The sequence below is a fragment of the Cottoperca gobio genome, chromosome 4, assembly GCF_900634415.1.
Source record: "Cottoperca gobio chromosome 4, fCotGob3.1, whole genome shotgun sequence".
NCBI lineage: Eukaryota > Metazoa > Chordata > Actinopteri > Perciformes > Bovichtidae > Cottoperca > Cottoperca gobio.
The window spans coordinates 3,340,188-3,467,500 of NC_041358.1; the positions used below are offsets into that span (position 1 = coordinate 3,340,188).

Consider the following 127,313-nt stretch of genomic DNA (forward strand, 5'->3'; position numbering starts at 1 on the left):
TGCGTGTCCACCCGGGTGTCATGTTTCCATCACTGCAGATCGGAGCGTGAGACGAATTTAGTGAGTGTTAGTGGGGGTTTCAGTCAGGAGGGGCTATATTCTGCTTGTATGAAGAAAGTTATTCATATACAATCTTCTCTCTCTCTCTCTCTCTCTCTCTCTCTCTCTCTCTCTCTCTCTCTATAGGAACCTGTTATACAGCCTTCCAGGGAAGACTCCTCAGTTCTCCATTCTCCGGTTCTCAAAGGAAGCCATCCTGCATTGCAACGTCACCAACAAAGCAATTAAACACAACTCTGCAGCCAAGGAAGTACTTTGCCACAGCTCCATGAACCACTCTCTGTCTCTCATCCTTCGGGCTATCCGCTCAGCTGAGAGGCTGGTGTGTTTTGGCTTGGGCTTGTTTGAAAATTACCCAAATGACAGAAACGGCTACTGATCAAGTCAATAAAGTTTAAATACGTAGCAAATATTAAAACACAATTGAAGCCTCCTCAAAAACCTTATCCTGGAAAAGTTGAGAATTAGACAAAATCTGCACACTTGAGTATCGACAGTGCTAACTTCAAACTTCCACTTCCAGCCCAAAGTATAATTTGTTCAAATGACTCCACATTTTTACAATAACCAATATTGAACCAATGCAACAATATGTAGCCCATTTTTAAATGATTTTCATGTCAAGGGTTGTAAAAAGAAATCAGTTTTCTGATTCATGAATGTATTGAAACTAACCTATTGCACAAGCTCTTAGATATGCAAATGATATTGACACGATGGAGTCGTTTAAATTCCACTATACCCTTTTCCATTGAAAGCAGACCAGTAATAACTGCATATGATCATTTTTAGATTATTATTTGTCTTCCACCAGAAACAAATTCCAGCATACGAGGGTTTTAAGAAAACTAAAGCATCAGTTTTAGACCTCACCTAATAAATAATTATGCAAAAAATGATTAGATTCAAATTCTAAGGAAAATGTGAAAATAAGTGTAGCCATATATTCCAGACACTGGGAGACGGATAAGCTGAAGAAAAGACCGTGACAATTTTTGGGTTTGGTAAATGTCACTTTGTAACTGTATCTGATTTCAAACATTTGTGTGCCCATAAAGGGAAACTTGGGTATTTATAGCCTTGGTCTTAGTCTCGTAGTTGTTGCCATTCTGGCTAATGGTTCATGCTAACTTTGCACTCTCCACCAACATTGTAGAGATATGGGAAACAGAACTATGGAAAAAGAAGGTATGCGTGGTCAAGCAGCTTCCTAAAACCTTTTAAATAAAACGTTCCACTTGGTCCAGCCAGCTGGCTGACCAGCTAGCTTGGGTAGATGGCAAGTTGCCCTGGAAGTAGATCCCTTTGACGTTACTCATAATAGCTAAACCAGCGGGGCAAGATCTGTGTTTTATTTGGACAAGTGTTTTAAATGATTTATGTAAAACTTTATTTTTAGCTTTAGGAGGTTCACTTAATATGCATGGTGTTTCACGAGTTGTGTTTCCTGAATCTCTCAATGGATAAATTGTATTTGTTTAACCTAACAACTGTAAAATTGCCATATCCAATAATCTATAAATGCCTTGTTTGGCAATAAGCCATCTATCAGACCCTTTAGCTGTTCTAAAATCACTGTAAGCCATGGCTTTTTATGGCCTTTTGCTGTCTTTAACGAGCAATAACTCACATTTAAAACAACAAAACACAGCTATTCAAGGAATCTAATGCTTTGGCAACAAATAATTAAGCCTTATTTTTTCATCCTGCAGTGTAGTCAATCAACAGCATCTTAGATGTAAAATGGTTTCAATAACTGTTTTAGTTGTGTGTGTTTATAGATTACTTTAATAAGCCTAGATATAAAACACTCACTCATCACTGCAGAGACCTGGGTTCAATACCGGCTAACCAATGCCTCTGGCTTGGACTGGATCCCCAAACAACACAAACAGTAACCTGGCAATGTTAGCAGGTTGGGAGCTGGTGGGGGAGCATGTCCTTGTTGCTCACACTCGCTTCTCCTGCTGGTAAAACTGGTACAATTCCTCACTGTCAGGTGAAAATAAGCAGATGGTGGCTCCATGTCCTTTGTAGGAGGCACATGGAAGGTAGTCTACACCTGCGCAGCCCAACAAGGGGCAGCAATGACAGAGATTAACAACTAAATATAGGAGACAATGGGGAAAATGCAAAATTTAAAGAAGGATGTTCTATTGACAATATTGTCTCTAATAATGTATTCATTTCTAATGCTATCAGCCTATTAAATAGGAGTTATCAGTGGTTACCACTGTCATTCTGATACTATTCCCAAACTGCTCCCACTATGTTGTAAAAGTGAAACTTAAAAACAACACGGTTTAGGCAAGAAAAATACTTGTTAGGTTTAGGAGTAGATTGTGGTTTCGGTTGAAATAACTACATTTGTAATGTGAAAGTAAAGTTAACGTTGTAAACACAAAGTCAACAACACGTTGGTGTTGCAGTGGACAAACTCCGGTACTGAAGAAGAAAACCAATGAAGTGCCTTAAACTTGCATTCTCTCTAATATCCAGCAGGGGGTGATTCCTCAGCTTGCAAAAGAAATTAGAACGTATAGAGGTCAATTGCTAGTTTCAAGTCTTGTTCGGTAAAGCAGGCGGTTCATTAAGTAAATGATGGTCTCATTTAAAGTAAAAAAGACCAAAGCGTATACTTTAGGCCGGGGCTACCTTGAAATTGATAGGTTGCTACCATGGCAATATCTGCCCATTGTTCCAAAGGCCTTTTGCTCCAAAAATCTCTGCTACTATGGCGAAAGCACGACCTGCCCTACTCTGCCCTCAGCCTACTTGGCTAGTACTCATTGCCTCAGTTGGTTGGATGAGTTAGGTATGACAGGAGGAGTGAGATTGGTTAGGCTGAGGTTAAGAATATCGATGTAAGCCATACAGAGGCAGAGTAGGGCGGGTCATGTCGCTGTCATTCTGCATAATGATCAGCTGTGTTCTCCTGTTTGTTGAAGGGAGCAATAGGCCTTCTGAACAATGGCATTGCACCCTTTATACTACGTCACCTTGCTACAGTCATAATAATTATGGTCGCAAAAGATCAGTGCCATCTTCTTGTACTCCTTCTTCCGGTGTTGAACCGTGTGAACAGATGATAAAATCTACTAGTTGGTGAATCAGGCCTCTTCTGAACTACATCTATAAGGCTGATAATCGCTGATAACGCCCATGTAAGGCTGATAACATATGGACCAGGTGCATATTGGCTGTTATTAAAGTCCTCATTTGAGACACTTTTTAATATTCTACTCTAATATGAATCAGCCATTACTTGAAAACAACTAAATGATGCCATACTTGGCTGCTCAGAAACTCAGTCCTGTGTTGCATTCATAACAATCTCCCAGAGTAAATGAGGTGAAACACTCCAATGCTTTAGCACACACAAGTGAAGATAACCAGCAGAATGGGCATAACAACACGCAGTAATTCCAGCTGGATACATTTACAACCATTATGTGCTGTTTGACAATTGCTCTCTATCTCCACTTGGCATTCTCTCCCATTTTCTCAACGTCTGCTACTCTCTGCAAACTCTTAATGTTTTGAGTGGAATCAGTCAGTGTTATCTCTCTGCCTCCTCTGTCTCTTTATTCTCCTCACATTATTTCCCTAATTAATGCCACCATCCAGTGATCTCTCTCATTGTGCAGCACTTTGCTCTGCTCGTGACAAGAGATTTAGGAGTCTGAGGCTGACGTCTTGGCTTTAATAGCATGCACAAGCCTGAAGAGACCTGAGCAATACCTTTTTTGTTCAAGTTTATTATTATTATTATTATTATTAGGAAATTGTATTCCAAAAGCATTATTGTTGTGAGGAAGAACAATAATAATTGTTGGTTTATGGTTCCCAAGCTGTAAGCAAATCATTCAATCCAGCCAAACAAAGCTGCACACCACAGATCAGCAGCTCCAGCAATCCTTTCAGATTCCAGGGAGTCATGATTCAACATTTCTATAAAAACTAATGGTAAATGGGGCTTCAGGGTTTTTTGTAGTTAGGCATGATGTTTGCTAGAATAGTGTTTGTGTGGAAAGAAGTGAGTACTTTTTTATATAATGAGAAAAACAATTTCATACCTTAACTTATTTGTAATAGATTGAATGTGGTAGACTTTTTTAGCATGATAGAAGTGTGGGGGGGGTGTAATTTCTTATTAAATCAGAATTTTGTAGACTTTTAAAAAGTTCTGAGAAATGCTTTAGGATAGAAAGATACCAACATCATTGGCTGTGTTCGAAATCTCATACTGAAATACTATTCATACTAAGTATGACGTAACATTGAGTGCTTTCACACAGCATAGTATGTAGATTTTGTGTACGCAAGATGTGTACTACATTAGCGGCATGAGCTTACTGCACCTACTCAACTGCCCCACAATGCATTGCATCTCGGTGCTTTGAGACCCTCCGTCAGTCTTGTGAGATTTTAAGCCAGGCTAATCACAGTTAATATGTCACTTTATTAAGTATTACTATGTTTCAATGCAAGAAGTAGCCATTTAGATTCCCAATATGTGCTCCGCTTATCCAAATAACACCTCTTTGCTTCAACGTTATTAGAGACTTCTGGCAGCCTGGCAGTCAGTCATGTGACTGTCTTGCTTGAGTATATTTCAGTGTGCACAGTCTGCTGGTAAAAATCATCGTTCATTAAGTAAGCAGTATGCAGTACGTACAGATTGAGTATGTAGTAGGCAGTACCTTAGTATGTGATTTCTAACACAGCCATAACTGCAATTGCTTCTTTATCTGCACAGATAATCTGTTTATTCTACAACCCCATGTCCTAAAATGTGCGTTCCAATACAACTCAACTGCATTATCAATGATGTTTCCATCCACCCTGACCTCCACACGCGGACATCTGGGGACATTAATCAGAAACGTATGATACGTCAAACAACAAACATAATCTGGGAGAAAGTGCGTTTCCCTCTAAACCAAATGGACAATTCAGTTTTGTTGTAGGGGAACGTTATTTTTAGGAGACCAGGCTGTTATTCTAGTATTTAGTGTTTCAATCATAATGATGCATTCAAATAAGTTATTTTTAGTCTCCAAAATGTGGTGTTTTTTTATAATTGCATCTCAATGTGCAGCAGAGATTTGATACAGAAAATGTTGAAAGGTAAATTGCTAATTTGTATTTGATTGTCCAGTTTGTAAATAAGTACACTTGCAATACTGATTTTAGAAAACAAAAGCTTTTCAGGGATCAAAAACATAAATGTTGATTGCTTTAAATCATGTGCCTTTTATCAGAACAAATGCTTTAATTGACAATTATCTTATACCAAAACATTGATTAAACTTTTTCGTTCATGTATTGCACTATTTTAATATGATCATTAACCCACCACTGTATTGTAAATGTATATGTGGTTTAACTAGTTGACATAAGCATTCAAGTGCATACAAAATCATTAGAAAGACAGCACACACAGTCCATGTGTGTAGGTAGCTAGCTACAGCTAACCAGGCTACAGTAAATAAACGCAGGCTGCAAAAACAATCAAACTTTTGAATATGCATGAATAATGCAAGGTGAACATTAGAAAACTTAAACTTAAAACTGGTACATTCCCCATTCGAGAGAAAGGTTGCATTGTTGGTTGGTCTTTGTACATTTTATAAAACCTATGTATATTGTGTATTGTTTGAATTTGAGGCATACTGTATATTGATGCGGGCACCGTGGCACAAACTTAATATACTGTAAGCAGTATCAGATGACATGGCAGACTGTGTAACTGACATGCTGTCAGTAAAGTCTGCCAATCACCAATTGCTGTATCACTCATTATTCAACCATTTGTAAACATTTCTGCGCACTATGTAGCACTGACATAGGGGCCCCTCCCCCACTTTACGTCCTACCCCTCTAATTCCAGCGCAGACCACACCCTGCCTTCATTCGGATCGCAACTACACACCTGGAAAGTTTTGTGACTGCATCTTGCACTGTCAACAAACAGACAGAAATATAAAGTGACAAAGAACTCAAAACCTCCTCTGTGGTAGTTCTGTAGGTGCTTCCACAAGCACATTTTGCCATGACGACGTGCACAGACACACAAGGTGAAAACAATAGCAGTGTCACTTACCGTCGCGGCTGGTAAATATGTGGCACAACATTTGCCATAACACATTTTACAGATTTCTGAGAAGATGATGTGTGACAGTATGACAAGTCAGCCTCGCAGCATCAATCTTCTGCCTCTGTTTTTATACTTGCATGATAATACATCCGCGCAAACTTTATCATTACTCACTCATTAATGTGCTATGACGTCAACTTTTGTAGATAAAGATGTTACTAGTTTTTAACCTTTTATGTTCATTATCTCTTCTGAGTTGGTTTAATTAATGACTAGTGGTAACTTAGAAACAACCAGCGCCTACACTCTACCTCTTAAGAGGTCTCAACTCACAGCTTGAAAAACACTTGAATTGGTTAAACCATGAGCTGTTTACTGTGTACAGTATTTATTTAAACGTTTGGAGGCTTAGGTTGACCTAAGATGCAATGTTACGTAAATTTGAATAGAAGTAAACAATTTTGGAAACTGCTGTATTGTGGAATTTGCAAATAATTGTGAATGTTCTCTGTGATGTTTCTGTTCCAAATAGATTCTCCAAACCTTTGCATATACTCTGAACTAATGCTCACTCTGCATTATATTATTAGTTGTCTGAGTTGTACTTTTAAACAAACTTAACGATCAAAAATGTCATGTTTGAAAACCGATGAAATGTTTAAAAATGTTTTTTAATAAGCTGACTTTGACTTTCAAATTGAACACTGTTATTGTTATTTGAACCATCTAATGATTCATTATGGCCTGGTTTCTGTATGCATGACATAATAACTTCAGTAGCATTTTTCTGGCATGTTTGTTTGTCCTCTTAACTGTTCAAGTCTTGAATTTTTAATGCAATAAAGAACATTTTAAGCACATGCCTATGTTTCTGCTAGTATCACAGACAACTTGAAAGACAATTAAAAAGTACATACATTTACGACATATTTAGCACAACAAATTTCTGTATTTGGAATTGCAATTGCTTGTAAAGAGAGAGAGAGAAACAACAGCTGTTTCTAAGCGCCTGCTGATTTTGACAGAGAATTGTTTGTTTATTCAAAATATATTTTATTTAGCCTTTTCTTAATTTCTTAGTTAATCAATCAATTCCTTTAATTTCATGAAAAAAATTGCCCCCTTGAAATTTTTAACAGCCCCCTCATCCTGGTACCTGTCCTGGCTGTCAGACTGAAAAAGTGTTCTGTAACTACTCAATATCCACACATCAGAAATATAGGCCTATGTCTGTTTCAAAGCCTATGTCCCCCACCCCCTCCTGGGGACTATGGACAGTGTCTCACCTACAAAATAATAAATAAATAAAAACACAGATACAATTCAAGCTCTTATTCATACAAATATAATATGATATTACATCAGAATTTATTTGTTGATTATATTTGATAAAATAATCAGAATCTGCAAACCAACTAAAGTTATCAAATAAATGTAGTGTCTTTGACACTTTATGTCAAAAACGTTTATATGTTGTGTTGCAGAGTCATCTACTGAAATTAGCATGCTAACTGACTAGCCCCAGCCTGTCCTGTCCTGTAATACCACTTGTTCCTCTAGAGGTCATAGTGAGGCACTGTATCGCCAGTCTGACCTCAGACCAGAGGAAGAAGAAGTACAGCTGCATCGACTGGCTTGCCGCTTGTCACAGCCAGAGACGCTTTAGAAAGGAAACAACTCAATGAGCATTAATTTCCTGTATCTGTGTCACATGGATTTCAGCACTCCCGCCCCTTTAGGAGACTAGCAGCAGGTCTGAGTCCATTAAGTGAACACAGATTATGACCGATTCTTTCGCCCCATAGTCACCAAAGTAAATGTTGGACCCATTTTTCACAAGCCACATTCAGAACATTCTGGCACTAAAATGGTAATGTCCGGATGGACAAGTCAGGAGAAAACACAGAGCGTTACATTAATCAAACTGAACATTTTAAGCTAACTAACGTTCGCGCACATATTTGTTAGCTGTGTAACATATCTAATGTTAGCTAAATAAAATTAAATAAATACATTAGACCGCACCCACTTAAGAGACAAGAAGCGGATACCATTCCATATCATTGACGCCAACTGTAATGCACTATCTTTAGTTATAGAGCATCATTGATACAGCCATGGTCCGTGTCTGTTTTATAGTTTGTGAGTGGCAAAAACAATAAAACAACCTGCACTTTCGCCTCATCCTTACAGTCGCCAGGAGGCTGTTTCGTTGGGCGTGATGGAGAGCGTCTTGTGCCAGAGCAGGTGGCTTCCAACTACACATTGCACCTTTAAGCACAAGTACCTTTAAAAAGTTCAGTACCTGAGTAGGGCAGTCCGAAATACCATTTTCTGGGCTTTCGAATGCTGGCCGAGGGGCGCGGTGTAATACCGCTTCAGTTTAAATCAAGCATTATTGTTTGATGATTCTGTTGTTCTACAGTATTGTTGTTTGTATTATTAATAGTAATTAAATAGAAAAAAAACGTTTTCCAAAAGGTTTGTCATGTATCATGCATGTTTGAAATTAGCCCATACTTTCTGGTTTAATGAATTGAATTATCTGGCTTTTGCACTGAGAAGTCACCTGTATACTGTGTAGCTGTTAGTTCTACAGTTGCCCCAGGAGACTGCTCCCAGTTTAAGGTGCTGAAGCTGTATGCTGCTCATACAGAAAGCAACATCGGGCGCGTGCAGCATCCGGAGGACCGTGCGCGTTCACGCGTCGCGAGAGGAGGAAAGCAAGCGTAAGAGAGGAGGTGAAGGGGGGGAATGATAGGGTAATGAAAATGATGGCGACCGATGCAGAGGAGATAAGAATCCAAACAAGCCCCTGTCCCATCCCCGACAACAGTCTCAGCACTCTGTCCATCAAAATTACGCGGAAAAACCAGGATAGACACTGGAAGTTGCGGTTTATTTACCTGCAGTGCTGTGAGTACCGACACACATCACGACGTTTATCTCCAAACAGCAGTACTACAGGCTACACAAGCCCGCTCAGACAATATTGAAAATGTGCTGCCATAACTACGTGAGATGACCGACATTTGGCAACAGAATAAATGTACACTTATCGTATCACATTCTGGAAGAACTGGAATTCAATTTAACGTGTTAAGGGGGGGGTGGGACCGGTATGCAACGCTCGCGAGTACAAACATGAGGAGGGGGGATGATAATACATTTAGCTCATACTGCAAAAAAGATACCCTACCTAGTTTTGGCCCTAATTCATATGTCTCGTGTGAACTATTTATAAAAGTTGACTTTTTTTTTAAGCACCTATGTGCTGCTTGGATTTTGCCTTTTAAATAAAAGCGTTACATGCTAATAAAGTTTCCTAAAAGACAACATAACATTAAACTGCCCCATAATTAATGTTGTCAAACAAGCTAATGTTTTATTATCATTAACGTTTAGTACTTTAATACTGGCCTATGAGCTAGTGGCTTGTAGACACAGTATTAGGCTAAATGTTCACAGTATTCTCACAATATAATATGGTTGAGTTAGCTAACAGTTACTTAGTTCTCATAAGCTAAAGCTACTTTTACAATTACACTGTCTTTAGTTTCACTTAAAAAATAATAATTGTGTTGAGAAGATGTTACTATAATGAAATAGTGATTATTCTTTTTACCCAAGGGGTAAAGTTGTCACTTCAGACTTAAACGCACAATATGTACTTTTCTGCCACCAGTGGTCTTCAATCAAAACAATAACAAAAGACTGAGTTTGAGGGCATTCATTGCTGTCATTGTAGTCAGCTCCTCGCCGGGTTCACACTGGACGCAGAAGCGCCGCCCTATGTCAATTGTCATAGCTTGGCGTGGTTGTTGTTCTCCTTTGCTGTCTTCTCTATCTTTTTCTCTGTCTCTGTCTGTCTGCTTGTGTGTGTGTGTGTGTGTGTGTGTGTGTGTGTGTGTGTGTGTGTGTGTGTATGTGTGTGTACGCGCGTGTCTGCTCGTCGCACTTGCTCTCTGTTTTGACACAACTGACATATACAGTATGTAAGTATGGAATACAAACAGCAGTGACAATATGCTAGTTCTAATAAATGAGTGGATGGATTTTGAAATCTGAACGAGGATATTGAAACTCCGAGAAGAGAAAATAGACCAGATGCCGAAACTAAAGCTGAAAAAATAATACAAATTTCTTGAGGGTTTGAAAATTGCTTGGTATAATGTCAGTACTAGAGATGTCACGAGAACAGAAACTCTGATAAAGATACTACGATTTGAAGTTGATGCCAAAAAAAACATGGCAGTACTTGTTTTTCTACAGTCCCACATGTATCTGGGGGCTCATGACTAACTGCGTCCTGTCGTTCCTTAAGGACATGTTTGTAGTGTTGCAGCCCTGGCCAGAGGCCAAAGTCTGGGTTTTGCCAAAGTAGTAACACCCACCGGATTCAGGTTAATTAAGTCCACTTGTGGGCAAGGCCTGCTATTGTACTGTTACCAACAAACAGTATTAATTGGGAATATTTTAACTTTTTGCGGCAAATTGCGGCCAGACTACCAGCAGCCACTCAGTAAACAGATTCCTGTGACTCCTGTGACATGTTGACCTATGTTAAAAATAATTTCTTCCCACTTAAAACACAAGAACATGCCTCTTGGCCACATAACTTTGTTATGTTTGCCGCTCCCCGGTGTAAATTCAGCTTTAGGAATGATATTGTTGAGCCACCAAGTTCTCAAAATCCAAGTTGAGTTCATGTCATGTCATGTCTGAGTTTAATCCTCAGGGACCACTTGGAGTTAGAGTAATCCATGCTAAAAGTGTTTTTCTTAATTATCTTAATATATTAACTATTTATCTTCACCTTTTACAGCAGTTAATGCAAAAGCAGTCAGTGAAGGGGGGACAGTAGCATCCTCCATGAGCTTAATCTTGAAGACCCATTTGAAGCGAACTAATTAAAAAAAGTTTATTTCTGTGGGATTTAGCTGCTAGGGGACCACAGCAGGGCAGAAAAAGAGCCTCCATTAATTATTTCCATGCTTTGTGCAATATTTGCCCCTGGGCTGCTACTAATGGTTATTTGCATTGTCGATTAATCTGCTGAATATTTTCCATATTAATCCATAAATCATTTTGTCTGTAAAATGTCAGACAATAGGAAAAAATGCAAATCATGATTTCCCAGAGCCAAAGGCTGCCTCATACAATGTCTTGTTTTGTCCAACTAAGTCTCAAACCCAAAGATATCCAGCATGCTATCATACTGTAAAAGGCAAAGTAAAGCTGCAACTTCTTACGTTTTAGAAGACGGAACTAGAAAAAGTTATTCATCTAATCCACACCTGATCAAGTCTACACTTCCTGGTTGTGCAATAAATAGATGTATACATGATAAGACATTTATAATTTACTCTTTATATCTCACATAAAGCTTCTTGTAATTACCAAATATGATCCAATACTCTGGACATTTTCGGCTCTACCTGTGCTAGATCTACCAACACTGACAAAGGAAAAGTGGCGAGACACGTGGCGGGGAAATCGGACATTCTACATTTTAGGAAAAAGGGAAAAAGTTGATGTTTCATTGTCCTTATGGCAACCTGTGCAACAAGTTGGGAAATTAGTCCTTTAACTGTGGCAATTTCTAAGCTTTTCTTTTTGACATATTTAAAACGTTCTGGGAGGCTGTTATGCAGTCAAAGTTTGGCTCGTGAGTAAGAAGTGTCAGACACATGGGACAAATGGCTCAGGCGTCAAAATCAAAATGCCATTAAATGTCCATTAAGGTCACTTTGTCCATCTTCCTGTCTCACTCTTCTTCTGTCTGTCTGTGTGTAACACAAGTTATTGAGTCATTATATGACATGCTTCGGCAGCTGTGAGAACACAGACAATATGAAAAAGATTATGATGACATGTCTAATTACTGACGCCATATGTCCCTCAGCCATCTTTCGAGGGGTGGTGGGAGAGCACAGAAGAGGATTGATAAGAGAATCATAAAAAACGATCAGACTCATTCAAAATGACAGCTTATTTCTAGTGATGATGGGAGGTCCATAGAGTGCATGTGATGGATTTGAATGCGACAGAAAAGTGACCTGCCTCATCAATACAACCATCAACATGTGGTGACAGAGGGGCTGGCTGGTGAAGGGTCTAACCGCTGCCTTACAGGGTGTAGGAATGAGCTTTCTGGAAATATGGAGTGTTTTGCATTTCAGAAAAATAATGTCTTATATTTGTATTGGGTTGTTTTCATACTTAATTACTGTATCTAAAGGCATGGCATGAATGTTCCATTGACATCAATATTTATTAATAGTTTAAAGCACGCCTTGTGCATTACAGAATCTTCTTATTGTCATCAAATACTATCAATACTTTACAATGTTTTCATAGGAATTTGGGGATCAGGGATCCGATACGGATAAATGTATCATATACTGTAGAACAATGCAATTCAAATTTGATTTGATTCTGCAGCAATTAGTGATAAGTATAGGCCAACTTTATTTAATAACAAAAGTGAGAAGAAAAGACAAATCAATTATTTCCATAACAGCTTTAATTGTGGGCTGCTCCTCTGTATCTTTACTGTCTTAATCTGACCAAAATGTATTTATACTGTTAGTCCGTTGGTTTAGGTTATTCTGCCTGAGAGCAAAATAACATCCCAGAGTTTGAAAGGGAACATAAGAAAACATGTAAACATCATAAACAAACATCATGACCAATGTAGTGAGAACAACTGTACACAATTAAAGAGTGCAGCACACAGAATAGTAAGCTGTTTGCGTCATTGCAGTGGAGTTAGTGGTAATGATGGGCTACTGAGGGTGTGTATGATCTTTGGATATCTCAGTGTATGTTGATGTCTGCAGCTGGAGGGGAATCGTTTTAAAGTAGGCGAGGGAAAGTGGGTGGTCAGGGTTATTTGCTGTAATGTTGGTTTTGAGTCCAAGACTTCACTATCAGTGAGATATGACATGTTGGTTGTGAGAGAATGAATGATCTCAGAGATGATGTGCACAGTTTTGAGAAATTTATTTCGTTCTACTACTGTGAGTAAATGGAAAAAACAGATGGAGCATTAGAGGGGGACCGGTTACAGTGAAAGCTCAGATGAGATACCACGGCTGGTACTAAAGTTATTTGAGTTTGTTCTGCCTGTTGGTCGTGTAGGTTTTTTTTTTAACACAGTATAGTTTCCACTGCAATCCTGCCTATATCAGCTTTTCTGAAATGTCTCTGACCTGAACATTAAGGTATTACTCAAGCTCTTTGGTATTCTGGAGACGTTGAAATGCTGAGGAGTTGACTCAACACCTTTTTGAAAAAGTCTCGACAACTCATAGTATCAAATTCCAGAAACGTGGACTTGGACCTGTGTCAGACTCTAAGTAAAGAGTCTGCCATTCGACACACAAATAATGACTGTTGTCAGTCCTGAGCAGAAACATATTGGACAATATAGATATTTTCTTGTATTATTCTGAAGACCTTTTTTTTCTGCACATCTATTTGTGGTATCATGTTGATCAGAATGTTGTGACTTTCTGAATACGTTGATCGATCTGACCGAGTTCTCTTTGTCTACCTAGATTTCTTGACCATTGCAACAATATTGGGAACTGGAATATTAGGTGAGTACTTGTATTTTCTTACTTAAGATGCAGAAATCACAAACGTCAAACACCTCAACATCACAGTCGTACTTGAAACAAAGATGGATTTGTTGAATACACATCTAGTTTGTATTTGTGGCACAACACAAACTATTAATCTCCGGAAACTGACCAATTATAATTCCAGGAAACATACTTACCTGATGACTAGTTTGATTAAGGGATAGGACATTTGATGAAAAATAAGATTGAAAACAAATTCTTGATGATGAGTTAGATTTGTTGAACACAACGTCTAGTCTCTTCACACCTGATGACATTGGATTGATGGGATTTAGGGAACCTGAGGATCATTTGCACACGGAGAACACGCTCTCGACAAGAGACACATTACAACAAATATAGAAATCACATGGTTGTCCCACTTTTCATAAACAGAGTTACAGAGGATAGGACAAAATAACAGGAAGTCTAAGATATGCTTCACCACCCACTACATCCTGAACATGTACTTTAGAGTAAAATGAACATCTTCCTCACACACTTTCACTTGTGGTATGTTTTGATTTGGTATATTTTGGTTATTGTACTGAATTGCTGGTGTGTTTATTGGCACATATTGACTAACTAATATGATGGTAAAAACTTTAGTGAGTGTCGTAAGGTGAGGTGCAGGGTAGCCTGATCCAACGTGACGAAAAGAAAACATTACTCTGGCAGAGAGGTTCGCTTGAAAAATAAGGACTTTTATTTTTCAGCCATCCAAAACAAACAACAAATAACATGAATCAAAGAAACAAAACGTTCTTTCTTCTCAGAACCGTACTGGTGCTGCTCTTTCCAAGCAAACAAAGGAAAAACCAACAACCACCCTCACTCTCATTCCAGTCACATACAGCCACAGAGCCCGCCTTCTCAGTTCAAACTGGCCAATCAGGTCGGTACTCTTACACATCGTTTAATCTCATCTTAATTATAACCACAAGGCCTCATTCAGTAATATGTTAACTTACATACTGTACCTTCAAAATAACAAATCATTCATACATCATTCAGTATTTTTACTGAATTAGCAGCCAATACATCACCCATCACTTAACCAATCACCTCATAGCTTCCTCTTTAACCACCGGCACAAGATGGCTTCCACAAAGGACTCAAACTCGGGTTATGCTTTCAAGACAGCTTGGCTGTTAATGTTTAAGAAATAAACTTCTTTCAAATGTTACTCTGCATTGGTTAATGGAAATTTAGAACCATAAATGAAATAAAGAAAACAGAAAAACTGTCTACCTTTCTTAACAAAAAGTCTAAGCAAATTGTTAGTGAGGGAGTTGGTGCTTCATCACAGTGAGCTATATTTGTTCTTTCTACGAGACTTCCTTTTTATAATATCGGTTCATTTGGAACAAAATTAAGACTCTGTCTCTCTCTTGACTTTCATTGGCAGAGCAAATTTAACGGTGGTTTATGAAGTGTAGTTAACATCAGAGAGATTTTTTTGTAGAGGTGGAAATTACACGGGACATTACATTTAACTACTTTGTTTTCAGCAGGGTCTTCATGTAGTTCCACAAAGGTGGAGCCCTTCCAAGTTAATACTTGTTCAATCACTTAAATCTCATATTGAAATCAGCACTAACCATAAAGCTTTATGGTAAGTTTGAGTGGAAAGACGAGCAGTGATAGACACGCAGGTAGATGGGCTGACAATAGGTCAGACATTGTCTAGCACATGCTGTCAAATCCTCTGAGGTGGCTTTCAAATGTACAAACAGTTCTACATTATTTCAATTTCTAGGTCTTCCAGTAACGATAGCCCAAGCTGGAATGGTGCCTTTCCTTGTCTCTTTTCTCATTGGCTTCTTTGTCCAGGTAAGTAATTCATGGCCTCAGTGGACTCTTATTTTCTTAAAAGACTGGCATGGTCTATGGAAATTTAAGATACTGTAAAATGAGCACAGATGTGTCTCAACAGTTTAAAGATGAGATCCTTAGGGGGTACATGGTTGGGATACATGCACTACAGTTTTCTTCATAATGTTATCATCATAAATGTACACAAAATAAACCTTACAGTTGTAAAACAACAGTCTCAAACAGCATATTGGTGAAGATTTAAATGCTCCAATTGCAGTCAGATTAATGGAAATTCACATCCAATTTATTTTCTTGTGTCACGGCTTTGAACACGTTCCATCTCCCTCAACGTTTATAGGAGGTTATGTGAGAGAAAGCTATGTTGGATCCATAAATGAGATGGGTTTGAATGAGGATTTGTAACATACATGTTTTATTTCTTGGCAGCCATAGATAATTGCATAACCTGAATGTATGTAAATGTCTTCTGTTTTGTGTCATTCACTGTGTTTTGATAAGTGTTTGATAAATAAGAGCAAACATATCCTCACGAGATCTCCGGAGCCAGCCGCTGCCTTTGCTCTTCACCAACTGCAAAACTTTATTTTGAAATAATGGGAAACGTTACCTGGTCTAAGAGCTGATTGGTTTAGACTCTAAACCAATCAGCTCTGGTTACAAATATCTTGGATTTTGGATCGATGAGAAGTTTTAAATACCACGTGACTAAACTGGTGAACAAAAGAGTGGTACCTTCTACAGGAATAAAACATGTTTTCCTCATCATGCATTATAGAAGGAAGGTTATTTATTTATATTTAATTTTAATTATGGTGACATTTTATACATTCTGGATGCTGTTCATTCCTCTGCACTAAGATTTATTTCTGGAGATAATTATAATACTCATCATTGTGAGCTGTATGCTAAGGTTGGGTGGCCCTCTCTATAAGGCTTTTATTTATTCATAAAGCCCTTACTGTTCTCATTGTGCACCTGCAACCTGGAATAACATGCAGAACAACCTATAGTTTACCTCATTTTTATCAATTTCATCCTATTTCACTTTCAGTTCAGTTGATTTGCTTTTAATTGCTTTATTTATTCTTAAGGTTTATTATTGTAATACTTTGTCTTTCCATTATTTTTATTTGTTTCTATGGACTAGGATTTTTTGTTTATTTTTTACTAGGCTATATTTTAAATGAGGTCTCTACCTCAATGTACTTATGAGTTAAGATACTCATGTACTTATTGAATTGTTGAAGTATCATGAAGCACCACAAAACCTTTGGGAACTAGTGAGTTGTGAGGATTCTTAAAGTCTGTACAGATGTGAAGCTAAATATCTGAAAGATCAATAATGAAAACTTCTGTCTTTTACTTGTACTTTATTTAACTATTGATTAATGTTTTTCAAAACATGTTAGGTATAATATTAAGTGGTAGATGGTGGAAGGTGTTGTGGTAATGTGAGAAATAAAAACACTTCAGACCTTCTATTTGTGCCTAAAAAGGGAGTTTCCTGTTTGGAATCATTGAAACCAAGGTTTGGTGAGAGTCACCCTTAAATGTATTTATTTTGAGGGACAGGTCCAGCAATCAAATCTGGGCCTTACTTTAGAATTCAAGCTAAACTAGCATCTCGGGTAAAGTAATTGAGGTATTTTAATAGTCATACACAGGAATAAACTGAGTAGATTGATAGATAGCATTTGATTAATTTGGGATGGGATAGAAAGGGAGTATTTCTGGGACTCCATGTATACAGTTTTCTTTTTAACTTTGATAAAAAATAATGGTATATATTTCCGTTCCTCTTTAATGCAGGCCTTGCTTATCTACTTGTTTGTGGAACTCCTTCAAAAATGTCAGGTGGTGCAGCTCGAATCTCTAAAGGTAAGCAGCTGAACAAACCCTGTAGATGCATTTTGTTTTGTGAGTCCATTGGAAACACAGAGCTGACAAGTAGTAGCTGTTTGGATTCACTCAGGAGCACTAATCACAATGTAAGACACACATGCAGTTAATTTATGTAAGTATGTGGACATTTGAAAGATGATACATGGCAGTAAGTTCTTTAAAATTAAACCAGAAAATGAAATACCAATTCTTTAAAGTGGAATTTTCTAAATTCCTACATGTTATTCCTATGATTTAATACAGTCCACAAATATTAGGAAACATGAACAACTCTCCCAAATCCAAAAACCAAGTGCAAAAACTCAAATGTATGTAAGTCTCGAACTGCTCACTGCTCCACAGGCAATGAATTGGGAAAGATGTTTAAGAGGACACTGAGTATATGGAGACATGTTCTGTTTCACAACTGAGAGCACTCCAGTAGAAGAAAGCTGTGGGTCCACAATCCGTGTCGCTTTGAATCAATCGTTTTTCTTTCTTTAAGATGAACATATCCGTTTAGGGACGAGGGGCGGGCGGAGCTTTCACCTAGATTGTTAAACTAGTTTGATTAGAGCAAATGAGGGTGGGGAATAACTTCTTCCTTTTTTTTCTTTTCTTTTTTCTTTACTTAGATTAGATGATTGGGTTTTCAATCCAGTAGAAGGCGTATATACAACCTTTTGGATGCAGACCGCCTCTAAAAACCCAGAAGAAGAAGAAATGTCTGTTAAATTGCATTCATGTTTCTCTTTATACATCCATGTGTTTCCCTCACTTCTGTCTCTCCATACATCCCCGTTGGGACGGACTAAGACACAACAAAATCATGCAAGGAGAGAGGAAATGTGTTATTAGATAAATGTTGACAGGTGAATGAAGGGAAATGACGATTATTGTAAACAATGTTTCTTGCTGTTTCTTCTACTATCTCTAAATTAATTACATCCATAATTAAAAGTTAATGGGAGACATAACAGATCATCAGACAAATCTTTCTAATATATGAAGAAAGTTGTTTGTCGTCCTTTTTGTTGTTTAGAACTACAATTAACAGATGATTAACTAGATGGTAAATCAGAAAACAAATAAAATACAGAACTTTAGAGTGGTGGAGTTTAAGTTTAGCTCATGTGTCAACCCACTCTCAAACATGTCTGCTGTGGAACCGGAGAAGACAGTGATGCCATGCTGTCCACCCACCACGTTATTTTCAGGAGCGATCCATGTACAGTCCATGGAGTTATCAGATGGATTTAGCAAGGGCTTTTGTTTTGAAAGAACTTTGGAGAGTTCCTCCCTGCCACACACCCTTAAACGGAGCCAATGTTCATTTGACCACTTTGTAAGGTAAAAAGCAAAAATAAAGATACTTTGCAGACGCTTTTCCCTTTACTGGTTTAGAAAAGAAAAGCGATTGAAGGTGCACGGATTGTCCACAAAATCAGGCTCCCATTGTCTATGGAGCAACTCCAGAGGTTTTTGGCATTTAGAGAGAGAGTAGCTCATGTGCACAAATACTGATTGGACTTTCCTACGCCATGGAAATAACATATTGTAATTCATAATTTAGGTGGTGTTCCCCTTTAACTTGTGTTGTCATTCTCAATTTCTTATGATATAACAACACGTGTGCTCAACTCAGACTTCAGAATAGTAGATGTTTTTCTAATTGTTTCACTTGGTCAGTTATATCAAGAGTCCCATGACAGTGAGTTAGCATCCACACAATAAAGACCTTGGATCTTCTAAATGGCGTGCAGTAGTTTTTAATTTGATCAATTATACCTGTGATTTTCCTTCTACAACATGCCAGAATGTCTGCTGTGAAAAAGGTCTATTTCAATAGGATGCCATTTACAAAACGACGGCTGAAATTCTACTTGTGATTTTGTTTAATTTAGTCTCATGAATATAAAACGTTGACATTAACCATTTGTAACTTGGACTAATCTTAGACAGGTGTCGCAGAGTGTATTGTGATGGATCAGGTGGGGTTGGAGGATCCTGCCCCCACAGAGGAAGAGGATGAGGACGATGGTGAAAATGCACAAGCAGGTAAAAAAAACTTTGTTAAGCATTTCTTCTAAATGACATCTTCCTCTTCATTCCATTTACCTTCCAAGTTTTGAGTTAGAATAACAAGTTAAATGTCTTCACATGGGTAACCTGTGCTGGAAAAACTTGATTAACTAATAACTTCCTAGTAATGGTTTGATAAAAACAATGATAAATAAGAATGCAAGTCATGTTCATCTTTATTCTAAGTCACAGAGCGTTTAGAATTAAATTACATTTTCTTAGTCTACTTTTCCACTCATCAGAGTTTACGTGGACTTCCTGTCACTCTGCATTTTAAGTCCAACCCATTCGGAAATGCAAACTGTGGCCAGCTGTAAACTATTGTTGACTATAAGATTCCATATTGTACGTTCACAGCATTGCATCTATAGTTTTTCTCTAAGTAGATGAAGAGGTATTAGGATTTCTCTCCTTCAAGCAGTTCCAAAACTGTCAGATGAATCAAGTTACAGTGCAGATGTCCACACTATTGTAACACACTGTATTGGATTGCAGCATCATATTGCAGCATAACCTGCTGCATCAGGACAAGGCTGATTTGAATTATATCGATCTGTTAACTAGATGTTTCGGATCACTGTGAGATATTAATCAAATAGGTCTCTGTTGGCCAGATACACACATCTCCTAAAGCCTGTTTTGTAAAAGTCTAGTTTATCAGCCTCATTTTGCAACATTAACTGGAAGAGAGTACTGAGGCTGATGGCAAGTCGCAGAGTTGTAAGTCGTTGTAATGCAAAGCAATACTTCTTCCATGTTTACCTGCAGTCTTGATACATTCAGGACAATACATGTCCACAGCACAATAACATAGTGATGTTATTCTCACTACTGCGATGCTCTTAATTCTAATCTCTTCGTTTTTGCAGTTTTTTCAATCTGTTAGTCTGCTATGAATGAAATTCAGGATTTGCTCAAATGTTTCACAATAAAAGCACCGCAGTTGATCAAAGGGCATCATTCTTTCCTTTCCCCTGTATTGTTTCAATGTGATAAATCTGCAGAAAGTGTTCAGTAATGTTGACGGTAGTTTAACAGTGATAAATAATGACAATGTAGAAGCAACTGGAATTAAATAATGAATGAATCCAGTTTTTCTGTTAAAACGAAACTTTGCAAAGTGCAACATATTAGTAAGTATGACTAGACTCAGACTTGTAATGATGGAATTAATGCTGTGTCAATTTGATTTATTCTGAAGGTAATTCCACATCCTCTGCCCAGCCTTTCTTAGGAAGTGTCCTTTATGAGACAGCCATTGTTTAAATATTAGAATATATCACTGTCTAACTTTAAGGTTTATATGTATGTTTATTATTGCATTTTGGATAATACAATTCAATATGTATCACCCCTCACATACTATGTGATGCTAAATTGTATTTATACACCAAAAGCCTTTGCGCAGCAAAATGAATTCCTAGCATTGTATCCATAGAGTATTAGACCTCATTATGTGCGAAGACTACGAATGTGTGGTTTTCTGCTCAGTGGCTTTGTCTCCAGTTGCATTACATAGTCACCAAAGCTGCACATTTATCACACGTGTGACAGTGTGTGTGCATGCACCACTGTAGCTAGTGTTTGCCCTTGGTTTGGATGAGCAACCAGCATGTCAAAGCCATCTTTCATAAACTGAATAACAAAAGATGTTTTTCCCTGGATGGGAGCTGAAGAAAAATAGGCGACTAATATTTTGATATTCAATTGTGAAGGTTTAATCTGCCCTGCACTCTATTTTTATCATCTCCATTATAAGCATCATGTGGCCAAACAGTAACAGATGTGTTTACACTTCCAGACCCTCACGGACATCTGACAATGCAGGAAACCTTTCAACCGTGATTATTGGTAGATTAGTGTTGAGGCTTATGTCAGGCTGATCCTGTTGTTTGCTAATAAAGTGCCACATTCTGTGGACATATATAACTGTTTATTTTCACAGAAATTCCACTATCAGTGACATTCTTAGCTTGAACTTGTTCATTAAGAAATGCTGACAATGGATAACATTCCTTCCCCACGCTGCCTGGAATAAAAGCTCTGATAATGGCTGCAGATAGTATGTCACTTGAGGATTACGACAATCATCAGTCATAAAATGCCTTGAGTACTGTATGTGTGAGAGGGTCGGTAAAGGCAGAATAACAGGCTTTCCAAGTACTTAATGAGGATGTGACAGTCACCTTCTGTGTGTGAAAAGAAAGTGGACTTTAACATATTCCCACTTGTACTTGAGAGTACCTGCTAGTTATTCATAAAAGCATGATTTAAGAACTGACTTGTAGTTATATGGACCAGTAGCCCAACATGTAACTGTATATTGGCTACTTTGTTGTCTATGTAACTTGCCATGTCTCAGTGATAGGCCTTTAGTCTATGGGCTTGTATCAGTGTTGGACTGGCTGTGTACTGACTAGTGCAGAGTACTGGTGCTTGTTGTTGCTGTTTCTGCGTGCTGTCACTTAAGGAATGCAAACTGTAGTTACCTTTAAAGTGAGACTTTAATGTTAATGTGTTATTACAGGATGGCACATTTAATCATTTCATTAGTCAAAGCAAGTGCAATGGGGCCATGACTTTGAAGCAAATGGGACTCAAAATCATATGTCAGCGAATACCTTCCATCAAGGTATAGTTCCTAAATCGACAGCAGATAGTGCCAAGCAGGCATGTTGGCTGGGAAATTAAAATATAAACTCACCATGACCATAACATACACCAACATACTCCACTATAACTGCATGTTTATGTGCCTACCCTCCATGCACATAATTACCTCCGCCAAGAAGGATATATTCTCGGTTGGGGTTGTTTGTTTTTTGTCAGCAAGATCACAGAAAACTACCGTCCCAATGTTCATGACATTTGGTGGCAGGGAGTCACATTGTCCAAGGAAGAACACACATCATTTTGGAGTGTATCTGAATCAAGAAGCAGATAAAATCATTATTTTTCACTTTTGTGAACATTGTACAATTTGGATGTACTCAATGCTATTCTTGTAGTCCACTACATGTCATGGTAGAGGTGGGAATCAAGAATCCCTTGGCTGATTCAGATTCATAGTCACTTTGTTGTTTGTTCACTTTTTTCTCAAAGCCAAAGACACTTCAGTACAGACAACTATAGGTAAATGCATTAACATTCATATGGCCCAACGTTCAGCGTCTAACTGTCCTTAGTTCAGTCTGTTGCTAGTCTAAGATGTCACATCAGTACAAAACTAATACATTTAAGCTCAGCAGCCTAGTATTTATGGCATTGTTATTAGATTATGATTGTTTCTGTGGCCTCTGCTGCCTTTTATTAAGCTTTTAGGAAGAAGAACTAACATAATGTAAATCCCAGATGAGCTGACAACGGTGTATTCAATCACCGTGAGTGGAGCTGCACTGCTAAAAGCTACTGATTCGCTCAGTGACAGTAGTGATTCAGATTTAGTGTTTCTGATAACACGAATATTTCTTCCAGCACTGCTTTTAAATACATTATAGATTAAAAATAGTTTAAAGAAGCCACGGTTATCTAATCAAATGAGACAAAACACCTTTTACCCCGAAAAACTGCATTCACAGTTGCTTGTGTAGAGGACTGGCACCAAGAACTGAATCAGATGGTGATGTGGTCAATGCCCTACTCTTATATCACGGACTTCTGCATTACCATTAATTTAACATGCTTGTTTTGACATGTTTAATAACGAACGCTCTGCCAGGACCACTCACATCAAAGTTATTGCACCATAAACAGGCAGTATAATTATTATTGGCTGTGTGGTTTTGTTGTTGAAGCTCCTTGCCTGTCCATGCAGCATGCACTGGAGCTCAAACCAAGAAAAGCAGCAATACACGTTCAGACAAGTGAACAGTTTAAGCTTTAAAAGATCAACACTTAATGCAACCAGAATGGCACTACAAAGTAGATGTGTGTGTTATATTTTCTTGCACAGTGCACTTAAAAAAACAAGTAGCTCAGGAACTTGTTTTTTTTTTCCATACTTGGACTCTACATGAATGCAGCACGTGTCTTATCTCACAATGTTAACAAAAGTGAAATATCATTTGTGTGTCTGCCCCGTGATTCAGATCCGCTCCAGAATTGAATGTGTTCTTTCTCGGCCCATACTTAACCCTTCCACAAAGTTTCATGAAAATCGGGCGAGTAGTTTTTCCTGCTAACAGACAAACTGAGCTGAAAGAATAACCTCCTTGGCGGAGGTTATTAATGGTTTAAGCAGAATATGAAAATAATGAATGACATGGTGGAGCTCAGGTTGACGATGAGAGATTGTGATGTAACCATAGTTGCGCCTGATGGTCTGATGTAGGCATTTTGCAATAGTTTGGGTTCAGTGAATTGACAGCCTTGTACATCTGTATGTCTGTCTTTCAGATACAGGTTTACTGCAGCCCGATGCAGTAGCTCTGCACAACCAAGCAGAGAGCCTGCAGCCCAACCTTCATCTGCTTGGCTTCCTCTTCCTCTCCCGGCCCATGAGCCACGCCTTCAACTGCATCCTACTCTTCCAGTTGTAAGTAATGATGACAGATGCAACTTTTACCGTTTATCGTTCAATAAATAATATTTAGTGCAGGCAAGAGCATGTGGGTGGATGTGTTTCTCCCATCGCTTTAGTCCATTTGTGCTGGATGTTAAGTTCAACCTTTGTCATTATGCTGTGAGTTCTTATTTAAGATGTGCATTTATAAACAGGATTAATAACAATTGTCTCCTAATAAGATGTTTAAACCTTTTCACCTACCATGTTCAGTATATCTCTACTGCACTAAATGTTAACATGTGTAGTCCTTAAAGTGGGATGTGGAGACATCAAAAGGTCTTTTGGGACGGCCAGCGGTCCTTGTATAAATATGTTTGGATAATGGTGCTTAAAATGTACCAATCCTTTCTCTAAATTCCGTGTTTTTATTTTTACTCCATATGACTTTTATCAAAACTAAAGATGTTCATAGTTATCAGATAATAGGTCATTCTAATGAAGTCAAGCCTATAGTTAATTTTATTGTCTTATGTGAACATAAGCTTGGATAAAATACATTGCTGCACAAAGGACAGACATGTTAAAAGCTTCACATAATTACACTTGCCTGAACTACAATAACCAAAGACACTTTGCACAAAGAACATACATTGATGCTCTAATCAATATGTTTATGTCATCAATGATGGTGACAAGGCATGGTGGAGCCTTGAGAGTGAATATTGGATTTGCATTCATCAAGTGGCCTCTGGCCAGGAACATGAATCCAAATGATTGCTGATGTTGCTCGGTGGACAAATAAGCAACAGTTTGTTTCCCTCAGGAGTACAGTTGATCATGTGATCCTGATTGTAATGCTTTTTTTATAAATATTTGACAGTGTTGACAAAAACTTTGGACACATTTTGAGCGACCACATCACCCCCGTCCTGCAGAACCTCCACTGGCTCCCCCAACGCATCCATTTTAAAATCCTCCTCCTCACATACAAAGCCCTCCACAACCAGGCCCCCTCCTACCTCACTGACCTGCTCCATCACCACACTCCCTCTCGCACCCTCTGTTCCTCCGACGCCAACCTCCTGTCCCTGCCACAAAGGACCAAGCTTCGGACCTGAGGTGACAGAGCCTTCTCCATCGCCGCCCCCTCCCTCTGGAACTCACTCCCCAAACACATCCGTGACTGTACGGATCTCACCATGTTCAAATCCCAAATCAAAACCCACCTCTTCAGATCTGCTTTTAATGTGTAATTACTTTATGTATTTTTAATGTTGATGTCCTGTTTTTCTTAATGTCATTTCTAATATTATATGTAAAGCGTCTTTGAGTACCTTTTAAAAGCGCTCTATAAATAAAATGTATTATTGTTATTATTAGCAATATACAAAATAATGGTCGTTGTAATACCCAGGCAAGGAAGGGCTGAGCCAAGCAATACAATTAAATAACATTGCGTCATTTTATTTTACAACTGTTTACTTAGTTCTATATGCTTGTGTATGCATTTAGGCCTTAAAGATAAGCAGGCTCACAATTATGAGAAAATACATTCAGTACAAAAGTTGTAAATAGGCGTTCAACAGCATGTGGAAACACATGCCACAGACCTCCATTCTATTGTCTCAAGTAAATCCCCTTCCGAGCATGTTTACTACAAGAATGTTGGAGAGAAACCTGCCAAGTGACTTCAGTTTCAGTGTCCAGCACAGTTACTAAACTGTTACTGAAAAACATCTGATCTCAGATGTACTCTCATCTGAGCCACAGACTTGTATAAAAACTGTCCTTGAGCTTCTGCTGCACAGTCTTGAGATATAGACAGTTACGAGCCTGAGCCAAATACTGGTAAAATATGATCATTACTGCAGCGTCTGCAGGCCACATACTTTTCAAGATAACCAACCTGTTTTCTGTCCTTAATTTAAATTTGACAGCTAGTAAATAAAACTTTACATTAAGATTCTGAATCCACTGAGACTGGTGGAGTTTAAAGAAACACACACGATAATATTCCCTACTATAAAAGCAAAGGGATGTTTGATTTCCCTCATGGAGAACTGCGTTCTGTTTTTGTTTCTTATCCATTTCAATGGCCCCAAACTAAATCTTCTTTCTGTGTCACTCAGTAAAAGTAATGTTCTGGTTTTATTTGAGAAAAACAGTTATGCATCACCCACAAACATGGCTTCAAGTAGATGAGCACATGGAGCGTGCAGACCTCTGCCAAGGTCATATCCATAAGTGAAAAATCATTTGTGGATTCGGCACATGAATTTCTCCAAAATGTAATGTGTTCTTCCTTCCCCCAAGTTTCATGAAATATTTTCAAGTAGTTTTCTGTAATCCTGCTGACAGACCCCTGAACCAAAGCAATAACAGAACCTCCTTGGTGGAGGTACTTAAGGTTAGGACCAACTGTGGACACTGGGACAGTCACTGGGTTTACATTCACTACGCATATAATACGCAGCACAGCCGGTTTTGTTTTCTTATTCTTTTTTTTTCTAATTTACACTAGAGTAGCATAAACTGGTATAGTCTTATATTGTTTGTATGTTATGCTTGCAGCATTGACAGGATTGTGTGTCGATGTGTGTATTTCCTGACGTGTGTCCTGTCGGCACAGAGGAAAGGGACGGGGCTTTTAGCATTGCTGGTGGAAGGTCTTGTTATCAGTGTGCGAACAGCTCTGTAACACCTGGCCAATCGATAGTTCCCTCATTGTGTTCAAGGAGGCTTAGTGGTCGATCGATGCAGAGGCTCGACCACACACACGCACCACACAAAACACAACCTGCAGCTTTTACCCTTACCGCCCCTTGGTCTTTATGTACTGCCCTACACGCTGGAGCCGTTGTACTACTCACATAATGACTACATAATGGAAATGTGTATTTGTGTATAAGTGTACACACTTCCATGTAATATATCTAATATAACTATTTTTTGTATTGTTTAGAAAATTGGAATATGGATGATGAAGCCATACAACTATTACTTTAGTCTGCCTCACTGGGAGCCAGCTACATACACACCCACACAAATGAAAGGGAATACCTTCTCTAAATGAGAACATAGCCGAAACATATTTGTATGTACATTAAGAGAAGATTAGTTCTCAGAAAATCCTCGCTGCTGCAGATTCTTTGAGAGCTTCCTCAAAGATTAAAACCCTTTTTCTCCTAATCTAACTGTGTTACCTTTTGCTTTAAATAGTCAATTTGTTGATGTCATTTCCTCTCACAGGACGTGGAGAAGGAGCTCGGATGTTGGTTTAGAGGTTCAACACTAACCTTCTTTTAATTTGTCACCCATATTGATGGATTATTTGACATTCGTTATAGTCTTGCATGTATAAGAGAGTGGGAAAGGAGTTAGTTTTAATCCAGATATCAGAAACATATGTGTAGTTAATATCTCTGTTCTTTGCTCTGGTAAGTTTTTATTTTTCAATACACGACTTAGACTGCTGTAGAGGACTGAACTGCATGAGACTTTCTAAATCTGTTGGTATTTCATTTTAAGATTCAAAAGAGAGGAGATTTGAAAGAGTGGGTGTAACTCAGCTTTTCAAAATAACACTTTGCTGCTAATGGATTCACACTCTTAACAACCAACTGTTGAGCGATTACAGAGGCTTAACGTTATAAGGAATGGAACAGATGTTGAGCAACAAAAACCCTTTCTCTTTATTCACTTTAAACTAAAGCCTACTCACTTCTGATGTTCAGCCACATCCAGCTCCGCAGCTATGAAGGCACAGCAAACTGATTTCAGGCTTGTGTGAGTGTGAGATGCTCCAAGAAAGTACATGAAAAGTATGCATCCTAAACATTTTCTTTAAGTAGCCCCCAAAGGCAACTTTTGTTTTGAGCAAATTTGAAATAGAGAAGTTGGAGAGGATCAAGGCCCTGCGCTGCAAACAAGAAGTGATTTTAAAATCAAGTCTCTTAGCCGTTCATAGCCTCAGGTGCTATGATGAGGCAACATCCTAATGTTTAATTCAACAGGCTTATTAAAAAGCTTGTTCAACTTTTGACTTTATTTCTAGAGAAAAGTAACGAGGAGATGATGACCAGTCACCGTCTAATATCTAACAACCTTTTCCCTTTTTCTTTCTCCTCTCTTATTCTATCTTTCTCCAGTATATCTATTGGAATCAGTTACGTCTTAGCTGGCAGTGAAGCCTACGCTGCTCTTCTTAATGTCAGGTAAGTCTTGCACATACTCAAAGAAGCTTTAGAGATATATTACTTAAACATGTCTTCCTTATTATCTTGAGTAACTTGGGTTGGAGTTCAGTAGCATTTTATCAAATCTGAATCTCGAATCAAAACTATTTGTGAATGTTCTTAAATTATTGATACTATATGAATGAAAGTTTACATTTTGGCTCATTCCGACTAGGGTTGCCACTAACAATTGATTTTCTATTGATTATTTTATCGACTATTTTACAGATTAGTCGACTTAATCTGAATGATTCATTTTCCTCCAAAAAAATCGAATTGACATTTCATTAAGTTCATTTTATTTTGTCAAACTGTATGTCATCGTATAATACAGCACAACATGTAAACAAAGGTTTGAACTCCAACATGATAAAAAACATTTATTTTTAAAACTTATTATTTAAGACAGTAGTGCAGCTCCAAAGAAATCTTAAGTTTCTATTAAAGTTCTGTGAATTAAACAAAGTGCAACATGAGAAAGAGAGGAGAAAAACAAATGCCTGTTCTTCTGAATGAAGGGATTTAGCCTAGCAGCATAGCGTATTCTGCCCTCCACTGCCCGCCAACGACTGCACTGTTAGCCAACATGCCAGATAGTTGTTGTTCAATTGGATGCACAAACTGAAGAGGAGACAGGCCTGGGCGGTGTTTCTAGTCCCGTTTCAGAACAGAAATCCAGAAAGTTGGAGCTTGTGGATTTGTGTAATTCGACGTGCTGTCGTCCCTGGTGAGCACACTTCTCCTAAACCTGCCATACAAGTTACATCACACCAATCCCTCCTCATCCACAGCAACCAGGCTGTCAATGGTGCTTCATTTACACTGTAGACATGGTCAATGGAAGAACATTTATATTACATCTATGTCACAAGATCTTGTGTTGTCATAACTCAAATATTACTGTCTTGTCACCACTGCCCTAGAAAGGCTAACCGCACCAGCTGACTACACCGACTGAAACTGACCACCATGCAGCCAACGTTAGGGAGCTCATTAGCACTTCTCTTTGCTTTGACAGTGAATAATTCCTTCACCTCCCAAACACCAGAACAGAGTAACAGTGGGGCTTGTATAACAAATGAGTCATTTTCATTTTGAGTTTGGTTTGCCTCCTACATACAGTATAAATCACTGATATTATTTTCAGGGTTAGCAGTTCTTAAGAGTCAGTCTGTGTGAGTCAGTGAGTCATTCAATTAATTGTGAAGAAACTATTCAAACTAATAATAAGCAAAAGCAGTAAAAATCATTATTAAACCTCTTGAAGGTTTTCAGATTGTCATATCAGAGGTGGAAACAATGATTATTAACAAAAACCTCCTCCCTCGTCAGTCTGACCCTCCATCAATAACACTTTCATTTCTAAACAATCAAATAGTTGAAAGTGATTTGTCGGTTCAGAAAAATGTAGCTCAAGGCTTCACGATCTCACAATAAAATATTTTTATTGAAATTGAATTCTTTCAAACTGATGTAACCCTGAGAGTTGATAGCTGCCCACTCGAGTGGGAGGCTCTGAAAACATTGCACCAACTTACATCATTCCTTTTAATTAGAGCAAACAAAGACAGCAGAGATGTTTCCCGAGGCCAACAGTTCCATTATCAGATGATGAGGATTTATTTCTTTATTTTGAAGTTCTGACCCTAGTATGAAATATAGTTCTCTGCTAATGAATACTAAATGAATAATTAGCTGGAAGCCTTCCCATCTGTCACTCACTTCACTTTACACTGTGGCTACAACTTTCAACAGGGTAAACTGGCCTAATTGGCCGACATCATTATTTTTAAATACATTCATGTACTTCCAAATAAATCAAATGATTGTGTTTTTCAGATTTTAAAGTTGTGTAGCTCTGTAGCTGTCTGGTCCTCACTTATGGGCAACATTCTGTGTTTACAGTTGTCTATATGTCGTCATGTTTCACTGTGTTGTTGGGCCGGACTTACTTAGAGTAAATATGGCACATATTCTAGTGTTATTCAGATGCAGCTTTGTAACATTTTTCTCTTAGACATTAACACAATAGACTTAGTGTTGTATAAGCCAACCAAAATGGCTGAGTGCTGAATGTTGCGTTAAATGCATGTCGCACCAATAATCTTGTATAAATATGTTTTTAATGTTAAGTTTCAATTCTGTGAGCGGCAAAAACTAAAATACATTCACCCCCCTGGTTTTAGGGTGAACTCCCAGTAACTCCAAAGAAACAAAGTTATTTATACGCTGTGTCTTCTTAACTGGTTTGCTACCGTTAATAAACCAATAAACCCACATTCATTTTGGTGTGAGTGGGCGGGTGTGTGAACCCCACAGGTTCACTGCACACAGCCCTGAGGAGCTGAATCTGACGTGTGGCTGTGCAGGTTCTGCTGATAGTAATCTTAGTAGTGAAAGTACTGTAACAAGTTAAGTAACTTTTTCTTTTGATTAATTGGTATGTAATACTTATTCAGTGATTAATGTGCAATTGATTACATGTTTCAAGTAACTTTCCCAGCACTGCTGCCATTTCTTTGTCTGTCTTGAAAAGACAGTACAAGATGTAATATGTTCTATTATACAGTGGGACTGCATTAACTAACCTGGAGCCTCTATAGTTTAAAACACATTTCTAGTATTTGCAAAATACACATTGCTGTGTCTGTACACTACTTGGAAAATTAGTCATTTGTTTAAATGTTTAAAATGACAATCCCGACAACTGACTTCTGGTTGTAGTATGAATTATAGCCATCATGATCTGTCTAGGACTCTCATTTAAAAAGAAACTAAAAAGAATTAGACATGACTTCAAATTCATTTTTACTACTTTTTTACAATAATTTTTTTAACAAATTTAGGAGGGTTTACTGTTTTCCCATTTGTATTTATGTAAATGCTAACAATGCTATTATTCTTTTCAAACTGAATAGCGTTATCATACTGGTGTTGTTGACTAACTTCTACAGCACTCTCCAGGCACTGAAGCAAGCACCATTAGCCATCTTTTCTCACCATTCCCCCCACACACTTCACACCTCCTCTTTCCCTCTCCCAAGCCTATAATTACCCTTATCAGTTAACAGGACTAATTTATTTTGTCATGCCCCAGTAAATACTTAACACAAATAATATTACTCAAACTCTCGTCGGTTGGACCGCTTCTCTGGCACGCCTGGGTGCTTCATTATCGGTCCACTCGGTGCCAGGGGAGATGCTGTGATGCACTGTGGGAGTGGGAATGCAGGGTTACTGGAGTGAAAAAACCTTGGGCAGCCTCCTTTGGATAAACCACATTATTCCCCCTCCCCAGAGGCAGCAATCAATAGGTTAGTGCAGGTCGCTGCACAAAAACTCTCCTCTCAGTCCCACTGCTGGAGGATAGTGGGTGTCTTGGAAACAAACCCCTCACTGTGCTGCGAGGTTTAAAGCATTAATGAGTTTGCATTACAACCCAGGGACCAGATTATTGTGTCTTAATATTCCTTCAACAGAGGTTGTTGTCTAAAAAGTGCAAATTTTCTAAATATTAGAGAATTAAAATACTCTCTTTATTATTAGTTAGATCTCCTGTGTTTAATTAAAATAAATGCAAGCTCATCCTTATCCTCCTGATAATTAATACAGTTGGCATAATGAGCTAACAGTTAACATAACTTTGGATATTTTTGTTTTATTGCAAATGCAATTTTTCTTTTTTCAACTTAGAAACAGATGATGTAATGCTGTCAATGACATCATAGCCCGTCAATTATGTTTAAAACTATCGAGCACATAACCTTTTTGCATCTAACATAGTAACATTTTGTGATTATCACATTCACATTTTAGTCGGGTTCTAATGCTACATTTAATGACGTAACATATTTTAATAATAAGCCATAAATTCCTTCTCAACTAGCTTTTGCCAAAATATCTTCACACTCCAGTAAAGGCTTGATGGATTCAAAAAGAAAATTCCCAAAATATTCATTATATTCATTGGAAGAGGACATACAAAGAGAAGGCACACAGAACTATGTCCAGATCAAGTCATTCAAACACAAATATTCAGCTTTTTTTATTGTTGGCTCGATAGAATTTCAACATGGCTGGAGTTTACAGTCGCTCTCCTGCTGAACACATCTGGTTTGTCTTGCACCACACGATAATGTGAACGCACCAGAGCACAAGAGACGGATCAGGATTGTGGCGTACTGGTTTCAGGAAGTGTAATTCTACCTGAATGCTTTGCCCTTTATACCAGATTTATGAGCTAAGATTGCTGAGCCGTATGTTATGAAAGTGTAAAAAATATCCTCAACCTCATGGAATATGACCCTATAATTCTGTTTATTATAATTATTGTCTCATTCCTTTAGGGGTCATTGTAGCTGATATATGTACTTATGGTAAAACAATAATAATAACTGTAATATTGGGGAGGGGCGAAAGAACACTGCTATAAAGGACCAACGACAACGACAACGACAGCATCATTTCAATATGGAATGCTGCACAATAATCATTGTATCTCAATGATCCTGTGTTCGTAATCACACAAATACAATGTGTTCAATCACCCAGCCCTACCAGGTGATTTTGTTTTGGAAGGTGGCTGTATGTTGGACCATAGTTTGGAGGAGGTATTCCTCATCTGTGAGGTACAAGCTTTTATTTTTCTCACATCTTGGATATGAATGCTCACTGCTTCTGTTCATTTTTAGCGGTCTGGTAATGTTTGCAGTTTGTTGATGAGGAGTGTGCAGATCACAGGGATGTTGAAGAAAAAAACTAAATCCTTTGAAAAGTTCTGTTCTGTGTGCAATCACCGTCATTCAGCACATTCAGAGAAGGCTCTGCTACATACAGCTGTAGGTGTGTTTCAAGATAGAGCAAGGGTTAGTGTCGTTCACTGGGTATTAAATGTGAACATTAATAAAAGCATTCAAATGTGTCACTGCTTTTGTGTTTTCTCCACAGCCACATCTACGTGATCCCGGCCTTCACCTCGATTCTAACTCTTGCCATCTTACTAGCCCACACAGTCATCCAGCCAATCACTTCGCTGCTTACCCTGCTGAAAGGAATCCTGCTCATTGTCACGGTAACCATTATTCTATTTTATTTTATTATTATTTTACGTTTTAGATTTTCCTTATTTGTCATTCCTATGAAACAACTTCTTTTCAGCGATGCTAACATGCTCATGTTGTCTGGTAGATCTGCTGCATCAGACAGCTGATCCCACACAGCTAGAAGAGAAGAGCTTGTTTTTACTGTTTCACCGTGTGAAAGTCATATTTACCTTAACCCTTCAAGTATATTTGACATATATATATATATATATATATATATATGTATCTTAAACCTGGCGCAAAGGTGCGTGCAGCGCAACTGTCATTGCTACTTTCACACCGATGCAGTTGTGATTTTCCGCCCAGGTTTCTGCACATTACACAACCTTCTCCAGCAGTGCCCGGCTGCAACCCTGTGCCTGGTGCAGCCTCCAGAGTCTTCCTCTCAGCCCTTTCAAACCGAGACCCCATGGGGTGCATTGGAGAGCAATACAGTTTTCATTATTTATCAATACATATTTAATCTAATTTTGACAGGCATTATGTGCCGCCACCACCGGTTAAATAGGTTATTGGTGCATTTGCAGTCAAATGGAGTTGCTGATGGGACAGAGGATTGGGATACGGTGGGGGCAGTCTTGTCCTCCCATCACAATTTGCCACAGGAACATTAAGTACCCCTGTCGATGGACAGTGAAGGAATAGTTAGTTACCCTCCTAATCAGTTAACAGACTATGAAACGAATCAATACAAGACAATTTCAGGGCTGTACCGAATGAAGCTTCAAAGCCCTCTCTCTTTCAACAGTCTTCTCTGACCTTCACGCTTCACACTTTATAGGCTTTCTAGTTTTGTTTTTATTCATTCCCTAAAAGTGTATATCCTTCGGCCATTTCTGATGGATGTCATGTCGCCGTGACTGTCGCGTTTTCGTGCGAGGTCATGCTGGCAAAATGGATGGAAGTGGCAATGTGCACTGGTGCTCAGTGAGCTCCCACTGTGTCGAGGTGGTGTTGGGCTTTCAGGTCAGTGTTTGCCAACTTCAGGGAGTGTCAGTAGATAACTTGTTAGGTAACAACAACACTTTGATTGACACCCTCTTTCTGACATTACTTACATAATATTACATTACAATAAGAAATTCAAGGATATGTTTCCATTTTAAATGTCAAGTCTAAGTTAATAAAATACTCTCATATCAATCTTAGATACTTTGAGAAAATTAGATTTTGACCTCGATCTCTTACATATGAATCACTTCACAGCCACTTTGTAAAAGAGATATAATTAGCTGCACCTTTTCTTTGAGGCTCCTTTCTGAGTCTACTACAGTAGGAGCAGTATTACATTCTGATTAAGTAAGCAGTCATATTACTTCTGAATGTGTACATAAAGCCCACAAACTGTGCAGAGACTGTCAGAAGACCACCATGTAATATACGATCAATCAGTTAATCAGTCACACAGTCACACAACAACCAAGTCAAATTAACATCAAAGAGAATAATTACACAAAGTAAAATACAGTAATGTGCACCTCATGTTTAAAACTCACTGATTTGACACAATCCTCTTTTTCACAATATGGAGGCACAATGTTTGTTAAAGGCAAATTATGTGTCAAAATACCATCCTGACCATCCTGCTGCAGAGATGTCCGGCCTACAAATCATATTCTACAGACTTAAGACATTTTTATTTGTTTGGTACAGATCCTGGCACTGCCAATTGGTTAGATTAAATTAGCATTTTTTAGTAATTTACTATGGTAGTTATTTTTATATCAATTCACACAAAGTAAAATGCATAACTTCAATGAGCAGTTATGTTTGAATATCACCACAACACATCATCAGCTAGAGACAAACATGTTTTGCATCTGTTAGCTAGCTAACGTTCCCGGATGCAGTGAGACAAAAAGGGTATCTGAAACAAAAAAGCGATATTGGTGACAACCCTGTACCCCTCTAAGCGTATAGGTGAGGAATGACCCAAAATACATTATGTGTTACTTTATATCGTTATATCAAGTGTCTCACGGAGGGTAAGCAGAATATTTATTTTGCTCATTACAGCTGAGAGTAGCATAACACATATTTACAGCCCAGTTTATTTTTCTCCTTTTTTTGGCATATTGTTTTTTTTGTCATTTATTTGGAGAGTTGGTCCGCAGAATTCCTTATGACGAACTGAAGTGGGCCTTAAATTACAAAAGGTGGAGAGTTGTCAACTGTCTCAGCCAATGTCAGCCAGCAGAGGCTCCAGCTCCCCACAACCCTGCAACAGCCGAATAATTTACAGATGCATTTATAACTATTATCTTCATTGGACAACATTACAAGGTGGTCGCCTTACAGTATCAATGCCCTCTGGGTGCTCTCAATTTCCCGTGGGGTGGCCGAGGTAATGTAAGTCATTTTGTGAGAAAATTAGCATTTACAGATTGAATAATCTCCAGGGACTTTTAGCTCAGTCAGGAATGCAAGACAATGTATATTTGTAATGTGCTGTAGATAATATCTAATGCCTTTTACTTCAACCTTTAGTAGGAAAGTAGGAAATCCTCAGTGCCTTTATGATCAAATATATGAAATAATAATGTGTTGTGTACCGTTTGCTATCGCTTAGTGTCTCAGTGTCATGATCTACACTCATGTTTCTGGTATTTTTTCCTTCTTCCTAAAACATTACTTCTCACGTACGCAAAACAGTCTCAGTCACTAGAAGAAATGCTTATGCAGCTTTTTCTACTGGGCTTGCAGCTCTTTGACTTTTGCTGCTGAATACAGTTTGTAACAATTCTTACATTACATAAGAATCTCCCCAAGGACAGAGATTTCACTTTTCTTGTACGCTCTGTAACTTTGTTCTTCTGCACTTATAAAGGGCAACATGTTAGTTCAGCTTCATCAATGACATATTGGCAGATGAGCGGATTCTGGATTCGTACTGGAAGAGATGGATGTCTGTGTTATTGCAGTCATATCCCACAGGCAGCAGGGAGTCAGTCATGGGTTTGTTGGTGTTACACAAGACAATAATATCGCAGCTTGTGCTATTTTGGGAGGAGCATCAGAGCGGTCCACATAACAAAAAAGCACAGAATTAAACAAAAAACAGTGACAGTCACAGTGAACCAACTAGGGGGGCATTCACAAAAGGTGGTAATTCCCGCCAATGGGTTAAATGCACCACTAACTGTGCTAGCAAGCTAGTAGCATCTCAGTACTCCTGCACATATTTAGATGAGGTTATATGCATAAATTTGGTGCAAAATATTCCCCTTTCTATGCAAATGAGCCTCATTGCAAAAACAGTCCAATTCACAAAGACCAGCGCTAACAGCCACACTCAGTTACAGTGTAATCGTCAGCGTCTTCAGAGAGGTGGTGGTAACTAAAGCACATTTATGAGAGGGTCCGCTCAAACTCTTTTATTTTGACAGGATGCATTTACAGGATGCAATGACAGTCTAGTCATGAACAATACATGAATATAGCTCCCTGACAGTTCATGTCATTTTTGAAAAAATGAAAAGTAAAAACGCCAACAAAAACATAATCGACCAAATTCCCATTTTAGAAATCTGTATCCTCCCAAAATTTCACAATACTTAATGTACCTAATAAGTATGATTCAAACATTTGCCAGAATATAGTAACGTGTAACTACCACTTCGTCTATCATATTAAAATATCATGCGTACAATGTATATTTAAGTCAGTGCCTTGTCCAAAAGTGCCATAGTTAAGATGAATGCATTGGATCTGTAGAACAGCTATCCATACGGCAACATCACATCAATGGCTTCATCCCTCCAAGGCGGGAGGCAGCCAGTGGAACCTTTACGACTCCCTAAAGGACCTTCTGTCCTTGAAGAACAACAGAGAAACCGGACAAATTGATTTTAGATTGCATTGATAGCACACACCCCCTAAACACTATAAATGCTGTATTGGTTCAATGCGGTACTCATTTTCTGAGGCCAAGTTTCAGAAGGAAGTTGAGAAAATAATCCTAGCAACACAAAGTACTTACTAACTGGTATTGTTTTGGGGAGGTTGTTGTTTCACCTGCACCCTGTAGATGGAGACATTTACACAGAAGCTCCCTCATTTATATCCACACATACACACACAGCTAATGAGAGAAATGTGTCCGAGAGCAAAGTCGCAAACAGGGGGGGGGGTGTTAAGATTTAGAGGTTCAGCTCCGGAGCAGGGCTCTGAGAGCCATTCTCTGTACTCTGCATCAATGTGAGAGAGAGCCGGGCAGGCAAGGCCGACTGCACCGGAATAAAACACACGACCGTCAAGCACCAGCCATTTACGGCCTAGCAAATGTGATTTTTCTCTTTATGGCTGAAATATTAATGTTTCTATCTTGGTATACTTAGAAAGAAAACAGCAGTTTCCAGACCCTGAGCTGCCAAGATAGAGGGGGTAGAGAGAGAGACTTTAATAAGTGATGTCACGGAGAAAATAAAAGGCTGAGTAAAGTATGGCCTTCAGTCAGCAACTACTGAAAAGCATCAAAGCCAATGTAACAGACATAAAATGTTTTTGTTAAGATTATTTTAATCCCATTTTTTTACCATTTTTACTAGAAAAGCATCCATTGATGTACCCTGGTACCCTTACATCACAGCCACTGGCAAGTAGGTTATGTTTTGAGTTTGTTTTGTCAGCAGGATTACGAAAAGAAACTACTGTCCTGATTTTCATGAAACTGGTGGAAGCATGGGGCAAGAAAGAACCCATTACATTTCAGAGTGGATCCGAATCACAGGCTTTAAACACACATTATTTTTCAGTTATGAAACGGCCTTGGCCGAGGTCTATGCTCTCAGTGTCCTCTGAGTGAAGCATTGTCTCTACAGACTTTTTAAGGGAAGTAATAGCAGATACAACTGCCTCCCTCTTTGAGTCTGGACAGTAGAGCTTCTCCTCCTCCAGTTGTCAGTGCGTGGAGCTAGTGTTAGCATTATCTTCTGCAGTTCTACACTGTTGGAATAAGGTTCATTTTGTATTGTTGTTTTTGCGGTTAGAGGACTTTGATAGTTGAATTGGGTTGGCTGAGGTAAGTTCTTCACAGAATAGTTTTCACCATGTCGGTTGTGAAGCGATGCTCTTTGTTGACCAGCTAGTCGGAGATGGCCACTTCACTGACAATTTCTGCTTGTGCTTTTGCTGTTCCTCCAAGTAATTACTGCAATATCCTTGTTATTTTTTAAACTACATCAGCCTAGTCTTGAATTCAAAACAGCAGCAATGTCTGGCCATGTTCCCCATTATAAAATGTAATGTGCCACACTGAATACCACGAAGGACATAATAATCTGTTACTGATATGAGTCACATTTTATGAGCCTAAGATAATGTTACCATTATATAATGTTACAGGATTAGCTTTTCTGACAGACTCCAAATCCCCAAACAGCCAGTGTGTGAAGCATGTTGGCAGCTATAACACCTGTGTTGAAGGAAGACATGTTGTATTAAAAGAAGACGTGATATCTTTCTTCAAAGACACATTTACTGCCCCCACTTCACTGCCTCAAATATAAGAACATTAATTAATCACATCAAATCACAGATACTCTATACAGTACCAGTTGTTGCCAGCAGAACGGATTAGTAACATAAACTGTATAATTTACTTTGTTTCATTTATTTATTCTGAAATGTAATATGATAATGGAAAGAGGACCAACATTTGACTGCACCAGGTGGGTTAGGGTTGAAGCTCATATCTTCCTTCCAAACATCTGTCTTTCTTACAAGGACTAAATATGGTAATATTATGATCTCATAGATCTACAAGAACAGTGTTCTTGTTACTCAGTAACACACAACAACAAGTTACTATTCATGCTACAGTTACTAGTGTTTGAGTCTGGTCCACATGTGTTTGGTGCTGGAGCTCCGGGCCGGAGACATTTGATGGACCGGTATGTTTACTGCGTACTGACCGCTATTAGCACTGTGAGCTACAGTATATAGATATATATATATATATATATATATTAACCACACTGGTTAATTCTTGAAAATGATTTGTTTGTTGTCGTGCCTTCTTCCTTCGCTGTTATTCTTTTAAAACAGAATTGTTATTTTGCCGTGTGACAGACCCACACATTAGGAATCAGATGGGAAACTGTAATACAGAAAGTACAGGTAACTTTAAAAGTCATTGGAATTAATATCCATAAAGTTTATAATGTCATATCTCAGAAGAGATTGGTTTGTTGCTCTCATTTGATTACCTGCAGATGTTAGTACATAGAAATGTGACTTTCTGTATATATCCATTTCCTGGAGAGAGTTTTACTAAGTTTCCATGACAGTTGTGCTTCTTCACTGATTCACTGTAGAAGAGCTATTGAAAGTAGCCCACCGTGCTGTCTCTGTCTGTAATGTGACAGGTGGTAGCGGCCCCTCTATAGTCCCCCGGCCCCAGGAGGGGGTAGAGGACAAGCTTCTGACAAAGGAAGAGAAAACACCCTCAGTATCTCCAAAGTTGTCGTCTTAGCTAGCAATGAGGTTAGTTTTGCTCCGAGTTGAAGGGTGTGTGAACCCTGTGGCATGAGGATGGGAATACTGAAGTGCACTGAGGCCGGCTGTTGATAGTTGTCAGTAAACAGCTGCAGTGCGTAGGCTGGCTGCTTGTTAAACAACGATGTCTCATTGTCTTCTCCACATCTTAAATACAGCAGATGAGACGTGTGGGTGTGGTGGCGTGGAGTTGGAGCTCAGTAACAGAAAGTAATGACTAGTGAAACAAATTACTGCTGCTGTTTGTTATTATTAAAACAACACTATTACTTTTTAAATTGCTCCGGACCAGAGAAGAGTCATTTTACAATTGTGCTTTTTTAGTATTCCACTAAAATGAAAATGTTTGGAAATGGCCTTTACAGCATTTATCAGGATTTTCGAACATATTCAAAAAGAAATCAATGCTGCCGTCTTTTTGATTGCCTCGCTTCACAGGAGTATAATCCTAAATGAAGCGGCCCATAATTTATTCCAATCTCCAAACACTGGCCTCAGGGAGATGTTTCCCCGCTGCAAAAACACTTTCTAACAGCCAGACTTAGATTGGTGCATCCAGCCCCTTTTAAGTCAACTTTATGAAAAGCGAATGTGAAACCTTGGCAGTAAACAACTTATGAAGATGACTGATGTTTTGAGAAGGATTTAAATAAGAGTGTGTTGGTGGTCTATGGAGAGGCAGAGTGGGAGACATGTAAGCAGATCCCTGGGCAGCTTTTTGATTAGGATTCATTCTGGTGAAAGAAAGGCCAATATAAGGGTTCAGACAGACCGACACATCAGCAGTTTCTTTTGTTTTAGGACACTAAAACAAAATTAAGTACCATTCCAGCTGCATGGTACAGCTGGACTCCACTCACTTTTGGTACCAGGTATTTTCTTTATATTGTATTCCACTGCAGATAGTACCCTCTCAAATGAATAGTCTTCTCTCCTCCTCACTTCTCCCCTCCCTTCCCCTCTCTTCTCCTCTTCTCCTCTTCACTTCTCCCCTCCCCTATCCTCCCCTCTTCTCTTCACTTCTCCCTTCCCATCCTCCTCTCCTCGTCTCTCTTCACTTCTCCCCTCCTTTCTCTTCACTTATCCCCTCTCCTCTTCTCTCTCACTTCTCCCTCTCTCTTCTCTCCTCACTTCTCCCCTCCTCCCTTCCCCTCTCTTCTCCTCATCTCTCTTCACTTCTCCCTCCCCTATCCTCCCCTCCTTTCTCTTCAATTCTCCCTTCCCAGTCCTCCTCTCCCTCTCTTCTTCACTTCTCCCTCCTTTCTCTTCACTTCTCCCCTCTCTTCCCTCTCACTTCCTCTCCCCTCTCCTCCTCTCTCTCCTCACTCTCCCCTCTCTTCTTCTCTCCTCTCCTCCCCTTCTTTCTCTTCACTTCTCCCTTCCCCTCCTCCTCTCCTCTTCTCTCTTCACTTCTCCCCTCCCCTCTCCTCTCCTCTCCTCTTCTCTTCTCTCCTCTTCTCTCTTCACTTCTCCCCTCCCCTCCCCTCCCCTCTCCTCTCCTCTCCTCTCCTCTCCTCTCCTCTCCTCTTCTCTCTTCACTTCTCCCCTCCCCTCTCCTCTCCTCTTCTCTCTTCACTTATCCCCTCCCATCTCCTTCCCTCTCCTCTCCTCTCTTCACTTCTCCCCTCCCCTCCTCTTCTCTCTTAACTTATCCTCTCCTCTTCTTCTCTGACATCTGACTGATTGCTTCACACAGAAACCTTCAGCGAAATACAATAACAGTGACGCCTAAATGAAGTTGATACACCTTGATAAGAGCTCTATTCAGTCATTGTGAAATAGGCCTGAATGATGCTTTAGCTGTTGCATCAACCACACATAGAAATGTGGATGAACACACACACACACACACACACACACACACACACACACACACACACACACACACACACACACACACACACACACAGACACACACTTTTCAAATGAATCTCATGCAGTCAGCTGTGGAATTGTGTTGGAAGGTAGATTATTCACGGCTATTTCACGGCTTTCTGGAAATAATTAGCGTGACATTTATTCAGGCTTTATAATTGGGTAGGACTCCAGACCCTCACCTCTAATAAAGTTGTCATTCAACCTTTAATACTGCCGGCTCCCATGACAGCAGGGTTATATTGCAGCCTGGCAAAGGGCGGTCAAATCATTTGAAAGAGGATAATGCAGCCAGGTTTATGGTGTGTGTGTGTGTGTGTGGGTGTGCTGAGTGGTTAAGTAAAATGCATTCCATTCTTTGTCTAAGCCCTAATGAAACCTGCCCATTGTGAGATGATGAGACAATTTCCTAAAGATTTTTGAAGAAGCCTCTCAGATGTTTAGGTCCATTTAAAAAGCTTTAGTTTGCAGACAGGATTTTCACTTAAAAGTCATTTGAATCCATCATCCTGTCCTCTTCCTCAACACTCCTCCTCGCCACTTTTCTCTCACTCCTCTTCAACCTGTTTGTTTAATTGTGTGTCTTGTTTTCTAGCTATTATCTAGATTATTTCCTCGCCTCCTCTCTCGTCTTTTCCTGGTTGCCACCATCTTAATCTTTCTGTCCATTAGGAAACAGACCAAACAGTGTTTTTATTGCAATAAAAAAAGAACTTCTGTGTTCTTGGCACTCTGAGTTGACCATACATGCAGACTGCACTCACGTATCTTCCTAAGTGTGGCACAGGTCCCTGACTTCACTGTGGTAGTCCAGTGGTTTCACAAACGCTTTCAGTGGATTCTGTCCTTCTCAACTCAGAGCTTCACTTTCCTGCCAACTGATTAATATGTAAAAAGACATAATGTAAGATACGTATTAGGAAACAAAGTAAAAACTATTGTTTCAAATCTATGAATCTATTCTGATAGGTGTAGATAAAACATGAAGTACAACTTAAAGTAACTGACGACTCCCTGAGTCTTCTTCAACTATAAGAGAAGGACCAAGGTGTTCACTCCATAAAGTCATAGTTATTAAAGCTCATGTTAAGGTATAAGAGGAGAAATACAAATACATGAATACAGCTATTTATTATAAATGTACTTTTCAGAGCAAGTCTATAAAGAAAACACATGTTTTTTTGGAGGGCCAACATCATGTGACCGTTATGACTGTCTGAAGACAGTTACTATAATAAACCCATCTTTTTATTTCATGTATGTCAATATTTGTGTGTTTCTCTCTACAACAGGAATATTCAAATTTGCATTGTAATCTGGATTTAGATTAACAAATGTTTTTGTATCTACAGCAGTCAATAAATTATTTAACATTTCCTCATTCACTGTTTGCTTTACAATAAAACACTAAATGTTTCTTTGACATTGCTGTTTGTGTTGCTGTAGAGGGTTTATGATGTGTATCTACTTTTGTGTGTGTGTGTGTGTGTGTGTGTGTGTGTGTGTGTGTGTGTGTGTGTGTGTGTGTGTGTGTGTGGGTCTCAGGTGGCTGTAACATTTGCAGTGGGGTCAGAGGTCGGCCTTCAGAGCAGCAGTGACTTCAGTCAGATTGGGAAACCTTTCCTAATGGGCACAGTGGCTCTGGGTGAGAATCAGCTCTGTACCATATTGCTTTCTTTCTTTCTTTCTTTCTTTCTTTCTTTCTTTCTGTCTTTATCTTTTCACCTTTCTGGTCGTCTGAATTTCTCTTCTTTTTCCTTTTTTCTACCTACGTCAAGAATAGTGAAGGCCGATGGTGTACTTACAGTGCAGAGGCCACCTGCAATTGTTGCCATCCAGATTTGGAAAACTAACTTGTAGCAAGTTCACAGCAAAAAGACAGTGACAATACACAATGTATATAACTCATATAAGTGTAATATAGAGAAATAAAAACAACCAAAAAGTTCAATTGAAATGACTTTTAAAATGGTGCCTGACAAACAAATGAAACACAGCAAGAGTCAAACTTTCTTTCCTCTTCACATCAGAGTCAACAAGTATTATTGTCTGTGGGCACATAGTTAGGGCAGACCCAATTAGGACAAAACCAAAATACAAACATCATGTCCTCAATATTATCATGACAACAATTAAAAATCCCTCTGAAAAGCATTTCTCTTGTTGGAAGGATCGTATATGATTTTTAAATATTAAGTCTTGGTATCAGAACTTTAAGCTTTACACCTGTTGCAGGTTATTCTCAGAAGAGTTGAAATGTATAGAATATTAATTAAATCAAATTCCTTTAATTATACAAATGCCTTATCTACTGCTAGACAGTGACGGGCCGTGCATTTCCCACCTAGGCCTTCAGTGATGTCCTACACAGTCCTACCTGAATTATTCCACCTCTTAATACCATCATTATGACGCCATGGCTCTAGAACAAGGGTCGGGAACCTATGGCTCGCGAGCCATATATGGCTCTTTCGATGACGCGATATGGCTCGCAGACAATTTTGAGCTGACATGTTTTAACTTAACAAGTAATAAATAATAATATTGTTTCATTTTAAAGTAAAACATTTAGCAGCGGATTTGTTTTTAGTTCTCCCCTCTCCTTTCCTCCGCCCTGTCTCTGACTGCACAGCGCACACACTTACACACGTGTGTGTATGTGTGTGTGTGTGTGTGCGTTTGTGTGTAGGGGTTGGAGCTGTGCCATGCATTGATTTAATTACCAAAACCGGCGGGCCAGTTATGACAGACATATGATATTTTCTCGCGGGCCGGATATAATAATAATAATGATAATAATAATAATGATAATAATAATAATAATAATAATAATAATAATAATAATAATAATAATAATAATGATGATAATAATAATAATAATAATAATAATAATAATAATAATAATAATAATAAATTGTATTTGTAAAGTGCCTTTCAAAGCTAAAAGCAATCTCAAGGCGCTAAAATGCAGGACAACAACAAAAACACCAACAACAACATAGATAAGAGGATAAATAGGTCATAATTGCCTTGAGTTTGACACCCGTGCAGTAAACACTGAAACGTGCACATAAATGAGATACATAACGTAAGCGTTTAGTTTATTTAATAAAAGAGCACCTGTTCAATGAAACACTGATACCGCTATTAGTAAATTAGTAAAGTTGCGTTCAAATTTATTAAATATATGGCTCTCAAGGAAATACATAAAAAAATATTTCGCTTTTATGGCTCTCCCAGCCAAAAAGGTTTCCGACCCCTGTGCTAGAAACTATACATTTAGACAGAAATGCAGTATAACCGGGCGTTGTATAACCGGGCGTTGCATCACCTTAACATAGTCAAGTACAACAGAGTTATATTAATATTTACGAAGCATTTATAATCAATAAATCCGCATCTCCCTATTTTTGTTCACCCTTTTGTTGTGGAGCTCCGTTTCCCTGCGCACTTGTTCGTTGAGCTGTAGATCCACTCGGGTGTCCCCAAAGGTTTTCAAAAGCACCGTTGCTTGTAAGTGCCCAGCCGTGCTTTGGTGTCTCGTTGCTGTCTTGTTTAGACAACTCAAGTTTCCAAACCCTGTGTGGCTCCAAACACCAAATCGATCAGTTGTAAATAGCAGGCATTCCCAGCAGTACAATGTGCAGTGCCTCTCGGAGGCTGTGAGCCGGGGGTACCGCTCGTAGTTAGTGAATTGAAAGTGGCGGACAAACCCTGTGATAGTCTCGCTAGCATCGGGGTTGGCCGTTCTCTTCTCACAATGTCTAGCTTTTCTTGAAAGGTTTGTCTTGAAAATGGCGTTGTAATTATATCTGCTACCAAATCGATCTTTTCTCCTCCTTCAGCCATTGTGGGTTGAAAGAAAACAGCTTGTAGAAATCTAAATTAGCTCGTTCAAGTTCAGTTTGCTAGCTCTGCATAGCTCTGCCTCTCAATAGTGCGTATCCAATCAAAAGACGTGGACGTGCTGACGTGGACGTGCTGACGTTATCGTACGCCTGCTAGCTGGCCCTGATGTCGCCAACTCGAAATCTGATTGGTTAACGGCACAGTTTTGTCTCAGTTCACTTTAAGCGACAGGCGCCCGCACTGTTGATTCTGAAGGCCTAAGGACAGATTTCGTGGACCCTGGCAACACATTATGGCTGAAATATGATTGGATAAAAGCTCTAACATAAAGGCCAGACCTCCAAATCTCGATCTGAGGCTGGAAGCAGCGCAACCAAGAGAAAAGCTATGAAATGAAGAGAATAGACTATGGGGAATAATTTAATACATATTTGTGGAAAAAATATATCAACATTGAATTTATATTCTGATGATGTTTAGGCCAGCAGAGAAGGCCTTGCTGGCCTTCACGGCCCACCACTGCTGCTAGATAGACAGGTGTAGAGGGACGGTGGGCAGATTGGAGATGTCTGTTTTGTAGCTTTCAACACTTCTGAGCCATTTGAACATACACACTGCCCACCAACACAGCTGCTTTGCTGTGTGTCATTGCTAGCTGTGAGGAAAGTAAATAGAACAAGTTCAAATCAAGTTTTAAGATTAAAAAAGATAATTATTAGTATGTTTACCTCAGAATTGTATTCTGCTCAGGATAAAAGCCACTGAAACATTATTGAGGCCTCACTGAAACCAGACTGATACAATGCTTTTAGGTTGATTTGCAGCTTCTTAAAGCAGCGTGTCTCACCGCAGCTTACACAGTCTGACTCTTTGAAGCTGATGAGTTCAAAGGCAGAAGTGTCATGAGACGTAGATAACGTTGAACTGGATATATACTGTATCTCTTCATACATCAATCTTCTCTAGCGGGCATGCAGTATCTGCAGAGTCCCATGATGGAACATTTAGCGTTTATGTACGTTGAGTCTTTGCATCTCACTTCGTCCGTTATATGTTGACGTCGCACAATGAAATCTGTATTCCTATCATTTATGTGATTTACTTTGACAATGATAAATTAACAATAAAGTGCATTTTGAGTTCTCTCTTGTTTTGGTTCAAGCTCTGGGCTATTAATCAAATCTTTGTTCAATTACGATTTTGGCTTTCAATTATTATAAAAACAAGATAATCGGGAACAAAACCATTATTGTGTCTTGTGTTGTGAAGCATGTCAGACATCACATTGACCTGCGGTTGTGTTTTTGTCCCAACAGGAGGGATTGTAAACGTGATGCCTCTGCTCTTCTCACAAATCTCACACAACAAAACACAGGTAAATCTAGACCTTTGCTACGTCCTGCGCTCTCAGCTGATCTGTATGCTCAATGTGCTGAATGTATCAATTGAATTCAGTGTTTGGAATATACTTTAAATACCACTTATTTTGTAATACCCCATTTGGTCAGTACTGCTGGTTCCCATTGGCTTGGTCTCACATGTCCTGCCGGGGGACTCACCCTGCCTGCAGGCTGGGTGAGTGTTTACTGGTCAGGTCAGCAGAGCTGGTGAGGGCACAGCTCTCCCTGAGGCACATGCTCCAGTTTATGTTTGACAGGCTCACGTCTCGGAATAATGCATTCAAAATCATATTTTTATTTATACATCTATATATATATTTCTATATTTCTATCCATAAACAGTAAAATCAGGATCAGGGTATCTACAGTATATTGTCGATATGTGGGCTGTCTTCAATAGGGGTGGAGCGGTAAAGGATGTTATCTAGTATCACGATAAACACTCACAATAAGTTGATCATGGTTACACCAACGTTTCCACCTCAGCCAAGTGTAAAAACATTTTAGAAAAATCTTTTTTCTTCAAATTTTCCAGCCAGAATTTCCACTCAAATTATTTTATGTGCAAGTTCTAAATGTGAATAAAAACAATTGGATGCCTCAAAACAAACAAGTATCCTGTATATGTCCTGCCCCTCTGTCATTGTTTGCTACCAGCCTGCTGCTCAACGTCTTTGTCAACATAACATACTCTGCTTCATATAAACAACAGCCTCCATCTGAGTTGGATAAACCACCACAAAATCTATCATCACATGACAGACATGATTTGTTTGTTTTAAGGTCATTGTCTGTGAAGACAGATATTTTACATAAAACATACAAGGTGAGAATCACAGAGTGCCACCGTCACTGACATGCCTCAAGAGTTCTCTTCAGCGGTGTTCAGGTGTAAGATCTAAGGCTGGCTGATTCAATATTATTGTTTATGGGGTTTCTCTGGTAGTGTACCATGTTGATCTAATCATACTGTGTTATTGTTTTACATAATTCTGCTGGAACTCAGTTTGAGCAGGATGTCGCTCACTATATTTTCTTTATGTTCAGATCTTGTGGTTTCGGAGAGCAGTGATTGGAGGTCTGACAACCTGCACTGTGCTCAACATCCTCTGGTAGGCACATCATTCTCTTACTGCCCTGCTCTGTAACCTCTTTGTTAATAAATAAGCACCAGACAATAAACTGTTATTGGCTTATGCACATTTTCACTTGTCATTATCTTTTAGAGTCATAATTCTTTTTAAGCCGTGTTCTATGGAAATTGCGAGAGAAAGAACTCCCCTCTGAATCTACTCATGAACCATAGCACAGACTTTCCCCCCCAGGAGAGTGTCTGGTGTATTGCCTCCCAGGAGGAGCACAACAGGACACTTTGCTATTTCTGTGAATAACTGCCACAACCTCTCCACAGGCAGAGGGGTTATGGATTATGGAGGCAGGAAATGTTGGGGGTGGCTTTGTTTTAGGCACAGTAATGATAAGGTTGAAGGTACTGTATGTTTCAGCCATCATGAAGAGGTCTCGATTGTGTAACGTGTTGAAGTCCTTACAAGGACAAGATTTTATAAGTTATATCATTTTATAAGTTAGAAATAATGTTTTATTGGGTGATTCTATAAGCAATAAGAACCTTGTACGGTCAGACTGTATGATCTAATAACAAGGGTTTTGTGTAAGAGGTCCATATATATTTAATATTATATATAGTTCAAATGGGAGTAGCAGGCTGCTTTGTGGACTGCAGATGTGAAACTGTTTGGTTGGAATGAAGGCTGAAGGCTATCATGCCTAGAAAGTGTGAGTGGGTTGAAAAAGTACAATGTAAAAGAATGAAATAATGAAAAATGTAAATGCTGACATGTGATAGACCATGGTTGACATTGAGCACATCACTGCTGGACCATCTGAGAGACAGAGACCTTTGATAGTAAATAAAGAGGCAGGACCTTGTGAGACCATCAGCAGAGGTTTGAGGAGAACGGACAGTAACAGCATCAGCAGGAGTCCACATGCAGCAGAGAGTGCAGACCATCCACAATCTCCTGAAAGCTGTTTTGCAACTGAAGAGTATAAGACAGGTGCATTTGGGGAGAACAGTTCAACTTCTATTTCCTGCCGCCTACATAGAACCAAGCCTCAGGGGTATGGAGTTGGAGTCAGACTGCACTTCTTTACAATGGTATTAAACCTCACTCTCTTCAGTACATATGGCTAGCAATCCTTAACAGCGGCCATATGTACAATACAAATGTGACTCCTGTGATGAAGGCTGTTTTTGGATATATATGTGTACTTCTATAGAAACTTAGATCCAACTCTACCAGAGTATTAGTCGACAACATTTACCTTCATTTGTGGATATTTTGCAAAGTGTGTGTTTGTTTCAATCAGTGAGAAAGAGGTCGAGTTTCATGAGAGAGAGAAAGAAAAGAATGGACAAACTTTAACTCCACTCCACCGATTTTACAGTCGATTTACTGATCATGGAGAGTCCGACCCAGCCTATGAAAACCGTTGTATAATGTCTTATGTGGCTTTGGAGAAGCCTTGTCAAGTCTGAGAGAATAACTCAAGTGACTTCACCCTGGAATCTGGGCTTGGGCTTTAAAGTTTTAATGGAGAGCCTGCATGTCTAACTCTGGGTGTGGAGTCACCATTATCAGGCAGGCAACGTCTCAAGAGGTCTCTTGAGACGTTGCTTTCTAGTTGCTTTATGGTAAGTGTAGGATACATTGCTTTTTAAGTTTGATCCCAACAAGGCAATACTGTAAAATATCTCTCAACAACCCGGATACTTCATTGTTATACTATTACTTTAAAACCCTTCCACGGACACTGATATCTTGTAAAGGCGCACTTAAACTCTCCTAGGCTCATTTCTGTTCTCCCTTCTTTGCCATGTTACATTGCTTTTCAACACATTTCACCACTCCTCTACTACCACTATACTGATAACACACATCAATGAATGTGTTTTTGATCCCCTGACACTGTATACCTTACATCTCAACCACAGCCTAAACAAGACTGGCATAACACTTAACCTTGTCCAATAAACTAAGACCCCACAACAGCTTTTATACGAACCAACACCGCAATATTAATCAAATTCTGCAGGTTCATATGTGATGCAATATCCATCAAATCTGCTCTTGGTTTTGATCTTCAACCTCCATTCAATTTGTTTCTTTCAGATGTTTCTTTTATTTTTTAAAAGGTTGAGTAATTCGAATTTGACCCGTGACCTTTGCTGCATTTTGTCCACTCTCTCTCTCCTCCAGTCTATCTGTCTAATAAAGACAAAAAGGCAAAAAAAAATCATCTTTAAAATGTGTTTTTAATAAAAATGAACAGAAAAGCACAAGAAAGAAAAGTATGTTGCACTGCTGCACATGATACACAACCATGACACATTTCACTGAGCTATACCCAACGATTGTCTGCATCTGACCTTTGCTGTACTTTACTGATCAGCTTCTGGCAAAACAACTTACAGCAGCTCCACACAATAAGTCTTTCTCATCTGTGATACTTCTCTGAGATTTATGAGCTTCAGGCTGCCTTTTTTCGTTTTGTGTCCAACCTACACACCAGATTCTGAAAGCAGTGTTCCGTGGCAAGGCAATGCTCTATAATGGCAGGTTTTTTTCACAGGGGAGCTCCATTTATCGATTCATGATAACATTTCAGAGTTATTTCAGTGCTCTTCAGTGCTTTTTCTCACCACATATACAGAGCCATTAGGTCAACACATGCACTGCCAAAAACCAAACTATGCTTTTACTTTTAGTTCAAGAAATTCATGGTCAGATGAGCCTTCAACTAAGTGCTCTACTTGACATGGATTTCACGCTCTAACAGGGCTTTATGTGTATTGTGTGCTTTTGCAAAAGTTTGTGAAATATCACATGGAAGTGCTGCATAATGTATTGACAGTACTTAAGCTTTACAAGCAAAGGTAGGAAGCTGACTGAGCATTGTCACCCCCCAGTTCTGTGTCTGGAAGGTGTTTTGCAGGGGAGCTCTTTTGTCTGTTGACATTCAACTAGCTGAAAGGGAAGTAAGCAACGCGGCTGCTCCCCCTGGTAACAAACCGGCTAGCTATCCATCCCTGACCAGCAGTTGTTGGTCGAGCAAACGGCAGCCTTCAAAAGAAGCAAGGAAGCTTCTTTCATCTTCCCAGAAAGACAAATCTCACCTGTTTAGTCCTCATGCTTCTTCTCGGCAGATGCCCTTCCCACTGAGGAGATGACGTTAGCTGAAATCTTACTCTGTCCCTCTAGGCCAGTGATTTTCAACCACTGTGAGATGGTGTGCTGTGGGAAATTATCCAACTCTTTTTTTTTAATCAATTTTCTCCGACAGCCGTCGCACCGGAGCATATATACATATATATTCCCCCAACTGAACCCTGCACGCTCTGAAATTCAAGTTTTTTGTTTTCTTCCTGCCTTGCGCATTCACATTCCCTCCTCCCGCACACACCTACAGAGCGGAGGAAAGGAAACACTGTTAGGGTATTTTGCCCAGATATGAATACAGGTGTGCCTTCAGATTTTGGCTTGTTCTTTGGTGTGCCTTGTTAAAAATCACTGCTCAAGGCAACAAAGCAAGGCTGCCATCACTTAGTACTGTATGGCTGCTCTGCCTGTGGTATGAATACTGTGGGTACCAAGCAGTCCCACCATGGTGAATCTGTCTGAGACGGACAGAAGTGTCCTCTATGTCCTCTGGGGGCTCTGAAGAAAGATCTGCATGAGATACTGATGGCTCAAACCAATGTATCCTTAGTGGAAGATCTCCTCAGAAGTTCCCCCTTCATAAAGCTTTATCTGATGGATGCATCAGGGTGTCTCTATTCACCATTAGTCTTGCCCCTTTTTTCAGTGGGATTTATTTTTTAGTACACATGTGCATCTACCTTAGTCTGTGCTTTGCATCTCTGGAAGCATAGTGCTTAAGATTCTTAAGCAATTTGTCTCAGTGAGTTTGTAGAGTCTCGTAGCTTCATTTGCCTTTGTCAAAGGTCAGCATTATGACACAAAGAGGCCCTCACTATGACTTGCAAGCTCATTTCTGTAAGACCATAGTCATCAAGGCCCAATACAATTTCACGGTTCACTCCTGTGATGTACCGACCCATCCACATGGTTCATAGCCTTTTAAGAGAAGACTGTGTGTAACACAACAATTATTTTTTATTGTGCTTTTATGAAAGCAGAGTCCACTAATTTTGCCTCACAAGGCACTAAACCTCAGTGAATGCAGTTATTAGTGCACACACCTTTTATGGGGCTTATATTCTCCTACTGGTGTTGGGTTGGTTGGCAAAGTTTACGTTCAGGGGTCTTTACGCTTTAAATGAAGTACTTGTCGGGTCATCAAACAGCTTTTGAAACCCCCTCCCCACAAACCGTTCTGGTATGAGACCTGGAGCTGCATCCGATAAGTATGCCCACTTCATGCAATTGGCCAGTTATGCAGAGTTAAGAAAGTATGCTGGATTTGAACTCCTTACTTATGCTTTTTCATTCTTCACACAACTATTTCCATCACATTTCATGTGAACAATCAATTACAGCACCAAGAATCTGTCCTGAAGTATGTGCTGTTATCCCTTTTTTAACAATGATGGCATTGTGCTTATCTCTATGACAGCAGGCTTTTCTCTCCACCTTTGACCTTGGACATTTGTAGAAGCTATAAACACTCTTGCCTTCAGATGCTGTCATACAATCGTGTTCTACAAACTAGTTATTTCCGAACATACCCTGGTTCGTTTAACCAGGATGTATTTCAACAAGATTGATAGTGCATAATCAGCGCTAAGCCACTTAAGAACTTTGTGCAGACTGACAGCTTGTCTACACAGGAAGCGTTTCAGACGTCCATCTCACGCACGCCTGGCGAAACGGATGCAGTTCAATTGAAATCCTTTCACCCATCTACACAGGCCTTGTAGCGAGCCATCAGAGCGTAAGCACGGCTTGAATTGTATTTTAATGCTTGCTTTACTCTCATAACTAGAGGGATTGTGTGTTGGGCTCTGAGTGCTGCTAAAACGCGGGTCAGCTACAGTCATTGCTGTGTCTGAACGCATCCTGTGTAGACACAGAAGTTCATAGACATGATCGAGATGTGGGTAAACTGTAGCCACACACTTTGAGGAAAAAGATGTTTTCCAGAGTATTAGGGTGTAGAACCTTTTAGTAAAAAAGAAAGCATTAAGTCATTCACTGGAAAGACTTATTGTTGACTTAAAAACATTCCATATTATCTATTAGCTCAAATCTATGATGGAAGAACTGAACTCAGACGTTTATGTGAAGCATTTTAATTGAGGTGATTTGTTCTTCAAAAGGCTTGTCGTTTGCACACTTTGCCTTAAGTTGTCTGAAGTCACTGTGGCTTACACTGCACGGATGCAAATCCTCTCTGTCGTCTTGCTTTCTCTCAATTCTCTCTCTCTCTCTCTCTCTTATCACACTACTTCTTTTTGGGGTCCTGTTCTTGCTTGACGTCCTGGTAAGCAATTTCCTCTGCCTCCATTTTTTAGACCATCATTTTGATTGATAATTATCGCTAGGGACATAATTCTGTTGAGCCACCCAGCAGAGTGAAAGACTAGTAGAATAAAATAGAAATGGTGTGTTGTTGGGAGCATTCGAGCGTATCCACAACAAATGAATGGATAAATCTCTCAGAGCTGCCCTGCCGATTCAAAGAGACCAACAGCCAGTGCCGCAGAGAGAGAAGAAAACTTACTTGTCCATGACTTGCTTTCTCTCTCTGCAGCCTAACTTTATGGCCTTTGGTTTCAAACAAAGAACTTGTGATTCATCCTCAGTTTCCCAGTTCCCCCGCTTTTGTTTTTAGAAAACCTTCAAAGACTGTCTGTGCCCTAAAGCATTATCAGGCTGATTTCCACCAGACTTAAACAATCCAAGAGGGAATCCCTGTTGGAGATTTGGGACTTCTGGTCAGCCATGATCTTCTCTCATAATACACATATCTGAGCTGCTAATTATAGAACATTTGACATGTGAATCTGGATGATATTGTGAGTTTATTCTTGACCTTGGAAACAGTAGATTACAAAACATGCTCACCACATGTGGGTAAAGCAGGAGCATCAGTACAATAGTTTGCATATTTCATAAATGAAAATGATTCTCACAGTATCTGTAGTCCACAGCTGATGTATACCTAATGAAAAGCTTCTCCTTCACTCCATTAAAGCCCTGCATCTGATCCTCATTAGATCATGTGCAAATGACACCAGGAAGCTACAGAATAAGGACACACACCTATACCCACAAGAACATAAAACAATTAAAGATGAAGAGTTAAAGCAAGTTAACATTAGACAAATAAACAACAAATAAACAAATAGACTGCTTGTAACCACTAAATTTACACAGTCATGTAAATGTCTGAAAAGGCTTTGCTCTTGAAATTTGTTTCTTAAAAGTCTATCAGCAGGAGTTTCAGTAGGTTTCAATAAACCTGCTATACAGTAGAGAACACAGCAGACACGCAGAGCTGAGTGATGGTTCCAATGTCAAGTATAGCCTGTGTGAGACATTGTCAGTTTCTAAAGACTGCCTTGTTTTCCTGATGGAGCACGTTTTGTGATTTTTAATTAATTCACGATGGTGTCCTTGCGAGGCTTTAAAAGTAGTAAGTGTCATGACAGGCTTGTCTCATTCTCCAAAAGGGAAGAAGAGAAGCCAGGCTTGGAAGTAAGACTGCCTTACCTTCAACGTTATGCAGTCACTTAGCAAGTCTCAGAATTAAATAGGGCACCCTGGTAAAACTGAAATCGCTCCTCTCAACATAAACTAATAAATCAGTTACCTCGCAAAGGTATGTTTTGGAAGAATTAAATGTCACTATCTAACAGTAAGCAATTCTCACTTCATATTTTACAAAGATTAGTCTCATTGTGGAAATGCTATTTTTGGAGCATTTTCCAAAGAAAACCCCCCTCCACTTTTCCCGCACATTCCCGTACATTCCCCCTTGAACACCTCCATAAAAAGAGTCAAAATGAGCTCAATCTGTTTTGGCAGTTTTTTGTTTAAACAAGAGGAATGATCAGGTGCAGCAGAGATGAAGACATTATTTAAACATGTTCAACATGTCAAAAATGTTTGTGAGTTTGTGGCAACACGATAGTTGGTTTTAGTAATCCTTTACACACGACCAAACAACACAGGCACACAGGCATGTTAAATAGACGTTAACGCTGCTCTTGATATTGCTAACATGTTAGCAAACAGTAGGCACAGAGCAACATTAGCATTCATTTGGAATCTTGTTTCTCTCAACCTGTTGAACGTCTTTCAGCTCTGTTGTTGGTCTCCCCCGACTAAATATCTGTTGGTAGTTCTAACTTGTGTACAATGTGTTTATAAGAGCTTTTCCACTTAAAAGCTGCTTGTGTGTGGTGTGGTTGGACCATAGATGTATTAATAGAACTGGACACAGCGGTGGAGGCAGGGCCCCGTTTAACTGCCATGTATAAAAGGACCCAGCTCTTCCCCATTCATGGGGCCCATAGAGCAAGCACTGTAGCGTCTCCTTTATCCGCACCTCCCAACCATATACTGTATAGAATAGCTCCTTAACTGCTCGGTCACGGTTTGCACGCATGAACGGCAGTTCATTATGCTGAGGATAATTTATATAGTTATTAGTTATATTATTATATTATAATAATAACTCTGGAATTGTCCATTTTTAAATTGGGAAACTTCTTCCTGTTAGACATTGAAGCTTGTCCTCTGGCTACTAATCTCAAACCATTATATAGAAATCTACCCATGATTTTTTATTTTTGTCTTTGTGCACCATAACAATTATTTTATCCTGCTTCTTCCACTATAGGATCTTTTGACAAAATGAGATGAGATGAGACAATGAGACAATGAGATACCACATCTTGTAGGAATGTTTGGATGGCTTGCGGCTCCAGTGGCTCCATTGGCTCAAGCTCTTGTTACGTGAGCACAGAACAGCCAATAATGTAATAGACATTCAGCTCATGCTGGCTGCTCATAACACACTCGGCCCTCTGCGCTGTGATTGGACATTAAAACATGCTCTATCAAATCATTTGTTTAATAGAGTATCAGAAAACTAAGTTGCTATCTGTGTTGTTAGATCTTGTCCAACTGTGTAACCTTTTACCAAGAAAGTAGCCAATAACCATGTAAGAACTTCTTGTAGGCTCAGCTTCATATGCTTTCCATATATCCTAAAGAAAGCAAGATTGTATTGGTTTAGGCACAAACATTTGTACAGCAGTAACATTAGTGGCTGTTCAATATATAGTAGTAGACTTGTTTTAAAAATAAGTATCTGCTTTATAATAGTTAGGTTCAGTGTATTAAAGTGCTGAGAATTAATTTCTCATTTACTAACTAACTGACCCCAATCGTAGATCCCACATCATCCTCGCAGCCCTTCACTGGATCCCCGTTAAATAGAGAATAGACTTCAAGATACTGTCTATCCCTTACATCAACAACCTCTTACTTCCTTATACCACCTCTAGGCCACTCAGATCACCCGACCAAGGTCTCTTATTCATAACCCGCTCCCGCCGCAAATCCAAGGGTTATTGCACGACCTGCCTGCCCTGTTTGTATCCTGTGTATTTATATATGTGTCCTCTGTGTATAACTGTACATGTATGTTTTTTCCCTGTGAAGCACTTTGTAGCTTTGTTTTAAAAGGTGCTATATGAATAAAATCCTACTTACTTATTTACTTATTTGAGCTGTTGTGACAAAAATGTCCCGATATGGAAAAAGTCAGTGATGTGACGACATCATTTTATTGTTCAAATTAGTTGGAGCTTGCATATTGACAATGGCGTGACGTAGGTGAAGGTATACGTGCTCCAATGAATGTTGTTGTTCATGTGATACTAATCTGCATCTGCCCATGTGTTTCAGGTGCTGGGCAGTGCTGGAGATCGTGCCCCAGACGTCAATACCAGAGAGGCGGCTGGCAGCCCAGCTCGACCCCAGCAGTCTGTCTGCTCCTCATTCCTCCGTCACCCCTCTGCTGTACTCCAACATCTCACTAGAAGAGTGAGTCTCAATGATCTCTTGTCCTCTTTTGTGCCTTTCGTCAAATCCAAGAATCATTTAGTCGCAGACCTACTTCTGTAGCCTGTAAGTTATTGCTGCCTAAACATATTTCTGTCATTAAGGTCAGGCACGTCTAAGCCTGCCCTGCAGTGGACATTTCTTACAGTTGATTCAATTATGTTTCCGCAGTCCTCATATGAACTAGGGTTTATGACTACTAAGTGGCTTGTCTGAACTGGTTTGAACTGGAATCAGATTCCAGTCCATTTGACTGGAGCATGCAGAGCTATCTGTGATCTGTGATATAATAGATGTATTGATTCAATCCAATAGAAAATTCGCAAAATGTTCCTTGTCAAAAGAAATTGATGAATATGAGCATCAGTCCAGAGTAAAGCTTTCCCTCTGATATCTTCAGCCAAAGAACTGCTTCATCTCTCTCCATCTCTGCACAGCAGTTTGGAGAGGTAACAGTCTGTTTGGATGACGTTGTAACTTACTGTAATGAACCCCACCACATTATTGATTGAAGGCCAAGGTTTGACTGTAAATATCGCAGTGCAGGGCAGGGCATTGCTGTTACCTGATCAAATTAACCAAAATAAAGGAGCAAATGCTCCAGAGGTCACGCTGTGGCTGACGAGAACAAGCCCTTACATGATCTTGGGACCGAGCCAAAGCATTAATAGTGGGTTGTGCAGAGCACAGCTATAAAGCAATCAGGCTTTTCTTCTCAACAGAAAACGGATTTATCCTCTTCTATCAGTAAAACCGTCTTCAGTCACAACAACTGTTTGCATCCTTTGTTGAAACTCATTGCAAAACTATGTAACTGCTAGTTTTATTGAAGCTGACAGTTTTTTCTTGACCTTGTAAACAGCAGCTGGCAGACAATTTCAACTCGAGGTCCACTTAGCATATTACACAGTCCTCATCAGCTGGTGTGTGTTCACGTTTATTCATTAGGATAAACCCTTGAAATGAACCATCTCGTTTTCAAGGGCGTCCTAAGTTAACATACAAAACAAACACAAATGAACAACAAGAAACCAAACAAAGACCTTAAAAAGTAGGAAAAACAAAACAACAATCAACAATTGAACAGACGTACTACAGCTGAGACAATCAACACACACACATCAAAAGAAGAACACATTGATGAACACAACCCCTTGATGCCATCAGAGAGGCCGTGTGCAATGTTTGCCCAGCAGCGATGACAAAAAATATATAATTTACTGTAAAGTATCGCATCATATGAAATATGTACAATTGAACTCATGATAAAACCTTTTTTTAAACATGTGAAATGATGTTAGGATCGAATGTTTGAAGGCAAGTTATTCCAGTCTCAAGGTTCTTGAGGGGAGACGTATCATGTAGAAGGCCTTAAATCAGGGGTCGGGAACCTATGGCTCTTTCGATAACGCAATATGGCTCACAGACAATTTTGAGCTGACATTTTTTAACAAGTAATATATAATTATACTGTGTCATTTTAAAGTAAAACATTTAGCAGCGGATTTTGTTTTAGTTCTCCCCTCTCCTTTCCTCCACTCTGTTTCTGACTGTAACTGTGTGTGTGTGTGTGTGTGTGTGTGTGGGGGGGGGTCAACATTAAAGCATCGTTTCGGGGGTGAAGCTTGGAAACTGCAGCGCACACTTTGCCTTGAGTGTGGCGTTACTCTGGAAGTCAATCAGTTCCATTTGGATGTTCACATGTGCTGTTTCCATGTCAACTGCAAACGCATTGCTGAGCAGTTCATGTGCAGTCGGGTACACAGCGGTGGAGATGTTTGTCAGTGTTTGGAAACACTTAGTGACCAAAGTTTCCTTAATGCATCCGAGTCTCCCACAGGCAGCTCGGCTCTCACTGCATCACACATGTCCGTGATCACACGGCCCTGAAGCTGCAGGTTTAATAGTGAGATGCTTCGTTATGTCGCACAAACAGTCCATCTCACATCGTCTCAGAGATCTGTGGTGTGTTTCCCTTTGCTTCCAAAAACGGGCAGATTTCCTCACGCATCTCGAAAAATCTATTCAGAACTTTCCCTCGACTCAGCCATTGCACCGCTATGTTCAGAATGTATCTCCTCAGGAAAAGACTTGCATTGACTCTTATAAAGTTTCCTGTCTGTGTTACGGTGCTTATTACATGTTCCATCTTCAGAGCTTTACAACACAGCGCTTCCTGGTGTATGATGCAGTGATACACCGTCAGCTCAATACAGACAATGGTAGGGGAAACACTGATAACGCTTTCAGTACTCGGAGATGTGATATACTTAAAACTCAATTTTATTAAATATATGGCTCTCAAGGAAATACATTTAAAAATATTTGGCTTTTATGGCTCTCCATGCCAAAAAGGTTCCCGACCCCTGCCTTAAATGATATATTGTGGAATATGGTACCAAACACCGTTATAGGTAGTGAGGGTTGCTGAAAAGTATACATTTAAAGATGAGTTGCAGCCAATGAATGTGTCTTCTTGTATTGAGTGGAAGCTATTTAGTTGAGGGATTCTACAGTGCGGTAGTTAGCTCGGTTGTCGTAGGTCTGTAGATTTAGAGATTTCCTTCTGGCCTAAAGGTTGAGGCTTGACAGTTCATTGTAACCTTGGAAACAGCCGTTGACAAGAACATCCCAACTCCAGGTCTGCTCCCTCACTTTGTCTGGAGTCTGTGGAAGATGGAGAGGCAGATTTAATAAAAGATAACGTAGGCTGGAAATATGGATGTGATGTACTATTTAAAATAAACCCATCATATAAATAAAAAAATAATAAAAACCCAGCATATCAAAGCCACTACTCCAAATGTCTCCTGTTATCTGACGAAGAATGACATCGAAAAATAACATCCATTGACATCAGCTCAGCCCTTAAATACTTTGGCAGTCACGGAGCTCTTTTTGTACGATCACATTGTCCTTTCCCATTCTGAGATAATAAAACAGCTTCAGTTTTCTGATAATAAGTTAGCTTTTTGTCATCAGCATTGTACAGTATGCTATTCCGTTGCCACCCAAAGGTGACAGTGATGATAGATCAGCAGAGAACTGTGAGAATGTGCACAATTAGCAGCTCTTGTACAGAATATCTAATTATTTCAAAGCATGTTTGAATGGTAATAGCTCCCTGGCTCAGGCCGTCCCTTTCCATTAAATCCTTCTTCATTCCACTGATTTGCAGAACAACCATTTTTCATTCTGATTGCTTGGTATAAATTTTTATTTCTGTTATTCTACCCCGCCCCCCCCCCCCCCCCCCCCCCTCCCCTCCCCCCCCCCTACCCATCACCGTTCATCGTTCATCTCTTTAAAAAGCAGAGCTCCTGTGACCCACATGGCTGAGACAACCTCAGCGACAGGTTCTCTGCTCGCCCTGTCTGCAGAGCCTCTCACAGACCAACAGTGCCCCCTAGTGGACGTAGCATTGTTTGTAAAGGAGCTCCGGCTTGTTGTTCCGCTCATCTGTTGTGTCTTTTGAAGCAGCAGCACTGTGCTTTTAGAGCAATGTAAGGATGAAGGGGACATGATGAAGTTTCAGCTTTACACAACATGTACCTAGCTAAGTTAAATCAATTGAAATTCATTGAAACATAACAGTACATTATTTTGTAATACTTTATTGCAAAGTAAATAGCAAAAAATACAGAAAACTTAACCAAAGCAAAAACAAGCAACTAAATTGAAAAGGAAAAAAGAAAGGGCGAGGTATGGGGTAGTTGTAGGAGCTAATTGAAAGATAACAGTTCATTATTAATGCAGACTGATGAACGAGACGAGAGGCTCATAAACCTGAACGAGGGAGTTCAGGTACGCTCTGCTCTGCTCGTGGCCACAAGGCAAGCATTGTGACTTGAATTTAATGTGAGCAGCAATAGGGAGAGGAATTAAAACATACTGTCAGATAAGACCTGATGTTTCTGATGTCACACAGTGTGAAGCGACATGGCCAGGTGACAGGTGCAACATGCTCTATAGAAGTTAGTTGGTCATCATTCTTCCAGCGGCGGCTGTGGCTCAGCAGGTAGAGTCCCCCACCAGTCGAAGGGTCTGTGTTTGATCCCCGGTCTGCGGTCAACAATATACTGAACCCCAAATTGCTCCGGATGGCATGGTCAACGGTGTGTGTGTGTGTGTGAATGTGTATCTCTCCTGATGAGCAGGTGGCACTTTGTATGGTGTAAATGCTGACATGTGATGTAAAGTGCTTTGAGTGGTCGCACAGATTGGAAAAGCGCCGTATAAATACAGTCCATTCATTGTCATTCTTGATGCCCAGATTCCAAAGCCAGATTCCAAGTCATCAGAAATGTGGCCGAGAGATGACGAGACGTAAACACTGAGAACAATGAGATTATTGTGGTCGTACAAGCGTTTGGCCTGGATCAACCTGTGCTTTTTGTTTAGTCCTTAAAGGCACGCTAACACAACCTCTGCAGAGAACAAACTGGCATATTCATCTGTGGTTTAATTTGACAGATTCAAATGTAAAATAGTAATTGTGGCATTTGAAAATGTTGGAAGTTCGTCAGCACTTAGTCTCCAGACATTTCTTGCTGCCAGTCATGCTTTGGGATTTTTTACCTTTTCTCTAAAAACTGTGAAGGGGATTTTAATCTTGTTTTCTTTAAGTAGTTTGCTATGCAAACCCTAAATACAGTCAAATAGTGACTGAGGAGAGCTAATGTGATTATTTCAACCAAAAATTGCACAATTCATCTTTTTTTCATTACTTGGAAAGGTAATTGACACCACCTAATTTAAAAATGTTGCCCCAGGAAGCGCCCTGGTAGCTCACCTGGTAGATGCACCAAGACTGAGTTCTTACCGCAGCTGTCTTCCAATCAGAAAAAAGAAGATGTTGCCTCAGACGGTGTTCTTTCACCTCAAATCAATGTTGTTTTATTTGTGGCAAGAGACGTCATTAAATCTAGTATGATGAGTTGATCAAGGCTGAGCTTCACTAACTTACACACAGGGAGAGGACATTCTCTGCGATACCTCTAACCTTTATTCATCTTAATGTATAGACCCATGATTATGATTTACAGACCTTCCAGCCACAACACATACTTTATAAGGATGGAAAGACTATTGGAGACAAACAAGTATTTTAGTTTTTGCCATCTCAGTCAGTTTGTGTTATAAACTATATGACCCGGAGAAACCTACATCATGTGAGCGATGCTTTTGACAGCAGAGTATACCTTATACCTGCAGCACCAAGGTTAGACAATGAAAACACAGCACACACCACAGTGAGAGCTGTAACCTTATCCTGTTCAGCAGGATGAATGAGGAGGAGAGTTCCATGCTTTCATTCAGGGCATTCAGATGAATACAGGTGTCAGGTGAGCCAGCTTGGCATTAGACACAACAACTCTTCTCCGAGGTCAAACAAGCGAGTCAGCACCTTACCCCAGGACAGCCAGCTGCCATCAAATACAGCAACGGGTGGAAGACTTCCCAGCCCATTCCATGCATATCTAAGCCACATGGAAGGAGTCTGTCTGTATGTGTCCTTTGAATTTCTCAGAAATCCTTCTTCCGATCGACTTCACACTTGGTGGGTGTATAGCTGAGGTCCCAAGGAAGTGTAGTGTTGAATGCAAGCTCTTGAAATCTATGGGACATATGTATTAAATGGACTGCAGTGTTTTCCCTAAGACGCCCCCCCAAGACACACATACACACACACATGTGCGCACATACCTACAGTCAGAGACAGAGCGGAGGAGAGGAGAGAATGAAGGGGGTCTATGATGACTCATCAGTTTGTAGTCATCCTTAAATCCTTTTCTTTCCTAAAGGTTTGAAAATACTAACAACAAAGCATAAATATAACATTAATGGTGCTTGTCCAAGTAAAATATGTTTTTAAAAAGGAAAGAAATCTTTAATTGTATCACCTTTTTTTAAAAATACTGTACCATAGGGCTGTTGATTCCTTATATGTCCACCGTGTCAGGGTTAGGGTTAGGGGGTTGTAAAGAAAAATATTTTTAACATTATCTGGCAATTTAAAGCTCAGTTAAAAAATATGTATAAAACATTTTTAACACTTTAGAATACTAGAATGTAAACTTCTTCTAACATCCCTTAGTTAGACGTCTCTTATTTGTGTTTCTTGGTGTCGAGGATCTCTAGCTCAATGTATTTCCACGTTTGAATAAAGGTTGAAGGAATTGGACAAATGGAGAACTGACCTTATGATGGTGCGACAGGAACATTCAGGAATCACCAAAGTGATTACATTTCATCCTGGGGCAACATGGATGTATGCACCACATGTCATGGCTGAATGCATAACGTCACCCTGCTGGTGAGAAATCAGCCTGTGAGAAGCTGTTTGTTTTCTGTGACTCTGGAAGAACTTCAACTAGTCTGACAAAATAACACTGACTACAACGTTTGTAACAGAAAGTGTGTGTTCCAAGCAGCAGCTGTGGCGGACTGTCTCTCACTAGTCCCCCACTTTTATTGAATTGCAATTCTAAATCATTGGAGCACTTTTAACTGTAAAAATGATGAACATGATTCTAAACGGACACACTGATCATTCCAGAAGCAGAAGAGCATAACTCCTTAACTCTTCTGCTTCAACAGTTCTCCTATAAGCTGCCTTTACTTAACCGGAGGGGAGGAGGAGGGTGAATGAGCAAAATATCTTGGAGAAACAAAAGGAAGAATATCTGAAGAAAGAGAGGCTTCACTGGAATAAGGTGATGATGGTGGAGGAGGAGCCCATCACAAAGCCCAGATTCACTTCGAGTGATGTGAAAAAGGAGCAACGGATGGGTCTGCAAAGAGGCTGAGCTCTGCTGCCTGCAAAGAGAGGACGTTGAAGTGGCTGACCTCTGAGCTGAGGGGCCAGCAGCAGAGAACAGACAGTGAGACTGACGAAGAGGAGCGCCACCCAAACGGCTCCATCCTACGCCCCTCCACTGGAAAAGCAACCCTGAAGACTCTGAAAGTATGTATCTCATTGGTTTCCATGTGTTTCAAATAGAAATGTACTTATTTAGGGTGAGATTAAATACATTTTGAGAGTTTGGGCTATTGTGCTTTCATTTGATTTGCTTACTAGTGGAAAGAAAACATCCAAAAGAGGCAGAAATCTGCACTTCAGCAGCACTTACAAACCCCTCATGTTCCCGTCCTCTCTATTCTCTGAAGGGTTATTACAGAGGGGTTTGTTCATGTATCATTCATAACCTCATTTATACACCATGTTATTGCTAATAACATGGCCAAAATGGAGACTTGTTTAATGGCTGTTGATATTATTTTCTGAACGATACAAAGAGATATAAAAAATGTAATTAAAAATGTAACCGAATTTTGAAATGTATGCAAATTAGCACATATTTTATAAGAGAATGCCTCATTTACATATTTAAAAATAAAATGTCAGAAAACCCTATTACGCTCTAGTGTCTCTCCTTAATATTACACCTCCTTCTATGCTAATCATATTTCCTTTTTTCATGAAAAACAGCAACATTCAAATCTTCTGAGAGCTGCTGTGGCTGCAGGAGAACCTGGGGATCGGCCTGAGGTTGGAGAAGTACAGGGATGAGATGGAGAGGAAGAGGAAGGAGGTTCGCAGGCTCAAAGCAGAGAAGAGGAGCAGCTGGAGCTATACTGAAGGCTACGCCATGTCCATAAGAAGTGTCCTCGAAGAATCCTTCTGAATGTCCTGACACTTGAATAAAACTGTACCGTGTTGAAAACATTTGAGTTGTACTTGTTAAGATGTGCTTAAATACACAAAGGTGATGTCATATTGGGTATTTTGGATCACTGACATTGTGTGTTAGAATGCTGACTGCAAACAGCCATAAATCTTCTTCAATAGAGCAGGTTATTCAAACATAAGAGGGAAAAGGCTGAGGGTCATTAATTCTGAGGTGTCCTGTCGTTCCTGAGCTCAGAACTACTTCCTCAACTCTGACTCATAAAACACGTTTAAGAGCTTTACACAGGAACATGCCATTTTATATTTTTTGTGTAGGATTAAATATTGTGCATGATGGCAGGGCTAGATGAAATGTTAAATGGACACCAAACACCGTACAATCTCTCATGGGGGGGGGGGGGGGGGCGACGACACTGAATCCTTTAGTTTTCAAGTCTTTGGTGGAAGTGGAAGATATGAGGAGACACTCCATAAAATGCTCAGAGGTCTCCACAATCTTTAGGATGTATCCTCTAGGGGTCATGAATATCTATAAGGAAATATCTCGCTGTGGATTCAGCAGATTCAGATACACAATGTTCACCTGTCACTCCATAAGTTCATGCTTTCTAAACTTAGAAAGTCTCTCGGTTGTTCCCCCCAGTCGTTAGAGTGACGGTCTTGGTTCTGTTAGTTGTGCAGCAAAGGAAAGCAGAAGGAAGCACACTAATGAAACCTACAGCACTTTACACCAGCAGTAGACAAATGGCCAGAATTAGAGTTTAAAATGGAAACACTAAGTTCAGCCCTGCCCTGTCATATGTTTTACAACACTTTGTGCCTCATTTAATATTTAGGACAATATTTCCCCCTTCTGTAGTATCCCTGTATCTCCCCAGGAGCTCAGGCTGGGAGCTGGCCAGCTAACAGAGAGATTTGATGCCACGTTCGGCTTATGTTCATCAGCCATCTCCTAATAACTGAATAACTGTGTTTGTTTTCCCCCCTCAGGTCTGAGAAAGCTGGAGAGATTGCAACCATTCCACTGACGAAGGTAAGACTCCACGCTCCCTGGGCGTGGTTGTATTGTGAGCACATTGTGGAGTACTCAGAATGTTTTATGTCATTACAGACTTTTAGGGTTAAATTAATTATTACTATTGAAGCAGCACTTAAAGGTCCACAGCTCAGCTGGGATCTCCTAATCCACTGTTTGTTCCCTCTTAGCCTTCATGAAAGGCAGGGAGACATTTGAATCACACTGTGTATATGTTGTGAATGTATGAACTACATAATGATTGATCAAGACCGCTAGTTTCACTAAGGCCACATAGAGCTATGCTGGGTGGAAGAAATCACTTCATTTAATTCCTTCCACCCACATAGCTTTTGTAATTGCAGTTTTCTTCCTGAACTTCTCATGGTGCCAACCTGCAAATGTTTTTTATCCCCTGAATTGCTGATATGAGTCAGCCTGGTAACAATCCTGCAACCAAACATTTCTGGAATTCCGGTTCTAGCCAGCGGATACCCGGACCAAGACAGTTTGACCACTTGTTACTGGCACCTCAGAAGCTGTTGGTTCAGACAAATCTAATGTATTTATACAGCCCCCTGTCACAAATTCCACATTTGTGACAGGGGGCTTTACAGACTGCACAACATACGACAGACACCCTCTGTCCTCAGACCCTCGCACCGCAAAAGGAAAACCTCTCGGGACCCCACTTTCACCGGGTTACACCGTCAATTGAAACACCTAAAAACATGTAAAAGCATCACACAATTAGGCCACCAGACACCAACACTAGTTATTGGCAGTGATAATCCTCTGGATCTCTGTTAACCGTTCCTTTCATTGTGTCGCAGTGCCTCTGTAACGCTGTACGTAGTGCCTATTAAAAAGCCATAATACAGTATATGTGTTAGAGGCCTATATGTGCTCTTATAGCAACATGCAGGGCTAGCAGCAACATGTGGTCAGCCTGTTTGGATCCAATTACACAGGGAACAGTGCGTCTACCCAGCTAACAACCGCTAATGGTAACATGCAGCTATTAGCTGCAGGGGCTGGCTGAGCCTGGCTGACAAACTAATTGGTAGTCAGCGATGGCAGAGTGGAGCTGGCCTTTAAAGGGAATATAACTCAGGAGAATAAAGCTGCTAAAATGTATTTTGACATGCTAAATCATCATAGCAGCAACACTCTACGGAGGCACAGGAGGCATGTGAGAAAAGATTATCAATAAAGTCTGCTCTAAGTTGTTTTATCTCTGTTTATGACTTCATGAAAAGATTTTGTCAGGATAATCTTTCTAAATTCCAAAAAAAAAGGATAATATTTCTAAGTTACTTACTGAATGACATTACTGTCATGTCTTACTTTTGGCTATAAATGTATTTTAAGTATATCATCACAGTACCTTGTGTTTAAAGTCATGGAGAAATTAAAACTCACCTGGAATAAAACATAAACGCTTTAGTCCTATTTAGAACAGGGGGGAGTGGTGCACTTCAGCCTCTTGTGGCCGAAATGAGTATTACAACAACAGACACAAAAAGGATCCTGGCAAAAACAAAAATTCACCTCTCCGACTGTTTTCACAGATGAAAACAAAAAAGTATCTTTAAAAAAATCCCTGCAAAACGTTTAATTCCCTACTCTGTTTTACAGATGAACAAATAGGAATTTTGAAAGATTATCTTGACTGAACCTTTTTTTTCACCTGTTCTTGAATCATGAACATCTTTTCTCACTTCCATAACATAGTGTACGTAGTGGTTCAAATGTTTTACCAATTACATATAATAAAAACATTCCCTTTTTGAGGGTGCAGTTTATTTCCAAACTAGCTTGAAGACGTTCTAGAGTACAACAACATGCCTTCCCTTTTTCTTCCTTGTTGTGTCCTCATTTCCATCCATCACCCTCCACGATGTAGATTATTAATGAGCGTTACAGGGCGTACGCCTGGGTGGCTGACCTGATCCAGGTGTTCATAGCCATGAGTGTCACTGTGTCCTTCCTCATCATGGGATCTGCCATGAAACACACCAGTAAGTTTACTCTGTTACCAGTCATGTACCAGACAATTACAATGTTTACATGTTTAAAGGAATAGGTTGACATTGTGAGAAAGCTTAGCTTAGTTTAGCATAAACAATATGTATCTATGAGTGGGAGCCTGTTTACTTTGTCTTATGCACATGCACAAGCAAACTCAATCTTGCCAATGGTGTCCCACTATTCCACTGGTCAACAGAAGGTTTCACACCAACATGCGTGCAATGTGTCTACAAATAAGTGTATAAGAATAATTGTATAATAATAATTGTATAATAATAAGTGTATAAGACTAAGTGTATAAGACTAAGTGTATAATAATAGGTGTATAATAATAGGTGTATAATAATAAGTGATAATAATATGTGTATAATAATATGTGTATAATAATATGTGTATAATAATATGTGTATAATAATATGTGTATAATAATATATGTGTATAATAATATGTGTATAATAATATGTGTATAATAATATGTGTATAATAATATGTGTATAATAATATGTGTATAATAATATGTGTATAATACTAAGTGTATAAGACTAAGTGTATAAGACTAAGTGTATAAGAATAAGTGTATAATAATAGGTGTATAAGACTAAGTGTATAATAATAAGTGTATAAGACTAAGTGCATAAGACTAAGTGTATAAGACTAAGAATAAGTGTATAAGACTAAGTGTATAAGAATAAGTGTATAAGACTAAGTGTGCTTCTTCCAGTTGATGGCCTGGTGAGCTCGTTGTGGGGCAGCAGGATGGAGTGGCTGTCTAAAGCCTGGGAGAGAAAGCTGCCCAACAAACATCACGTCTGCTCGGCCACAAGGTGAGCGCACTGTGACGTGTCACCCTCACAACAGAGACAGATGGGACCTGATGTAATGCTTAATGTAGGAAACTGACAGTGGTGGACAGTAACTAATTGTATTTACTCAAGTACTGTACCAAAGTACCATTTTGAGGTACTTGAGTATTTCCATTTCCTGCTACTTTATATTTCTACTCCAAATATTGTACTTCTTACTTGACTACATTTATTTGAGAACTTAATAACAGAATAATAGATAAACTTTATTGATCACTTGGATCAATGGTAAAGGAAAAGTTGAATAAACTAATATAAATATATATATATATATATATATATATATATATATATATATATATATATATATATAAAACGTTTCCATTACCAGCTGCAACACAATAATGCATCAATAATTATAAACAAATAATATCATATATATTATTCTGATATTCAGCATGAGTACTTTTTACTTTTGGTACTTAATGTATATTTTGATAGTCATACTTTTGTATTTTACTTAAGTTAGATTTGGAATGCACAATCTTGTAACAGTGTATTTCTACACTGTAGTATTTCTACACTAGTATTTCTATACTGTAGTATTTCTACACTGTAGTATTTCTACACTAGTATTTCTACACTGTAGTATTTCTACACTAGTATTTCTACACTAGTATTTCTATACTGTAATATTTCTACACTAGTATTTCTACACTAGTATTTCTACACTGTAGTATTTCTACACTAGTATTTCTACACTGTAGTATTTCTACACAGTGTATTTCTACACTGTAGTATTACTACACAGTGTATTTCTACACTGTAGTATTACTACTTTTACCTAAAGTAAAGGATCTGAGTACTTGGTCCACCTCTGCTGACAGACCATGTTATAAACCTGACAGGCTTATGTTTCCTGATACAAAGACAAAGAAAGAAAATGATGGGAAATAACAAAATGTATTGATTTCTAATGCAACCTTTTGATAATTATATTCAATGCTTTACTCGTCTGCCACCATAATGTTTGTTGAGTTGTGGGGCTTTTCCAAGCAATTCAGCACATTAATTAAATAAAAAAGGTAATCCATTGACCGCTCCAGATACATAAAGATTGTGGCAGTGGAAACGTGAATTTTCTTTTTTTTTTAAGAATATTAGTGAATTATTTTCCCAGCAGGCATTATAACTTATCAAAAGTAAAAGTTCAGGTGTTAGTGATAAGACTGCGCTGGTGTAATAAGTGACACATCTTAATAGAATAGTCGTTATTAAAGTTATTATTCATGTGAATATGTACAAATGCAGATGTTATGTTAGGGAGTGTAACTACATCCCCTAGTCCTCCCTGTCTCATTATACACATTCCTCCTGCAGTGTCTCTCCTGTCTCGCTTCACGTAAAGGAAGATGAAGAGATTTGTTTTGTGGCGTATGATCCATCTGAAACATGTTTTCAGATCTTACTTTAACTAATTAAGTGGATTCTTCTTCTGTCTTTCCTCCAGCACGGCTAAAGGATTCATGTCCCTGCTCGCATTCATCGCCATCTTCATCGTGTCAGAGTGTGATCCCCGGGTAAATGATGCACACACACACACACACACACACACACACACTAATAGTGATGATAGAAGAAGATGGAGGTCACCGGTGTTTCCTTCTCTCTTCAGGGTTTTGTTGTCATGTTGGACAAAGTTGTTTCGTTCTCCCTCAACACTGAAGTGGGACTGTTTGTGTTCATCATGCTAAGAGAGTCCAGAGAAGAGCGATTCAAGTGAGTCCGTCTGTTTATTTTTTTCTTTCATGTTTATTTATTGTGTATTTGTGCACAGTTGCTGATAAAGATTACGCTACACCGATATTATTAGTGTTATACTATTTATAGAATTATAATCCAGTTGCAGCTGCGCAGGATTGTTTAAGATGTGTGATCCAAACATTTCCAATAACTCCAGAGCTCCAAAAGTCAATATTTATTAAAAGAAGAATATATGTAATCATTTCCAGAATCACAACATGTTTTTATCCAAACAAATATTCTGCTTTAATCCATATTATTTATGTTTAGTCTTTCAAAAACAACATTTTCACTTCGGGTTAGGGTTAGGGTCTCCACACTGTTGAGTTATATTATTTTAAGAAAGTTGATTTAATAAAAACATAGACTACCTTATTTAAGCCTATGAATAACTTTAATTAAAATTGAGATTTGTTTGTATATTAGACTTGTAGAGGGATGACCTCATTAAATGTGACGACAGACATTCAAAGCTTCAGAAAGCCTCAGTACAAGCTGAAGCCCGACTTCTTACGTCTACCACTGTAACTGTTCCTGGTGCTGCTGTTTTCATCTCCTTTAATATCTGCTGCCAGAGTGCAGATGGGAAACACAACTGCACACGTCTTAAATCTGCGTTCATGTGTTATGTTGCCGTGGTTAGCTGTTGTTATATTGAGCCTTTAAATATTAAGTCCAGCTATAATGTTAAAAACTTTCTTTGGATTTCATGATCTGCAGTTTCCATTTAAAACAACCTTCCTGCATAATTAAGTCCTTTTTTATTTATTTGAGTCTCAGTTTAATTTCGATTTTAAGAATAACAATTCTTTGTGATTCCAAATATTATTTAAATTTAAAATGTTAAGACTAACTTTTTTACCATTTCACAGTGGGCTTAAGTATCACAGGCTGACACATTCCTAATCATTTCCTATGATTTGTTCTTTTAGAAAACAACTTCAGGTGAAACTAATTATAGAGAAATAAAGTAATTATGGGGGAAATAGATGAATAAATTCATCACAATAAAGGGACACTGTAGTCAGATCAAGCATACAATTTGACATACCGTGAATAAAGTGACCATTTATCATCACTGAATGATCATCAATAAATGGAGCTTGTATTTAAAAGAAATTCAAATATTCCCAATAATTAGTTCCAAATTATAAAAATATTTTCAGGAGATTTGTGAGGAAATGATGACGCTGTACAGTGAAGCGTTATCTCAAAGCTTTAGCTGAGCTACACAGTTTTCCTCCAATGCACCAATTCATCAAAAATGGAAAAATTCTAGATGTCTTCAAAATAGCGTGTGAGTTTAAAGTTGAGCTGCTCATCTGTCAGTGAGGTGTAACTCTCCCGCTCTCCTCAGACACCTTGCGGTCCCTCTGCCGGTCGGCGACTGTGTGTTCAGCCTCAGTTGGCTGCTCCCCACCTACTTCCTGTTTGCAGTAACCTACGACGTCCTGCAGACCGTGGCAGACGTGGCTCATTACATCACTTTGTACAGCCACAGTCAGGAAGCACAGAACCACAATATGACGAGGAGTCTACCAGCAGCCAACGTCTCCGTGCTGCTCTGAGACCAGGAGGAGATGAAACTGCCAAAAATCAGAAGCTTCGCGAGTACTTTTATATTGTATTCACTGAACATTTTATGTATTATTTTGATGCCGTCTCCGGGGGCCATTATTGTGTTTTTGCACTTTCCCATGGCAACTTACCAAACAGGCTCTTCAACCCTGCTTTATACATCTGCTGAAACGCAGAGCGAGTTTTATGCATCTGCTCCCAGGTGGTGTAAATATGATATATAAGTTCTAATGAAATACTATACAATATCACTGTCAATGCACAATGCAGAGAATAAAAATGGCATTTATTTAAATGAAAATGTATATTATTATGTTTATTTAGCTCTATTATTCTGAAATTAGTCAATTTAACAATTCTATATTTGCTGTTTGGACTCAGACACTCATCTTCTTTCAATCCTTGACACCAAAAAGTGAAACCAGAAGTTCTCCCGACCTCACTGCACCTGGACCTCGTTAGTGCTGACGGTCACTGCGGGTTGTTCTCACTCAGTATGCAGTTTACGTTTTGGATCATGCATGAGTTCTCTCTAATCATCCTCCCCACACATCAACAAGCCTCAGTATTAAGTTAGAAAATGATTTATTATTATTTATTGCAAAAGGATATTGTTTCATCCATTCCGGAGCCCAGGGGTTGGAAACCTCTGCTTTGGGGAACTCCAGTGTATTCTGTATATGTTATTCCACCAGTGTCATTGTTTTCATCTGCTACATCCTATACATACAAATAAATGATTAAGCTCCAATGTTTGCAGTCCATCAACTCTGCAGCCACACGAGTGGAGCCGGTGCAGTGAGGTTTCTTTCCAAATTCCAATTCCTAAAGGGCTGCAACTTATTGTCTTTACATCAAAAATGTGAAGTGCAAAACACATCCTGTTGCTCTCGTTTTGAAAGCCCTGCTTTGAGAGTGAGGATGAGGCATGCTGCTGTAGTTTCACTGTGTCATCAGCATGACGGAGGTTCATGCTCTTTAAAATCAATGTTTCATTGGTTTATTAAGACCAATATCTTTGTGTTTTGATATGAATAAAACATGACACAAGTACTCTTGACTCCACAGTGTTAGTTCAGCACATACAAACACATACACAAATAAAAACTCAAAACTCTTATCAAAATATATTTTATTCTGGACTTTTGTTTCGCTGATCTGACTTAAATGATAACAGATGAATGTGAGGCGAGTTGCAGGAAGAAACAAAACAAATGCTTTGAGAGCCCGTGGGGGAGACGCTGCCGGGCTGACATGACGCTTCTGCTGTGGCGGCACAAATAAAGGCCGACTCAGCAACTTTAGACACGTTTACCCAGACAAACTGTGGCACAGACCGGAGGACGGCATGGACACTGCGGAGGAATTTGCCCGTGTGAGATACTTTCAGAACTATTGGCTCAAGTGCTTTAAAACAAGGAAGAAACAACAATGAAATAGTACACAGCAATATGAACACATGAAACCTATTAGTCCATTAGTAGAAATGTCCAATTTATTACAGGGGACACAAGAGAAAATAAAGTAGATTTGTAGTTGTACAAACGTTTCTCAGAAGCAGAGCTCCGGAGGCAGATGTAATGTGTTGGGTTAATTAAACCTCTGAAACTCAAGCTTAAACTTCATTGAAGTGTTCGGTGAAAATCCAATTAAAATATGTGATAACCAAAGATTCTAATCATTCTGGAGTATTTGAGAAGCCTTTTCATATTACCAGAGAAACTCTTTGGCTCCAGCCACTGAGGTTTAAGACATTGTTATCGCAGCAAAATAGATTTTGCCAATTATAGTTTATAGAGTGCTCACTTCCTACTGATTGGAGACAAACAGCCAACTGGAAGTTAACCCTTAGATGGCACTGTAACTGCCAGGTTGAACCAGCATGCAGCAAACCTGACACTGAGTGGGAGCTCAGGGTGTGAGGGCACAGAGCAGGGGAGGAGACACACAAGCTGAGCAGAGAACAGACTTCAGATTCAATTCTTTGGGTGCTTAAAATTTCTCTATAAATATGCAAAACTATCTTTTTCTTTGCTCAAAATGTCCCATTGCAAACTAACTATTTAAATAGAAGTCCATAATCAACCAATGAAATTATATCTGCTTCCAGAGCAACTTTCTCCATGACTCCAGCTGTAGCAATGAAAAAACGGGAACCAAAAAAATTCCCTAGTCTTTGCTTGATTGAAAAATTACAATTTTATTCATTTTAAAGAGTTACTTTTTTTGAATCATCTTCTCTGTAGGCCAAGGAGGAAGTCATTTTCTGGGACAAATCTTCCCAAAAATATTCAAGCAAAAAGAAAAAGTAAAACATTTCTTTATTAAAACAGACAAATTTAGTGGTAATTTGCACCTGGGACAAGTCTTCGCCGGCGAGGTGCCTTCAGAGTGACAGCTCAGTGAGCCGGACATCACAAGGTCAACCTTTACTATTTGAAATAGCATCAAAGTAACAAAACAAAAATGTTAAAATGTATAGAACATTAACACTGCCAATAAATCATCAATTCACATTTTTTTTTCAAATCTACAAAGAAATTACAAAAATGTAACTTTAAATTTGTCTTTAAAAGAGTATAAAATGTCTTGTCAGTACGGAACCTCGGAGTACAATGTGTGGTGAAGAACCAAGAATGAAGATGAGCGGGCAGATGGATTCAAGCACATTGAATGAACAGCTCGACATTTAGTTTTTAGTTCGCAGACACTGTCATGGTGTGGAGAAAAGACTTTACATTTGACCTTTAGCTACTTCACAGCTTTAAGTCCTCCAACGCTTCATAACTGCAGTCGTTATTCCCCACATTATGACAAGTAGCTGGTAACAAAAACAGACAAAAATAGAAATGTCCAGATATTGCTTTAATGTTGGATCTGCTTTTGTACTGGATTCTGAATTCAGCCAGTAAGATTCTGCAGGCTGCATGTTCACAGGCATCAGCCCGTTTGAAGCGTTGGTGTCCGAAGGGGAAAAAAGAATGTGATGCAGAGGCAGCTCAAAGTCACACTGAAGCCGTCCTCTCCAGGCCAGGGAAATGTGCGTGGTTGCGTTATTAAAACAGTAAAAGAAGTTGTAGTCTTGGAGGCAGAGCGGCTCTGAAAAAACTGTTAGTTTGACTTAAACCTTGAACAGGGCAGAGCAAAGAAACAACTTTCCCAAAGTGGAAAGTTAGCAAATTGTTTGGCTGTTTTTAACGTAGGAGCAAGCGAGCTAAATGGCGGCAGGTTGTGTGCGACGTCAGTCCCTAAACAGTGCACTCTATGTACTTAGCAGCACATGGTCGGAGTATACAACGCTCTAACAATTCACAAAATAAGTCATATTTGATAGGTACGAATATTACAGTTGTGGGACACTACACCTGCCACTGATGGTGCAACATTAGAGTATCCAAAAACCTTCATTCGATTTCACTGTAGGGCGAACTATGTACTGTTATATAGATAGTGATTTTACGCACAGCGTCTTATCATGCTGCGTACACGTTGATATGTTCAGACCATTACGTAACGATGATGTCAGCCAGGCAGTTAACAGGAATAAACAACGACACAAACTAAAAACCGTCAGAAGAGTCAAACTCGTTGCAAAGTCACCATTGCTGACAGTCACTTGTAAATAATCTGATTTTAACTCCAACATTAACGAGTCAGTTAATTAAAAAGGAACTAAAACCGTTTGTGTATTTGATTTCACTTAACTACAAATATGAAAACAATAAAAGAGCTCATTTCGGCGGCTGGAATGATGCGTGACCGCTGCCAAATGGACACAGAGCTCAAGTCCACCTCTTTTACGCCATAGACTTCTTTCTTTGTCTCTACCCTCTGCGGTTTTAGTCTGAAAACTAAAAGTGTAACAACACTTTTGCTTCTTCACCACCACACTCCAGTGTGTTAGGTGATTTGAGGCCTTTGAGGAAGAATCAAATTAGAAATGTTTCAACTCTTACAGATGAGTGAAGGTAAAAAGAACAGCTGGAATCCTACTGGCTGAGGACTGTAAGTGACTTACTGTTGCATTACTGAAACTCAGAACAGCCTTGACATTCAGACAAGTGGACGTCAGCTTCTTGCCAATAGAAACTTTAGTTTTCATCACACAGGTAACTGCTGTGGGTCCAGAGAGGAGAACATCTAGATCAAATAGTGCACAGAGGAGCTGTTTTTAAAGCATCTAGATGGACATCATGCGTCATGTGGCCAGGTGGAGGTGCAACACATGAACTACTGCATTCTGAGGTTGAACCGAGTGACCCACTCACACCTGCAGACATACAGGAGAGAAGCCTTCAGATTTGCCACACTGCTTTGAGATCATGACGAGGAACGTGTTTGTGAGAACTGTTTGGTGTGCATGTGTTTATGTAAGTATGTACTTCTCCAACTCATAAAACTCTGACCTGACCAGCCCGACCCCTCCCCCAAAGATAAAAAATATAAAAACATTGAAACAAGAGATCTGAAATTTAAAAAAACTAAGTGCCATCCTATTTTATGGTGGAGAACTTGATATGTCTGCACAATGAGATCCAACTAGTAACAAAGGTCAACACTTTTTTCATTGTTTTTCATTTTGATGAAGATGAGCATGGTTTAAAGATCAAAAAAGCAAAATAGCTTCCAAATTTTGGTACATATACGGATCTGTAACTTTTTTTTGTCTATCAGTTTTTTTCTTTTTTTCCACTGCGTCCCTTCTACATCTCTGGAAGAGTCTGCACAGATAGAGAGGGACGCGTCCATCCGCCCCGCTTATCCCTCCGTCTGTCTGTCTGTCCATCTGTTCATCCCTGCGTCTGGACCTGCTGTGTCAGCTGCTTCCTGTTCCTGTTTCCTGCTTCCTGTCTGTCGGTGGGCGGGGCCATAAGCATGAGCAGTACGCAGGGCAGGCAGGCAGGGACAGTCATTTGGCTATGTACACATTCATGGTCGGTCCATGGCTTCCAACAAACAGCAGCACTATTTCCGAAGGTCTAGTACACATACCTGGGACACAAGAGGACACGGGTCAATGTGTAGGACTGATGAAAACTTTCACAATAGAAGCTGGAGAACAGTCCTGTGTATACTTACAGATCCGTCTGATGCGCTGGCTCCCACTTTGTCCCCTGCTGCATTCCAGCAAACCTCAAAGATTCCCCCCGTCCCTCTGTAACTGTGGACTAAAGCGCCCGTCTGCAGCACAAGAGACACAAGGGACAAAAAAGACTAAACGTTAAGGACATTCTTTTTGCTCTTCTTGCTGTATTTGGACTAATAACTCAACCCAATGGTGCGCATACAACTATACAATAAACATGCAGTCGTTCATGTCTTTGGCCACAACAGGGCAGCTGTGTGTGTGTGTGTGTGTGTGTGTGTGTGTGTGTTTAGTAGCAATTGTGTCACTCGCTGCTCTTTATAGTAATTGTTTTTTGTATTATTTTTCCTCCCTGGGATTTTATTGATTGTTTTCTTTGTTCTTTCCATGTTTGTGTGAAAGGGGCTATATATACATACACACATATATACACACATATAGACATATACACACATATATATATATATATATATATATATACAACATATATATATATATATACGTATATATATATATACATATACATATATATATATATATATATATAATATATATATATCTATTACATAACATATATAATAATATATTATATATATCATATACATACATATATATATATATATATATATCATATAATATAAATATATATATATATATATACTATACATATCTCACAGTCTATACTATATATCTAGTATCATCTTTACATCATATATTCTATATATATATCATATATAATATACACCATATATAATATATAATATATAATACTACATATATTATATATATATATATACATATACATATATATATAATACACCATATATATTAATATCTACCACACACATATAATATAGATTATATAACTATATATATATATATATATATATATATACACACACATATATATATACACCTATATATATATATATACAACACATATATATAATTATATATATATATATATATATATATATATATATATATATATATATAGTATATACTATACCACCTAATATATAATATATATATATATATATAATATACAACACATATATATATATATATATACTATATCATACATAATATATAGATATATATCTATCATATATTATATCTATGTGTGTGTCATTAAACAAATTTAATCCCTCTCTTCTCCTCTCGCTCTACCACTAACTCCCCCCCCCTACTCTCTCTCTATCTCTCTATCTCTCTATCCTATATCTATTATCACTCTCCTACTCTCTCATCTCTCATATCTATACTACGCTCTACTATATATCTCTCTCGCGTCTCCACTCCCTACTCTATCCCAACTCTACCATCGCTCATACTATCGTATCCTCTCCCCATTCTATCTCTATCTCTCTCTCTCCCTCTCTCAACTCCACTCTCCTCCGCTCTTCTTCATTAATGTCTTCCTCCTCTATCTCTCAATGTCTCATAGCCTCTTCTATGACCGATACATCATATCTCTACCCTTCTACTCGATCTCTTAGCTCTCTCCTCTCTCATCTCTCTCTCTATCGTCTATCTATATAGTATCGCGAATGACTCTATCATTCATATCGCTCTGTCCTCTCTCTCTCTATCTCTTGTCCTGTCTCTATCTCTCTCTCTCTATCTGCCTTCTCTCTGTCTCTGTGCAGCTCCTCTTACTCGTCTTTCTTGTCCTGTCTCTCTCTCTCTCTCTCCTCTGTTCATCTCTCTCTCATCTCTTCTCTCTGTTTCTCTCTCTCTCTCTCTCTCCTCCTCCTCCCTCTCTCCTCCCCCTCTCTCTCTCTCCTCAATCTCTCTCCCCCTCCCTCTTCTCTTCTCCTCTATCCTTGTTCCATCCATCTCTCTCTCTACTCTCTTCTCTTCTGCCCTCTCTCTTCCTCTCTCTCTCTCTCGATCTGTCTCTCTCTCTCTCTTCTCTCTCCGCTCACCCTCCCCCTCTCTCTCTCTCCATCCCCTTTTCCTTCCTCTTATCTCTCTTCTCTCACTCTCGCTACTCTCTCCGCGCTCCTTCATCCCCCTCCTCTCTCTCTCTCCCTCCTCCCCCTCATCCTTCTTCCCCCCTCATCTCTCTCCTCTACTCTCTCATCATATACTATATAAGATAGGAGAGGCCACCTTAGATATATATATGAGATACATACACTATATATAATATAATATGATATTATATACTAACTAATATATTAAGACAACACGACCACATATATATAGATATAGAATAGCTACACATAATATATATATATAATACATCACATATATATACTACACAGTATATATATATATATAGTAGTTATAGTATAATATAGATATGTTGGCTATATATATTATATAAGCTATTATATATATCAAACACACATATATAAAATATCTGTCAACATATATATATATATATATATGTGTATATATATATAGATATATACATATATTATATATATCCACATATATATCAATTATATATATATATATACTTACTCTCTAGATCTCTCTCTCTCTCTATCTCTATCTCTCTCTCTCTCTTCTCTCTCTCTCTCTCCCCCACCCCCCCTCTCTCTCCCTCTACCCCCTAGAGATAGAGAGATAAGATACATACACAGAGAGAGATAGACATACAACAGAGAGATAGAGAGACAGACATACCAAGATACCGATATATACACTATACATAGATATAGAGAGATAGGAGATAAGATAGAGAGATAGAAGAGACACACCATAGATAGATAGAAGATCTATAGATATATTAGATATATATAGAGATACACACCCAATATATATTATATATATAGACACAGATATTATAATATAATCTATTATATATTAGATCCATACACATAATAGTACAAACATATATCTACATACACATCTATATATATATATATATAATTATGTTATATCTTATACACATATATATATATATATATATATGATGTGTCTGTTCTCTCTCTGTCTCTCTCTATTTGTCCTCTGTGTGTGTGTGTGTCTCTCTTCTCTCTCTTCTCTCTCCTCTCGCTCATCTCTCGTTGTGTGTGTGTTGTCTTCTCTCTCTCCCCCTCCCCCCCCTCCCCCCCCTCTCTCTCTCCCCCCCCCCTCTCTATCTATATCTCTATCTCTCTATACCCCACACACCTCTTATCTCTTTGTCGCTCTCTCCTATCTCTCTCTCTCTCTCTCTATACTATATATATATCCTAGATATATATAGATATATATATATAATCTATCTACACACGCACAATATATATACATATACACATATATCCACAACACATACACGTATATAATATTATATATATATACATACACATCTATATATATACACACTACACATATAGATTATCTAGATATATATCGATATATAATATACAGTACATACACCTATATCAATATATACAACATCTACATCATATACATACTTATCTTACTGTCTATCTCTCTTCTATATTATATATATTACTCGTATATAATATATAGACTACCCATATACATATATCTAGATAGTATTATTTATATATCTACTAGATATATCTATCTATATGGTATTCTCTCTCTCTCTCTCTATGTCGCTCTCTCTCCTCGCTTCTCTCCTCTCTCTCTCCTCTCTCGCTCTCTCTCTCTTCTCTCTCTGTCTATCTCTCCTCTCCCCGCCCCCTCCTCTCTCTCCTCTTCTCCCACATATATATATATATAGAAATCTAGATTATACATACACATAATATGTATATGATTGTCTATATAATTATATATATATATATATATATATTCTAATTAGTCCTAATCTATATATATATATATATATATTACATTATCATATCCCATACATATATATCTATACAACACACATATATATATCTATATCTATAGAGATACACCGATTTATATATATATCTACCACATTATATATATAACTTATATACACTACTATATAATTATATATATCGATACACATATTATTTATATATACACATATAATATATATATACAAAATTTATATATATATAAGTATATATATTATGATAGATAGATAGATAGATGAGATTACATATCCATTATATATATATAGGTATGATGTAGATACGATAGATAGATCGATAGGATATAACACATTATATAATTCTAGATAGCATCGATAGATATCTCGCAAGATCCTAATAATGATCATCACATCTATATATATAAATTGTATTAGATAGATAGCGATAGATAGAATAGAGTAGACTATCACACATTATAATATATATTATTATCTATATATACTCTATATACTATATAAAGATATATCACATATATATCACATAATTTCATATATCATCTCTATTACTTCATGTCTATCTCTGTTACCATCTTATATGGCTGTCCTCTCTCTCCCTGATATATCTACTCTCTTCTCTCTTACTCTCTCTCTCTCTCTCTCTCGTCTCGGTCTTATCTATCTGTCTCCCTCTCTCTCTGTCTCTCTCTCTCTATCCTCTATCTCTACTCTCTCTCTCTCTCTCTATCCTCTACTCGCTCTCCCTCTCTCTCCCTCTCTCTCTCCTACTCCCTACCATCTCTCTCCTACTATCTACTCCTTACCTAATCTACTGTCATATCTCCCTCCTCTCTCTCCCTCTATCCCTTCCATCGCCATCTATACTACCTCTTACAATACATCACATTCACTCTATCTCATATAATACTCTACTTAATATACTATACTACTACTATATAATACGTATACTACACCTATTTATCTCTACATATAACATATACATATATAGACACATATATATATACATTATATACTACATATACATTATATATATACATATCATATTATATACTATACATATATATATACTATACATATATTTACATATATATATATACATAATACATATACATATACATATATACATATATATACACACATATATAATAATTACATACAATCATAATACATATACATAATAATATCATACATATATACATATACATACTATACATATACATAACATAATATATCCATATTATCATACAATATATAGATATACCTATACACCTATATATAGACAATACATATAATATATATATATACATATATATATATACATATACATATACATATACATATATATATATATATATATATATATATATTATATATATATATATATATATATCTATATACATACACACACACACACACACACACACATATACACACACACACTGAGCATCATGTGCTGTATGACAGCGTGCAGCTACACATTGCTCGTGTCTGTGTGCCCTGCAATGAGCCCTGCCTTCAGACTGCAGACTGAACTACAAAATCATCAACCTGAGTTGCAATAAAAGTGCACTGAGGCTGTTTTAAGGTGTGCCGGTCACATTCTCTTCCTACCTGTGTATTCCAGATGTGCACGCATTTGTCGAATGAGCCACTGGCCAGATGGCGACCGTCGGGGCTGAAAGCCACGCTGTAGACGGGCTCCTGGTGTTTAGTTAGCGTGTGGATACAGATGCCTCTCTCCACGTCCCAAAGACGAACCGTGGAGTCAAACGACGCACTGTGGGAGTAAGAGACCGGGTTACAGAGGCGCTGCGGGGGTCAGGACACACTTTCAAAAATGTGTATAAATAAAACTGTTGTACAAAGTTTATGTTACCGAGACAAAGTAAAACATGTTGCTTCTCTGCTGCGCTCAACTCAAAACTTGAGGAAAGGGTCAGATTGTATATCATAATGCATTAAGAAACACAGAGTATTGAGTCAAATACACATGACAGCTTTAGCTTCACATGCACCCTTTACATGTCACCATTAACCACCCAGCCTTTGTGATGGTCATTAGTGCCAACAAATCACATTAATGAAATAGAATGGAACAACATGTTGGAGGCTCTCATTAAAACACACAGAGGGAAGGGAAAATGAAGATTGTGAGTATTTATTTTCATTGTAATGTATATTTAATGTAACAATTTCAGTTTTTAGCTTGGAAACCGCAAAGTTTGACATGTTAATATACAATTCAACAACTGGATGTTATCAGTTAAAACTGTCCAACATTAAGTGACACAGAGGTGAACAAGTTAAAGCCTAAAAGTTTACTTGTGTACCTTGCAGCAAAGGAGTTTTGGAAGATCATCTTTCATTCAACAAAAGATTAACAAAAGAATAATATTGACTAAACTTAAATGCAGTTATCATCGTAGCTCGCACACCCCAGTGTATTCTATACTTTTACTAGAAAACCAGCCAGTGGGTGAACATTTAACAACAAAGTACTACAAGCAACACATGTGGTGTGTTCAGCGAGCCTAACTAACTAGCATAGCATTACTGATGCTGTGACACTCACCTGGCTAGCATGAGGTTAGCGCTGGGATTGTTGGTTCCGGGGCCGGTGGGACTCCATTTGATGGTGTAGATTTCTTTACTGTGGGCCTGCAGGTCATGAACACATGAGTCCTGCTTCATACTCCAGATCTGAGAGAGAGAAGCACAAGAGCACAAATTAACAACTTCATCCTTCACTTTAATTGATCATTAATCACAGGTGTGACAGCACACGCAGCAGATGCAGTCAGTCCGACCTGTCAGTCATCACTTTATCAGCAGCTGTGACCAGGAAAGAAACCTTCAATTTAAAATGTGCTGCATCCTCTCGAAGACGATTCAAGCCACACAGAAGTGAAGTGAACATCGTGCGGCTGCACCACGCAGGGTGGTCGGCTGTGTCAACATGTGTAGTAGCACATCGTATGACGTGGTGATGTACCTTCGAGACAAATGATTGAGGACTGCTTTGATTAAATCATTTAACAATATAGCCTAATCACTCATCTAAAGTAGTTTAGTTATATTTTATTTGACAGGCAGGTTTGCATCCCGTGACAACTCTGAACATGCCAGCAGTCTGCAAGACGCAGAACTTTACTTGTTACGTGTCCCTGGGGAGCTGCAGTGATTATTCATGGCCACTACAGCTACACAGTATATTTACTACCATCGCACAACTTTTACTTTCCGATCGCCGACGTGTCTGCTCTCAACGCATCTCCCCCTCTGTTGCTCGACCACACACCCGCTACGCCCTGAACTGCTCCTGCCATGCATCCACCTTCACCTACACGTACAGGATTGTTACCATTGTTACGCTGGTATTGTTTTCACCTTGCGAGTGCGTCTGTGAACAGATTTCTGTCGCCGCGATAGCGCCACAATCGTACAGACACTAATGGAAAAACACTGCATTGCTTTACTGCTCCGTCTCTGTTGCCCTCAGGGGAGTGCAATTGTGTGAAGATGTGACCTCAAGATAACCTGGGTACTGTGGGAGAACTCAGCCAGCTGGAGGAAGTGGGGCTGTATGTGGCAGATAATGGCTGATCAGAGCCAGTTCTCTTACCATATTCTCGACCCCTATGAGGTGCATAAAGATGAGACCACCGAGCTACACACGCTATCATTGCTTGACAGACTTTTGAGCTGTACGCTCCGATCCTTTCTGCAGAAAGACTTTTTAATCAATAAAATACTCAAAGACAAACTTAGCATATTTTGATCATCTTTGTTGACAGAATTTCCACCACATGAAACTTTACAGGTGTGTAGTTGAGATCTAATTGAAGGTGGAGTTGGAAGATGGGCCATAGGCCTCCCCACATCATGTCTCTGGCCCGCTTCAGCGTTACGGCTGGAGTGATCCCATCGAAAGACTGTCTTTAGTTTTAAACACCAAAAACAAAATACATTTCTCAAAGAGGCTTTCTGGGTCGAGCGTTTCGGAAAGAATAAGAACTACGTTGGGCAGCAGCAGCAGCAACAACCGCACATGTTGGGGAAGTGGATCAGCTGTTTGATCGCGCAGGGGAAACAAATAAGGTAAACATTTATTGTAAGGCATTGAGCATTATAGCTCATTGTGAAACCTCGAACTCTGAAATCCTTTAAGAACTCCGTTCACAGACATTTACAAATGACACGTACGAGCCAGTGAGATGGACTGCCCTTTTCAGAACCCCCAGTCATCATGATCACATCATTACTGCTCAGCACTTTGAGGTCACAGGAAGCTGCTAGTGATATTAATGACACCAGATGTCCAATATTTCACCAGCGTTAGATCTCACCTTCAACGTCATGTCGTCCGAGCAGGAAGCGAGCAGGTTCCCTGTGGGATCCCACTTGATTGCATTTACTTCATTCTGGAGAGAGAAGAGAGTGTTTGTGATGCGTGTACTGAATGTTGTGTTTGTGCCTCCAAGGATACCATTTTAAAAATAGTTATTTATGTTAACAAATATCATCCAAACCAGTTTAAATCAAATATACCTCTGAAGAGTGACAGTGAAACTCAATCTTGAAAAGATCAGTAATAAGGACACAGATGACACACACACCAGCACACACACAAAGCACTCACTGTGTGTCCCTGGAATGTTTTGATGGGTCTGTCCTGTCCCAGTTTACACACGTGGATGCACATGTCTGTACTACAAGAGGCGAACGTATTGTTGCTCTGCCAATCTACGTCTAGTGCTGGAGCTGCGAGAGGGAGGAAGATGGATGTTAGCGAGATCCAAAGCAAAGTTGGAACATTCTGAGTGACAAGAAGAGATGCTGCTGTACCTGAATGGAAAGGAAACTGTTGTTTGGCTTCTCCTGTATGGGCATCCCATATGATTGTTGTCTGGCAGGACACATGTACACGTACAGTTAGAGCTAACAGTCACTACACAGCCCACACATATTCAAAAGTCACATGAGAATTCATGCCAGGAGTTATTTTATATGTTGACTGGAATGTTTAGAGAACCGATCCTGGTTTACCTTGTCTACTCCTGCACTCAGGATAAAATTGCCTTTTTTATTCCACTTAAGGGCAAAGATGGGACCTTTGTGCTGGCCAAGTGTGCTGGCCAGGTTCCCTGTGGAGCACAACACAGAAAGGGAAGGAAACCTGTAAGTATCACATGTGGAAAAACAACAAGCCATTCAGCCTTGTGCCTCACTCTAAAAGAAGCCGCTCTGATGCTTAAAAAACTGTCCTAAAAGAATATATTAATATTATTCTATAACTTTACAGAGTTACATCTTTTAATCTGGTAACTACCAAACATTCATTCATGTTCAGAACTGTAACTCTTTAAATGCCAGTTTGTTCACATAATACCCACTTGTTTAGTAATAAATGAACATTGCTTTTAATGCATTTTTACTTTTTGTGCAGGAAACCAGGAAAATAGTATGGTTTTGGACCATAGATCAAAGAGCTAATAGTCCAGTCGACAGTGCTGAAGTCAGGGATTGAAGGTGCACAAGGTGGAGTGTTGTGATTCGAGATACGGGTACTGTGACAATGGGCTCCAGTGGCAGAGGGCTATCAGTAGAGGTACTGTATGTCGTTAAATTAGTATAAAGATAATGCATGATTATATGAGGGAATGGCCGTGGGATCAAAACATGTGGTTTCAATGGGGAAATGTTTGTCCTTAAGGCTCTGGCTGTCGGTATTTTGGGTACACAGTTTATTACAGACTTAATATAGGAGCTCATGTTGAACTTCCAAGATAAACATAATGTAATGCTGTATGCATGAACATAACAAATACACAAGGGCAAAAGAGTTAAGGTTCTAAATAACACAAAATGGGTCAACCCCTGAATGTCAATATGCAAACCTGCCTCTAGGTGGCAGCATTGTTAAGGATTAACTGAGCCATGTGGCATACAGGCTGTAGTACAGGAGAGGCGAAAACACGTCACCACATTATTAGTGTTTACTGTATGTTCATTCGCTAATACTTGCTTGTATATAAACATCTGTGAATATATACACACACTTTTATAATAAATTTAAAGTCTTGATGACATTTAGCCTTCATCTATAATATTGCAGGATCGAATAATAGATGCTGATAAAGTAATAAACTAAAGTAATCTCACCATCTTTCGTCCATATTCTGGCAAAGCCGTCATAGGAGCCTGTTGCCAGGAGCGTGCCCTCGCTCTGTGAGAGAGAGACAGAGACACAGAGACAGACAGAGATAGAGAGAAAGAGAAAGAGAAAGAGAAAGAGAGAGAGAGCTAAATTAGAGAGGTTGAGTGAGTGTGTGTGTCAGATGAGCCCGGTGGGGCCACTTCGAACACCTTTACACACCAACACTGTCTTTAGCAGTTGCAGAATTATTCCAGGCTTCAGCTGGGATTAGAAGACAGGCCTGTGTTCTCCATCAGCATGGACTCTTTCCAGGAAATGTCTGCCTGTCCTTGGCTCAGGTTTACAATCCATTGGCAGAACTAAAGGAAAATTCCACTCTCTGATGATCTCCCACTGTCAGCCCGCATCAACAGTAATGTTCAGAGTGCTCTGGGAGTTCCTCTGTGATGAGGCTTTTGTTAGACTTTACAAGCAGCACATTAAGATCAACACATGTGTTGTTGTTGTTGTCTTACCTTTCTATGCATTTGAACACATTGTAAATGAAGTGTTCAAATGTTTAAAACAATATAGTGAGTATTTTTCTGAAGATGTAAAAGATGATGATAAAAGCTATTCTAAAACATACTTTTTGACTTTGAAGTAGCATGAAAACATATAAAACAGCACTTATGACACATATTTCTACCATTCCTACAACAGGACCCACATGACCTTCCTGGGTGTAGGTGTGTGTGTCAGCGAGCTTACATTCCAGTCTAGCGAGGTGACGTCTTTGTTGCTGGGGACGTCCTGCCCTCCCTCTCGTATGCAGTGTCTCAGCACCAGCTGTGTGGAGCTGCTCGTACTGTTTTCACTCAGGTTCCAGATACGAGCCGTCGAGTCACCAGACCTGAGACACAATAGTTTGTCAGACTATTTCTGTCTTTTTTCTTATCAACATGTTAAGTTGTAGCAGTGAGGATTCCTTCATTACTTAATTTAAGTGTTTGATGGAGCCATATTTCAGCCCAGTCACACAGTAAAACCTTTTATCATTATAGAAAATGTGTAGAACATCACAGACAACCAAACAAATCTAAGTGATTTTTCTTGCAGTGTTCAACTGTTATGCATTACCTTTCCTCAAAATTAAAATGTTTGCAAAACTTTAAGTGACTCCTTTTATTAGTTTGTATTTACAATTAGCTTGAAATCATTAATTTAGACGACTGTGTAAAACTCAAAATGATCATATCATCACAATAAGATGTCACTGAAAGCCGATGATATGATACATTGATTAATTGATTAATAAAAAACAGAAAATGAGTCGCACCTAATTATTTATGTCAATTATCACACAAAAGAACCGAAACTTGAAAGTTCCAGCTTCTTAAATGTAAGAATATTATATTTGGGTATTGGGCTGCAGTTTGGAAACGAGAATGAACTGTGTTTCCCATCATCTCTCTCTGCACTGTCGAATAAAAGGCATAAAATGCCAAAAATGTTCGAGGCACATGGATGGAGCTAGCATTCAAGTGTTCACTTGTTTGATTCATACAGAGTGAGAGAGCAGTGTCAGAGGAGAAAGGAAGGTGACCCACCCTGAGGCCAGCAGGTCGCTGACGGGGTTCCAGGCACAGATGAAGACTTCCGACTCGTGGCCCCTCAAGACCATGGCCTTGTTCTGAGGGATGTCTACGTCTCCGTCCACCTCCATCAGGTCTGCGTGGTTGTCTAAGCACAGGGACACACAGCGAGGCAGGGATGTTTAAAAAATATAAATAAAAATACATTCACAAATAATAAAAAAATTATATTTCCTCCTGAATAAATAAGCTTTGTCTTAGCAGGTAGCCAGCCATCATCAGCACTTCCCTTTCTATTTGTAAATATATTACTTACTAGCTAAGGCATGGGCTCCGTTCTCCTCCCCGTTGGCAGTATTCTCTCCGTTCTTGGCGTTGCCAGCGATGCTGCCTCCGGTGGCTGATGTCGGCACTGAAGCGGCAGCCTGCTGCTGGGCCATTTTGTCCCGGTAGGCCTGCTGCCTCGTCTGAACAACGTCCGGCATCACGGCATCAATCAGGGACAGAGACTCTATGGGCCGCCCGTCAAATAATGTGCCGTCCTACAGAGTGGAGGAACAAGCAGTTAGAGAGGAGAGGAGTCAAGGAGAGAGGAGAGGAGAGAAGGAGAGAGGAGAGGAGAGAGGAGGGAGGAGAGGAGAGAAGGAGGGCGGAGAGGAGAAAAGGAGGGTGGAGAGGAAGGAGGAGAGGACGATAGTTTAGATCATCACGTTTGTGTCCCACCTCATTGATGCTGACTTCAGCCTCGACGTACTGCAGGCCCTTCTGGATGATGCTGATGAGGGCAGCAGGGGGAACCAGAGCACCATTGATGTTGGACTGGCTGATGTGACTCTCTATACCGAAGGTAAACGCTGAGTGGGAGAACCCTGGAGAGGAGAGGAGCGGGAAGAAGAGGGCAGGAGAGAAGAAGAGATTTTCAACAACATACAATACATCACAGTAAATAATATTTCCCTCGTGATTTATTTAAGAACTACATTTTGTGTTTTCTCCACTGCCATCTTGCACAGCACTGCTAGTTTTCTTTTTCTCATTCTTGTCTATTTCTTATACTTTGATTACAATGCCCCCAGAGACGACACATAGTTGAACTGAATGCTCAACGTCAGAATTTAGTGTTCTTTAAGTCATTTGCGGTTACAATGCTGTAAAATGCTCCAATATGTGTGGTGCAAAATTCAAATGTATTCAATAAACAAACAGGATTTATATGTTAAACTTAAAAGACCAATTTCACCACAGCTGCAGCCGCTGAGCACAGACACCTCATTTATGAAAAATGCATGTGTGTGGGCCTGTCGTCCACAGCAAACACGCTCTTTTATACAAACACAAATCTCTCAGTCACCCGATTGCTTTTTCCATTTTTGTGTTTCAATAAAAGATGGAACAACAATATAAGCGTGACAGGATTTTTTGATTTATGCGAGCCATCTGTGCCATAATATTTGATGTAATAAATGATATGAGGCATAGGACGGTACGTTTCAGACAGTAATCTTTCATTGATACACACATGTAAGAGTAGACTGGTGCCAGCTCAACTGAGCCCTCTGGCAGCTCCTCTGCACTGATACGGGGGTTTGGGTTGCATAGCTCACTGCAGTGGATAAAAGGTTATTGTCACAAAGGGCAGGGAGCTTAGCGATACTAATGGCCAGTGACACATATTTAGAGACTCAGTCGAACTATGAAGTTTTCAGTCTGTCTGAATAGCACGACTATTAATCCCACTTTACGCCCAATGTGCAGGTCAGTGCTTTGCATTGCAGCTCCATGTATGTGTGAGTGGATGACAGCCTTTAGCACTGTTCTCTGTGTAAATACAGTCTATGTATCTATGATTGATTAAGTAGTGGTTAACCGCGCACACACTGCAGACAGACAATTGTGTGTATGGTGTTGTTCTCTCTTCACTAACATGTGCCTTTCACACACAGGCTGACCCACACAGACTGTGTTGTATAAACACAGCGACCTGAAAAACTAAACGTGCAGCTTTCAGGTGCCTGCTGGTTAAACCATATCCAGCCGAGATGGTCATTCCTCTGTCGTGGAATCATGGAGGTGCACAATATAAATATATATATATAATATATATACATATGTGTGTGTATACATATACACACACACACACACACACACACACACACACACTTACTTACAAAAAATAGAATTTATTTAGTTTTTAGAATCAAAATATCAAGTTTCCCTTCACATTCATCTTGTACTGGTTCTTTATTTAATACACTTTTAATCAGTGGTATTGTTTAAAAAGACAAACTGCTAACTCACTATGGGGACATTATGGTTGTCCTTAGGTCAAGGCCTTCACACACCAAGTCTGTCATCTTTATTTCTAAATTGTCGCAGATTTAATTATAAATACGAACTCACGTTGTGTCAATCATGTTTACACACCAACTCCGAAACTTTTGGCCGTCATTAAAGTTTTCGGAACATGTTAGAATTGCTGTGTTTTTTCGCATCCGTCAAAAGCCTTTAGAGGGTTGTTTGATCACTCAGAGCCACCGTACATGTAAACAGCATCATCCAAAATGGCATCTGATCAGCACAGAGCACTTTACAAAAAACAAAGTAAAGAACAGAGAGATGCGGAATTTAAAGACAGATTGTGGCAGGGGATTTCACAACAGCTTGGAATCTGGGATGATCGCAAAACAAAGAACGTAGGAAAGGTAAAATAGGAATGTTGTACGCAGCTAAACGCTAGCTTCTTGCTAATTTCATTCATGCATTAGCCCGGTTTGGGACTAGCGCTATCCATTGCACGCAAGTTATTGAATGAGTTTTAATAGAATGTTCACCATATTTCGTATTTTCGCAACAAATAAAATAAAACTCATCTGGCTCATTGTGAAAGGTTTCTATGTGTAACAATCTTTATTCGATGACTTGACGGATTAAAAAAATGAAAAATACATGAGTGTAAAGGCCTTCAGAGTCAAATGGTTTGGACCTTGAATCTTTTTCAATCATGTGCGACTGTGAGTCCATATTAAACCAAAACATTACATTTGGAAATAATGAACAACAGAATGACATTGGATGTAAAACATGATTGGTTGGAAAGCAAACTCCTAATAAAAGTTGGTTAATTAATAATAAGCAATATAAGTCTTGATGAATATAATAAAGGAGTTGAGAGGATACCTGACTCCTGTAGGTATCTGTAGACCAGGAAGTTGACCTCATCACTGCTAATGCTCATCTTTACTCCTGTTACACCATGAGGTCAGCACGCACACACAGCCTGGAAGACACCGAGAGAGATTCAGTCAGTCATTAACACTCCTGCTCAACAAATATACATGCATACAACACTTGTGATTTAAAAAAGATACTTTAAATATGGCCAGATCACATCACAATGGCAGCAATTATTATCAGCCTAAGATGAAGCCTTTTTTAAATATTATTTTATTTCAGCAAAAATAAGTTAAGTGCCCAGCAAGGCACTGGGTTGGCCAATCAAATAAATGCAAGCACACATTCCTGGTAGGTTATTTTATAATACAAAAGTTTCATTTCTATGGTCACAGTACCTCATGATGGTCAGAACAAGATAAAGCTCCGGCTACAATGTCTGCTTGTTGATCACTATGTGGGCAGACTAGACCAAATGCAAAGGTGTTGTGATCAGACGTCATTATCCAGATATAGATCACATGTTGCTACCGGCTGGAGTATTCAGACCCCTCTGGCCTCCATGATGCAGCCATCAGACATCACATTTCTCCAAAGGTTTCCACTATCCTGAACAACATTTACCACCAGTTGCCAAATGTTCCAGTTTAAGTGAGTCATGCGACTTGAATACAACTCTTCATAAAATCTGGTGCCCTTTGTTATTGAAATGTTGAAGCCAATGTTGAAGGATTTGCTGGTGTTTTTCCTCATAGTAACCGTTGTCTTGACATATACATATACATATGTATATGTATATACATACATATTGATTAACTATGCTGGTATGCAGTACATTTACTTCTCAGGACGTGCAGTAATTCAGTCAATGATTGAATATTTTTTTTGTTCAAGTCTTCACAAATAGTTTCATTCTTCTCTTCAAGCTGTTTCTCATCCACCAGACCACTTCATTTAATTAACTCATTTGTGTACCAATCCACTACAAACTATTAACAGAGGAATAAAAGGGGGGAAAATTCACCAGGATAGTAACACCTCCTGTGGTATTGATTCTTCAGGGTCTCAGAGGATCATGATTAGACATTGGACATCGTTTCATGAACTAAAAAAGTTGGGAACCACAACTTTCAAGACTCGCAGAGAGACAGAGAGGCGATCCTAAATATGGACCAGCTCAATGCCCATTTCCCCTGACAATCATCAGCCATGTAATGCCTGGAGCTCATTGTCTGCAGCCCCCTCTCTCAGGAGGATGAGACTTTCTGTGCATTAAATGGCATTTAAGTGGATGAAGCACCCTCGTGGGTACGGTGAGCTCTAGGTTACATCTCATTTCCCAGGATCTTAGATTTTCGTCGTTTGGTCCAGCAAAACATTTAGCATGACCTGTGGCCTTTGCAGAATGTCAGACACGGGGGAGGGGGGAGTAGTCAGGATCACACTGTTAACAACATTTCCTGTTCTTCTGACCAACCAACATGGTCAACACACTGTAGACTCCGCACAGCGATGCTATCATCTTATACACTTTATTCTAGTCAAGCTACAACAACAATAACAACTCCTCACTAAAACCAGAGCCAGTTGCATCAGCTTCACAGGAGAATAATGCTGCCATGGCTGAACTGTTTGGGGATCTTTCCCTGACCCAGGCGACGGGACACAACTCTGTGATGAAGACAGAAGAAGAGGTGATGTTGGATCAGCAACACTTATCTGTGTCTGAACCCTCTGTCTCTAGTGAGAGGGGATTGTTTTTTCCATGGAGACAGATTGTTCCCAGGGTCATATATACAGCAAGCAGACAAAATAATACAAACCACCTCAGATGAGGATTTCAGCTCAGAAGTAACTTGATCTCTTTTAGAAACACTGCTTCGAAAGGTTGAAATTAAACACATACTTTGCTACGGATTACACATGAGATCATAACCAACTGTCGGGCAACTTTCACGTTCGATCTACAATAGTTCCATACTGCAAACACTACTCACTTTCAAACATGCCACACTGTAGTCACTGAATGTTTATGACAGAAACGTACGACAGCCATGAATGAAAATAATTAAAAAATAAGGGCAAAAATAACCTGACTGCAGTCCAATACAGAAACTCTCCACTGAATCTGATACCATTATCACAGCAGGCTGAATTCACTACTAAAACCTGATCTAGACTCTAGTTTGCATCTTACTACAACTGTAAGTGGCGAAAACCATTCTATGCATGTTTCTATCCATTAGGGGTGGCAGTTAATCAGCTCAAAAGGTAGACAGGATCAATACACGGCAGGGAATGTGCCTGTAGCTTATTACTGGCATAAATCACCCAATAAATGTACAATTGTGTACTGAGATTTAAAGCAACTGCATCCACACTATACTGTCATGCAACTTTAGGTTCATTGATTTACAATGTGTCTGCCACAACCACAGGATGCACAGTATTGTGTTTAGTAGCGTGCATTGTACACTTTTTTATTCTACAACTGGGAGTTGCCAAAGTTGTACATTCTTTTATTCTACACATTGCTTGTTTAACAGTCAAACAGAGAGATGGTTTCAACCTGTTTCCATTGTGTTAACTCACTTTCCCAGTCATTCTCCTCCAACACAGGAAATCACACTAAGTAATTGTCTCATTACATAATTTGTTCTTGTTTTAGGAAAAAAAATCAATGGAGTCTGAATCTAAGACATGAGTGAAGACAAATGTATATAACAATACATTTCATTGCATGATCTATGGTAGGGGGTACAGACTTAAGAGCATGCTGGAACTTATTTGACCAACAGCTTTGATCAAGACACCTAAAAACAGGTTTGGAGGCTGAGTAGAAAGTAAAGGCGCCTGCTGCTGTGTTTACTTGAGACCTGCAGACTGTTAAGTCACAAATCACTAAGACCCTCTGCTCAGATCCCATCTGACAGCAGCAATGCCTGGGGAGGACCACAGCTTTGTAAACACAAAGCTGCACTTCCCTCCACCACCATCCCACTGCAGTGGCGCTGTGGAGCCACCATCTGCAGCGAGGAGCCTCTGTGTTGACAGTGTGGGAGAACAGAGGGGGGATGGGAGAGGAGAAGGGAATCTCTGTCTCTGCATTTCTTCTCTCCTGTCTCTCATCCTCTCCCCTTGTGGCTGCTGTCAGTGGCAAACTGGCCTGTACAGTAAATCTTAAATCAAGTCGCAGCTCAACAAGAAGGGAAGGGAGAGAGAGACTAACAAAGACTATCAACAGTACACGGCAATTAAACACATGCAGAATATAACCCATTTCTTAATTGTGACATGTTTGTGAGAATGCAACATTGAAGTCATATTAACGAGAGGCGGAGGTTCTGTCCCTCACAATAGGAAATCAATATCACTAAGTAAATCATATTTGCTTTAGGTTGTCAGCTCGCATACATAATTCATTAACCCAAACGCAGGCTAATGAAACATCCAATCAAAGGCTTTAGCTCATGAAAATGTAACAGCTCATCAATATGCGGTAATGTGCTACTTGGTGTCACAACACATTTGACTTCATATCAATCAAGTGTTCTTCTTAGCAACACAAGTTATAACATGCACCACTGATGTATATGCAGACATTAGGGGAGTGGACGAGGCACACTTGTTTTTACTGACTGTACATGCATTACATTCACCAACTATAGGCTTACAGGGCAACACAATCACTGAATACAAAATGTAATACTGTATTTTTCTGCTGAGCCTTCTCAGTGGACAAATACATTCTGCAATGAACATGCTATTGACACAGTACGACACATTTACTGCTTGTAAAATAGATTATGGCCTGGGTTTTAAAAGCGTATGCTCGCTACTGCCATGGTATGTAAACACAAAGTGTCATGTTAGTGCTATTCTGAGACTGCATGCACACCCTCTATATTTGTGGTAGTATGTAAATGGCCCTTCTAATTCAACATTAATGTATGCATGTTAACAAATAAGTTGTTGTCTTTACTGGACAACAGTCTGAACATTAACTTTAATAGTATAGGCTGTATGTGTAAAATGGCAGGTGCAAAACATGGAACTGTATTACAAAGAGTGCAGACACTAACATTGTTACTCATTTAAGAAGGTAGCATGGTTGTTGATATTAATGTTCAAAGAGACCTTACACAGTCTGTGTGCAGCTCTATAGGAGTGCTACTGCTTTTGCGAAAAAAGTAGTAAAAAAACCTTTAGTGTCTCCAGAGGGAGCTGTGTGAAGTCTGACAAATGTCAATCACTTGAGTCAGCCTCGGTTGGTCTGTGCATTACTTCTTACTGTGTACTATTGTTGGTGTGGCAGAAAACTAGGGAATAATAGCAGTTTTAGGAATTTAACTCTTTAGGAATGTGGTTCAAAGCTAGCACTTGACATAAAAAAGGGCTGTTTTAGCTACTTACAATCCTAGCTTGTATCTCGGAACCCCTCGCCGATTTCGCCTCTGGGGGGGAAACCTTTAATTGTTAAATATTACTCAGACTACAAACAGAAACCAGAACACTTTCCGATACCAAAGTCTTGACCTGTTGCATACAGGTTATACATTCATATGCAGATATCTGTTTATAGAGATTACAGGTTTAAGATGTGTTACTGAATGACTGCACTGTAAACCCCATTCCAGTTGCTCTCTTTTTCACACTGCAGTTGTGTAAGGTGCAATGACAACAGAAATGTGGCTCTCCCCTCCCCCTCTCCAGGGTTACTGGTCTCTTGGAGAGACAGATTGCATTGGCAAGCCCAGCTCTGCCTCACATGGCTGATGTAAGGTCAGCGAGGCTAGCTGTCTGTCAGTGGCAGATGGTAGCATGTAGGCCTTGCCAGCTAGCCTCGATTGATAGGCAGCTCGACCTGCTCCAGGCAGCTCGTGTCCATCTGAATGCAGCAGGTCAGTGAGGGACACCGAATCCACAGCGGTTATCTCACTGCGAGCTGCCGTGCTAGCTCGGATCAAAAGAACTCGCCCAAGTCAGAATTCCAATCACTTAAAGGATCTCTTCACAAGGTAGACTGTTGCACATATCAGAAACATCAGGTCACGTTATTGCTTACTTTGCAATTCACATAGTGGGACTGGATATCACACGGACTACAGCACAACAGATTCAAGTAGACATGGATTTCTTAATAAACCATTATGGTACAGGGGTTCACCAATTAACATCAAGGAATGTTAGATGAAGACATGCGTTTCTACGGTCAAACAGTGACCCAAAATAACTACTTTACTACAATTAGAGACTAGATGATCCCTATAAACGGATATCTGCATATGAATGGAAGTCTTCAGGGTAGCTTTGGTTGCATGCAGATCAACAGTCCTTGTGGAGAGCAAAAGAGGCGGGACGCATGGACCGAAATGTAATCTCGTAACTAGGGATGTTATCAATTAACCCTTTAACCGTTAACCGACATTACGAATTTTGGCTGACTAATGCTACCAGTTAAACAGTCAAATCGGTTCCAAGATTGTAAACTACAAAACTAGAATCTACAGCTGGGTTTAAATCTAGCCTATATCCTCAACATGTTGATCGAGTCTGACAAAACTCTAAACTGCAGCACAAGGGTGCAAATTGTCATGCCTTAAATCATAACATAATGACATAAATGATTCAAGCATCGGTTGACAAAGAACGTCATTATATTTCCCGACACTAATTTGAATATTTTCATATAGTTTGGGTGACTTTTGATTGATCTAGAAGTGCAACATCTCATCTCACCCAATGAATTTATTCCGTACAGAGTTTCTCCAAGCTTTACAGTCTGATGACGTCCCCGATTAAAGCCTTGTTTCCAGTTGTTGAGAATGGTTTTATTGTAGTAAGCTGTTAATCCACATACCCTCTAAGAACCTGGCGAGCTTCTATTTGCAGTAACAGACTGAAGAAGCGGAGGTAGTGCGACAGACAAACCGGTTGAGCCGATTTATTGACAGCTGGGCGTATTAGGTGACCACGAGTGGATATAAGTGAGGCTGGGGTCCCCGGTTAGAATAAGATCAGGTAAACTCCACTTATTTCAATCACCTGTGTAAGCACACCACACAACTTTCATACAGAGGAAAACAAATATGGCTTACTTAAATTGTCGTTCATAAAAAACAACTTGTGTGGGTCATGTACAAGCTCTGTAAAGTGGATACTAAATTGACAATTCCCAACAGTTATCAGCATATCTCAGTGAGTGGGTGGGAGGTGTTCACATATAGAGTAATTTAAGCTTTAGTCCCTTGATCAACTCTGCCTGATAAAGATTATGTTTAACTTGGGCCTTATTTTCCAAGCTTCGTCATCATTGCAGTTCACTGTAAACAGTCAAATACCTTCCTGCCTATCAAATGTGTTTTTCACAGCTGATTGATCTGGTGTATAATTTGCTCCAATAGTCCCTGTCGCTCTTAGAAAAATACTACCCTTTGGAACAGCTCATGCATGTAATGTTTAGAAGATATTTCCTTTGAAAAGGAAAACAATAACTATGTTCTATGTATTATACATTTTATATATTGGTCAGAAATTGAGCAGTGCCAAACTTTAGCACAGCAAAATGTATCCACACAACGTTATGAAAGGGTGTTAGAAGGTGATGCGGTGACTACTCCCTGGGTTAGTTTGTTAACCAATGTAGCTGGCGAGTTAACAGCTAATATGCTAGCAGAGATGACCCCAGTGAGTCATCTTTCTCCCAGCTTCTTTCCATCTTCTCTGTGCAGTTTACTCCCTGCTTGGCCTGGGCAATCGTAATATTGTAATATGGCACAAGTGTATTTTGCTGGTTTGAAAGGCTGCATTACAGTAATGTCATTTTGTGAACTTACTAGACTGATTTAGCTGTTCTATAATGTACCTTTACCCACTTAAGTCATTATATCCACATTAAAACGGATTATTTATAAAAAAAAATCTCATTGTGTAAATATGTTTGTGATAGCACCAATAGTCAACACTACAAAATCGTAGCAATGTCGATAGAGGTATTAATATATTAATATATTGTGATATTTGATTCACTCCATATTGCCCTGCCCTACTCCCCGCTGGCACTTCTGACCTCAGGATTTTACACAAATTCATTACTGAAGAGGAGTAAAAGACAATAAGTTCATACAGTTTACTCGAGACACATTTGTACCATCAAATGTCTCATAACTGTCTGTGCAGGGGTCAGTCAGCAAAATCAAATATGACTATGAATTTTATGAATGTATAGTCATGATACAATTCATACAAGAACCATCAGTGTTTTGGCAGATTGTTAGAGGTAACCAGAGATTGTTTAAGTGCACGGCTCTTATTAAGCTCCTTTATGTATAATTCTGTATCTCTGCCAGAAAGGTGGACTGATGAAAATAGTGCAGCGGCAAACGTAAACTCACGCTCCACCACCCAGGTCTTACCTGTATTTAACCATCTCACTTTCTGTCTCTTCATTCCTCTGCTCTCTCAGACTAAAGAAGTTTTGAGTATCAGGGTTAACCAGGGACACATTTTTAGATTCCTTTAGGACACACTAGAGAAGTGTCTAGAAATATTTGTGGTGTATTTTGAGAATGGAAAGACAAATAATGTCTAAAGATTCTTGGCAATTCAGGAGAAATGTGACACCTTTCTGGTGTGTTGTTCATTTTCAACTCCTGGTCTAAAGAGCTCTGATTCAAAGTCAATATGGAGCTACACCAAAAAGCACCAGAGCAAGCTGCGCTGCATTCCATCCTCATAACAAAAACACCCAAAACAACACTTGAAGATAAAATAACACAGCAACAGACAAGCGAGACCAATATGCTCCTCTAACATCACTCGTTCATTTTCTCTGAACAAGTGTATCCGACTGTTACAGATTACCATCACAATAGAAAGTTATTTCCTGTAAGGCCTCAAATTAATCTTATTAATTTTATTGGAATCGCAATATGGACTAGTGAAATATCCAAATCGCAGGAGGCACTGTATGTACTCATTTGTGCGTCCCGCAATACCATTCTGAATGGTTTTGCTACAGAGATGTCCCAGCCTTCAAAACATAATCTACAGATTTATGAAAACATCTTTGGTACAGATCCTCGTAAAAGAAAATCCCCATCATGATCATTTAAATATATTTTGAAACTAAAATGAGAATAATGATGCAAAAAATGATCATTCCCTCCAATATTGTGAATCATATTGCAATATCAGTCAAAAATGATCGCAGTTAGATATTTTTCTGACATGGTTTAGCCTTAATTTCCTGTGCTTTATGCAAAAATTACTTACTTTTTGATTTCTCTGCTGTTATGAATATGAGAACCGTGCACTAGTGTTTATATGTTATTTATATGAATAACACAGTGTGACTAAGAACCACAGTGCTGCTGAGTTATATCATCATGAATGAAATAAACAAGCAGAGCTGAGGGCTCTACAGTGAGGAAAACAAAGCCTTCCAATAAGGCTGACGTGACATTAACACAGCGTGTTGCCAAAATGGGTGGGAGCAGTAGTGACGTTGTCACAGCTAAACATCTTGGTTCAACCAGAAAACCACTAAGTCAGGCAGAACGTCCTTGGCTATCCAAGTGTAAATAAACATGACCATCACCATAGAGACTGATAGCTTCTGTGGGTCCTCTCCTGCTTTGTTCATTGTGCACTGCTGGGTAGAGTTCACAGGAAATCTGCTGGATTCTTTAACTGTTGAAAACAGGAAGAGTGCGCTGTTCTTCTAATGGAAATCAAAATGAAGCTTTCAAACTTCATGGCAATCACGAATGGCTACAAAAGCAAAAATACACAAACAACGCCACTTGTGCCATCGACTCCAACCTTGAGCTGACCCAACTAAATGATAGATAGATAGAGAGATATAGATACTTTATTCATCCTGAGGGAAATTTAGGATGGCGTATTCTACACATTAGCCAAGTGTACTTTACATACTGGGATCAACAGTTGCAAGCAGCTAGCCAGAGAATGAATCAAGGACTGAGTGGAGAAGCAGTGAAGCATGTTGTCTTATTATTTGGGCAGCCATTGTTCCTGTGTTTACTTTTTCAGCTCCATTTAACCAATACTCGACATATCTTTGATCAATATCTATTTTTTTTTATTGTCGTCGCAATGTCAATTTGGGCGATAATCACATCTCAGAAGACTGCGCTATTGCACGAGTTAACAGAGAATATCATTAGAAAACTGCACATTAATGCGACTGTCATTCTTTGTTGTTTTTTTTACTGCCTTTTGTGTTCAGTTAAATTTGTTCAATAAAATAATAATAATAAAGAAAGATGTTGCAGTTTCAGTGTTTCCCCTAGGTTTACTGCTTTGGAGTGGTGCTCACCGTGCGACATGAGTGGCGGGCGTGCATGGCACGGTTTCTATTTAGTTCTCTCCTCTCCTTTCTTCCGCTCTGTAGGTGTGTGCACGTTTATGTGCATCAGGTGCGAAACCCCGCCCTTCATAAAACAGAGCGAAGGAGAGAATGTGAATGCGCAAAGTTGACAGTACAAACTGAAACATGCACATAAATTAGATCAATAGCATAAGCGTTCAGTTTATTTAATAAAAGAGCACCTGTCAATGTGAAACGTGAGTTGTGAATTAAAAAAAATTGAATTTCAAAAAATAAAAAAAACGCCTTGAATTTCAGGGGGGGGGGGGCTCCGTTGGCGGGGCGCAGCGCCCCTCCAAGACAATGGTGGGGGAAACACTGAGGTTACTGAAAGCAGCATAAAGGCAGAACTGAGCAAACTTTAATATCAGTTTATATATTGCATGTAATATTATTCTCGCGATATTTAACAACATTATTACATTTGCCTTATATCGCGCATTGAAGGATGAAGAAACCAAACCAACAGAAAAACAAAAAGTTCAAAGTCCAACTCATCCACCAATTTGGACCAAAGCGAGCCAACTATAGGTTTGAAAATGCCCTAAGTAAACAATGTGTTCCTTTTCTCTTCTGATCTTGGTAAAACATCAGTCCTGAACTGCATTATATTGTAGACAACCACCCATGTGCATTCTATTTGAATCACCAACATGACCTTATGTCTGCTACATTCCTCTCCTTTTTGAACGATCTATAAATGATATGGGCCCATAGAAAACCTAGAATTTGTAAGCCAGACATTTTTTTACTGAAAATGAACAACAATCATCAAGCAACATCAGTTAAGAACTAATGACATTAGTTTTCAAGGCATGGCTCGCAAAACAAACTCTGCTATGGTGTGAATAGAGAGGTGGAAACATTTTACAGATTGAAAACTCACCACAGTAGTAAGTTTGCCCCAGCAGTATGTTCAGTCGGGGCCTTGTACCATGGGCTCAGAACCTGCAGCAACAAGAGGTGGGACACTCAGTTAGAAGCTTTCAATCATATTTGATAGAGAGTTGGCCAAAGTATTTTGGGAAATCAATCTAAATGGAGATCACATCTTGTCATTTCAAAAACAGTTAAAACAGCAAATTTGGTTTATTTGTTGTTACAAGGTCAAATGATGCCCCTCTGGTGGTGCTGTGGAGCATCATCTTACACATAAAAAAGTGTGTGATTGCCATCATTTGCTATTTTCTGATATATTAAAGGCCAGGCAATTAATTGATTGAGAAAATGTGTGAATTAGTAAAAAAAAAAAAAATGTTCTAAAAGGTTGCAGGCCTAATGTGCACAACACAATACAGATTCCTCCTGATGCTCCCGTACCATTCCATTTACTGACAGTTGTTGACCGTTTGATTAAATGTAGAAAAGAAGGCAGGGAGGAAGAGGGCTGCTATCGAGCAAACTGATGGAAACAATGCTGGTTATAAACTCTTAATAACTAAGCTTTGCAGATGAGGAAGGAGATGCATGTGTGTTAGGCCTCAATGAAACACAAAATGCTTTATGGTGAGACACGTTGAATGACAACACAAGTGTGTAACTACACCTTTAAAGCAGATTTCAATGCAAATGTCACACTATGGGCTGAGGGACTGTTTTCACCATCAGTACCTACATTGGTAAACAATCATCAGAATGTAATATGATCCTCATGAAGCATCAGGCAGCAGTACCAGCCAGCATGTGACTGACACTCATTCAGAAGTGTGAACAATGGATCACCTCTTCAGTGTGAGGACAGAGGGAGACAACAGCACACCATTAGAGCATGTTCACTGCCAGCATTTACAGCCAATGGCCATTCTAAAAGCTCCTGAGTAATGTAAATTAATACATTCCAAAAAATCCTGCAATCAACACTGCCTTTGTGAAGCATATAATGTCCTATTTTTGGTGATACAGTGATTCAATTCTGTGGTAATTGTTAAAGCTACAGACTGAGGTGGTGTTAGAGTGTTGATTGCATAATACTAAGAAGTGCCATTTCCCCTGACCTTGATTCCTTTTAGTCATCCTTTCCCTCCTTCTCTACAGTGTTAGTGAGGTTGTACAGATCATTTTATCACTAAGAAAGCATGAGTAGTTGGGTGTGGCTAGAGAAACGCTCAAGTGCTGAGGGTTGTCGAGGGATTGCAGCCTAGGTTTGTAGGCAGCTAGTTATCTCTTTGATCAAACGTGAAATATGAATTGTTTTCATCTCTGGCTTCCTTAGTAACATTTTAACAGGTAAAGATGAACACCAACATAATGTAATATGTGGCAGCACTAGGGTGAGCAGCTACGGGTGAGATTGCCACACATCTAATTATTAATTACACGCAATCAGTTCATTTAAATTAGGTTAAAGACCACATATGCCCTTACCCTACTGCTGATGCTAGATATAAGTTCAAGGTGAAACGTTGATGCACTGCAGTTCATTCAGACTGCACAGTATAACCAACATGGTAGAATAGGAGGCTCCAGAAGTAAATAAAATACAGGCAGGACACCTTAGCTTGGCACAGTTGGCACTTTGACTTATTGAGATTAGAGAACTTGAACACCAGCCAGATTATTATATTATATATAGCACAGCTGATTTAAGTATTAACATGGGGGTGCAGTTGGGTGGGGGTGTGTGTACCAGCAAGTTAACATTGAGCAAAACACTTGGTATCTGTCAGGCTCGGATTCTCAACAGTTGTCATACCCAGAGTACAATGGTTCACAATACAAAAAGGATTGGAATGGCTTTAGCTGTACACTTTACAGTTAAATCAATATAGATCCATTTAAAAATGCCTTGATAATCACAGACACTGAGCCTACAGATCAGCCTATATTTATCCTGCTAGAAAATGTTTAGCACACAGCACCGTTCCTTGCTGTAAGAGTCAATATTCACAGACTCACATTTCGATTAGTAAACTATTTCAATACACAAATTGTATAGGTAAGAGGCCAAACTTCAATATTATTGTCTGTATTTTTCAACACCTGATATTCTTTCTGGCCCAGAAATATTGAGTATAAACCCTAAAGATTGAACAAACAGCTCCAACAGGTGTTGTGGTGCTTCAAATAAATACACCAAACACACAAGCCTCTCTAGCTGTAATATCCTGCATGTGCTGTCGTTTCCTTTTGTTGCTGACAGGGAGCTGGCCTGTATAGATTCAATGATCAACGAGCCAATATCGTTCATGCATATCATAATTTTTAAGATACGCCTATATTTTGAAATTCCCATTGCATGTAAGTGTCTTCAAAGCACACTTGCTTCCTACAGAGTGAAATTGTGGCACACTTTGTGACATCCAAATAATTGATCGTAATTGTGCTCAATGAACACCGCCCAATGCTCCTTTCTGTATTAGCAGTTGTATTTTGCTTTGACACAGGGCTGTGTACTTCTACTGTTCAAACAGGCAGAACAATAACAGCAGTCTGTCAAGCTGTAGCTGCTGTGGCCAAGCCCCCAGGAACTGTGTCTCGTGTTGTGAGGCAATCTTGGCGTAGTGACCACCTTGGCATTGTAGGACCACATGGACAACACTGTCCAAAAGAAGACTCCAAAGACTCTTCTTCATACAAAATCACTAAAAAGGGAACAGCAGAGAACAACTGTTCTCTGAGCCATAGATTTCCACGTTATTCCGTGTATTACAGTTGATTTCATTTTGAATTGTAAAAACAATTCCGTTTTCCGCATTGTGGAATTTATAGGGCCCTACTCGAACCACACACACACACACACACACACACACACACACACACACACACACACACACACACACACACACACACACACACACACACACACACACACAGTATAAATGGGGAGCTTATGGACCACAGGCCCTTCACTTATCAATAATGCCACACCATAAGCATGGTTCATGTTAAGTTAAGTACATGTTAACACCACAAATCCATGATGAGATCAGTTATTCTTTTATACTGGCCAATCCAAAGCCACATGAGGATAGTTCAACCAATGCAAAGATCTTTCAAATTTAACCCTACGTTACAGATAAACACATCAACTTCTGAAGCAGCGCTTAGCCCTGGCCATCCCTGATAATAATGCAATGAAATACTCTACAGCACTGCAAGGATCCGGTGACATTTAGCTGGAGTTAAATACAACGCGGCTTTCTCGCTCCCTCATGGCGTACACAAGCGGCAGTGGCACCTCATCAGAGGGGAGAAACCCTGTCTGGTAAATACTAAATCAAAGTCACAGAGAGCTTGTTAGTAGGTGAGACAGGCTGTGGGACATTTTGGGCCTTAGCTCTTCATATTGCAAATAATGCTGAATTTTGTAAGATGGCATCCTCAGAATGTTATACTCATAATTAGCTCATTGGTATATTGTTTACGTCAACAGTGCATGGGTTAGGAGGTGCCACTCCTGCTCCTAATATAAATGTAGTTTCTTGTTCTATGCAATAAATATCAATAAGAAAGACAATAAGAACAGCAAAGAGATAGAAACTAAAATGTTATGGCTGTCTTTTTTTGCTTCTGCAAAACCAAAATAACATGATCAAAATGTAAGGAATAGATAAAGCTGTTTATCTGCTCGAATATAAGCTGCAAATGTTGACACTAAGTAGTTTACTACTTACAATAGTAACATAGCGTTGCTTCCAAAGCAACCGATACAAAGCCAATACATAAGAAAAAGCCCCATTCCACCGTGTAGAGGCTGGCCCTGGATCCTACTATATCATTAACTGTCCTGCTCTTATCCAGTTATGATGCTGAACCATAGTATTAGGACTGTCTACCCTGCAACAATCTAAGAACAAAGCTGCATGTAGCTTTACAGATGTGTCTGTACCTATGTATGTAGCTATAAAGTGCATATTTGGATTTTTAGCTGAAAAAAAGTGCATTTGATTTATTTAAAACTCTTATGCAAAACATTCGATAGGCTTCATGTTCTATGAAAGGCAAAGTATAGAATGTACCCACATGCACTAAAAAAATAGCAAAGCTGTCCCCAGCCCTTCTCCGTGTCTTTATAACAGTCTGCTATGCCTTTTGTCTTTGTGTTTTATCTGCAGACTTGGCAGCTTTCGGTTCTATAAGAGCCTTTATTTTTGTTTTGAGAATTTCATACATTGACATGTCAGATTTGACAGATTATGTTAAAGCATTTCATTTGAATTCTTAGGCAAAATGCTTATGTATGAGAAGTGTTTTAATGAAATTTACAAGAAAAATAAACGTTTGAAGCGTCAGAACTGTTCTTTGTTTTTGTTGCATTAATAGTGATGTCTTGGTTAGGTCAGAGCTTATGGAGCTTTCCTCACTACATCTTAGCCTTTCTTATCCACAGGTGTGCATACACTACAGGTTAAGAACTTCTTTTTAAAATACAAAAAGGTGAAATTATCGGTTATCTTAAGATAATTATCTGCAAGGAGAAGCAGATAATTATCGGTTATCACTATTGGCTGAAAAGAAATCCATATTGTGCATCCCTAATTGTCAACCACCTATGTGTCGAGCTAGATCGGAGATCAATTGACGTTACTCACAAGAGCAGAAAAAGCACCAGATAAGGAAAATAAACACATTCAGCAGAAACAGAGGTAGCAGGGGTGCACAGATAACAGCCGGCCAGTTGTCATATCTTCAGGTATCAGTGCACAATCTTCCACTGCACCAGCAGAATAAATAATGTGAACACAGGACCGCTTTTAGAGGCACATAATACTCAGAGCATCAATTTTACACGACTAGTGCTTCTGACGTCAACATGGACAAAGCTTGTGTCTATAAAACTAGTTTGATCCAAATTTCCATCTCTGCAACTAAAGTGTTTATATTCTGAGCAAAAGTGGGGGCTCCTCGTGATGCAGTCTATTGATAATGTTTTAGCTGCATTTAACTTGCTTTAGGTTTTTCAAGATTATGCCACCGATGCACAGACTTTGTCTTTAATTCTAAACGTTTATACTGTCAACTACAACAAGGTTTAAGAAAATATTAAAATAATTAATTTTTAAAAATAGAAAATACATATAATTTGTCCATTACTTTCCAGTATTTCTTGGATTAGCAATAATACTTAACAATAACAATTCATTTCAAATAACAGCAACTTCTTATAACGTAGCCCTATTTTTGCTGCATTAAAAATGTATTTAAATTGCAACAGCAATGTATCAAATTGAAATGTAAAATAAACCTGCCCCCTACACTCCCACTGGCTAAAACAAGTATGATTCTCAGATTTCAGTCACACTACACAGCCACAATGATACTGACAAAATCAAACGTGTTTGACAAAAAAGGCATTGCAATGGGCCACAGCCAGAGTCAGCAGTCCACAGGCAGATCACAGTTCTCGCTACAGGATTAAATCTGCTGCACCCACAGTGCTGTTCCTGTGTTGGCGGGTCAACCCTGCACTGGAAGCTGCTGAATGCCCACTGTCTCCTTTGTCTTTTCTGGCAGCACAGGGACACCAGCTGGATTAGGGCGTTTCTATCATCAGCCAATGAGTAAAGTGAACATTCCCATCACAGTTTACTATCAAGTGTAATGCTTATGGTGTAATCAGAGACACTTGCCTCATTTAGTAAATGACTGTACATTAAAATTTGGCAGAAAGGGCTCTACTCATTGAGGGAGCGTTCAACGAATCTGAGTAGTGACAAGGATTCTGCTATGAGAATTTATCCCCCGTTATCAAACATACATGAACATTAAACATTAGATTAATGAACAGTACTAAGAATAAAGCACATAAGGAGGAGATTGGATTGCAAGAGTACTATAAGTACATTTGTCAAAAACACAAACTGAGAAGCTTGCTGAAGCATGGCCGTTTACTTTAAGGCCCTGTCACACATATCCGTATGACAAAAACGTATGCTGTGCATACGAAAATTTGTCCAAATACGTCCAACTTTTCATCGGATCGGAAAAGTGAACATATACAGATACGCATGTCTAACCTATTGATAGCGCATCACTTACTTATACAAAATGTATCAGATGAATGCCAAATGCGCAACGAATGCATAACATATACAAAAATATGGCGTATACAAAATATCGGCAACACGCTGGTTTACGTTGATATAAGGTAAGGTATAAGTAGTATTCGTTAAGAGCAGGCGAGGTTACGCTGGGGTGCGTTGTTGAACGCTGACGTTTTGAGCATGTTCAAAATTACCGGACGTACCCGACATGTGCTTCATAAGATATGCAGACGTTACGTGACGTTAGACACAAGTGAATACGGAACACGTACGTGAATACCTACGTGAATACGTTAGAGGTAAGTTATATATAGGCTACGCCGACTGATGGTGAACCCTACAGCCAGTTTATTGATAACGAGTGGATAACCTATTCCTACCCTATGTTAAGATTATGCCTGACGACAAAGTAACTTATTAAACGTGTTTCTACAGTACAGCTAGCGTTCAGCATTTTAGCCGTTCTCCAGCGTCAGCATGACGTGAACCAAATGGCACTTTTCCAGCTCCGTTGGCCAGACGCTCTGATACGTTTTAAATAGGTAAGTGATACGCTATCAATGTTTGACCTACGTATAATAATTTGTTATGTATACGTTATGTATGCGTCAGCTACAACACTGCTGTGGAAAAGTTGGACGTATTTGGACTCTGACACATTTTGAGCTACTTTTCATATACGCCGGCATATGTTTCTGCCATACGGAACTGCGTATGTCTGGCGTGTTTGGCGTAACGTCTGCGTCCTTCAAACGATCACAACTTACCCTTAATTTATATCAACCTATTGCCGATATTTCGTATGCGCCGGCATACGTTTCTGTCATACTGATATGTGTGACAGGGCCTTTAGTACAGTATCCCCATTAGATTTGCTCTAAAGTTTTGTTAAACGTATTGATAATTACATTTAGGGTATTTTCTTATTGAATAGTTGAAATGTTATTCAGCCGCCAAATGTTTAGATAAAATGTACAAAACAGTAAAACCCAGATTTCAGAAAAATTCAAACAGAAAACACAGAATTTGGGGAAATATATAATGGAATCTAGGAAAATAAAACAATTAAAACGGATTAGAGCCCTAACACATTACACAGGTTGAGCTAGGATCATCTTTTTCGGAAGAGACATCTGCAGCACTCCTGCTGTGCCAACACAGCAGTCCCATTGAAACCAACAAGTAGGCTACGTTATTTTTGAATGGGCACTATTGTTGGTCTAAATGTGGCCTAAATGTGAAAATAGACTTGTCTGACCTGGGCTCTCTACTTGTTTAGATTAGAATTATGCAAGTACATCAACTTCATAAAAGATGTACTTCAAGAGCTACATTTAGAGACAAAAGGAAATAGAGAAAGGGGTGGGGTTTTAAAACCATATATCAGATATATCATATCAGATGATCCAGCATCTTTAATTAATATGGCCAACTAAACATTGATTTTCCAGAGGTTGGAACAGAAGCTGGAGTACAAATAATGACCCTGGTCTCTCTGCAGCAGAGGGGAAGAGGGGCTGCAGGCCTGTAAACATCAAAGCCGTGTGGGTAAAGAGGGGGAGGGCCACTGAGCACAGACACTTCACAATGTTGAACTTGACCCCTGGGGTTGCCACACAAACCATGTGACGGCTGTCACTGTTGTGTGTGCATGTGAGCAGGCCTAAGTGTGTGCCGTATGGGAATGTGTGAGCCTCTAGCTTGAGCTACTCCTTCAAAGCTGCACTTAAATATTCACCAATCAGAACTGCTCTGCATTTTCTTGGAACAAATGCCCCAAATGACAGAAATATAAGACAATCCTACATGAATTTTAATAACACAGTATATTATTTCTGCATTTTCTTAGAACAACTTTATGATCAGTTCAGTCACTTCATTTCCAGCAGACCAGAACACACAGAACAAAGTGTATACATTACACAATAATATACACAATAATAATATACACAATAATAACAAATGAGACACAAAATTGCTGAACATTTATTTAACACTGTTATTGTCTGCATTATTGTTGCTTGGTTAAGTAGACATAAAGGAAAGCCCCACAGACATGGGGACATTGCCTCAGCCAGACAGTGGATTCAAACCAACGACCATCCTGCTCTAAAGTCTAATTTATACTTTCAGCCTCTGGGTGACTGCAAAGGTCAGCGTGGCATACATATTGTTGCCCATGTCCGCGCAGCCCAAAGAATATGACTGTTCATAGAAACAAAACCATGTGCATTCTTTTGCACTACATGCAGTCCTTAAGCTAGCTAACCACTGTGCCACTTTACTATTATCTGACAAACTAATATCTGACATTGCTGATAGCAGTACACTGAAGCTGCTTGGGCTTTAGTTAACATAATAAACTGACCAGTCAAGCTTCTTCAGAGCTTTAAAGATCTTCATTTAAAACAGTTATTAGAAGTCTAGATGAGAAACACTACAGCTTTTGTGCTTTGATGATTGAATGATCCTCTCATCATTTAGCCGTTCACAATTTCACATTTTAAAATCGTAAATCGATTAAAATATGCTTTCAATTTAAACATCAAAATAAAAAAAGCAGGAGTGCCGAATCTCACAGTAATTTTTTCTCTCCACCCATTGCCGTCTGAAGAAAAAAAACACTTTCACAGCGACACAATGCAGCTTACAAGTAGCGTGTAGCTCAAAGACAACATAGCGTAGTTTACCTGCAGCTTACTGGATACTGCAGCTCAAAGACAATACAGCATAGCTACCGGTAGTCTGTAGCTACACTTTGAGACACCACTGCCGAAGTCGACGGAGAAAGAAAATAACTGGAAAATCCTCCTGCTTTCCTGAAGTCAACATTTTGCCATCTCCATGAGTTATGTAAACGACTGTTCCCTCCTTTTTGTGTAGTTTACAGTTGTTGTTGTTTTTTAATTTCACCATTTGGCCTTAGTGTGGTATATTCCCCAAAAGATCCGGTGGTTATATCAAACTTAAAACTATGTAGCTTATCTTTTTTAAAGAATAATTTGAAAATGTAAATGACAGTTGTCAGGCTATTGAACGAATGATCTGTTGATTTTTACGAATCAAGACTCCATAGCCTAACAATGGCATAGCAGTCAGTGCTGAAAAACAGAAATCAAATTGAATCATGAACTTAAAATTGAAAGCCAAATCATGGATTTGAAGAATTGTGATATCCCCAATATAAAAAAAGCTGCTCATTACTCATGAATGTATTACTGAAAAATGTGTTATATGTCAAATTTGAAAGAAACAATTGAAAGAACAAGAAGAAAGTGTTAGCAGGTTCATTTAAAATGTGCTCATCTATGCACACATACAGGTTCCATATTTGTTTGTCAGGTCATTACCTAACCTAACTAAGACAGACATTTTCACTCACTGCACTTCTTTGTCCATTTTGTCTTTCCCTTTTCAATTCACAACACTGACGAGCACTGGTTACATAACTGTACTACTCCACCACTCGTCCTCCCTCTGTGATTTAATAAGGCCAACTAATCAATGTGTCCTGTGTAGATAACATGACTCAGCTGCCTGCTCTCTTACTAACCATATTCTTGTGTTCTGTTTTCAACATTTGCTGTGGGAAAGCAACGCCGAGGATAAATAAGCAAATCCAGTTTACCATTAGTGTTCACATTATATTTCAAAGACCCTTATGGCCACAGCTTAGCTGCACTATAGAAGATTTAAATGTCCTTGTCTAGCTTTCCTCTCAGTCTAAATTACCAAGTGAAGCTGCGAAAGAAACCACAGATTACTCTCACTGCTCATTTCAGATTCTGGTGTCGGGTACAGTATGGTCATAGTAACTTTGCTTGCAGTACAGTCAGGAATAATAAGCCAATGTGAGGAAGGATGGTCAACAAGAGAAAAGGGCAGCCACGGCCATCACCTGTCAAATACCAAATCAGAGTTCCATGCATCTTTGCTTCCCACTCTGTCGTGCATCAGCTCAGGAAATTGTAAATTACAGCCATACAAAGGGGATTGCTGCCAAACCAAATTTTGTTGTGTTTCACATGATATGACAACAAAGCATCCTATCTTATTATTGTTGATGATCTCAAGATAATCTCTAGTTGACAAAATTCTACTGATGTAACAGTTTTTGTAACATTACCTATCACTGCCACTGTAATCCAACAACAACCCTAGACGAAGGATTATTGGTGGGGAAAGAAACTAGCGTAAATCTGCTGTTTGGATGTTATTCACCTGGGGTTGGAAATATTAGAAACACCATGGTATAATGCAACAAACAAAGAGAGCCGAAGAGACAAGAGCCCAACACATGCTGTGATCAACAAATAAATTGTCCAAACCATTTTTTTTAACCAAAAGAGGTATGAGCCTGACCCTGATCTATGCTGGACATAGGACAACTTTTTTAAACTAATGCTCCACCCACATTATATGTGAGTTGAGAAAAAGGATTGCTTCAATAACAGAGCCTGGGGGGGAGGGGTTGAAAAAGGTCTCTGATTCCCGTATTGTTGAATTGTTGAACAGTTGAATCTCAGAACCCATCAGCTATCGGTTGGACGCCGATTTAGCCTCTGGCGGCAACGGGCCATATTTTGTGGCTTTTAGTGTCGCCTACAGATATCTGGGCCAAGACCGACTCTTCAGAGCGTCTTTAATTGCTATCAGTCTGATTAGCAACTTGAATCATGAGAATGGAGTTCGAGTTCAGAGACAACGTCTATGGCCGGATTGTTTCACAAGTAGTCAGTCTACACTCATTTAACTGTATGTTTAAGCTAATAATGAGCAAGAACATCAGGCAATAGCTGATTGGTTTCGAGACATTTTGGCAATGTGTTCCACATCTTTAGTTTTGACCGTTTACTCGCATACTGGTGTAGTAACTAGTAATACATTTGTATTTAAAATAGCCTATAATAATCTAGGTACATAATAACCACATCAGACCAATAAACTAATACAAAAGAAAAATAAGCAAAGGCGGGGATCATGACAGACACAACATATAAGAAATATCTAGGGATACTCATCAGTGAATTGGAGTTTTGTTTCCAACAAAGTGACATCCTAATACAGAGCTAAAGTTACATAACGCTAACGTACTAGCTTCAGTTCTAGTCGCCTCTTCCGCAATATATTTATGCATAGAGCATTTATTTCATCATTCTGAAAAGCTGACAAATGAAATTGGAGTGTCTGTTCATACAATAAGCTGAATGGGTCCTACAGTTGTCCTAAGACATTTTTTAACATCCAACTCATCAAGATGTGGTAGCAATTATTTTGTTAGTATTTAACATCCCTTGTTTCTGTGTGTCTGGCAGGTGTCCTTGATTGACACACTAAGCCAACCTCAACGCAAACACAAACAAAGACCGAAGGATATTCGGCCTCACATCTTCTGTTATACATTGCACGTGAATACACGACAAAGACTGACAGCCAGCTGACATGCACATATGTAGTGCACTTGTGTGAGAGAAAATAGCTAGACAGTAGTCAGTGATCCTATCCAAAATAAACTTATTAGATGGTCATGTATCATGTTAGGAAAGAAACGCAAATAAGTGGGATATATTCAACAAGTTCAACCAGCTATTCCTGATAAAAAGTGAAACCTGAAGTGCAAAAACGACAATAATACAGCCAACCATTGATCACAGGCAAAACTAATGGGGGGGAAGATGGTAATAGAAAATATTCAATAGAAATTAGAAGAAGTTGTGTGTTCAATAAAATAAAACTTGATTTGAATTCCCGCCTAAAATACCTTAACCCAATTAGTCTGTGAATTCTGACTCTGGTTAAACAGAGTTTGTAATAGCAGCCTTTTCTTTGCTAGCATAGATACTGAAGGCTTATCTGGGACTGGTACATTGTGTCATTGAGTTGAGCTTCACAAGGTTGGCAAGTGGCCCTCCTGGGTGTGTGTGTGCGTGTGCGTGTGTGTGCGTGTGCGTGTGTGTGTGTGTGTGTGTGTGTTCACCCCTCCCCCACACAGCCCATGGCTTTGGAACAACCAGCTGCAAAGCACTGTTGTAAGCTTTGAATAAAATGGACACAAAAGGTAATAAAATAATATAGAATAGAATAATAAACAATGTAATCTGGCACATTCATGAATACTGTACCTCAATTGTAGGTTGAACAACAACATTATTTCAACTAATCAAACTGCAAGCCTACAACTATGGGACAAAATGCTAACACTGTAAAACTCCAATTTCAGTTTCTATTCATAACTTTACAAAACTGTTGTTTTTTAGCAATACTAACTTATTTTAACTTATTTTTTAGTATTTATCAAACAGGTTCAAAGTGTATTCAAACAGTGTAATTCAAGTATGTAAAAAATAAAAGCATGAAACCATCCTAGAAAAAGTAAATGAACAAAAATATAAGATAAATAGTTAAGTAAGAAAGTTAGATAGTAAAACAAATTCATTTTCAGTGTTGATGCTAATAGCATAACATAAATGATTTAAACGATATGTTCACGGTTGAGATCAAAAATCACTAAAGTGATTTTAATTCAAAGCTTGCAGTAGTTGCAGGAAGGAAGGGCGCGCTCACAAACAAACCAACCACGAGAGCTACCCTACGAACACATGCACGGTGCGCGCGCGCCTACTCACGCGCTGACGCTGCCCATCCCCCACTCAGAGAGAAAATATAAAAATAAACATTCAAAACAGCGCAATAAACCGCCCAAACCTTGTATTTACAGTCATATGTGGTCACGCTACACGGGGGTGTAATTTATAACGGCAATAATAATGTAAAATGACAATAAACACTCACCAAAATCTCCAAATCACACAAGGGGGGTGCCTTCTCCTCTGTGCTCCTAATATGGAATCTCCTCCTCCACCACCGTTGTTTTCTAGCTCTAATTAAACCTCAAAAAAGCGTTATAACGGCCTTCAGACCCGACCAACCGGTGCTAGGAATCCCCAATGACCGATGTGTTTTGGATACACGGGCATATGTAATGATAAATCCCCTTAAAAATGAGCTGGATGGACAGTTGGGTCTAGATTGTAGGTTTGCTCGCTAGTAGAGAAAAGAGCCAAACGGTTCAGTAGCAGCCAACGGCTTCAGACTGAAACACAGAGCAGCTGACCTGCCAGGCGAAAATGAGGTAGGCCTGAGCTCCTCGCTGCAGGAAGCACACTCCAGTCACATAAACATCAAAATGGGTGTCGCAGTATGGAAAGGGATGGTGTAGTCGGGCTGAGGTTGGCGGTAACTCTTCAAAAACAAAATACAAATTTAAATTAAAAATACATTTTGGACCAATATGATTTTTTTTAAAGCACAATATTATGATTAATACATAGCTATTTTTGGATTGTTGCTTTATGCATGCACGTGTTGTTATATAAATCAAGTCTGCAGAAAAAGGAAGGTATAGTACAGACTACATTGTTATTCATATTTTGTTACACCAAAATTATGTAATGTAGTTGTTTATGTTTTATATTTGAACTGCATCATTGCCTAAGTAAATAATAATAGCAGTGAACTGAAAAACTTTAAAATTAAGTTCCAGCAACATTTGTCAAATGCTGCCCCCTCCCCCACCAACTGGAACGATTAATCAGTCTTTTGCCAATGACTCCCTAAATGACATACATTCATACGTTCTACTTAACGTTGTGAAACAAAGCTAATTAGTTATATTTAGGCAACAAAATTACTTGGTTAAGTTTAGGAAAAGATTGTGGTTTGGGTTAAAAATACTTACATTTGTTATGTATGTGACATTGTACGTGACTTTTTTAAGAACTAACATTGTTACAGATGTAAATGATTAAAATAAGCCATTGTTGACTTTTGGTTTTACACAGGAACACAAGCTCCAGTCTCCTGGGTTTAAGTCCTGTATGCGTTTGCTCCACCCACGCAGACTTTGTCGTTCTTTATAATACTGTACTACACTTTCTCCTTTTCACCCATCATAATTACTGCGGCCACTAGAGGTCGCAGTCAAACAACAAGCGTAAATATGGCTCGTAATAAGCTGCTTCCACAGACGAACGTTTACGGCCGATCTTTCAGTGTGGATGGCATGGGAAAAACACAAAATTGTCTCCAAAAATCTTAATTAAGTAATTGAACCATATTACAACTTATTTTCAGTGAATAGATTTTATTTATGCTAACATATTTATTTTTCATTGCAATGTAGTATTCTGTATCTTTTTAAAACGCCTATATTTAACTATAATCAGGTGACTATATTTTTTCGTGACAGTAGCAAACTAAAGAAATCTGAGTACTGGTACTGTGGAAGAAAGCGGTTGGAGGTGGTGGAGTGGTTGAGGTGGAGGTGGGATCACTTCAGTGAAAACCACAGCATTGCTAGACTGATACATAAGACATACAGATGCATATTGTGCATACATACACAATGAAAAATAGATAGCTACTCAGGCATGCATGTATGCATTAACTGAAAGCATATAATCATCAACACACACACACACACACACACACACACACACACACACACACACACACACACACACACACATACACACACACACACACACACACACACCACAGATGCCCAGCTGAGACAAACAAACACACAGACAGAAAGCCCCAGGGCGGTGTGTAGTGTGAGCTTTAGCGTGGCTGTAACAGGACACTGGAGGATGGGCAATGGGGGGGGGGCATCAGTGTATATCCCCAGCTTGTACTTCCACATGCCTGGGGAGGTTTAAAGTACAAGATGGCCCCTACAATTCTGATCATCAATCATTTTATGGTGTTCTCATTTGAATTTTTTTTTTCCTGTTCTTGTTTTCTTTTGGGAGGTAAATCAGCTATAAGGTTAGTAATTTAGCTGTGTCCCATCACTGCTGAATGAATTAAGAGAAAAACAGTGATGTAGAAACAGCTCCAGTGTGGCAAATTGTGAAGTAAAGCACTTCAGGGCGAAGCCGTCCACTCTCAGGGTAATGACTTTCTGGGAAACCACAACACACAATCTATATGCAGCACTCGGCCTCAGTGTTCGCTTCCGCTCTGATCACTATGCAGCAAACACACCAGCTCCACCACTGCTACTAATGAGGTTTTACTTTGACAAAGTATCTTTATGAAAAAGTATTTTAATACTATGAGGCATGGGACTCAAACAGGGGTGCATTTTAAAATCCTGAAATAATTACTCTTTGTTAACTCTACATAAAATCACAAAACTAGCATGTTATTAGTATTCCTGTTTTTGCACACAATATAAAAAAAGGTAATTTGAAAAGTTTCTATGCAAGCAAACCAAGTTATCTTGAGCTTAATCTCTAGAAACAGATATAATATACATATGAACATGACATATGAATGCAGGATCTGTCGGCAATAGGACAAGATTGTGGTATCTGAGGTGTTCTGGTAACGCATGTAAACGGTTCGTAAGGAGAGCAATAGAGGCGTAACACTTTAGGCAAAATGCAATCTCGGAACCCATGTGTTATTGTCTGACGACACTTTTTGTTTAGCTTTTTTTAACGCTATTCTCTCATCTCAAATTGCCAATCAGACTGTAAACAATGGCCAGCGCTCGGGAGAGGAAGTCTTGGATGGATCATACAGATATTTGCTGGCTCCACAGTTTCCACAGAAGCTAAATCATTGTCAGACTGATAGCCGATGGGAAGATTGTCTTGAGCTAAATTGAGTGAAATTGAAGAGATGTCATTTTAAAGGTATTTCTCTACTTTCTGCACTGTATGGCAGGATTAACATAATCTGTTAAACCTCGTTTCACATTGTGAGAATGTTCACTTTAATAAGGTGTGTGCTTTGCTTGACTGTTATGATGCAAAAGATGCGCCTTCATTTCTTCTATGGAAGACCAAATAAGAGTTGGCAGAGTTTCTTTTTATTCTCAATACAGTTGTTTTGGCATGAAGCTATTGCATTTAAAGGAACAGTTCTACATTTTGGGAAATATTCTTATTCTCTTTCTTTCTGAGAGTAAGATGAGAAGAAGGATACCACTCTATGAAGCTAGAGCAGTTATGTGATCAGCTTATAGTTCAAGCACAACAAGTTGGGGTTTTACATGTAGAGCATAAAGTAGCATATAATGGAAATACTCAACTAAAGTACCTCTAAATTATACTTCAGTGTAGCTCTTTAGTGAGCAGGCACTTTTCACAGCAGACACTTTGACATGTCACAGTAGGAAATGCAAAGGTGTAAATGATAAAAATGAATGATGGCAGATTTCCTCCTCGCGGTTTCAGTTCCAGGGTCCTGGTATTGTGCTTGCTGGCTCACTTTCAAGCTGTTATGGCTTACTAGGACACGTATACCCCATTTACACGTGGCATTAACATGCAATCTGTATCTGGATATCAAATGTGTATAACTTATGTTAGTGCAGGTGTAAATGCACGCAGAACACGTTGTAATCCGAATGCAATCAAATAGGCTAGACAACATCTGGATTTGTTCAGGCTCGCATTAGACTGCAGACAGGTCTAAATGCAATCCTCATAGCATGACGACATTCTTAAGAAAAAAACTCTGCCCAGCAAGTTTACAAGGCAACTAACTTTGTATCTCCCTGAAGCAATCTTGGCAAAACTACAAGTAGTAGCAGCAGCTCGCAAGTCTTCCTCGCAAAAAGCTTCTTAAGAATGAATTATGTTCATCCATGGCATAGCTTCCTTTGACGAGAGGGGCTATGTTTGACAGAATCAAGGTAAGTGTACGCTTAGTGTAAATGCAAAGGCCCGTGGATCAGATGTCATGGTGTCCAGCTAATGTAGATCTAGTTGCACAGCACATATACCAGGTGGTAGTGGGGACTGCAATAGAACTGAGCCATTGTTATTGTCATTAGTAACACCTGTAGGTTTGTCCTAATGTCTGCTGTGAGAAAGGATAATGTACTTAGTTAATTGTGTACTGTAAGTCTTAATATGAAGATATGTGAAATACCAGTGGTGTTTTTGTAATGAAAAGTTTATGAAGTCTTTGAAAACCAAAGAACAACTAATGAAATAGAAGATCAATGTGTTTGAAATTTACAAAGAATGGGAATTGGAGGTGATAATAATATTTGAAATGCAATCCAAAAGTAAAGGTTATGCTCAATTTGTGGATTTGTTTGCACAAGCACAATCACTGTGTGTTTTGCTGAAATGACTGAATGGAATGCAACAGAACCAGTTACAACGTTATGACACTGTGCCATGTAATGTGTGCTTTGTCTTGTCGGTCCCAGTTATCTGATCCAGCCACGAAGTATGAGGTGACAGTTCAGAAACAACATTTCCTGTTTCTTTCAAACTTGTTTACCTGGAGTGGTAAACAGTAGGAGTTACAACCTGAAACACTGGAATTCTCCTTTGGAAAAGATATTAATGAATCTTATGTGAAGCTTTATTTGCATTTTACACAAGGGAAAGTATTAAAACCTTGCCATGAAAAGTAAGGTGAACAGGAAAATGGTCAACTTGAATCACAATTTTCTATGAATGACCAGGCAGTATGCTCACCCAAAATGGTCACAAGTGAAAAAATATTTGTGAACACGCTTGCATAACCATGTCAGGTCTTACTGTAGGTTACTAGAGCCCGTTGTAAGATCCAGCCATGGGCTAGGTTATAATAAGTGTGTTACGTAATTTAGGTTGCGTATGTAAGTCAAGTACGTAACGTAAGTTCACTTACATATGTACGTTAAAATAGGTCCATGTTGACTTTTGGTTTCACATGAGACACGAACATCAGCCTCCTGTGACGAAGTCCTGTTCATTCATCCACCTCCACCTCCTCGTTTGTACTACGTCACCTGACTTCCTCCCTTGACAACCACAAGAGGTTTCCGCCCAACAATAAACTTGAATATGGGTTCAACATATACCCATCTCTCAAGCTAAGTGTGGAAGCCATATATATACACACAAACACACACACACACACACACACACACACACACACACACACACACACACACACGCATGCACACACACACACACGCACACGCACACGCACACACACACCCTTTGACCACTCTTTTAAGTAATTGCACATTCAACGATAACAGCCTCTGCCTTTAAAAACCCATACCAGCATTATACTATATCCACTTCAAAGGACATGTAATACTTCACTCCACCTCTGGCATATTTAGTGCTTTGACAATGACAAGGTCTCAACAAAGCTTTGCTCCATAATATGTCTTCATAAGGCCGTACAGTAATGGCTGTTCTCTACCTACAGAGCTATAACTTACCTTCCATGGTGGAGACTGGAATAGCATGGTTGGCTGTTGCTGCTAAGTGATTAAATTATTTAGCATAGCAGAGCTGAAGACAGAGACAAACAGATATTGCATGAATGTGTGTTTGGGCTTTTATGTGGAAGGTGAAGAAGAAAAAGTGAAAGAAATTACTTGTATCTGTTATCTATGCGCTTGTGTGTGTGCGTGCGTGTGCGTGTGCGTGTGTGTGTGTGTGTGTGTGTGTGTGCGCGTGTGCGTGTGTGTGTGTGTGTGCGTGTGTGTGTGTTTGTGGGTTTGTGGGGGTATGTATGGTAAAGAAGCATGGTGTGTTCTGCCTCATCAGGCTGATAGGACAAAGAGAGGAAAGTCTGTTTATATACCTCATCGATCCCACCTCTCCTTGTTACACATTAACATTTACAACTAGGAAATCCAACTCACAGTTAAAGACTCTCTTGAGTGAAAGGGAGATGAAAAGACAGGACTGATCTGAGAGGGAGGAGGGAAAAAACACCAATAATAAGTCCCAGAGTGTACAAACAAACCTGAGTTATAAAACCTATCAAGTGTCAGTTCTGCTGATGTTGGCTGCTTAAAATGACTAGTCGTCTTTCGCTGAAACTTCAAAAAGCAATAATAATAATAATAAAAAACAGAGAAGAGAGATATTGAAACCTGGAGGATATGCTCACTGGAGGTTGTAGCATATTAATATCATGGACCAAGAAACTGTGGAAATGATTTAGCCATGCTAGCAGCACAGCTCTAGAGGTGGCAATGTCTGTCTACCAGATAACCAATTATTTTCGAACACAGTTGCTCATCGTTTGTACTGATTATTCAATTGGAAGAGTTTCCTTCTGATCCAAGCCATAGTAGTGCTCCAACTGTGGATCTCCCAAGCGGCAACCTCCGGCTCTTAAAAGTGAAGCCAATGCGTAAGTGCCTCAAAAACAGAATTCTTTATAATAACCAGCAGGGAGCGCCTCGGCTGGTCTATGAGAAAATAACTTAATGTTTGCTATGCTAACGGTACCTAGTCCAAATATGGTAAAGTCTGTCTTCAAATAACCAAAATGCCAAACACCAGACTATAAAACTGTAGTCCACAAACCAATGGGTGACGTCACAGTGACTACGTCCACTTCTTATATGCAGTCTATTGAAAAAATAAATGGGACTTTTACTTGCAGAATCAGGGGAAACCAAAATAGCTTGTCCTACTTTACAACTGTGACCATAACATAAGGTCACTGATGCTTATTCTCATTTCTTGGATTAATCTGCAGATTATGTTCCTAATAAATCACCCGTCATTTCCCGGAGGTTTTTAAACAATATAAAGATAAAAATAAATAAATAAAAAGATCATATAAAAAATGCTGACTCATGTATCCTAAAATAGTCTGATAATCTTCAGCACCAGCTCTGGTCACCGGCTAACACATCTAAGTCATGTCATATGACAGATTATGATTGACTTCCATAAATAGGGCTGCTCTGTGGAGAACACTTTGACAAAATGGAGTGAGAGGCTGTGTGTGACAGCTCATAACACACACTGTATGTCTTCCTGAAAGCTCTGCTGGAGCAGCATGCAGACAGTGTATTAATCTCAGTCCAGCATTAATATCACACTCATTAAACATTGTGCAGCGGTGACTTTGTTTGTTTATAACCCCTAATTGCTGTTTCTAGCCGAGAGGTAAAATATGGATTTATATAAACAACACCAGATGTAATATGAACCCCTGTAAGACGTAACCTTGAGATAAGAAATACATAAATCAGAATTAAAACCTTCCTTTTATAATGTCATATGCTATTTAAAACAGGCTTGCATTGTTGCTATCAATCACACAATCAACACCCCCCCTTGTTACTACATCTGACAAATGTACAATAATCCTTTACATCTTGGACACTGATGTCATCTACATCTACAGCATGACATATGAATGTATGTCAGGCTTCAGCTTCTTAAAGCGAGACTGTGTTACGCTTCAAGTCAGAAATGATTCATTCCTCTTACTAATGACGTTTTACATTCATGAGCAATACAACTGCTTTTTAAGGCCACAGGTTTTTGTTGCATTACTTCAGGTAATAACCAAGACAAAAGCACATTAACATTCAAATCACGGCATGGCAATTGAAATTGGTAAAATCGACATAAAATAAAATAAAATGTAATTTAAACCTCACTGCTATACTGTACTCTGCATTCCTTGAGACATTTTGTTGAGTTCCTTCTCTGGAACACCACAAACAGAAATGGTATTCGATATGGTGGATATGGTGGAGATGTTAAAATATTCACTGAATCTTTTCAGAGCATCAACACTTTTGATCTGCAGTCAACCTCACAGGCTCATTACGTCCACTTGTACTAAACCATATGTGGGTGAATTCTTCATCTTTGTATTAACAAACTGTTTTCAATATAAGGTATTTTATAGATTCCCAACTATGTAGAATGGCCTCCATGCTGTATATCAGTTTTTGTCCACTTTTAATGTTTTCACATCCCAAGGGCAATATTTCCTCAGGGACGACCGCAACAAAACAGAGCTGAAGGTGCTCTTTGTGTGAAGGCAATGCCTCAGCTGAAAGACATAAAGGTGAAAAGCCCTTAGAATGGAAAGCACACAGAAAAGGTTTCTGAGGCAGGGAAGACTTTACCAAGAACCTTGTGTTGAATATCAAATAGTGAGTGGGAGCAGTTTAAATGTGTGAATCTCAATCCATCCAACTAAACCCTTTTATACATGGAATATGTAACATTGCTGGTTTTATCTGTCTGGAAAAGTAGTTGCTTTTGTGCTTTCAATTACAGGCTTGTTGCGCTAATGTTTCACAATGTCACAACAGGAAGGCTACTGAAGGAGCCACAACGCTGACACAATATTTAAAATCCCGAACATTAAAAAAGTGAGCGGTGGCAACTGATGAAGAATATACAACATGTAGAATTGTCAGCACACTTGCATAACGTAACCACAATGTAAGCCATTTGTCTAACATCTACTCTTATGTTTGTATTTCATTGTGTGGATCTTTTGTGTTTATTGATGTTACGTTATTTACTTTGTGCGGCTGAATTAATCTGGTTTGCTACAAAACTAAAATACCAGCACAAACAGACTTTGCTATGATTTAATCGCAATAAACGGATCAAAAGGATTCGGAAATAAGTACATCATGTGGCTCATATGTAAAAAGTCTGAATTCGTGCTTTGTCAGGTCTGTCCGCAAGACGACGAGCAAACTACTTTTAAAATGATTTTAAAATTGATCAGGGCTCTGCTAACCTTGCCCCTCCATCAACACTTAAATGAATGTCATCTAAATAAGGCATAATGTTTAATGTTTGTACACATAGATATATACGTACTGTGATACTTTAGATCTCAGCGCTGATAGGGTCATGGAAGTTTTTGACGGGAATTTCGCGTATTAGTGGTTTACGAATTTGCAAAACAATCACTACTGGTGTGAACACACCATTACAGTTACCACAGTATGCTGTATGCCACTAAGCATTTTTTGTGTTTGTTTATTTGTTTATCTTCTTTAATTTCTTAATTGTGTTCAGCTGGTAGTATTGTTACTACAGTTCCTTTGTGTGTGTGTGTTTGTGTGTGTGTGTGTTTGTGTGTGCGTTACAAATTACGCAACATATGCAACATTAAAGAGTGCACTAATCGATGTTTATGTCTTACAGAAATAAATAGAAACCTAGAACAAAATAGAAAAATACATTTACATTTGCAAACAATAGCACAGTTTGAAACATATTCAGCTGCCATGTAACGTGCATGTTACATGTTCTAAACAGGCTGAGCATACAAAAATACTGACCCTTTAAACTCTGTTGAACCAGGCTCTATTTTTAGTAAGGTTTGCTGTGCCCTGTACTACTTCTTACTGCATATTTAGAAATGGATACAGGTAAAGCACCCTAGAAATGTCTAACAAATAGTAAGCAGTGAGATGTTGGAGGCCATTTTACCAAAAGGGATATCTAAGCTTTACTATTGTTGCTCCTCTCAGTTTTTCTTGTCTTACTGCCCAATATGTCCATCTCTCTGCCTCGCTACTCAGATGGAATCATCCATCTCTACAAAAGAGAGAGAGAGAGAGAGAGAGGAGTTGGGAGGGGAAGAGAGAGAGAGAGAGAGAGAGAGAGAGAGAGAGAGAGAGAGAGAGAGGAGTGGGGGGAGAGAGAGAGAGGGTGAGTGGGGGGGAGAGAGAGGGAGACAGAGAGAGCTTATTGTAAACTGTAAGAGGTGTGCAGCAACTGGGACAGATTATGTCTGCGGAAACGAGGACTGCAGGATCCCACCCATCCCCCACACCACACACACACACACACACACACACACACACACACACACACACACACACACACACACACACACACACACACACACACAAACACACACACACTAGAGCTCATTTGTGCCTGGCTGGTCACCCCACTGCAATAGATAGATTCCACCCCACCCCCTATCCTCTGCTCAGTCATTCAGACCTGGGAGAGTCAATAACAAGCTGACATCATCATTGGTTTTGTAGGATACAGTGCTGCCTTTATTGTAGCAGCCATATGAGAGAGAGAGAGAGCAGCATCCTCTGTGCTACTGATGAGGCCGAGCGACTGAATGCAGGTCAGAGAGCAGAGGAAGAGATAGGTGGACAGAAGAGAGAGAGAGAGAGAGAGAGAGAGAGAGAGAGAGAGAGAGAGAGAGAGAGAGAGAGAGAGAGAGAGAGAGAGAGAGAGAGAGAGAGAGAGAGAGGGGGAGAGATGGCAAGGTGGGGGAGGGGAAGAGCAGCACGGTTGGCTTTCTAGTCTGGCTGTATCAGTGACACCGACCAAGATGCATATCGCACACATACACATACAGAGGGACACCCCGGTATGCACATGTACACACAATCACACATACCTACGTGCACACACATGCTGCTATACACACAGTTATGCTATCATACAAAATCTGAAATAGACGAACACACTCCCTTTATTGTCCAATAAGGTTTATTATTCGCTTTCTTTCAAAGAGTAAGATGAGAATTTCGGCATCAATATTATGTCTTCATGTGAAGTACAGAGCTGGAGTCAGGACTTGGTTCATCTCTATAAACAGATATGAATGCAGAATCTGTAGGCAACGGGACAAGACTTTGGTATCGGACACACTCTGGTTTCCGTTTGTAATCCTAGTAGTAGAATATTTCGCTTTTTATTAGCCTTTTTCAATTTGAATTATCTGTATTCATATCAAGATATCTATTTATAGAGATTAGTCAAAATGTCGTCTGGACGTGGAAGTTGATAATCGGTCTATAAACAATGCTCGCGTATGGAAGAGGAAATCTTGGTCTGGATATCCATTATCCATTATCCTGATATCGCTGGCTACACTGGAACTCCCAAAATATTGGTCGTTGCCTCCAGAGTCTAAATTTTCGTCAGACTGATAGTCGATGGGTTCTGAGATTGGTCTTGGTTAGCTAGCTTAGCAAAGACTGGAAGCTTGGCTAGCATCCAAAAGGCGTGACTGTACAGAGACGTTTACTAAAAACTCTACTCACTGACAGAGACTCCCCTAAAAACCCTAAATCATCGTTTTTTACGTATGGGTTAAACAAACAAGATGCATTGTTTACCTGAGTTAGCTTTAGAGGTACCAGTAGGCATATTTTGAAATTTTGGGGAAGACTAGGCTAGCTGTTTCCTTCTGCCTCCTGTCTTTGTGCTCAACAAGGCTGAACGTCTTTTAACTGCATGACTCACTGAGTATTTGTGAATGGATATGAACCTCTAATGCAACAAGGGTCATCCAATCACCAAGCTTTAAATTCTGTAATGTGCGTCGTTAATGTTGAGTGGAATCAAAAGAATATGGTGATTTTACGATTTGCATCAATGAAATTTCAGATTGTTTCACCGCATTTTGTTCTCAACAGCAATGATAAAGCACCACTCTCATTTGTGCCTGTGACCGGCTTCCTCTTTCTGTATTCATGGTGTTGTAGTATGTGGAGCCAAACTGACGGAAACAACATGATTTCTCAGAGAAGAAGAGAAGACATAATTAAAACTAAAGGTTTTAACATGAGCTTATAGAATTGTTACATTACTCAGGACAGTCTGTGTTTCTATGGTAAGAAACATGGAGGACGGCATTTGATGCATAATAAGGAATGTACAGACTTAAAGGTACACTGTGGAGTTTTGGCCATTAGTGGTGCTATAGAGCAATGTTTTGGATGATAGGCTTCACATTCCTGCTGATGGTTTAAGCTATTCCACTGATCGACAGTTGCTGTAAGGTGTCAAGAAATGTTACAATGCGCCAACAAAGCCATTGAAGAAGAAGAAGAAGAAGAAGAAGAAGAAGAAGAAGAAGATGATTGGAAATAATATTATGTATATATATTTTGAGGAAGGAAATGCATTCAGCACGTTGACCTCAAGGATGACATCGTATATTTTGATATAAAATACTGAGCGTAAACATAGCTTTTTTAGTTTGCAACAAAACTCTGCTTGTAACCTTTAAGAATTGAGCTTAAGACGGGCCATGATTAGCCTAGCTTAGCATAAAATGATACATTTAGCAAATTAGGCAGCTTTATATGTGTTGGTAGGTGTACTTTTAAACTTCAAACAGATATTTGCAATCTGTTTCCACGGCTTTAATCTTCATGCTATACTAGTCCAACCACATCCTTACTACATCTCTGTTCTATTGCAGACATTAGACCAGTGTTGCTCATTCCGCGGCTCGCGAGCCTCATGCTGCTCGCCAAGCTTTAATTGGTGGCTCGCATGGCAGTGGGTTAAATA

At 39.2% G+C, this 127,313-nt stretch overlaps 3 protein-coding genes across 8 annotated transcripts in view; 2 read left to right on the forward strand and 1 right to left on the reverse strand.

Annotated features, from left to right (window-relative positions):
* Positions 1–449, forward strand: part of naaladl2 (N-acetylated alpha-linked acidic dipeptidase like 2) — a 323,222-nt gene extending 322,773 nt beyond the window's left edge. The window contains exon 15 of the mRNA XM_029428942.1: positions 187–449. Within this exon, the coding sequence (XP_029284802.1) occupies positions 187–439 (253 nt within the window). The 3' untranslated portion in view covers positions 440–449. The remainder of the gene's footprint in view (positions 1–186) is intronic.
* Positions 450–8,869: 8,420 nt separating this feature from the next.
* Positions 8,870–73,144, forward strand: LOC115006701 (uncharacterized). The gene is made up of 18 exons (XM_029429112.1): positions 8,870–9,076; positions 13,723–13,764; positions 15,548–15,621; positions 17,437–17,505; positions 19,467–19,566; positions 23,986–24,124; positions 28,243–28,308; positions 33,277–33,400; positions 43,347–43,446; positions 46,967–47,025; positions 48,098–48,162; positions 57,013–57,150; positions 65,852–65,894; positions 67,783–67,897; positions 68,629–68,731; positions 70,221–70,290; positions 70,386–70,489; positions 71,871–73,144. Exons 1-18 carry the CDS (start codon positions 8,926–8,928, stop codon positions 72,079–72,081), a joined length of 1,773 nt encoding a protein of 590 aa, XP_029284972.1. The 5' UTR covers positions 8,870–8,925; the 3' UTR covers positions 72,082–73,144.
* A 62-nt stretch (positions 73,145–73,206) lies between these two features.
* On the reverse strand, positions 73,207–115,400 carry tbl1xr1a (TBL1X/Y related 1a). Of its 6 annotated transcripts, none has more exons than XM_029429114.1 (17): positions 115,015–115,398; positions 102,126–102,187; positions 101,189–101,303; positions 91,855–91,954; positions 89,401–89,546; positions 88,994–89,219; positions 88,693–88,825; positions 87,854–87,995; positions 87,109–87,172; positions 85,993–86,090; positions 85,792–85,852; positions 85,586–85,707; positions 85,293–85,367; positions 83,519–83,646; positions 82,558–82,723; positions 77,171–77,272; positions 73,207–77,083 (listed from the first exon to the last, which is right to left on the reverse strand). In XM_029429114.1, exons 4-17 carry the CDS (start codon positions 91,910–91,912, stop codon positions 77,057–77,059), a joined length of 1,548 nt encoding a protein of 515 aa, XP_029284974.1. In that variant the 5' UTR covers positions 91,913–91,954; positions 101,189–101,303; positions 102,126–102,187; positions 115,015–115,398; the 3' UTR covers positions 73,207–77,056. The 6 variants fall into 6 exon arrangements, with proteins under 6 accessions (XP_029284974.1, XP_029284976.1, XP_029284973.1 ...); XM_029429116.1 differs by lacking the exon at positions 101,189–101,303 and adding an exon at positions 91,078–91,262 and having other exon boundaries at positions 115,015–115,396; XM_029429113.1 differs by lacking the exon at positions 101,189–101,303 and having other exon boundaries at positions 115,015–115,397.
* Positions 115,401–127,313: the final 11,913 nt, after the last annotated feature.

What these genes read in the sequence shown, in the direction of transcription:
- tbl1xr1a (XM_029429115.1), bottom strand. Translation starts at nt 91,912, where the DNA reads ATGAGCATTAGCAGTGATGAGGTCAACTTCCTGGTCTACAGATACCTA. An exon ending in AGCGACCTGCTGGCCTCAGG is followed by an intron (nt 87,996 to 88,692) that starts GTGGGTCACCTT and finishes ATTGTGTCTCAG; the next exon opens with GTCTGGTGACTCGACGGCTC. An exon ending in CAGAATATGGACGAAAGATG is followed by an intron (nt 86,091 to 87,108) that starts GTGAGATTACTT and finishes TGTGCTCCACAG; the next exon opens with GGAACCTGGCCAGCACACTT.
- LOC115006701 (XM_029429112.1), top strand. Translation starts at nt 8,926, where the DNA reads ATGAAAATGATGGCGACCGATGCAGAGGAGATAAGAATCCAAACAAGC. An exon ending in TCTCACACAACAAAACACAG is followed by an intron (nt 47,026 to 48,097) that starts GTAAATCTAGAC and finishes CTTTATGTTCAG; the next exon opens with ATCTTGTGGTTTCGGAGAGC. An exon ending in TCCAACATCTCACTAGAAGA is followed by an intron (nt 57,151 to 65,851) that starts GTGAGTCTCAAT and finishes TTCCCCCCTCAG; the next exon opens with GTCTGAGAAAGCTGGAGAGA.